Source organism: Phalacrocorax aristotelis, chromosome Z, assembly GCF_949628215.1.
Source record: "Phalacrocorax aristotelis chromosome Z, bGulAri2.1, whole genome shotgun sequence".
In the NCBI taxonomy this organism is placed as follows: domain Eukaryota; kingdom Metazoa; phylum Chordata; class Aves; order Suliformes; family Phalacrocoracidae; genus Phalacrocorax; species Phalacrocorax aristotelis.
Window position 1 is genome coordinate 4905591 of NC_134311.1, and position 144179 is coordinate 5049769.

The window sequence follows — 144179 nt, forward strand, 5'->3', positions numbered from 1 at the left end:
GGCTGATGGGGATGGAAATTAGCAGAGTGCTTTCAAACAGGAGGTGTCCCTGTCATCACCAGGGGTCACATTTCAGGGACCCCACTCTCATTAGAAAGATATGTTCAGATTCCTTAATTGGAACAGAGCGAACCGAATAAGATTAAAAACGTCTCAGCGCAAGCAAGTCACAAAATCCTTCATTCCAAGAGGGAGCCACTTTAAAAACTGCTTAAAAATTAATCCAGAGAGAGAAAGAGACGGTCTCCAAATGCCTGTGGCTTAATTGTCAGATCTGAATACAGTGTCCTGCTTCTGGCACCGAGACTGGCACTTGGGAGGGGAAGGGGCTGGACTTGGCATATGCTGCCCACAGCCTTTTTTTCAGGTACTGAGTATTTTCCTCTGATTATTTTCTTTGCCGTTGGACAACAAAGGTCTTGACAACATGACCTGGCTGCTGTCTCTGTGACAGCATGTGGTAATTAGCTGAGTGCACTGGCGTTTTGAAAAACCTAAACACAACTCTCAGCTTTTTAAACTTGCCTGCAATTAGCACAGCCGTTATTTGTTAATTTGTTGTGTTGATACTGTAAACCTCTCCAAAGAGCCCCACAAAAGTCTGCTGCACAATATATCCTGTTTTCTGCAAACGTTTTGAAAATATTAGGTCACGGTACTGAATGCATGAGAAGAATTCATAGCTCTCTCTAAAGCCTCTCTGAAATATATTCCAGGTAGTAATAAGATGTGTTAAAATACTTGCACTTTCCAAAAGCCAGGTTAGCCACTTCATGTCTTTATGAAAAATATTCTATCTCAGCTAAGATTATTTCTGTGTCTGGCAGCTGATTTTAAATAGTTCACTTTTTCAGATGACATTAAGAGCCAATTGAAATAAGTTTATTTTTCCATAAAAGTAATGTGTGTCAAGACTAGATTTCCTAAGCCAAGCCCTCCAAGCAATCATCATAATAATTTTGTAAACCGTAGATAATGTCATTTTGGAATGAAAAGATTTTTTCAGAGTATGAAATGTTACATTAAGATAAACATTAGAACTGTGTGTTGCCAGTTTGAATATAATAATTTTAAAAAATCTTCCAAGGTTTTAAAATAAGCGTAAAAAAGAGAGAGAGACAGAGAGATGCTGAGGGGGTGAGAGCATACAAGGAATAAATAACACTTTAAAAAGATCAATTACTTCAAGCATTCTGAAATGTGATGTTTTGCCCTTATTTTTTCAAGGTTTGTGTTTGTGTGCATGCATGCTTTTGCTGATGCACTTAGGAGAAATGGGGTCTGGAAGAAGTGAAGCAGGAATGAATTAATAGGAATGGGCCTTGCTTTATGAGGTCTTTTAAAACTGCATTACCAAATAAACAAATTGCATTATTCAATGCAACAGTTTCTTACCAGTGTCGCATGGCTAAACTGTTTTTGGATGGGGGAAAAAGCATAAAAAGAAAGAAATTTTAAAGTACAATGGCAGATAAATTACTAAGTTACATTAACCAGCACTTATTTTGTGCACAATTTCATCCTGGGTAACCTAATGTTCAGCCCTTAAAAAGTGGTAAAAAAAAATCACTTGCCAGGGAGCCAAAACATCTCCCAGCAGTAAAAGATATTTTTTGTCACTTAATTTAGTACTACTGTCAGTCGCTTGGGACATTTCTTCTTTCCTCGTTTAGCATAATGAACTCCCAGTTTCAAACAACTAGAGTAAATCTGCTCACCCTGAGCCCAAGGTCTTGTACTGTCTCTAGACCAACAGAAGTTCAGGTGATGAGAGAAGGTGTTGCTCCATCCTACATCATCAAACTGTCACTTGGTGTGTAAGGACTCCACTCCCACCCTCTGGTCTTCAGCAGCGTGAATGTGATGGGAAAACAGTACCGGAAATTTTCACATATGTTTTTTTTCTTCTTCAGGAGAGCTTCCTCTTGCAGGATGAAGATTAAAGCCTAGGAACGCTGCAAGAACTCAACCTGTGCTGAGGATCAAAATCCCCTTCTCTTTCTCAGGTTGCATTTGCCTTTGGAGAGGTCATTTTTATCAGCTGGATCAGGACCTTTTTTCTTCAGGAAGCAGCTGAAGATGCCTCTGCTAAGCTGTGGAACATCACAGCTGCTGGGGCACTGGACTGATGGAGAGATGGTCCTTCAGAGATGTAGGCTAAGTAAAATCTCTAAATTACAAATCTTACATTATCTGAAATGTTTGGGATAAAGTTTTAGAGGAGAGGAAAAGGAAAGACTTAAACCTTCTGATTGGTGGCCCAGACAGTCACATCTGAAATTCTGGGCAATTCTTGTCCATATTCTCTGGCAGGAATTAGATGGGCTATTTCCCAAAAAGTTTTGTTTTTTTTATTTTAATTAAGTAATACCTTTATTTTTGACAGCCATCTTTTCCCAATAAAAGTGCAGATAACTAAGGGACTGATTCAGTGTCCTGAACTGAAGACAACAACAAAGCTGCAGAACAGCTCCTACTGAACTTGGTGGGGTTTTGACCAAAGAATACCATTGGCATTCATAAAATTCTCAAGAAAGGGCATACAAGGGCATTCAGCAACCTCTGCATTCTTGTCCCTAGGTCATCTTCCATTCCCTTTGCAGAAAAAGAGTAAAAGTAGTTCAGCAAAGTATGTGAAAACAATATAGACTTTATCTACACTACCCATCGTAACATATTAGCAACTGTCTATGGTATTAGCCATTTCCTATCATGTTACATTAATATCATAGAATTTTAACATTTGATTGCCCTAATAAGATATGACCTTGCAATCATTTCAAGCAATTTTCATATCAGATTAGTGAAAACAAAGGGTAACACACTCAGATACCATCATGTACACTACTAATAGACTGTGACAAATTTTTTCATGTTTTGCTTCTGTATCAATGTTTGCCTTTCCCATTTCAACATTTTCCTCTAACTTTTCATTACTGGACTTGGAGAATTAGTGTATTATCACCCACTTTTTAAATGAAGTAAGTAAACCAGGAAGTATCATTTTAGCAGTCAATTATTTTATTAATCTTTTATCAAATTAACACTTGTGATGAGAAACAATGATGGCTACTGGCGAGGATTATATGAGAAAACAAAATCAGAAATGATCTAGTGGAATTATTGAAACTTATTTAGGATGTAGATCAAGAAAATATCTCAGAGGAGATGTTTTTCTAATGATAGAGTAATTGTCTTAAAGAGGTGGTGAAAGCCCCTTTACATTATACCATCAATGTTAGAATGAAATAAAGCACTACCAGGTGCTGCTGTCTAGGGAATAATCCCATGCTAGGCAGTGAGAAGACCTGGTTGTTTCTATCTTCACTCTCTCAGATACTATGATTCAAGACTGGCTTGGAAGATGAAAGACTAAGGGTATTTAATGGTTTGCTGAGTTCTTGTCTGATTGCTACAAGGGTCTTTTGCTTTCAGAAATTAAATAATTTAAGAGAAAAAAACCCTATTATATAGCTTCTGGGTTTTTTTTTCCTCCAGTCGTATTAATTTTAGAAGAGTCAAAAAATGCTCTTTCAGAGTCTGCACTGCAGAAAAGAATCACCAATAATGCACGTGGTGGAAAGGCAGTGGTGGAAATGCAGCATGTTTACACTGGTGAAAGCAGTTCAGGTGAAGATTTATTCTATATTAACTTTTTTTCTGAATACCATGTTGCAGTTTGCCCTTCCTTGTATTTTTAATAAGCTTTATAATACCTTTTAAAAAGCTTATTAAAAAATTCAGAGTGTCAGGAAAATCTGGAGAGGATTGGTGGGAAAAGAGATCATATGTACTTAATTGTTTGGAGAACTCCATAGTTGCATTTCATAATCGTCTCAGGACCCTTTCTCACAAACAAGGTACATTTTCTGGAACTACAAAGGATGTGATGCACCAGGGAGGGTATTCTGGCAGTATTTGGAATAGGAAAAAGGAAAGGAGGGAGAGATTAGAGAAATCCATGCTTGTTACACTGTGATACACACTAATACGTAAAAGGTCATATTTCAGGTTTTGCCTTGGGCTTGTGCCATCTCTGTGTCTCTTGCTTGTGGAAAGGGCAGACCGAAAGCAAAAGTTCCTGAATTTATTACTGCAATGAGCAATTCATTTAGACTGAAAGGGTACTACTTGCAGCAAGCCTTGAAACCTACCATACTTGGGTTTTTTTAATGAACAAATACACCATTTCTCCTCTACCACCTGTTCATCGTTGGACTTCCTTACGATCCCATCAGCAATATTTCTGGCATCTTCTGGTCTGTGTCCTCATCTGTCTGTCCTCTCTAGCTATGTTTTCTTCCTTGGCCCTATTCAGGGACAATTTAGTTATTTTTCTAGCACCCTGGACTGCTAGCTGCATTTTTTCATACGTGCCATAAACGTGCCATATAATTTCTTCTGGCCCTTTTCCATGGGAGATCCTGGGATCCTTTGTGTTTGTTGCTATGCCTGTTTAGCTGAAAGGCATTGGCTTCAGAAGGTGCTTGCCCACCCACAGTGTGTCCGAGCCATAAGCTGTAGAAACGGCAAGGCTTCCTCCTTGCTGGATGTTGTTCGTAACATCTAGATGTTTGCCTCAGGCCACAGCATTTACAGGAAAATTCTGAAACAAGCTGGAAATGGGGTAAAATAGATTACCTGAGAATAAAATGCTGCTGGCAAAGCAGCCGCTCCTGCCTGCATGCCGTGCTGTTCATGAAGGTAGCTGGCTTCCAGCACGCTAGGCTCCCTGTGCCGCAAACTGTGCAAAACAAGGCTTTACCAGCCCGCTGCAGGAGCTGACCCTCACTCCCCCAGCTTTGTTACACAAAAGCTTTCTGTGCACACCATCAAGACGGCAGGCACAGGGTGGAATTCTAACGATTGCTTTGGTTTCGTGTCATGCTGGAGATTATAAAATGCCAGAGATTATAAAATGTTGGAATAAGTGTCCCTGTCGGTGTGGCTATAGCACGTTGCAGCCATGCCTGTTCTGTTTGACATTAGGAGTTAACATCACCATACTTCATTCTTGACACCCATTAAATGGACATAATAGCACCGTACTCCCCTCAGAGGTGTGTTGCGAGGCTTAACTAATTATTGTGCACTCACAAAGTGCTCTGAGATTGCAAAATGAAATATACCATTAAAGTGAAAAGTATTATCCTCATGCAGTAGTTAGAGAGCACAGTCTCAGAGAGGCTATAAATCTGTTACCGGTACGATCCAAGATGGGTATGTTAGCTGAAGGAAGGACATGAATATTTAAACATTTATTTAAATATTAAACCACAGGTCTTCAAAACCCATACTCACAACTCCACTGATGTCCTAAGTGAATTCTAGGCATGTATTAATGTGCATCCATGGCTGTGCAGCAAAGGAAAATTCACTTTTCCTAGCACGCTGGAAACCTGGATGGCAACTGGGGAGAATCTAGTTCTCAGTTTTTCACCCCTGTCCCTCTCCAGAAGAACAGCAAATTCCCTTCTACCAAATAAAATTATTTGTAGATGTTCTGAAAACAATCTCAGCCTCTTACAATTGCATTGCATTGTTCGTGGCCACCTGGTGTGGACTGCTTCCTTGCCCCCCTGAGGACCTGCTGAAGTCAGGGCACTCCTATTTCTGCCACGCAACACCATGGATCAGACTATAAATGATTTGTAGTGCTGGTCCATATGTCAGATTTCCGTAGATGTTTTGATTCATATGACCTTACCTTGGCGGGACAGACATTGTTCAATCACTTTGGCCTTTGGTGCTCCAAAAATTAGCAAAAAAGAGATTACACTGGGGATCCTGGCAGAACCCTTCCTGGATTTCCCAGCGGCCATGAAAGAAATAGGCAGGATTCCCCACTTTTTCAATAATCTTAGTACTGGCTTTGCGCCTCACCTGTTTGACTTCAGTGCCAGTAATGGAGGCTGCTGAGCCCTGGAAGTATGAAGAAGAAAAACAAAACAATGAAGGGGTTAAGCAAAATGAAAGCAGATTTATAATTTCTGATATTGGCTTCTTGTACTGCTACGGTCATGTAACTTGTGAATTGTCAGCAAGATGGTAGCTGATAACACAAAAAGGCTTAGAAGTGTGAGTTTTAAATTTAAAATATTTTTTTAAACTACAATTCACAGCTTCTCCACAATGACAAATGCTCTTTCCACATGAACCCTGAGAGCACTGCAGTGGCCACAGAAGATACAGTTTCTTTTGTAACTATTTAAAATCCTGGCTTGTGTATTATGGAACAATAAATAAAAGTGAGCTTTAATGTGCTGCCAAATCAAAATATCAGTTGGTATAAAATGAGTTTGAAATGAAGGAGTCAATGGAGCTATATGGAGTTATTGGACAGGATCTGGACCATTATCCAATTACTAGTTGAAGGCAGTTCAAAGTGCCACAACTAGTTAAGTTTGCTTGGTAATTTACACATAAAGACATTTTTTTTGCCTTCAGGGCCAACTCTGAGACCGGTGGACTTCTCCCCTGATGCTGCATATGTCCTCCAGTCCCTCTTTTTGGTCTTGCCTCTTCTTCTTCCTATAGACTGGAGCCACAATCTCCTCTTCTGGTGGGCAATTACCAACAGAGTTATGGATGTCCCCATGTAAAATATTCTCCTAGGGCATCCTCAGCCCAGCAGAGATGCATATGAGTCATTTTGGCTCAATGCATCTCTGAGGCATCCTTGTTCATGGGCAAAAGCGGTACAATGTCAGGTGTGGTGTTTTGCATCTTCTCAGTGATCCCAAACTTGCTGTTTCCTTTCCTTGCTTATAAGCGTGGCCAGATTCTCATCAGGTTTGTTCAGAACACAATGATTTTCCAAACTACTGGGACAAAGGGACTTAATGGACTGTTTGAACCCACAGAGGAGACATCTGCTGCCAACATGTAGTTTACCAGTTTGTCAAAGTCTGGTTCTGGATGTTGATTACTTCTGCAGTCCTGTCCGGTTATCATATTGATGACAAACATACATCTCTTCAATACACTCCTTAACTGAAGAGCTTTTTATCCAGTCTAGTCATATAAATCATCTTTCAAATGAACTATTAAACACAAATTTGGAAATGTACTTATTTCCAGTCATAAATCTACTATTAAGAAAAAAAATTTTTAAAAGTTATTTTTAAAATGTTTTTTATCCAGACTGACCCATTTAAATATCATTACTCACACTCACAGAACCACACAGCTGGGTGGAACGAAGCAATTCATAAAATAATGTTTGTTGTGTTCTATTTCTCTACCCCTTGATTCCTGAGTCTTTCTGGCACACAGGATGTTACCATGAGGCCCAGAAGTCTACTTTTTAATGAAAGCTGAGGTTCTCATGCAATGTCCTGACACAGGCAGTTGATATTTTAAGCAAAACACCATATACTGTGAAAAGTATGACGAAAATGCATGAACTGGTACACTGAAAAAAAAAAAATCAGCAGGGAATCATGGCTTCCTAGAATTTTCTTGTATAAGTTATGTGTTACCACTGTCACTTTTTGGATTCTGATTTTAAAACTGTTAAGCCAGTTCATGGGTAAAGTACAACTGAAAGTAACACTAAAATAACACCTTTTAGATATTGGCTGTGGGACTAATATTTTATCTGGAAAGTAAGAAGCATTTTATTACTATTGTGCCTGGAAATATTCCTAAGGAGCAGATATACATCAAAGGAGCAAGCACATGTCAAAGGAAGAAGCCTCCATTAGATGATAGGATTAATAATTTTTTATCAATTAGAATTCCTTAAGGAAAGGAGCCAGCAGTATTCATTATTGCTATTATCAGTAGTTGAAATCACACCATCTATACAGAGATATGGGTAATACTTTTGAGGAGGAATTGTCATCTGCTTAAATAACAATTTTGAGTGGAAGGAAAGGGAGAAAAGCAATGATGTCTCTTGGTATCAACTCTAACTTCTGCAGCATCAAGGGATTTAGACCCCTGATTCTTAAACAGTTTTTTACAGTGAAACTTTATTTTACAGTGCTTTTGTTTTGTGTATTACGTTTATATTATGTTTATATAATATAATATTATATCATATCATATCATATATTTATAAATATATATTATAACATATAAAAAATAATTACTTTTATGTTATATTACTCTGTTATTCCATCAGTGCGATTAGTTGTAAGCTGGATTTATTTTAACTAAGAGAAATCAGTACTTGCTATGTTTTGATGCAGATGGGTAGTTCAGCTTAACTTTATGTTCTGCCAGGCTCTGAGAAACGGTGCTTGGAGCTGTACCCTGTGCTTCTGCAGCATAGAAAGTGTTGTGATTTCAAGCGTTTCTTCTGACTCACGTTGTCACAGAACAGTCACTGAATATTTGCTGGCATCTCACCCAAGGACAGTGTGGGAATAATGAGTACATCTTTGGTACATCTTGTTTATTAAGATTACACAAAGTGAAATGGATGTTTTGAATTTCCAGGCTGCTGCTCCATGAAGGTATGGTTTCTCCAGCACCAGGTCTCAGATATAAACTTAATATTTACCTAGGTTTCAGAGATGTGGATGGGACAACTTCCTTGCACTGTTTGAAGAATGGATCTTACGGAGCTTTTTTATCCTACTAAATATGTAGAGATCTCAAAGATGTATGTTATCTTTTTTTTTTTTTTTTTTTCTACTCCACTCCCCTTTCCAGTGAAGTGTGAAAATTCATTAGTTCCTCATGTCTCTGTTTTACTGGGGTAATCATGTGTCGCCCGCTGAATTCTGTCTGAATGGAGTATCTATTGAATAAACTCAACAGATGAACTGTAGTTCTTACTGCTGATGTCATTATTCTGTAATTAATTCAGAATTCCTCAGAAAATTATCAGTAAGTCAAGTCCTTTACTTGTGATGCTCATGTAGAAGGGCCCTTTAATTTTAGTTCCCCAGCTAACATCCTTAGGCATAACAGCTTCCTGTCTCTTCCATATTTATGTTGAGAGACTTTGGGGTTTTTTTGGCATACACTGAAACTCATGTGGCACATCTTTTCATGTAGAAAATTTTTCTGCAGTGGAAAGGGGAAAATTAAAAAGCCATGATCTGAACTCTGAAGTAAGCTAGGCAGTAGGTATTAGAGCACTGGAAGAGAATTGGAAAGAAAGAATGAATGAAAAAATATTAAGAGGTAATATTAGTAAATGGAAGGTGAACTGAAGTAGCAACATGGTTTGCCTAAAAGTAGTCTTTTGCCAACTAACTGGATATCTTTAGAAGTTTCAGTTAAACTTATACTTAGGAGAAAGCTAATCTAAAGATAGATCAATAGATATAGATAGATAAAATCTCTCTGTCTTCAATAAAACATCTGATATAGTGCTATAAGGGAAATTCTCAGTTAAACTGACAAAATGGGAATTAATTCAAAAAGTGTGACATGAACATGGAGCTGAAGGAAAAGATGGCCAATGTTTGTGCTGAAAGGAGAAACATCAGACAAGGAGGGCAATGAGAATAAACTTCCTTACGGCACTAGTATTCAGTCCAGTCTTCATCCATAGTGACTTAATAATTAGTTACTTTGGCAACCTGGCAGAAAAAGTAGCACTGTACTAATGGATATTTGTGAATGCTCAAATTTAGGAGTAACACTGGAAGCTCAGAGTGCAACAAGGGAATTGATGAACCTTGATAACTGGAATAGTACAAACTAGATACAATTTAAGGTAGAGAGTCCAGAGCCTTTAATTTAGGGACTAATAATAAGATTTTTAAGGATTTTTTTTTCCTAAAAAATCTGAAGATGTTGGTCATTAGATGACTTGCAGCTGTCAGTGTTGATATAGCCATTGAATAACCACTAAGGAGGTATTCCCACCAAGGAGAGCCCATACGCAACACTTTGTAAGGCTCTGGTTGCTCCTATGTGGGAATGATCAAAACAAACCAGAAGAGAGCCCAGAGGCTGAGGAGGAAGATTCCTTCAGGCTGTCCTGAAAGAAGGGAAGAAAACAGCTTCGCTTATTTAATCTGGCAAAGCAGTAGTCAAAAGGGCATATTTTTGCCTCTGATTATGTGACAGAGGAAAACATCAGGGAAGGAAGAAAGATATTTACAGTAAAAGGTGGGTCTAGCACAGAAACAAATGGCTAAAAATTGCTATGTATAAACTGGAAATCCGCAGAAAGTTGTGAAGCATCTGGGGAATGAACTAGAACCATGAGAGTTATCAGGAAAGAGGCATTTATTGAAATAATCACAGGAGGAGATAACATCTGATGGTAGAGCAAGGGACTTGCACGAAAACAGACTTACTAACTCTCTCTGTCAGTCATCTAGTCCACACTCATTTTCCCCTACTTATGTCCTTGTCTTCTCTTTCTCCAACTTTTACAGCTTTTGTGATTTGGAGACTTTCAGTTTCCAATGGCCCAGAAAGAGAATGCAGCTTTCATGCAGACTGAATGACGCTAGGAAATGCCAGCATGTCCACCTTGGCTGTTGTCTCTCATTTTCCTTTCAGAAAAATTATCTTCAAAAACAGTGGTGGCAATGAAGAAAGAAATCAGGGGATTGTTGAGTCTGTGTTGAGCAATATTCATAAATGATACGATTTCATGGATTATTTCTCCTTTATGGCCATTTTTAGAACTTAAAATTTCTTTACAGCTCTGTTTAGAGGTGGATAGTTTGAATGGCCAAAGTTTGGGTTAATCTTATTTTTTTTTTACCTTTGAAAGAGTCCACTACACCTATAACTACACCATCCAGAAGAAACCTTCTCTGTTTGGGTACAAACTGCTCTGGCAAGTAGTGCCAAATCCTACTCTGCAGCAGACAGAAAAAGATCAGGGGTGATTGAAAATCATCATTGCAATTTTGTACCTCGGCCTTTCTCTCTCAAAAACTAGACGTGTCTCTACATAAAAGAATATCAGCCTTTTGCTGATTTTTTTTAATTAAGAAAACCATGACTAACAGCCCAGCTGGCCGATGCTGATACAGTGCTCTCTCAGTCTCAGCACCCTTTCGTTCTTCAGTGTATTCTTTGGACTGTCTTTCCCATTTTACCCCACCAGAGTATCTGATTTGCCTTTTGCTTGGAAGGTTATTTCTTTTCCTGGATCTGTTTCTGCACTGCCTTGCTTGATTTTTCAGGGGTAAAAACCCATTGATGTCAACTAAGCTGTGTTGGGGCAAAAGACTGGAAAGTATGTCAAGGCATTTTAGTCCCTGATAGATACTTCTTTAAGGGCAGATACAAGGGCTCAGATAAAGTCAGAGCTCATGTAAATAAGCCACAGGGAAGAATGGTGCTGTACAAAGGGGACAAAATACTTTGATGTCCATGAGATGTCCCATCTGGGTGAGCTGAATTGACACTGCTTTCATTTCCATGGCCTTCCTGTGAAATCCCAGATTTAAAAAACTTTTAAAAAAGAAGCAGTTCCAAAGAAGAAATATCCGTGAAATTTTAAAAACAAAATTTTTTTAGGTCTGCCAGAAAATCAAAACTTGAACATTTCCTTCACTGTTTTTCATGTTGACCAGCTGTGTTTTCATTTCTTGGTTTAGAATATTCCTGTACCCATCGGAAAGATCACCTGGGGGATTTTAGTCTTCAGTAAAGCCTACCTGGACTGTTTACACCAAAATGTTCTATTGGAAAATGTTGATTTTCAGAGATGAAGGTCTGCAAATGCACCTGTTTTGATTAAAATTTTTTTACCCTCATGCAACCGTTCCCTCAGAAAACAGCCTTAGTCTTCTGGGGCAACCCTGGTGCATAGTTAAGAAATACTGGACTTTATCAGTGTCTACAGCTCTCTGTTATCATTGTGGATCCCTGAGTCTTATCACAGTAGAATTTTTGTGAGAGACATGACTTTTTTATGGAGGACTTTAAAGTTCTGCCTTATAGTCAAGGAATCCTCTATCACATGTCTCTGGTTTGTGGAACTACTTCAGGAAAACCATTGTAAGGCGTTTTAGGGGACCAGCTAGAGGTAGGCTGTGCTGTAGTCCTCAGACATGAGGTCAATGTGCAGGTAGTGCTGCCCTAGAGCTGTGGATCTAATAAGCCCTTGCTGCTATTTGGTTGAGAGAAAATAACCTCCAAGGTCAGGGAAAATACTGGTTTGCAAACATTGCCATGGGGAATTTGTGAAAAGAAACTTTGGAATTTCCTTTTCTGTCAAGGCAGAGCTTTAAAATTTTTTTGTTGTTTGTTTTTTTTGTGAGATACCCTCTGTACAATCAGCTCTTTCCAATTTTCAAGAGCTTATTCAGCTTCATAGTGGAGGCTCACCAACAACAGCAGCACAACTTGGTGCAAAATGATTTGCTAATTTGCTAATTTGCTACCATTCTCTGCACATGCACTATGGCACAAAGAATTGACCCCCTCAAATAGCAGCATTTTTTTTTATTTGTCAAAGCAGAAAATGTAACGTGCAGCTATTTTAGCACAGGTCCCATTCAGAAAATCAGGTGATAGGAAGACAGAGAGTTAATGAAGGTGCTACATTAATACAGAGCAAAGCAGAAAGCATGCACGGATGTTTCCTTTCTGAGGGACTAAGGGAGCCTGTGGCACTGCAATAAGCAGGAGAGGCTTTCCATCAGTTCACAGGTATGCAGTGAAGAAATTAATTTCCTTTACAGTTTATTAGGGCTCAGGTTGTGTGAGGCTGGAAGTGTGGAAGATTTCCTGTGAGTTATTTGTAGGTAAATTCAGACTTCTACTGGGTGCCTCCCAGATGGCACACTGGCTTTGTGTTATTGACTGTACCAGCCTAATAGATGTATCAGGACTTTTGTGTACACATTAGTCATGCATAAATTGACAGTAGCTGCAAATGTTTCTTATCATGAGGCTCTGTGAAGTGGATTATCATAGGCTAGCTTTGTCATTTTTGCCAGACTACTATGAATTCTAATAATAATACAATATTTACTTATAATTTAGAATATTTAACTTCATTGGCTGTTTTCAGTCCTTTAATATTAGCTCGTTCTGCTTAAACTAGTGTAATTTAGGATTCTGTGTGCTTGTGCATACTACATATTGTTTATTGGCAGTTACATCTAAATCTAGCCTTTCATTGACTTTATGCAAACATCATTCCATTAAACCAATCTGAGGCCAGAATTGGGCCCTTTCTTTCTTTGCTAAGCAAGTTTTTTGAGCGAGAATTCATTTAAGCCTGTGAGACAGAGCACTTGTGACAAGGAATTTCTGAACCTACAGCCTGTCTGCAAATGCCCTGGAAATGGTTATGCAGGAGTAAATGCAGGTCTGATTCATCTTCATGCTAATACACTAATTAGAAGTATTTTCAGGCCAAGGAGTTTTAGCTCAGGCCTTGGAGCTGAGATTACTTCAATAGAGAAGGTGGGTGTAAAGTTCTCATGCTGGAAGGTGGGTTACTTCAGTCACATCATCACTTTCAATTCTTCTTGATTTCTATTGCAGCATTTTGATTCTGTGGAGCATGGGGCCCTTTTGAAACCCTTGCAGTGTATTGTGTGCCTGCTCCTGATGTGGCTCTCATTGCCACTTGCTTCTGCAATACTGCTTTCTAAGTATAAAACAGATGTTTCCCAGAAAGAGTTCTGCATGAACTGGGGAAGCATCTGGCATTTTGCCTTGTCTGTAAGTATCTGCATGCAGGGTTGTGGCTATGCATGTTTAGCTCTGCGTCTCATATATTTCAATATGCTTCTTCCATTTCTAAATGATTTAGTCTTAATTCAACCTTAAGGCTCTATGTGTCATGCTGATGAGGGACAGCACTGTGACACAGCATTTACTAACTTCTTCCTGGTGAATGTGGGGTCCTTAACTCACAGGCAATAAAGCCTGAAGCAGTTCTGATGCCCTGAAGCATCACGAATGAACTGTGAAGATAAATGTATTCCACACTGTCATTTTCCATATTAGTATGTAACCTTTCTGCCAGACATCATTAGCAGTACTAAGTCAGTGCTGTCTAGAGGCTTCCTTTAAAATAAATACAATAATCATACTGAGCCCCCAGCTAATGTCACATCCACCCCCAGGTTTAAGAACTTAGCCTACTTTTACAGGTGTTCTTTCCTGATTTGAAAGCACTCAGGGGTCTTCAGAAATTAGAAAGCAAAAACACTATTTTGTGAGAACGAATAATCCACAAGTGCCACAAATGTAATTAATATGCATAATCATGAGACTGATCATATGAAGATAGTTACGCAAATAAGGAAAGCCCAAATAATCATGAAGGACATGGCCAGCTCCACGTCCGAGTTGTTAATCAGGTAGTTGGGCTTTGAAGTCTTGACATTAAATGCATGTTGCTTAGGCTTTGGCCAGGACACAGATCTCTACCTCTGACCTTCCATAAGTTAAATGTCTTGTGTAAGTGAGGTGTCCTCACTGGTGTGGGAGACATGTCTCCGCACTGTGGTCTATCTCATCTCCAGTGTTAAGGTTTAACTCCAGCCAGCAACTGAGCACCAAACAGCTGCTCTCTCACCCTCCTTACTCAACCTGGTGCCCACCCGCTCCCCGGGGGTCACCGTCCTAACATGGATGCCCGCCTAGCATAGCGCAATGCAGCCCAGAACTCCTGAGCTCAAGCTGTCCAGTGGGCTCAGCCTCCCCAGTAACTGGGACTACAGGCATGCGGAGGAAAACTAACTCTACCCCAGCCAAAACCAAGACATCTATTTAGGTGTCTAAAAGGCATTTAGAAATAGTTGTCCTCCTTTGTTGTGAGGGCAGGCTTGAACGTCCAGCACAAATTAGATATCTGATTTTAAGATGGTAGAGTCTAGGAAGTGGCTAGGACTGGTTCATCTAGAGTCACACAGCCACAAAGGCTGGAGGGGACCTCTGGACATTACCTGCTCCAACCCCCATGCAAGGCAGGGCCAGCTTAGGTCTGCCCTGGGATGGTTTTAAAATAGCTCTGCATCTTGACCTCTGTCTCCCATTGTGAGGTTTCAGGATGTTTGAGGAGAGAGATCACAGGTGCTGACCTTCCTTCACATCTCTAACAGCTAAACATTGAATTATTTACCTTCAGTTAACAGGTAAGATTCCTTCATCTCTGTAAATGCAACAGTTAGTATCAAATTGTGATAAAATAACAAGATTTGACAATGGCTTCCCCTAGTGATGCTAGGTTGCTCCAGGTCAGCAGCCATCACTTCATTCTGCAGAAGGTGAAATCTCTTGGTGGGTTTTGCTAGTGTGAGCTGGAACAAAGCTCCTTCTTGACCTGGCATAATTCTGAGCCCATGTACAACACATGCCAGTCCTGAGCTGAGCTTATCTGTTCAAAGACAAGAGGGAGCTGGAGCAGCTGCCCAGCTCCCAGTGTGGTGATGGCATAGGATTGGAGGTTGCACTGCCAAAGGGCATCTGGGTGCCTCTCTGCCTGCCAAAAGCTGCATCAGTACCTGTTGTGAGATGCCTTCCTGGGTCTGGGCTGGCTGTGTTGATCCGCTTGAGGTGCGAGCATGGTGAGCTCCCATCTGCTTGCAGAAAGACAGCTCAGGCACTCACTGTGTGCCCTTTCCCCAGCCTCCTTGGTCATTGTTTGTGACTCTACCGACCTCTTTTCAGGTTTTCTTATCCCTTTGATCAAGCAGGGATGGGGCAGAGTATTGCAGCATCAGTCTCACCAGTGCAAGCACAGAGCAAGGCCAGCCTGGCATTTAACTTTTATTGTATGTCAAGGGTCATGTTAGTTCCTCTGTTGCTATATTTACCCCCAAATTCATGTAGTGTGTGCTACCTCTGAAAACCTTAAAGTTTGTTTCCCTATCTTCAGAGGTTTTTTATAGGAATTTTAGTTGATTGCCTTTGATTTTATTGAAACACATTCTCTTAATTGTGACCTTGTAACATCATTATTCAAGCCATAGCTATTCTATAATTCATTGCCCTGGCTGCGTACTGCTCCATGAGTCTGAGTAGCACCAGAAGTCTACAGAGTCTGGTGTTAATAAAAATACTGAGTAGTTTTGGAACAAGAACAAGTCCATGGGGGATTTCATTAGGAAGGTCCGTCTTTGACGTTTCCTCACCGATTGATCTCAAAATACGGAAGATGAGTCAGATTTTCATCTAAACAGGGTGAGTTCCCTCAGTTTCAGTTAGTGCCTGTTTAAAAAGCCCCCAAACATCATGCAACATAATGTCTTGGATAAATTAATGTATGTTATACTATATCAAAACTATTTTATTGACCAGATATATGATCATGCAAAAGATAGGTCAAGAGTTTTATAGCTTCCACATTTCATGAAAGCATTCTTACGATTGTATTGATAATCTTTAATTCTAGACTCTAATTCTCCAGCTGCTTCCCAGATTAGCTGTTTTCTTTGATGCAACTTTTGTGTTACTTTACTTAAAGTTACTCTAACTGATCTATTACTTCCTAATTTTATTTGAGCTTTGCACCCTGTGTATTAACCTCCTTTGGAAATCCTCTGCCAGTTTATTAGCATTAGTTAAAAACAGCGATATACAATTCAGAGACATCCTTGCATAGTTCAGCTAGAATTCTAGGACTTTAGTTATCCAGGCCTATTTACTGGAAATACTTAGCTTTAGCCATTGTTGCCTTTCAAGTTTCTTTTTTTCTCCCTTTTTCATTACAAATTACAGACTTTCTATTCTATGCTTGCTTTTGCCTGTGTTCTAGGTATAGAAAGAATATTCCACTGACACATTTCTTCCTTTTTTATACTTTCATTTACAGTTATGCCATCTCTAATAATCTATAAGAGTGGAATTCAACCTCTGATCAATACAGAGCAAAGCTCTGCACTCAGCATCACTAGGCAGAAATAGTTTTTTAAGTAAAGACTGCTGGAGCTGTCAGACATTGTTTTTTCCTGTCTTTTCATCCTATGGCTTTGTAATTTTCAAATAGCATGAGATTTTAGAAAAATTTAGAAGGCTCTATGGATATAATTTAAATGCCCTGATTTCTATTTAACTTCACTTGCTAATCCTCAAGAGGGATTATTGCATGAAATAAGCATCCAGTTTGGAGATCCTGAACTCTTGCTTTGAAATCATCAGAACAAGTTCACATCAGGGAAGGGAGAAGGAGGAGTATGTCCATACCATAGAAATCGGTTTTGCAAGTGGTAGCCTCTTGAAGAAGTAAAACAAAGAGCAGGGCTCAGGCTCTGACCACAGGCAGTGCATACCCCGATGTAAGAGCAGTTATAAAGGCAAGAAATTGAAACTGAGCTAAGTAAAAAGACCTAGCTCACTCCCTCTTAACTGTATTGGTCATTCAGGATTAATGGGATTAAATAAACTAAAATGCATTAGTCATTAAGACTGGCAGATAAGAGGGAGAGTTCTGATAAAATGGTAGTATTTTTACAGTTTTTTTTAAGCCTAAATGAACATATTAAAGGAGATCACTTTGTCATAATAACCATGTAAATACATTCTGTGAGAAGTGGAAAGTGTATCTTTCATGTCACAATTGCTAGGGAAACATTATGCTGCTCTGCATATTTGCTGGTTCTCCGTAAGGCGTTTCCAGATATTTTGCTATTTGTTTAGATGATGTGTAAATCAGACACATGCTCATAAGTTCACTTACACTTTTAAAAAGCATCTGGTTGCATAATTATCCTGTTAACTACTGTTATTGCCTATTTGGCAATAGCATGTACAGTTTGTACAAGTCATCATCACTCTGTAAATTCTGCACAAATTGTATGGAAAGTATGTACCAGAGATAGTAGGATATACTAGATAAGTATAGAGCAGGAAGGAACAGCCTGACCCTGAGGCGATAAAACTTTGAGGAACCTTAAGGAGGAAGTGCCTAAACTGCAAAGCACAAGTCCACACACATGCAAAGCTCACATTAATCCAATAAATTTCAAGTTTTACTTAAAAAAAAGGTCTGCCAGAAATGAAAAGCAATCATGGGTTATTAACAATAAGCATTTTAAGAGAGGGTGTCAGCTCTACTGTGCTATAGCTAGTCCAAAAGCCTTGTAACACGGCTTTGCATTGAGAGAGAAATCAGTGTCGGAAAATAAGCCAGTGCAGCTTGTTGTACTTGCAGCACTCTGATCCTAGCATGAGGAAACTCTCAGACAGCACGCGTGCAAGTCCTCCTCAGGAATCACAGAGCCACCTGTTTGATTTTTAGGACTTTTTTTCCTTCAATATTTGAGATATTTTAGACAACTGAAGGCAAAACCCCCAAATCCTCCACTCCTCACTGTAATTTCCCTAAAGAAGTGTTACCGGAAAACCAATGTATCAAAATGTTTCCTTGATACATTGATTCAATGTGCCAAAACACAGGCCTCTCAAAGTCTGACAAAAATACATTATAAAATCATTTGCTGGGATCACTAAAACATTAAAAATTGCAAGTCATGTTCTAAAATAACTTTTTTTTGCCTTATATAGAGATCAAGAATACTTAAAAAGACATTAAAATGTCAAAAAATCATCAGGCCATACTTTGAACTTCGTGTTGTATCGAACACATACCTTCACCTGTTTCTGTTGCCATTCTTTGGTAATAAAATTTTCTAGTTCTTATGGACATTCCTCAGCCAAACCTCTCATTGCAGTGCACTTGTCAGTGATGTACCTTCCAGATTCTCTACAGAGACAGATATTTACATATCTTAAAACTGAGGTGTTAAAAAGAAGAAAAGGGTAGTGCAATCAAGTGTTTCTTAATCTAATTTCCAAAGAAAAAAAAATCATTTTGGCAGGGTCTGAAGAGTATTCCACTGGGTTCCCTCTGCCCAGCTTCCTGATAACGTTAGGCAGTCGGCAGGAGGCTCATTTGATGAAGATAAGTGATCTGTCCTGGATTAGTTTTTCTCTTTTAAGTTTCATAGTCTTAGAAGACATCCATCTCATGACAACAACTTCTTTAATATGGGAGGAAAAAAAAAAAAAAAGGATAGTGGCATAAATATAAAAACTCCAACTGAAAAGACAACCTGCTCTCAACCCAGATGAAATTAAAGATGTTTTGAAGTGGAGATGGACTAGCTGCAGAACAAATAAAGTCCCTTTGTCATGATTTGAATCAATTAATATATTCAGATAAAAGCTAGTGAGCTGTGTTTAGCCAAAGTTTCTCCCACAGAAGTGCATGTTTAAACAAGTGTAATTTAAAACAGGGTAGAGTACTGAAGATGTAAGATTTTATATGTTATTCTGTTGTATGTGCTAAAGTGCAATGACCCATACAGAAAATGAGGTAACTATTGACTAGTACTACTAGTTAAATGATTTCTCTGAAAAAGGGCTGAGCAACAGCACGTGCAAGCACTGCGAGCAGCATGCTCTCCCTAATGTGGAATTTTATGGTCTCCAACAGCCAGGAGACCAGACCAATGATCTGCCCCACAAGCATCCAGGGAAGTGTCTCCCACAAACTTAATTTATGTAAATAAACACAGCTCATTTGGGAAGGGTGGGCAAAGAGGAGGTAAGAAAAAGAAAAATAAGGCACATTTTCTTTCTGCTGCACTGCTTCTTCCACCACACCGAAAACTCCCGGCAGGCAGAAAGCATTCAAGTTCAAAACAGTAACCAGTATATATCATTAGGGAGATCTTTAACAAGTCTGTTGTGCTTTTATAAAGGAAGATAGTCTTCTGAAGGAAAAGAAATACTTACTTATCAGGGCAGCTAAGACTGCCCAAGGCTGCAGTTGGAAGGATTTAGGGTCACCCCTCAGCCATCAGATCTCTACTCTGATGAATTACAGAGAAGCTTAAGTCCCTTTGGCCAAGGACAACTTTATTTGTTCCTCCATATTTTTTTTTTTTGCAAAGCAGTGGTGATTTTGGAGGATTCCACGGGTGGAAGCTCATTTAAGGATGATAAGCATGGACCCCGAGTAGCAGTCATGCCATCATTGGCATTAGTTGCTTTGTTACCACAGCAGCAGGGGGATGCTCCAGAGAAATGGGGAACCCACCAGACTTCACCATTCACAGCCATGCCAGCTGGTTTGGCCAACGCTGGGCGGAGAGGAGGAGGCTGTACAGTAACTCAGCCACCAACAGTTTGACTTGAACTCCTTAAACTTTGCCTGGAGGACCTAAATAGGGAAAAGAGAACCATTGTTAGCAAGGTTTTCTAAGGCAGGCACACTTTGAAAAATATGGGTGTACCATGTATCTACTCCACATTAAATGATCTTTTTTTAAATTTTCCCTTTTTGCTGGGAGACTAAAGTTTAGCATTGTTTTTATGTGACTGCGTGCAAAAAGGAGGGAGACAAGTAAAAACACATCTGTTTTTTGCTTTACATTGCAACATAATTCTTGTCTAAGTTACAAATAAGTTATACCATAGAAAATTATGCTTTGGAAAGGAGTGGTTTGAGGTTGTTTTGATGAGGCAGGCAACATCAGTACGAAGATAATTATAGTAATTCTTCCATTTGATCTGTCTAGAAGACTCCCTGTTTTTATCAGACTTCATTCTGTATTTTCTCCCATGGTAGTAAATGTTAATCTTTCTATTCATCTATGTCAGACTGTTGGAAGTTTTCTATTTTCTTACTGTTGTGACTGACAGGCTTATTTTTAGGCCATTCTGAAGATGCTTAGAGTGAGTGACACAGTGATATCGCAAAGGGGGGTGCCTCAAGTGTGAACATTTCAGTACAAAGTTCTGAGAGGTGTTTGCATCCCAGAAAACCAAGTGCCAAGCGAAAAATGAGCTCCTTGGGATCTCTGGGCAACTTCTCATGCTCAGCGGACTCTGAGCTGTTTTCAGCCTTGCTCCGATCTTTGTCCTTCGTCCTGGTAGCACAGTCCCCTTTGATTCACTCGGCAGCTTACGCCATGTCAAAGGCCACTGATCTTTCCACTCTGATGACAAAAAGACTGGAAACAGATTGTGCTTGGAGAATTGGTCCCAGGGATAACAAGAGTGGTAAACTAGAAGACTAAAGTCCCAGTATTGTCTACAGTGTATTGTTAACCCATTTTCTTTTAAAGAATAATAAAGACACTCACTTCCATGTACTCCAAAGTCCCCAGAATACAATCTAGCTTTTAACAGACCTTGATTTCTTTTTTTACTTCAAATTAAAATGAAATCCATAACCTTTGCGGTCTGCTCCCTACATTACAGAGCTTCTTGCAGGGCATGATTCACTGACAAGCTAAAATCCATAGAGGCTGGTGTTCTGGGAAAATTACTTTAAGAATGCCAAAAAACACCCCACACCCCCAAAAAAAAAACCCCAAGTGATGAGGAATGCACCAAATGTAAATGCATTTTCAAGTATCACACAGAAGCGGGAAAAAAGATTACTTGAGAGGGTGTTAAAAGTACTAACCAATACTTCCAGGGGGTGATTAGGTCACCTGCTTTCCTCTTATGCAACTATGCAGCTTCAGCAACACCTACAGTTTCCCAACAGGAATGGCAAGTATCAGATTTTTGATTGCAAATCTGATTGTAAATTAAGTGGCAGTTTAATTTTTGCTGAAAAATTAGAACACCCAGTGAGTGTAAAAACTTTCCAGATCCTCAATATTAGGTTAAAGATTTGCTTAACTTCATATATTACCTTAAATGGAAGTAGTTAAGTGTCACAGAATCATTAGCTATCAGAAGAAAGCTCCGGTTTAACAGCAGTGTCTCTGAAACTATATTCCTGTGCTAGTTCTTTTTTTGTTTTGGTTTGGTTTTTTTGTTAGTTTGCTTTTTTGTTCCCCCACCCCCAAATGTGTAACTGGTTGGTTTCTTTTCTGGATTCTAGAATAAGGAGCCATGGGCATTTTGTTAAAATGCTTCCTAGCAATAATTGCAATCTATTGGCTTCTGTACATCAGAAATTCACACTCTGTACCTGAAGATATGCTATGACAGCATCAGTCCAAAGCACCAGTGAAGTTCATATGAAATTTTTCCTTTGACCTTTTTGCTGCTTCACAGCTGGCACAAAGGCATAAAACTCTGCCTTTCTTCCAGTCACTGGGTGACAAATGTAAGTGAGGCTCCAAACCCCTAACTGGAAAGATGTTATGTGGCAGAAATATTACATGGTGGCAATGGTAGTCTGGATGAAGAAAGAGATCTTAATACGCTATTCATCTGCTTATCTCTCCTAATTTTAGATAGTGTGTGCTTACCACTGCAAAGCTCCAAGTCTGCAAGTGTACTTATCCTTAGAATATTGCCATCATGTGGGGAGGTGCTGTTGTCCCTCCTGCACAGCCTAACAAACGAAACATTTTGTTTTCAGATGTTGTCTACATGAAAAAAATTGAGCAGCATCTCTTTTGCAGAACAATTGAAAAGTCATTACAAGGGAACTATCTATCTGGGATTAAACTTTGCTTTGGGGTAATTGTTTCATTCAAAAATCAAAATAACTGTTCCAGAATATCACCGAATCACAGTATCATTAAGGTTGGAAAAGACCTCTACAATCGTCAAGTCCAACCATCAACCCAACAATATTATCTGCAAAGAAGTTAATTCCTAAGCAATCAAAATATTCTGCACTAGATATACCACACAGATTCGACTATGTAGGCAGAATTTAGGGATTTGCTCATAGTCACATGAAATATCTCCTCTACAAGGAATAGATTAATTTTTAAAAAATAATTAATCTCAATTTAAATTTTGAATTAGCCAAAAGAATGACAGATAATTTTACAAAGAGTCAAGACTCTAGCCATATTTTATGACAAAGTTTTCAAATATGGTTTCATATTGTTCTACATATATTTTCTCCATTCACAAAAGGAGGTGTATATCTACTGGTCAGCAACTATGCTTAGGAGAACGTTTCTGGGTTGGCAATATGTTGATCTGTGAATGCAGTTTTCAGCTATGCATGCAACTTACATTAACATATAATGTTTTGAAAGCTTCCTACTCTTCTGAGCATTTTGTCAATTTCGTTGAGTAGCTCCCCCAGCATACACCTTGTTTGGAGAAAGAATGACAAAGTTAAGTCACTTGACCTTTCCCAGCTTTGGTCATGTTCTGGATTGTTGGATCATTGCTGCACCACTTCTACAATTTACGTAATTTGCTCATTTGCAGGTAAAAAATTCAGTGGGTATTTCTATAGTCAAGAAGCAAAAATACACACTGTTCTGCATCAGTATGCTGAAATTATTGTTTTTCAATTGACCTCATCTGACAACAGTTTTTACTTATTACTTATGAAGGTCATGTGTTAATTACATATTTCAGGCTGACTTCAATAAAATCAATACCTGTTTACTGAATTTATCATTGTTAAAATTTCATTTCTAATTTTTATCTCTGGTTTGTCAACACATTGTTCTCAATCCTGAAGAAATGTTAAGAAATAAAAGGGGAGCACCCTCTCCACAAACAACTCAGTGAAAACATATTAGAAATAACTTGTTAATGGTATTTGCATTAGTGTGGGTGGTGAATTAGTGAAATATTTTACTTCAAGTAAAATAAAATGCCATCCATGTCCTAGAGTAAAAATTCTTTAAGTGTAAACCAAAACCCCCTAAATTAACAAGACAATATTGACGTTATCACCACTACAACCTTAGAACTATCTAGTCTTTCTAGGTATATAGCTTTCATGAGTCTTAAAAATGTAAAATCAGCCAAGTTCTCCACCGAGTCACACAAAACAATATTTCAATATGGTTTCCCAACAAACTGATCAAATAATGAAATGTAAACCAGAAGTGTTTCTTTTGGAGACAAAATTTAAATTATATTAATTTTCTTCTCAGGATTCTACATTCATTTCTTCTTCAGACAATATTTAATACCCAGGGCCAGTGCACATGCAGACAAAACATGAACAATTGTTGTTACAACTGTTGGGTTAACAACTCTAGCCAATTCATCAAAACAATGAGCAGAGAAAAGCTATTCATTAATGGGCAGTATTACCATACATCAAAAGTTGTGAGAGTTTTCAATGAGCTGTGAAAACAGAAGGGAAATGCTAAAGAAGTGTCCTCACATTTCTGACAAAAGCATTTGTAAACAACGCTTCTTTATTTTTTGCATCAATAAAACTAAACAACAGGTTTTCTTGCCACTTCTAGTCTTTCCACAGTTGAGAATAGCTGCTTATGGTAAGTAAATGGAAATTATTTTCATGCTGAACAAAATAAAAGTTACATGAAATAAGGTTTTAAAAGAGTGTAAGTTTTCTTTGGAAAAGTCATATGAAGATCAGATTACATTCAGCAAGAAAAAAAGTTTTCTTTACTGGGTAGATTAGTAACTACAGGCTCTAGAAGAAGCCTGAAAAGAGAGTGTATAAGAACTGGAATGATTCATGACAAATGTGAACCAAAGTCACACCCAATATAAAGGAAAATGTTTTTATTAGGCTGGTAGATTTTTCTACTTTCCTTTAAAATGACAAGGAACTGCTCTTCAGACCTAGCCCATCTTCTATTATACTTCCACAGGACTCCTTTAGTGAGATCTTAGCTTAAGCCAAAAAGAAGGAAGAAATTTTAGTCCAGCTGTGACTTCTAACAAGGTCATAGATACTCCATCACTTAGCTACCAAGTTACAGAGATTATTTTGTGAGTATGTTCCACCGGGCATTGTGAGGCAATATAAAATATCAAATAAAGGAAGGAAGATTGCAGACATGGCTTGGTTTTTCCAAACCTGTTATCTCAAGAATGAAGCCTATTAGGTACTAAGGTTGCAGATCTGGAGTCTGAAGCTTTCTGTGCTGGAGTAAATCTGTAGTAATACTTTTATTTTCAATGAAATTATAGCAGTTCAAAGCTAAAATGTGGGAGGACAGAATTAGATCTGCTGTATGAAAGTGACATATCGCATTGACATTTGCATATGTATGATTATAAACGTCAGCCTTGGATATGAGGCACACATTTGCATATGTTTGTACTGTTTTCCCTGTGCAAAGTACACAAATATAACATTATAAAATACATATGATTGATCTGTAAAATATAAACATTTGTAAAATATCTATAGATTTATAGATGTGTGTGTGTATAAATTTATGTGTAGATGATATTTAAATATATAGCTGTAAGCGCATTTCTGTTTGCTTATATATGATGCATCTATTACGTACAGTTGGTAAGCAGTGGTTAAATGACAGACATTTCTGTTCATGGCAGATACATAGAAATTATATACAGCCATTAATGTACATATGTGCATGATGGTATAACTGTCTTCCCTTGCCTTCTGAGGCAGTTTGCTAACTGCCCCGCAGGTCTTAATAGCTGAGGTACAGCTTCATAGTCCATGTTAAATAGTCTCTATACCTTATATGCTGTATTGGATGGAGGACTCCTGTCAGATTTCAAACAGCTATCTCTATGTTTTGTCATCAGCTTGTAGGCTTTGATTGATAAATTTAAGCATATAAAATAAACAGCAAATGAGATCAAATATGTCATTCCAATGCACTCACAGTCACTCAGCTGTGAATTTCTAATGGCTTTGCATGTTGGTAAACTGTCATTTAGTTGCAGTAGTTTACAAGTGACTCATCCAAAGATGCCTACACCCTGAAGGCTGACAGTTTCTACATCAGTGGTCTCTAAAACATATATCTCAGTCTATAAAATAATTCTTTAGAGAGTCACCGAGGGTCAAGCTTGGTTTTCACAAGTAATGGTAAAAAATCTGCCCAGGGCCCACGCTATACAACTGAGATACTGACAAAAATGCAAAGACTATTCCTATTACTAAGATAATAATCTAAAATGAAGATTCAGCTCACTGCAGGACTACAAAGGATATAATTTTGCAGTCTCATTCAGATGCTTTCTGTTAAACAGTGTGACCTTAACAAGCATTTGTGCTAATGCTACTTTACACTTTATGGAGGGCAGAGGTCCTTAAATTGGGACTAAATGACATTTCGACACATTTTAAAGTCCCTTTACAGTCTTAAACATATCTGGAGTGGTGCAAGAAAGCCTTAATATAAATGAACAGTTGTCTTAGTACATTTCCAGAAGAGCTTGACTGGTTCATGGATGTATTGATTTATAAAAAGAAAGCCAGTCTGCAAGTGTGTTGCATTAAATATACAAAGGTAGGTACAGACAAAGTATAAACTTTGATTCCTCCTATTCTGCTTTTCTAAAATAATGTTTTTTCTTGCACAAAGTGCATTTTCTAGTTTTACAAATATTGATCCATTTCAGAGCACAGAAAACTTGCACAAAATGTGTGAGAGAGTAGGAGCACTCTCCCGAGAGCTGTATTTTCTGCTATAGATTATTTCAGTATTTTCTCAGCAATTGTATATGTTAATGTTTAGCTGAACACATCAGACATCCATGGGCTGTTGACTTGTTAATCACCCTCTGAAAGCTAAATTACCCTGGAGGAGGAGAAGTAGTGCTGAGAGTATTTTGCTTAGAGCATCAGGAACTACTGAGGGAAATCACAGAGGTGATTCAGCAAAGAAAAGAAAAAAAGAATTGCCGATGTTGCTTTGCAAAAACGAGGGCCTCTGACCCATTAAGAATTTTTGGGTGAGTATTTCTTTACCCAGTGCACCCCCAGGTAGGCCACTGGAAAATTCTGGTTTTCATAGTTTTCAGCATATTCTTAACATGAACAGGCAAAAAAAGCTGAAGAAATTATTACTTCAGTAGTAGTATAGTATTAATGGGCCCCTTCAGCTGCAGCAGACTAACAGTCCTTGGCCATAACACCACTCCTCATCAGGTTTCTGCAGCTGTGGCATCCAGGGATGCAAGCTGGTGCAGGTTGATCGAGGAAGGGTTGCACTCCCACTGGTACACAGCATTTCTCAGAGGATGCTTTACACCTCTGCACTGAGATCTGCACCAGCCTCCAGAAGAAAAGGAATTTTTTTTCACCCTGTGGAAAGTCCCGACTTCGTACCAGCCCCCTTCAGCCATACACAGGTGTAAACAGAAGTGTGATTCAGGATGTGAGCTTTCCCAGTAGTGGTGTTCCCTGAATTCCTTTCAGTTCCTTGTGAAAACCTGCGCAGATGTTCATGTATGTCTCGTAGGGGTTTATACAACTTTCAGAGAATTATGCAGCTTAATGAATTACCTACAACTCCTTATACAGCCCGTCTCCAAATGGAACTGAAGGATTCAGTTTAACCAACAAAAAGGCATTGGCTTAGCACTCAGGGGACTAAGACAAGATCATCTCAGGGTGTGAGGGACCTTGAGTCAGCCGCCGTGGACAGCCGCATGCTCCACTGCGTGCTGACTGATGGGGCTGTGTAGAGGCCCCCCTTTCACTAATTTTTGCTTTGTTTTAGTAGGAATGAGGGATGAGTGTAGGCTTCTGGTCAGATCAGCACCCATGTTTGACCTGGACCCCCAGCCTGGTGTAGGGAGCACCTCCTTGTAGCGAGAGGATGGCAGGTTTTCTATTTTTCACTTGCCCTCTCTTTGGATATGGCTAAGGTCCATTCCCTGATGCAGATATGAAGCACGAACATTTCTCTGAAGTAGTTCTTGAGCATGATATCCTTCTACACAATGAAAATGTTTTGGCTTCCAGCTTCAGCTGCAAGGCCAACGTGGTGTCAGAGACCGTCACAGGGCTCTGGAGGGAGGGAGCAGGTCCCACCTGCTGCTTGCCTTATGCCTGGGTAGTTCGCAGAGATGCAGAGGGTAGCTGGACTCTGAAGTCTGACTGAGGGTTTTTTTTAAGAAGATTGAAAATAAGATATATGACAGTGGAGATGACTCCCAAATCTCCCTGTAGTTAACAACGATCCTGAAACAATTGATCCAAACCAAAAGACCTGTACCTGGTCTTCCTGGGCAAAATTGAGGAATTAATTTTGACATCCTTCACATTGCAGGGATGAACACATTTTTATAAATAAATAAATGAAAAGGCAGCACTAACTAATCTGCTGGCAAACATGCACATATAGTCCTGCAAGAATATTTCTCAGTCTTTTTTTCTATATTAAAAAAAAAGAAAGGGGTGAGAATCAGGCAAATGTAAGGGAAGCCTCAAGACAGTCATCGTTTTGCTCTCAGTGTCTCTCTGAAATGAACAGAAGCTGACATTTCTTGTTTTCTGCTCCTTTACTTAAAACCCACATATGTCAACTTTCCTTCCTACTGCTCCACTGCATAAGGTGTCACTTTCCAAAACAGCAGCAGCCACATGCTCCTTCCAGCTGGTACAGACAAATCTCTTTTTCCTTTATACTTAAAGAAGCTAAAAATATTTTCTTCCATTTTCTTACAAAGTAAATTTACTTAAGGCTAAGATCAATGCAAACAGAAATTAATTTCAAAATCAAAGAAATTTTATATCAGATTATTTTCCAAAGTGAGTTTTCAGTAGGCCTTCTGCCTCATCATGGGAAGAATGAGCTTTCATTCTCTTCTTGCAGATCATTAAAACAAACAGTCAAAAGCAGAAAATTTTAGTATATATATGCACATACCGAGTGAGGTATCATCTTAAATATAGAGTAGGAAAAAATAGGAGTACGTCTTGAAGACAGCTCGGTTGGGTCCTACATCTGATGGAGTTTGATGTGTAAAGAAATATATTTTGGGTGCATAAACCACTTTGTTTCTAATCAGATCTGTAAAACTGTTCTAAAGAATATGGTCTTTTGAAACCCTAGAATGTAATTCTATTCTCTTGCCCAGCTTTCTTCTATTTGTTGTGAGATCCATTGTGCACCAGGCTCATTGCTTTGCCTAAATACTAGTGCACAGGCTCAGAGGTGATCCATTCTTCCAAACGAAATGCCAAGTCCCAAGGCAGTGTGTGGAATAGGATTAACTTCAATTAAGTGTCAGCCTTTAGTTAGACTACTGAGAGCAACAAGAGGAAATACTGATGACCTGGGATCTGGTCTCTCACAATTTTAAGGATGGGAAACAGTAGAAGCAATAACAGAAACTGGTGGTTTAACCGCTTTTTTGGAAGCTGTCCTGCCAGCTCCTCATCCTAAGGGAGGGCCCTAGCAGGGGGTTGGAAAAGCAAGATCCTAGGGGATGATAAGGAAGGGGACAAGAGGATAGGTGACTGTCAGTTGAGATGGCTCTGGCCCCAGGACACTGAGTTGGACTGTGTAGGACATAGATCAGGAAAACAAGGAACAGGATCCCAGGGCATTTCTCTTCTGAAGAAGTGTCCCCCCCAACAGGTCCAGCTGTCTCTTCTCCACTCATTTGTTCATTTCTAGAAATTTAATGGACTGTTTTGGAAGAAGAGGTATTTCACCCAGCGTACCTGGTGATCAGGTAACTCTCTTTGTATGCAGGCTGAGATCCCCTCAAAACCAGACCTGCACTCTCTGGGTGAAGGGTCCAACAGCTACTCTAGTGCTGCACTAGGTAGTTGGATTAAACAGTTCTCTGTTTACTCCTATATTATAACTAACATCAAAGGTATGTGGCTGTTCTCCAAGAACAAGCTCTTCTAAGCATGTTGCTGTAACTTAAGTTTGGCCAGTCTTGGAAAAGTAGGCAGGCTGCATTGCTGACAGGGGACGAGGCAGATCCTAGGCACCTCTAGATACAGTGTAGTCATAATTAAGAGGAGTATTAACAGATCTCCAAGTTAGATGCTACTCTCCGTCTCTACCAATAGAAAAGATACAGTGCCTTCTGTGTTTTGGGAATATCATTTGACTTCATGTTAACTCACTGTAACTGCCTCATCTTGCCAGCTTTCATCAGCTTTGAATCACTTTTCACAAGCTTCAGAAGGAGACATAACTGACCCTTTTAGACAACATCTTTCTGGAAGTTATTCTTTGTGACTTAAAATATATTTTTTTAATTATTATTACTGCATCTTGTAGACAGCAGAGGTAAAACTATGGCTTCACTTCCAATATAATTTTTTTTTCTTTAGGTTTTAGCATAGAGTTTGTATAGAAGGAATGGCCACAAGTGTAGATTTGAAGAAAAATATTAAGATGAGGAGGGGTCAGGTGGCGAGAAAGGTTTGACCCTCCTTCTCAGACATTCTCCTTCTCGTCTATACCCTTGTTCAAATACGCAGTATACAACAGCTTTGGGTTTGAAGGGCTCTATGAGGTGCTTAGCAGCACACGTTCATTTGTGTGCTCCTCCAACACAACTGTGCTCCTTCATTTTTTGGTTTTCTCCCCAGTGATCATTGCTGGTTTGCTGTATTTTGGATGCATGCATGGATAAACAGAAAGACCTAGTCTGTATTTCAAGCATCCCATGGTAAAAGTTTGACATTCACTGTCAGGCACAATCTGTTTTAACTTGTGCCTCAAATAATTCCAGGTGTCAACACCAAAACCAGCGAAGCAGATGTAGACTTTTTTTTATCATAAATCCTGTGTACCTGTATGTAGTGTTTCCAAAAGAAAAACGGAGAGAGAGAAATTCTAGATTATAATCAAAACAAAGTATAAATATCAGTCAGAGGCAACTGGAAATGCAGAAATCATATGCTGAGTCACCCCTGTACTCTGAAGTTGGAAACACATCATAAAGCTCAGAGTTGAGGAACAGCCCGACTGAGTTAATTAAAATGAGAAAGAAGAGACTGCAATCAAACACATCTTACTCATAGTTTAAAGGGTGATAGGATATATTTACTTGGAATGACATTTACTGCTGTTTCCATAATGAGGAGGAGGGAGGAGCAGCACTGGACTTTCAGCAATTGCAAAAGCCCACACAATATAAAGGCCCTATTTCAGTTAACATGTATGTCAGTCTCTAATGAGTAGTGGTGTAACAGCTGGTTTTGATGTAATTTCTTTTGAGACTACTAGATTACAAGCCATTTGTTGCACTCCTCTCCCCAGACTGCTCCCTGGATACAGGCAGGGAGTCAAGAGGTCAGAGGTCTAAAGCCAGGAGCTAAAGGATTTGTCATCATTTAACAGGTCACTTGTTGCTATGTACTACTCAGCCTGGACAGCGCAGCCTAGCAGGACAGTGTGATATGTTTTATTTTTCATGTCTTCACAACTGGGTCCGACCCCACTGCAGGAACAACTTTCTTACCTGGGTTCATCGATTTGTGCCTGGGTATATGTGGGAGGAAGGCACACACAATCACACGCAGAAGCGAAATATCCTCAATTAGAGCTGTGATTATGGTTGCACAGACCTGCACTCAGTATTCAAACATCAACCCACAAAACACAGAGAGTGATGGATATGACATAAGCATGTTGGGTAGTTCACTAGCTGCTGTGGGTCATTATAGCTGTACCTCAAATTCCACTCTCAGTTATATGCGCGTAACTGCGAGAGCAGAATTGTTCTTAATTCATGCACAATTTCTGTCCTTTTCTACTGTTCCTTGCTAGATGGGGAGAGGTTGCATTATGGTCTTTTCCTATGAGTATGAAAAAAATTTGGCTTAAATTGTCTGCAATTTTCAGCCAATGAGATATTGTCTGTAAGAAACGTGAACATGGGAAGACTGACTTGCAAAGGTCCTGAGAAAACACAGCTGACTTCAAAAATATGGGAACTGGATAACTTGACCCCAGAGGAAAAATGGAAAAACATTTCCTAACATGGCAGGCAGGAATTTGAAGCTCCAGCAGTGTGGTTAGTTGTGAAGCAGATTCTTGCAAAGAAACTTTGAGGAGTTCTACATGCACCTAATAAAGAAGCAGAAATGTTAATATTATTTTGGTTCTTTGTACAAATCATACCTTTTAGGTATCAGAAGAGCTATCTGAGGTCGCCTCTAGTCCTAATAATTGTGATTCTTTATGTGTACAAGCCAAAAGAGCTTCACCTTTCACCTTTATAATATGTCCAAAGAACATATTCAGGCAAAACAGGAAACTGGCATTCAGATATCTTCCAAAGACAGATAGCAAATCAACCGGAGTTTGCTGTTCCCTTTGTTCCTCGTAGTGTCGGTATTGTGGACCTTGCAAGGAGGTGAAGCGTAAGGTCAGGCGCTTTCTGCAAGCTCATTTTCGTGCAAGGACTTTAATAAAGCAAGAAATTATTGAAACTCTCAGGAAGGGCAATTTGAGATATCACTCTGCCTTGACACAGTTATGTAATGACTTTTTTGAAGCCAAAATCTGTCTATCAGGACCCTTAATCTTTCTGATTTAGGTAAGATAGGTCTGGCCAATTTCAGGTGGGCAATTCAGAGCTCTTGTCTGGACCTCCTTCCCAAGGTCCTGCCCTATGTGCCAGAAATTCTAGGGATGACGAAGAGGTGCTGCTTGATGAGAGGTTGCTGCAGTTTCCTACGTCTCCAGAAGAGAGGGTAGAGCTAATGCAGGTAAAACTGGATGAGCTGAGTGATGCTCAGTCACTGAATCCCAAAGCAGCATGCACCTCATGTTTCTGCTTAATTTTAAGGATGAAAAGTGTAGATGAGTCCTTTACACTCCTTGGGGAAAGACATCCATGGTACTTCATGTTTGTACAGCCTAGTCCTGACAGGGCCTCCCAGGTAAGATTGGGCCACAAGCAAAGATGTGTTGGGGGTCTCTGGGATCTCAGTCTTCAAAGCCCTGAACTCAGCTGCATGAGTTGAAGGACAGACTCTGGCAGCTACTTGTAACCCAGTCCCCCCTGGTCCCGGCCCCGGCCCCGTGGCTGGCACAGCTGACGCCGTGTCAGGAGGCAAGCAGCCATTCCCTGTGACCGAGCAGGTCACGTATTCGTTCCCTTCCCCTCATTACCAGGCCCTGAAGGTCCTGTGCACCCAGCAGACAAACCAAAGAGATTTCTTCTTCCCCTCCCTCAGGTTCCTGGGCGCCAGGCCGGTTACTGCCCGCCTCACTGGCCTTGAAGGTCCCGGGCACTCGCCCAGCCCGGCGGTGGTGATGGCCCCGGCACAGGAGAGGGAAGCCTAACGGCACACACCGCTGTCCATAAAATCATCTTTATTAAAAACTCTGTATTAAGCTCCTTATAAGCTGTGCTATATTGATTCTTCCTGTAGAAGTCCTGTGCCATTCCAATAATAAATTCTGTGCTATACTAATGATAATATTCTGTTAAGAAAATAAAGCTTTAATTATAAGTACAGTTTAGTGCTGACATGATTCTGCCAAGGATCCCTAAAGGAACCCATCTGCCCCTCAGTGTCGGGTGGAACTTGAGACCTCAGGCATCTTCTCTGTGGGTCGTCCAGGGAGAGGACAAGTCTAGTGAGAATTCACAAAGAGTGATGAGGGCGTCTCCAAATACCCTGCCATTTTGCCATGCTTGAGAATATTTGAAGTCAGTAAAAACAGGAAAAGAAAAAAATAAATCAGCACGGACTACCCAGGATATGGAATGCTTTGAATTTAAGAATTTAGAGTTTGTACCAACTTTTCATTTGAACTGAAGGGAACAACGACCACTTCTACCCTGATACCCTGCTATTTGGGGTACATTCAGAAGTACTCCTGGAGTTTAGAAACACCTTGTCCTATTACATACCATACATGCTGCACAACTTAGCATGCAGGGGCATTGTGGAGAGCTGCATTAAACACTTTTATGTGGAGTGTTCGTTAACAGCAGCATCACAGGTCGTGCTGATGGGCTGAGAATAATCATGTGAAGCAGCTTTTCCCTCCCCCTTACACACTCTCCCTGCTGAATCTAGGTCAAGGAAGAATAAGATCCCATCGACGTGCCAGTCACTGTCCTTCCCCAGTGATGACGCCATAAATTTTCAAACCACAACAACCTCCAGAAAAAAAGGATAATGGTAAAGCGCATCTTGTTTTGTTGTAGCAGTGATTTAAAATGCTTTCCATATGAAGATATGTCTTTATTTCCATTAGAAAGCCAGCTTTTGAGAGGTTTGCAGAGCTCAGCTATGAAGTATTTGCTTTGAAATGAAACTTGGTTTGAGACAACCTATCTTTTTATATATTACATATTCATGTATATAATACCATACATTTTATAAACATGCTACTGTGGTGTTTTATTTGTGGGATACTGAATTTTGACTTTGTTGATCAAAAGGCTAGTGGTCACTACTTTAGGAAATTTGAGGGGTTTGTATGTCAACATTATTTTCCTTAAATATGAAATAGTCTATAGAAAAATGTTCAATAATATGTATTTTGTGCCTCTCATTTTGAAAATAGACCCATTCCCAATACTAATACCTCTAAAGACCTCTCTTTTGTCTTTCCCCCTAAAAAATGCCATCATTCATTTAAATATAAAGTCAGACCCTGCAATCAGAATTTTCTATTGTAGGTAACGTTACACTATGTATGACCTAATCTACTATGGGAGTTAGAAGCACAATCGCTACTATATGGGAAACCTTTTCTACTTCTTTTATGTATAAAATTAAGTTAGTCTTAAAAATGTTCTTTGAAGGTGTCTTTCTTTAAAGGCAGCAGGGTCAGAAAAGAGACATATATTCAGTTATCTACATTTTCTTACATGTATTTTTCATGCAAAACACTACTTTCTGAGAAAGTAAAGTGCAGGTGAAGAGATGCCCTTTTGCTGGGTGAACGGAGCTTGTTGACTGTGCCTTTGTCTGCTCTACATCTTGAAAAAACCACATCTTTTATATAATGCCATGGAAATTGGATGCACTGCTCTACTGCTTCCTCCTTTGGTTTTGAAGGTATTTGCCACAGATGTGTTCTAATTCATCCTAGAAGGCTCCTGAACTGCAGTTTCCTAAACTGTAGCTCTCACTGTTGAAAAGAGACAAGAAAATCTTCCCTTGAAGTTTAGGAGAATTGAGGCAAAAAAATTCTGAAAGCCTGAGTCTCCTTTGAGCAGCTCTTTGTTAAACTGAATGAATTATTTAATTCAAATAATATAAGACATGCCATGTGATAAATAGGTAAATAACATGTTATAATGGCATGATATTTAACATATCATGTTAAAATGAATGAACAGGTTTTGGGAAGGAGAAAGGGAGGGGAAGAGGGAAGTCATTTTACACTTGTTTGGCTGTCAGGACAATGAGTTCTGCACACTGAGACAAATACCCAAAAGCAACATTCTACAAAATGAACATAATTGCTCCAAAATAATTAAATTCACAAGCCAATTGTCTATGAGTTAGCTCTTTCAGTTCAGATTTGAAGTATACCTCAGAGAGAATGTTCTTTTATATATACTGGGTCATATTATCCATCAAGTTCAGATCAATGATTTCAAAGGGAATGAAATAAACAGCAAGGTATAAGTTAAGAAAAGTCCCCACAACCTGCCCGAAAAAGTTCCTGTGGAGACAAGACAGGGAAACCCTTTAACACATGTAGTTAGTATCTGATCAGTGCTACAATCTCACATTTGGGAAACCGCACTTAATACTGCATCACAGTTTCCAAACATGTATAATTTTGATATTTTGAAACATGTTATTTATTATGCTTGCTTAAAAAAAAGATGAGTTTTTTTGTAAATTGAAAGAAGAATCTACTACTTCTGTTGGAAACTAATCAGGAAGGGATTGGTTATAGAAGGGAAGCTTGATTAAAAAGGAAAGATTAAATGGGATACTTTGTATACTTGCAGACCGATTTGAGTTCTATTACTTAAGGTAAAATGTAATCATCATGTTTTGAAATGATGTCTTCAAGCATACTTGCAAACTTGAGGAATTTCAAGGTTAAAGCTATAAAGTTATACATTCTGCAGCACCTAGGCACATCTGGGTGAGCCCTTACTGATTCAGAGACATGGTCTATTTGTGCGTTGTACAAAATTGACCTGCTTGTGTGGCTTTAAACATGTTGATTTTGTTTTTTGTTCGTTTGCTCACCTATGATTTGGTGTTCGGGTTTTAAAGAAGTGCTGGTTGGTGTTTGAGCTGGTGGCACCAACCTTCGTGTGCTTTCCCTTCCCCGGGACAATTAGCAACAGCAGCTGGGCTGAGACACCTAAAGCAGCCTCACTGAAGGAAGCCGGTCCTCCCATTACCTCTGTCACTTCAAGTCGATACAGGCCGCGTATCTGCCTACCGGCAGCTTTAATCAATGTCCAACATGTTCGGAGAAAATAGCCTCCAGGATGGAGCAAGAAACTCGCCGGCTGCTGGCACCCTTTGTCTCTCCCATATGGGCAGGACATGATTCCCCGGGATTAGCCAACAATTACGTGCGCTGAGCTGATCAATTCAGTCAATTTACTCTGCAAAGTAAATTGATCCTCTAGAACAAAGGGATCTGCCAGCGGGGAGGTACCTGAGAAAGCAGCATGCCTGTGTAAACAGTGCTGTCCTTGTCCCAGTGTGGAGTGGCCCAGCGCCATGTGGTGCCACTATGAACTTATTAACTGATGGATTAACTCATCTCAGCATTTGGGATGCTGTTTCCAGCTGTGAAGATGATTGATGGGCTAACTACTGCCTCAGTCTTGGAAGTTATTTCCTCCATTTAACAGAGTCAAGAAGACAGAAAATTGCCCCTTTTGTAAATGCTAATCTCACCACTCCTTCGAACACCCAACATAGCAATTTATTCCAGGCAAAGTCTTAAAATTGGTATAGTATGCATCAAATGCATACTAATTAGCAATTTCTTTTGAAGGCTCCATCACTTATTAAGGGTCTCCTTTTCCATATGTTCATCATGCCCCACTTCACCCTTTAATCACAAAACAGCACTTTCAACTAATTGTGAGAAGGTACATTGTACCCGGTATCTGTATTAAATACTACACCTTCCGAGGCCTAATTTAAGGTCAGATAGAAAGCAGGCAGATAGGCTAAAGTCTTAGGGACATTATCCTTGTTTCAGGCATATTCGTTTTTATTCCCACTGGCGATGCATCTTAAGGAAGCGCCCATGAAAAGGGCATTGCTTTAGAAACAGGAACCCTCATGTCCACACAGCATTGTACTGGTGATGAGGTTGTGGTTTTCCTACTTCTGCTGAACAGGGTGTCACTACCAGCAATTTATTTCTTGGCAGCTTCTAGTAGGAAGATGTTAATAAATCTTAAAATAGGCGATCTGTGGTGGATGAGAGGATTTGGTCTGTCCAGTTCGGTCTGTGTTGACTCAGACCATGATCATTTTCTTTTTACCCTGTATGGTTTTTTACTGACTGTATAATGGGCCTTCAGTTCTTAAAAGCCTAGCACTGTATTACTTGTGGCTGCCATCACTCACACCAGATCTGCAGCAAGAAGATATAAAAGAAGCTGGGGAAAAAAAATACCCAAATTAATTCAGAGACATACAAAAAATTTACATCTTTTTCTTGTTAAAAACATTAACGTGCTAATATTTTTTGCTTTCCCTACGCCAGGCAGCTGCAACCATAACTTCAATAAGTAACTTGTCTTTATGCCTATCGTGCAATAAATACAACTGGAGATTGATAAATAAACCACCACGTTCTAAAGCAGGTTTCACTGCTAGGGTATTTATTTTCACATGATCCTTGTAGGCAACTTTGAGTTGGTTCAGTTCATTATCTTCTGCAACACATACAGCATCTAAAACCCCATTCAAAGTGAATATACTTTTATGAAATGAGGGAAATTATGTCATGCACATTAGAAGAAATAAAAGCTCCAGATGCTGAAATTTATTTTTTAATAGTGTCTCTATCATTGCTTAAAATAAGAATATGCTTTTTTTTGTTTTGAATTAAAAGATGATGATCATTCCAGAGCATATGTAAGGATGATAATTTGTTTAAGGCAAAAAGAAACTTGGGTTCTCTTAGTATCTCCTGTGCAACGAAAGCAGAGCTTTTCTGAAGCCAGGAGGAAAAAATCACTTAAAGCTTTAATATTTTTCCTTAGTTTTGTTGAAAATTCATTTCAATCAAGGTTTTCCCACCAGTTGTAAATGAAAGTAATAAAACATCCTTATCCTTTAAAAGGAATATTAAAGGAAGCACTACCTCATTTCATTTCATATAGCAGCATTTTAAATGATCACATCAAACATTACAACTGAGGTTAAAACAGATGTTAGCACATACAAGTGCTGGCTCCCAGTAAGTTTCACGTTTGGGTTTGCTACCAACAGAAATCCTCTGCACAGGCATACTAGCCAAATATGTGGTTAATCTAAGAGCCTTAACTCATTTGTACTTTAGAAATTCTGCCGTCTAAGACCAAGGACTTGGGCAGGAGATCCTGGGTGTTACTTTTAACTTGGTGTAGCCTTTACCTTGAGGTGCACCAGCAACACCATCAGAGAAGGCTTGCACTGAACTCCAGTGGCCGCAGTGAGATTGTCACTGGCAGCCAATTTATTCTAACCTGGGCACCTGTCCACTACACAAATGAATCAATATGTCTTTAATTTACACAGCCCTTACTAAATGCCAGTGTTATGTCAATGTTATCTATGTATCTATGGGTAAGATGCAATGTTTGTACCAGATGTGTGTGACCTGTGGACAAGGTGAGACCATGGCCAGACACAGAGCAGTCCCACCCCAATAGCAGTCTCCATCCAGCCTTTGGTCTCAGTGTCTGAAGCAACAGCGATACCTGCCCTGTGACTAATACTGTAGCTACACACATGGACCTGGTCACACAGATATCTTCTGGTCAATGGAGGTTTTCACTGGAGGCCTACTTTAGAAGAAAGCTGGAAAATGATTTTTTTATGTTGTTGAAACACCCTTGCTGGCATTTTCAGAATAAAGTGTTTTGATTTCAATCACTTTCTTTTAACTGTGCTACAACACAGTCTTGGAAATTGTCAAAGGTAATGAAATGATTTCCCATTCCTCTGAACTGAGGTGTTTATTTATTTTTTAACCAAACCCAATAATCTACTAAGCCTACTTTGCATTGAACTTCCATTTTCAGCACTCAAGTCTTTATGAGGGTGAAGTGATACCTTTTCAATTTTCAAAGTTCTAAAATCTCAGACTGTGTTAAAGAAATGTATGTATGTGCACACATATGTACACATGTACATATATATGTGTATATATATGCGTATATGCTTATAAGTTGGTGTATATATCTATGTGTATATATAACGTTATGACTTAACACCTTGTATTTGGGAAGGGAATGTACAGCACAGCATTTTTTTGAGCACTGAAGTCTGACAATGTCACCTTTTGTTTGAAGTTCAGTCATGTTTCAAAGGATTAAAGTATTTTTCACTTGTTAAAAAAAATACATGTATCTCTTGGCTGGCACTTCATATGGTATGGCACGTCTGTGCCTGCTGTGTTTTGGGATGGGCTAATATTTTCAACCTCAAAAATCATGTTTTAAATTGGGAACTGACAGACCCCTATAATCCTGCAAGTGGCAATGTTATTGAGAATAAATGTAATTAATTTGTCTCTGTCAGGGAGAGATTTGGCCAATCACTTAGAGTTCATCTTATATGTGAGCACTTCTTTCATTAGTTATTAGCTTCATTTTCTTTAGGTACTTTTTTTTTAAGGTGAAGCATCATGCTGATCAAACTACACCTCTTATTCCTTTTAATTAGGAATGCAGCATCCTTCAGTTCTCAACTTAGGCATCTCAAAAGCATTCCTAAAATATCAAATTCTCTGTCAACTGAGTTGAACATGATAATAATTACATTTTTCTTTCTAACATGAGGTCAAAGCTCCAGAAGAGGTGACATACATCTTGGATATTCAGATCAAGCATGGAGGTCAACTGAACTCAGAGATGTTTTGTTGCTGATTTTATAGCGTAAAAGCTGCTTTTAAAAGAAGTGTTCAGTTCCATGGCAGTACTTAACTGCTGCCCTAAGTTCATGTATATTGAGTGCTTTGTTAAGGTATGTGTGAGTTTTTTCCCCTCATGCACCGCCATTTGTTCTAACACAGAAAAGCATCATGGAGCCAAGGCTCAGATCTGCAAGAGGCATCAGGAAAACTAGAGAATTGTAAACACAGCCTTCTTAAGCCCTGCTTTGAAAATTTACAGGCATGAATTAATATTTGTTTTTTACTCCTCCCTAAAATTTAACTGTCCTGCATTTGTCTAAAAGAAGCTCAAACCTTGGGATATCAGCAGTCACTGAGTGATTTCCCCCTTTCTTTCTCCTCTCCCCCCTCCATAAACACATATTTTTTTCCAATTGTAGTGCAAAAATCCCAGACCCAGAGTAGTAGCTCTCATGCATGGGAAGGATCTCAGAGCAGACATAAGCTCCCAAATACCACGTGGGTCTGTCCCAGAAGGATATGCAGTGTCCTGAGAGAACATCTTCTGCTCCTGACCAAATATTGTCTATGCGCTGATCATTTTGCCTCCTGAGCTGCTGGAGCTGTGATCACTGAATTGCTGCCTCTGAGAAGTACTGCAAACAAAGGTAAAGCTGGATCCTTTTTCTTATGAAAGAATCCCTCATCCCTTTCCAATACAGCAACTGCCAGAGGTGGCAAAAGAACCATATGAGCCCTCCCTACAAAGATTTTATGAGTATGGGAGACAGCCCTTGGGCAGCCATTGGAAGCTAGAGATGTTTTAAATCACCAAAGCAGCAAGCAGAAGAAAAAGTAATCATGACAGAAGAACCGCTGTGTTTCTTATGGTAAAATTCCCAGTTGATGGAATGTTAAACTTTTCACTTTGCAAGAGCATTTCGAGGGCAATGGTCCAAAGAAATAAAGCATTTTTAATTGGGGTAGAAGAAGGGAGAAGGGAGTGCTTCTCACCATGTTAATTGAAAAAGCAAACTCACTGATTTTTACACTGGGTTGGTCAAGAGCTTTCTTTTATGCTTTATTTAAGCATGGGACATCTGTGGCTCCAGTGCATTGCACACAGATGGCATCCTTTTTGTTAAAGTGCTTGACAACAGCATTGCTTACTTGTCAGTCTGGATAACCCCAGATAACATGAAGAAACTTCTTATGTTATGCTTAATGACAGTTTCATTCATTACACCCCTTCATCCTTTCCCTTTAACCGACTTCTGTTAGAGTCCTAAAACTCCTTTCATTTATGGGAATGCCCTGGGCGTGGAAAAACTGCCTCAGGCAAACAGCGCATCACCTTTCCTTCCCTGGTGTGCAGCTCACTGTGAAAGTTCCTGTGACACACCAGGGGCTCCTGCCTGAAAAATGGGAGAATGAAGCAAGTGGACAGAAGGAATGACAGAAGCCTGTGTACATATTAAGTGCTACTCATTAAAGTGGGTCCCTGGTGAATATGCCCACTATACAGGGGTGAAAGGGCAGAGAATTAATGACAGTCGCTTCAGCAATGACAGAGAAGCAACAAGTCACCTTCCCACACTGGCCTTGATCTTGCCTGTAAGGGTCATTGCATCACACACAGTGCCATGCACGAAGCAGCCTTGCCTCAGCTCCTGCAGTGGCTGTGTGTGGGTGCAATTAGGCTAAACACTGGACATCATTACCCATAAAGCATGGAGGTAAGAGTCAAGTCCCTCTGTTTCATTACTTGCAAGACTAGAGAGACCAAACTGGGTGGGAAAGGAGGCTGGGCTCTGGAAATGCTGTCTTGAGTCCTACCAGGGGCTGTAGGAGCTTGTGCATCTTCCAGCTGAACACCAGTTAAATGATGGGGTGATACACACAGCCTAGACCATCTCATATGACGGGTTGCAGGAGCAGGCTGCAAGTTGCTTTTACCGCCACTGTTCAAATGGACAGTTTTACACTGGGAGATTAACCACCCCTGGACATTTTGGCCATGTTTTTTCCACAATGTCTGCTCATCAGCTAGCTCAATAAGCAGATCTGTAATGAGGCATTGCCAGGTCTGTAATGGCCTCAGACAAACGGGAATAGAAAAATGCCTCAAACAAAGGGCACACACCCTTTCTGTATCAGGGTGCGCAGTTGTCTTTGAAATCGCCACGATATACTGGTGGTTGATGTCCAAGAAATGGGAGAATGCCTTTTTAATGCCAGTTTCTTTCTTGCATTTTTCCCTTTAGCTTGATCCAGCTGCTGCCATCACCGAAGTTTAGTACAGTGCCTTGGTTTGTCAGCTCATCTTCCTGGGTGGCAGCAGGCACAACAGCAACCTGAACGTGCAACCTCCTGCCTCCTGCTACCCTCATTTTGACAGCCAGGTAGCAGAGGGTAGTTACCTGCACGTGGGAAATGAAAGGGTATTGCCACATTACCCATCCCTTGAGCTGGCAATACATGGAAACATGACCCGACTTAAGTTCCTGTGCAAGCTTTGAGTTCACATCATCAGAGCGGTGTTTCAGGACTGATGTACATACAATTTAGATTAGAAGAGCATTCGGGATGGTCTGCTATGCAACTTCTGGACAAGTTTGGCATGGAAAGAGATTGGCAATTTAATTGTTTTTGCACTTTTTTTCATTATGACCCCAGCCTAAAATGCTTTACAGACCACTTCACCTCACAGATTAGCTGGAGATTCCCAGCCTCCTGTGACGCATGCCTTCTCTTCTTACTGTACCAATAAATGTCCATCCTCTGATTAGGTATTTCACTGCCAACCAATGCCAACAGATGTAGTCATATTAGAAATAACTGGGTACATAGAGGTAAAAGATTAGTGGAAGCAAATCTTAATGAAATATATCAACACAATTTTGAATATAAATTGCATTTTGCATATAGGAACTGAAAAAAACTTTAAAAATTAATCCTGAAATGAAGAAGTCTTTGATGGAAAAGTGCTTTGGTGGAAGAGAGTGTAATTATTCTGGATAGTCAAGACTTGGCAGTCCTGCCCAAAACTACCAGGGCAATGTGGTCTTCACCACCATTGTGTCCAAGTGTCTGACCAGCTCTTTAGGCTTAAAGACAGGACAAAGTCAGTTTTCAAAAGCCACAGTGGAAATGTGGACAAGATTCCTTTCCCCTCTAAGCTCTAAGTTTATGAGAAGAAGATACTACTTTAATTTCTACCTGAAACTTCAGAAATAAGGTTGTTCTTGCTCTGCACCCAGAACGTGTCTCTGATGAAGAGGAGATTGCTGCCTCCCCAGCACAGGGCTGTGTGGGGAGAGCGGGAGGGCGGGAGGACTGTTTTGTAGCTGGTCCTTGTGGACTTCCAAGGGTGAATCCAGGCTGTGGAGAGTATTAATTCTAAAGAAAAGTAATAGAAAAGTAAATAAAAAAATGACCATACACTTGCCTCTGAATCCTACCTTTATGCTTGGGGAACTTGATTCCATTACAAATATTAGCAAAGATCAAGGGCATTTTATATTAAGGGCAAGTCTAATTGGAAAGAAGTTAATTCTACAAAAGTTGAAGTCAGTTAAATAAATTAAAACTGATGTGAGGTCTGCAGTGGAGGTGTCAGATCCTTTAGGATTCTTCCCACATGTGAGTGAAACCTCTGTCTTCAAGGGATCTCTTGTATCTTCCAAACCCTAACCGACTCTTCCCTCTTGTCCTCCTAAGCCCTCCCAGCCCTTCCCATGCACATTTTGCCTTTGATGTTCTTGCAGATCTTTCTCTCTCCTTTCCAGTATGCTTTTTTTGAGGCACAAAATGCTTTCTGCCACCTAATTAGACCACCAAGAAAAGCAGCAGGGTGTCTTCTCCATTGGTTGTTGTCATGGTTCTAACTGGGATGGAGTTAAGTTTCTTCACTGCAGCTGGCACAGTGCTGTGCTTTGGACTTGGTATGAAAACAACGTCGGTAACTCACCGATGTTTTGGTTGCTGCTGGGCAGCGCTTGTACTAGTCAGGGACTCTTCCAGCTCCCCGTGCTCTGCCGGGTGCACAAGGAGCCGGGAGGGGAGGGGGCACAGCCAAGAGAGGGGATTCAAACTGGCCAAAGGGATGTTCCGTATCATGTAACATCGTGCCCAGTGTGTTACTGGGAGGGGCTGGCCGGGGGAGGGGGGCAGCGATCACGGCTGGGGGACGGGCAGCGTCGGTCGGCAGGTGGTGAGCGGCTGTGTCGCTTGTGTTTTGGTTTTTTTCCCTTTTTACCTTTTCCTTTTTATTATATTATCATTATTGTTATTACTATAATAATAATCTTTATTATAATTATTATTTTATTTTACTTATTAAATTGTTCTTATCTCAACCCACATGCTTTATTTTTTGCTTTTGCTCTACCGATCCTCTCCCCAGTCCCACAGGGATGGGGGGAGTGAGCAAGTGGCTGCATGGTGTTTAGTTGCCGACTGAGGCTGAACCACAACAGTTGTTTTAGCAGCCCCACCTCTGAAGTCCACTTTGTTTTCACTGCCTCTTCCAGCAGGGAAACACACTGAGATGGATGGCAAACACTGGCTTTTTAATAAGCAATGAGTGTGCATTGCAAACCAAACCTTACCTCAGAGTGACAGAGTGGCATCCAAGGAGATTTCCTTAAGAAAAGCCTCAAAGCCTCATCAAAGGAAAAAATGATAAGGAAGCTTGACTCATATGTTAGAATTACGATTTTTATTCCTGCTCCTCTTCATAAATTGTTGAACTGAGGCATCTCAAGTTGGCAAAGCAACAAAAAAGACAATTTGGCCATGCAAGTGAAGAAGATAATGGACAAGAGAGAGACGAAAGATGAGATTAGCTTCAGATCTTTCTCTTATTTGTGTCTCTAAAGCGACAAAGCTCACAGGGTGTGAGCAGGCACTCCTATCTGTGTGTGTGCGTGTGTCTTCCTTCCTCACTTTCTCTGGGCCAATTTCAGTGAAACTGCAACAGTTGCATGCTCTGAAGCCATTATATTCCTGCAAGTTTTATAAGAAAACAAGGTATTGGCATCTGCTTGTGACCCTGCTCCTTATTGGCCTCTGCTGAATCCTGCTGGCCGCTCTGCCTGTGTACAGCTGTTTTTACATTCATGATAAAGAGCTGGGCAGATGAGCGAGGTCCTGCCAGCATCTCTACTGAAGCACAGTCTGCACACAGTGTGGACACCAGCTCTGCCTCTCAGTGCTGACAGAAAATAGCTGCATGCACTGTAATTAAATTCAATAACATACAGGCAATTCTATGTTGTTGCCCTCAATAAAAAAAAGCTCTGTAATACTAAAATCATATGTTATTTTGGGTGTACAGAGATTTTAGCATTACATTAACACTTCCTGTAATTGTACTACCAGGAATATGAAACTGCAAGGTATGACAAGATTATATCAGCTGTATAAAAATTGAAGGGAATTATATGTAATCAGTTGGAAAAGTAGCTGGTTACAGAAAGATACAAAATCTAAAGGTACAACATAAGTAAAATCAAGGACCCACATCACATTTCAACACCTATTGCTTGGGTAAGTGCAGACTTCTTGGTTTATCAAAAAAGATTAATGTGAAATAAAGACACTTTCAACAAGAAAACGTGCAATAATATACAAAACCAAAAAAAGCAAATTATAAATTTAACTTGATCATCACATTTGAAAGTAAGAGTAAAATGTTCCTAATCATCTCTGTAATGAGAGATCACTAAGAGTAGCAGAGAACTGCAGTTTTATTCAGAGGCCATAGTTACAATGATTTTATCAGACCTGGAGAAACCTGGTGGCTTGTGAACATGTGAGAGTCCTTCATTTATAAGTTTACCCCTAAGCTTCTAGACTGCAGGAAAAAGCAAGAAGACACCATTGGAAAATGGAAATAATTTCTAAAAATACGGCATGTTAAGCCAAAATGTTGATATTGGCATTACATGAATTTCTGGCACAGTTAATGGTACAGAAGTTCACGGACAAAATACATTTTTTTTTAACTGATGAAGAAGTCCTTAGTCTTGGTCTTTTGAAATGTTTATGATATGGACTAAAGAAGGTGGGACACAGATCTGAAATTTCTCTTCATATATGTAACATACATTTTGATCCCACAAAACATTTCCGAGACATAAATACGCACTTATACTTGTGCTTAAATCAGCCTGCGCACAATAATCAGATTTCTTAAGAATGTGCTTAACTTTAATCATCAAAATAAAAATCAATGGCACTTTTTATATCCTTGAGATTTGTATTCATTCAGGTATCTTATAATAAAACTGAACTGAAGAGATACATTAAACGCACACATCCATGACCCATTAAATCCTACTGCCAGCACAGCTTGTCCACAGCATGGCCATTCTCCATCATCGGGATGCTCAGGGCCAGACCCTCCCCCGGCCCCCTCCACTTGTTATAGGTGGATATTACTGACCTTGCTACATAACTCTGCAGGGGGTTAGAGAAAGACCAAATGAGAGAAATAAAGCAGGAAGAGGAGGAGGAACCCCAGGCAGAAGGTAGAAATAGTTTTGCTTTGGACGAGCAAACATTATGGGAACAAAAATTTTGTTGTGATGACTCTACCTACCACTGCATTAACCTTGATGGAACAAGCACTGAATTTTAGAAAAATAAACACAACGGAAAGTACTCAGGTCTTGCTGGGAACAGAATATTTTAATTGCCTGCTGGCATTTGTTAAAGCTCTAGCAGCTCCACTTAATTCCTTGGGCACACCCCAGGGTTTGAGGTATTGTAGGCAGCTCTAAAACATGCAATGCTGCAGCTGTGAGTGTATGCACTGGGAGAGAAATATTAAGAGTGAATGGGTCCCCAGGGAAGGCCATCCTCCTAGATAGCAGGGGAGACCTCGAAACAGAGTGAGTTTGCTCTTTAGAGATGTCTCTTAGAGGAAAACGAAGAATTACAGGCAGCTTTTCCATTTTAACATTGTCTGTTCTGCAGTTTTTCATTTAAAGTAACACACCTCCAAGGAGGATGAGGAGGGAATGGGCTACCAATTCAAAGGGAGAATTAGCACTCAGTCAAATAGTTAAAATTTTGGTCCCACCAAAGTAAGTAGGCTAGACCCCAAGTTGTCATGACCACCTAGACATGAGCCAGCCCTATAGAAAACATTTCCAAAGAAAATTCCAAAAGAAAGTTATCAGTCAGAGACATTACTGTGGAATTATGCCAGGTCATGTGAAGTAACTTACTCATATGTAAAATACCACGGGATACTTTAAAAGTCTGTGAGGGTGGAGGATCTTAACTTTTCAAATCAATGCACTTTCAGACCCATGGCAGCCCCTACGACCTATTCACAACTGACGCAGCTGGAAGTTATGCTAACTCTTGGCACACTGATTTTTTTGGTGTTAAGGGGCTCTCTCAGACATTACTCTGCCTGATGCAACCAAGTTTATAGAATTATAGAATCATTAAGGTTGGAAAAGACCTCTAAGATCATCAGGTCCAGCTCTCAACCCAACACCCCTTAAACCATGCCCTGAAGTGCCATGTCTACACATTTTTTGAAGCCCTCCAGGGATGGTGACTCCACCACATCTCTGGGCAGCCTGTTCCAGTGCCTCACCACTTTTGCAGGAAAGAAATTTTCTGATTATCCAATCTAAACCTCCCCTGATGCAGGTAGAGACCAACCCCCCCCCCCCCACTACAGCCCCTCTCAGGCAGCTGCAGAGAGCGAGAAGGGCTCCCCTCAGCCTCCTCTTCTCCAGGCTAAACCCCCCCAGCCCCCTCAGCCGCCCCCCAGCACACTTGTGCTCCAGACCCTGCCCCAGCCCCGCTGCCCTTCTCTGGACACGCTCCAGCCCCTCAACGGCCTTCTTGTCCCGAGGGGCCCAAACCTGAGCCCAGCATTCGAGGTGGGGCCTCCCCAGGGCCGAGCACAGGGGCCCCATCCCTGCCCGGCTCCTGCTGGCCACACCAGTGCTGACACAAGCCCAGGTGCTGTTGGCCTCCTTGGCCACCCGGGCACTGCTGGCTCATGCCCAGCCGGCTGTCAGCCAGCACCCCCAGGGCCTTCTCCGCCGGGCACTTCCCAGCCCCTCTGCCCCAGGCCTGGAGTGTTGCCTGGATAAATAATTTTACTGTTAAAAACATTTTTTGATACAATTTAGGAGTATGATTCAAACTTGGGAGCAAATTTTTAATAATTAATTATTAATTAATCTGCCAGAGGTTATCTCAGGAGACCCAAGCCAAAAAGCAGAGTGCAATGATAGCTTTAATAGGAAGTCTATCCCAATGATATAGGGCATGAAAGGAGAAGGAGCATAAGGAATTAAAAAAGCAGCAAAGTCAGGGTTGAGATTCACAGGGTTTAAGTGGGATCAAGACTTTGACATGATAATGTGAAAGACAACTAAGGTAAGAGATTAGTTATGGTCTTCAGAGCAAGGCATTCCTGTTTACTGTGTCCTGGCAATACATCTTCAAATAACATTTCTCATCAGGATTGCTTTCTTATTGAAGGAGGTGCTAAAAAGGAGACATCTGGATTTGTACACTTCTGTGCTCACACAAACGTGTCCCAGGCATGTTCCATGCAATCTGGACCACTCCACACAGAATGAACCTTTATGTAGGTATGAAAGAAATGTTGACCTGGACCTGTGCTGGATATCATAGCTGACATAGCTTATGGGGGGGAAAGAAATACATGAGCTATAAATGATCAAAACTAAGATAAACTATTATGATGGCATCTTCTGGAATTAAAGACCAAAGTGTTATGGGCACTGTAGCATTGTACATACACTGTAAGACTGTACCATGATAAAATCCTTTCGGGAAATTTAAATAATGGAACAAATTACTCTTAAGTTAGATGACACGCTTTATAACCCACTTCTTATTTTAGAAACATTTAATAATATTAAATTACCTAAATGGCTAGGGATGGCTATGCTTAGTGATTTACTAATTGCTGGCAGAGTCAGTCCAAAAATGGAAACCCCAAATGAGCCCACCCCAGTTCTGGCCCACTCATTAATAGATTGCAACTACTCTGAAAAAGTTCACTTTCAAATATATGAGGGCTGATTGCATTTGACATTGCTTCCAGTTTGAATAACTGAGGTGAGCTCCAGGCCTCTCTCAAATTAAAGTAAAAAATTTATTGTAAATTTAGTGAGATGAAGAAGCCACACCCTTGAGCCTTCTCTGTTGCTGCTTCTTCCCTTTTGTCCAGAAGAAACTCTAGCAGACCATTGCAAAACGTGAATCAGTTGCAGTGGGAGGCTGCTTTTTTGAATTTGCACAGGATGGGATTAACAACACATCTAGTCCAGTGAACTGCCTGCTATTCATCCTTTTTAGGCAGTTCGTATGCTTAAATTCAAGTATATATCTACTTTTTCTTAATTTTTCTGACATGTGCCTCAAGTCTTCAAATTACTTGTAACAAAAGTATAGTAGCATAGGCAGTTACACTACTTCATTAGTAAGGCATAAAGCATATAGTTAATTAGCCATTTAATTAATATACAATTCTTTATGGTATAATGCTAATTTTAAAACATTCTCTATAAATTATTGTCATGGTTTAACTCCAGCTGGTAACTCAGCCCCACACAGCCAGTCACTCATGCTCCCCCAGTGGGATGGGGGAAGAGTAAAAGGGAGAAAACTTGTGTGTTGAGATAAAGACAGTTTGACAGGTAAAGCAAAAGCTGCCCACAAGCAAAGCAAAACAAGGAGTCCGTTCACTCCTCCCCATGGTCAGGTGGGTGTTCAGCCATCTCCAGGAAAGCAGGGCTCCATCGTGCCTAACGGTGACTGGGAAGGACAAATGCCATCACTTCAAACTCCAAACTTCATCCTCCTCCCCGAGCCCTATACACTGAGCATGACACCATATGGTGTGGGGCATCCCTGGGGTCACTTGGGGTCACTGTCCTGGCCGTGTCCCCTCCCAACCCCTTGTGCACCCCCAGCCCCTCTCTGGTGGGGTGGGGTGAGGGGCAGGAAAGGCCTTGGCTCTGTGCAAGCCCTGCTCAGCAGGAGCGAAAACAGCCCTGTGCTATCAGCACTGTTTCCAGCACAAATCCAAACCACATCCCCATACCAGCTACTGTGAAGAAAACTAACTCTATCCCAGCCAAAACCAGCACAATTATGTGTAATATATTTATTCTATGCCTGACTTCTTTAAGAATATCAAAAAAGAGTATATAATTAGGAAGAGCTTACAGGAACATTCTCACACTTTATACATTGTTTAAAACAACTCCCCTGGGAAGTTCCCTGGAAATTTTTTTTTTTTTAAACTGGTTTAGGATAGTTTCTGTGAAAAGCCTTTGAAAATATAAGCAGTGCTCAGATGGCAGAGCTGGGCCTGCAGAAAGGGAAGAGGGAACCTCTAGTTTGTCTGGGAGGGCTGATAAACTTGTTGCAGTGATTCAAAATCAGGATGCTAAAGTTGTTACTGTCTTCAGCTGTTTGACCCATCTTTCAGACAGATGGATAGCCAATTCAAAATGAACAGATCTGCTAACAAATCAGTTCCAGAGCTGCTGATTTTCAGCCTGACACACTAACATGAACTACTTCAGATTTTGTTTTTTCTTAATAAACCATGCTGAAACCAGTGTCAGTTTAGGAGCTGATTCATGAACGGACTGGATGGTTTTGCCTCAGGGTTAAAGATGTCATGGGAGAGATAGGACGGATACCTGAGGGATGTAACTAATCCACTGCCCAATTTTCATTGGTTTCATCGATTCCTACATCCACTTCTGTAAGCAGTCTGTCTGCCTGTGAATCTCAGTCCGAATTTTATTATGCCTTTTATATCACAGTTTCCACAGTACTGTCCTGCAAGAGATACCTGAAAGGTGTCATTCAGCGAAGCACTTGGAAGCATACTTAAAGTTAATGGCCTTTAACATGCATTTTAATAATTTGCCATATTTCCACCTACTTAACCAAGGTTTATCTAATTCATTTAACACCACAGCATTTAACAGCTTTAACAGATGTAAAGACAGGCCCGTAGCTGATGCAGAACTCAAAAGGATTTTTAAAAACCTTTTGCTATGCCGTACTTTAAAACACACCTTGGCATAGAAAACCAGCAAAATAAGAGAGAATCGAGTGCTAATTGCATAGATGCCTTTGGTTCCTCTTCTCCCGCTCGCACACTGACATTGGGTCAAAGCAATTGCCCCACGGGTAGCTACAAGCAGCATAAAAAGAAACAGTGGGAAATATCTCATCTACTTTGGGGTTCTCTGTCCATAGGGCAATAATAAGTAACTCTTTCTCTTAAGGCTTTCTTGCCTGAGTGCTTCCCCCAATTTCTCCCCTTCTTCCTCTGGCTTCACGTTCCTGTCGTCTGCTGTTGCAGAACTAGAGTTGCCCTGATTTGCTTTTTGTGCCTCAAGGAATGTGAAGATCATCTTCTGTTCAACCTGGGAAGATGCAATAGATGTGAAATATAAAGCAGTCACAAAACCCTTCAGATGTTTTTATGAAAACTAACAGATAGATTTAATTGTTTCACAAAGCCAGGATAACATGACTGGATTAAGCACTGTCCTGGTCCACCATTATTTTTAGGTGGTAATGTAAAAGGAGTAGGAGCAAACCTTGTATTGAGATCCTTCACTGCTGTTGGGTTGTGCCTGTTCATAGAATCATAGAATCATTAAGGTTGGAAAAGACCCTTAAGATCATTGAGTCCAACTGCTAACCTATAACTGCCAAGTCCAGCACTGAACCATATCCTCAAGCACCACATCTGCCCTTCTTTTAAATACCCCCAGAAATGGAGACTCCACCACCTCCCTGGGCAGCCTGTTCCAATGTCTGACAACCCTTTCGGTGAAGAAGTTTTTAATAATGTCCATTACAATCTTCTCCTGGTGCAGCTTAAGGCCATTTCCTCTTGTCCTATCACTTGTTACTTGGGAGAAGAGACCAACCCCCCCCTCACTACAGCCCCTCTCAGGCAGTTGCAGAGAGCAATAAGGTCTCCCCTCAGCCTCCCCTTCTCCAGGCTAAACCCCCCCAGCCCCCTCAGCCGCCCCCCAGCACACTTGTGCTCCAGACCCTGCCCCAGCCCCGCTGCCCTTCTCTGGACACGCTCCAGCCCCTCAAGGGCCTTCTTGTCCCGAGGGGCCCAAACCTGAGCCCAGCATTCAAGGTGGGGCCTCCCCAGTGCCGAGCACAGGGGCCCCATCCCTGCCCGGCCCCTGCTGGCCACACCAGTGCTGACACAAGCCCGGGGGCTGTTGGCCTCCTTGGCCACCTGGGCACTGCTGGCTCATGCCCAGCCGGCTGTCAGCCAGCACCCCCAGGGCCTTCTCCGCCGGGCACTTCCCAGCCCCTCTGCCCCAGGCCTGGGGCGTTGCCTGGGGCTGGTGTGACCCAAGGGCAGGACCCGGCACTTGGCCTTGTTAAACCTCATAGAACTGGCCTTGACCCATCGATCCAGCCTGTCCAGGTCCCTCTCTGCAGAGCCTTACTGCCCTCCAGCTTATTGACACTCCTGCCCATCTCGGTGTCATCTGCAAACTGACTGAGGGTGCACTCAATGCCCTCATACAGATCATCAATGAAGATATTGGACAGGACCGGCCCCAACACTGAGCCCTGGGGAACACGTTCATCAGCAACAATTTCTAGCACCATGTTATGATACTGTAGGTGCCAAAGGCGACAAGCAGTTTTCCCCACCAGCCTGCAACATCATTTAACATTAAAGAAATTAACTTTGGAATGGATGATAAGATTGGTACCCAGGAAAGGGGGGGAAAAAGCCCACTTTAAAATACAGAGCAGATTTTAATTATTAGGAGGGAGCCAATTTTCGACATCTCAACTAAGATTAATGAGAAATCCAATGACTGACATTTGCAGATAGACCTTTGTGTAGAGTCATTGGCATTACAGTGAAAACTGGTACTGTATGTCAGAGGAATCTGGAAGACACTGAAGTGCATAGACCCTGAACCAAATCATTTTTAATTGATTTCCTTAGCCTTCTGACTTCTAGTATTTGCTTCCTATTGTATCTGTGTTTGTCAAACCTACCATTTATAAGGCACATAACACCATCAAGTGAAAGGATCCTATTGATGTAAAAGAGTAAGGTTGCAGCAGGCACATATCTCCATCACTTGATTAGACCAAGTGTTCAGATCCTTAGAAATTTGCCACTACCAGTGCAGCTCACACCCCTCTTTCCCTGTCTCTTGTCTTACAACCAGTACTTGGCAGGTGAGTATTGAAGAGATGAAATGTATCTGTTAAAAGTATTGACAGCCATTATAGAGGTCAGACTCCCTTTTCTTTTTTCTGATTTTCAGCTGTTCCTTGATAAAACTGGTAATGTTTTCTCTATTTGCACCGAGTTAAAGTATCAGGTATATTTAATGAAGGAGCCTGAGTAAACTGCAAAACAGCAATTAAATTCCTGGAAGAGACAATGAAAATATGTTTGCTTTGTCACTACTTAATGAGAAGAAAGGCCTCGCTCTTTCAAATTTTGTCATAAAGTGTTTTGATAACTTGTTACTAGTTAACTGTGAATCTTTTGATCTTCTCATTTTGATAGACAATGACCCTGTCATCATATCAAGCACTTCCTATTGCAGTAACTGGAGAAGCACGGCTCTCTAGAGATATCCTTAGGGCAAAGCATGCATGCATACACAAGGAAGATGGAGAAAAAGGAAGAGATCTATAGCATCTAGCCTATTTAGGGCTTTTCTATACTAGAAATACAATTGTGTTATGGGACCCCCTTACAACACAGTTTCATTGTAGAGTGCAGCTGGTAACCTTAACCTTTAAGCCTTGCTGTGGAACATAGTTATGGACCCATCAACACTACAAAATAGGACCATATTGTATTTGGGTCGGGATAACTGTGTTGTAACTTCATCCCTTGTCACAGCTGTGATTTTACCACAGACAAGGCCTTCTAAAGCCCAGTATTGTGTTATATGTCTTGTTCACTACTAATAATTGCTGCTGCTACTGCTGTTGCAGGGGAACTCCCTGCTGCGTCCCTTTCTTTTGTAAAGCAGACCCTTTAGCAGCAATAGTAGTAATTTTAGGAAACCCTAATACAGGCTATTAACATTGTTTTACTGGGTAGAGTAACAGACAATTTTTTTTGCATAGCAGATTTCTAACTTTGCACAGGAAGGTAAAGACCAAATCTGCAAAGGAGAGTGGTTGCTGTCAGAAACTGTCTAACTCTGGACTTTTTCTGGTGCCAGTAAATGTCAAAGCTGTTAAAGAGCCTCCTTTCTGCTTTTGCTACTGACATGAACTTGATAGTGGCATGTGAAGGTGTGTATCATTCAGGCTGCTACCTTAACATCATTGATAAGCCCAGCAAGAGACATGAAGCCTTTTCGTGTTGTCCGCAAAATTTACTAGTGTGATATTTGGAGGGCAGAGGGGAAAGGGGTTTGTGTTTGTATTTTGGAGGGGAGCAGGTGGAGACCTCATCTAAATTCCCACCTTCATTTCCAAAGCTTGGGAAGGACATGGGAAAATGCCCTAAGAGCTGCAGGGGGTCCAGCTTTCCACTACACTTCTACAAACAGAAGGTTCAGTGAAGGCAATGGAGAGGATGGCATGACTTAGCGTGAGCCCTCCTCGATGGATGGGGTAAGTAACGCTGCTCTAATGACCCAGTGCAGGGCTGCTATGAGGGGCTAATCCATCTTAGTCCCACTGGATACTCTCCAAGTGATAAGGCAGCCTAAGAGGAGCACAGGGGTCTCTGCAGCAACACACTGCAAGGTCATGATTGCAACAGGTCCCTTGTGCCTCCAGCTACCGTACAGCATCTACCTTATAGCCTATAGGGTGCTCAGAGGATGGTTTATAGCTCTGTTGTGCAGCAGCCCCTTAGAGATTTTCAGGCAGGGGTGATAATTTGCCTGTTGATAATCTCCCCATTTGAAGTACCTTCTCAAGGGGAAAGCTGCTAGCTACCCCTTCCCTTTGTGCACCATGCCCAAACACTCAAGGAAGGATGCACTGACTGTGCTCAGGGCAAAGCAGCCGGGATTAGTGAAGAACATTTGCTTTGAAGTCTTTGCAGGGGAAAACTGGAAGGAGGACACATCTCCTTTAGAGCACAGCACAAGTTTCTGGAGCAGCTCTTTCCTCAAGAGAGGCATCGGCAGGTGCCCAAAGAAGGCCAAAGAAATGCAGCTGCCCTGATGGGAGAACTGTAAAGCCTTCAGAATGGTGTAGATGGTGCCTAAGCACCACGGTGACTGGCATGCTAAACACAGAGAAGGATGCAGGCACCTCAGGTGGGGGAGCATGCAGGCAGCAGCCCCTCTCAGCAGGGCTCCAACAGAGACTGCCTGGGGACACCACATGGCCAGAAAACAGACATTCTGGGGATAAAGAAAGGGAAGACAGATCAAGTATCACAATAAACTTTGTTACTGTGATAGTTTTATTTGCAGTTATTTATAGTTTATAGTTTTATTCCCTATGTCACCTTCCACCGTTGTACCTCTGTGCCTCTTCAGGGCTGAAAAACAACCTGCAGTGCTCAATACCTCCTTAGTCTTTTCTTTTTACGGAAGAGCACAAGCAGCCACTTGGAAGTGCACACCAAAACACATGAAGGTTGCCTGACTGTCATGGAAGAAAATGTGTTTGGGGAGCAGGAGGGTGGGGGAAACACTGCACAGAGTCAGCCCCACATTCAGGTGGAAGCAGACCCACCATTTCATTGCTCTGCTTTCCCAAGGGTGGCAGAGGCAGGGCTGGGTGGGAAGCTGTACTGATTTTAGAGTCACTGCTCGTAGCTGCTTTTCCTGCTTTCATCTGCAGGAAGGTGATACAGAGCCTAGGGCTGGAACCACATCCTGCCCATCTCCCCCCTCCTCCAAGTGTATGCACTAAGTCTGTGCTCCTCCTTACACTGTGGCTTTATTGTAGTAAAGCCAGTCACAGCAATGGTAGAGCCTGAGGGGATACACAGCTCTGCCTGTAGCTACAGTCATGCAGTTTTCAGGGAATTATTGCTGTCAGACCTGGTGCATGCTCCTGCTACCGACCGGCTTCTCACAGCTCCTTCTGCTAGAGATCCAGGTGAGGAGGGAAGGGCTCGTTACAGAATATAGTTGCATTTGCTAATTCATCCTGGTTCTTATTAATAAAAGATTGCTTTCCCTTTCTTCACCTTTTACACCCTCTCGCTGAAGTTTAAAGGTTCTCCCCGCAAAATAGTGAAATTCAATCTCCAATGTTGAAACTTCATTTTGTAAAAAAAGAAAAAGTATGTCCTGGTATAATTTATCAATTTCTTTTGTCCAGGAAAATAAATTTGTCTTTTGCCAAAGGCAGAAAGTAAAGTGAATAGTTCCAAAATATTCAACATGTAGCCAGCTTGGCTTCTCAGCTAGAATTTCTGTTCTTGTGCTATTTTTCTTCCAAAAAGCAATACACAGTTTTCTTTTCTACAGGCTCTCTCCTGACAGAATTTTTCTCTTCTCAAACACTGCTAAAGAGCAACCTGCAAAGAAGTGTCATGGGAACTGGATTTGGCTCTGTGAACTTCAGCTCTCTTTAGCCAGCATAATGTGTAAATTTTGTTTTTACTGAATACAAAGCAGCTTCACTGCTGGAGAAAAATTATTTTCACTCACACTGAGGAAAAAAAAAGCAGACACATACATTTAATTTTGGTTTTTTTTTGTTCACGCAGCACAAAAATTTAAATTTGTCATTCTGCAATAAGTGTTGTCAGGCCACTGTAATTAATACCTGATGGAGGCAGCCAATGCCCTCCATGAACAGGCATTGAATTTGCCTGAACAGGAGCTACAAACTTCCACTATGCATCTCAAACAGCACCAATTTTGAAAGAAAGCAACCAAAACTGGATTTTTTTTTTTCTGCACAGAAAGTGCACTGGGTAGTTTCTGTTTGGTGTTGGTTGTTTTGTTGTGTGTGTCTTCCCCCCCCCGCCCCCCCTTTTTTTCTTCCTCTGGGTAGTTATTCTTGACACAAGCCTGATGTTTAACATCCTCTTTCTGTCCCAATACCAGGGCTTCCTTCTGCTTTGAATCTTTTGGCTACTCAAAAACTTGAGATGCTGAAGCAGGTGATTGTGTGTCTGGATGGAGAACGCAGAACAAAATAGCCGCCTCCTAAAGGTGCCCCTAGGGAGCATAGAGGAGAAGAGAGGAGACATAGCAGCAACGCAAGGGCAAACAGGCCATCATCTGCCTCTCCCTCTGAAGGCCAAGAAAATGCCTCTGTTTGTGCATGTTCTCTCAATCCTGCTCTAACCAGGGTCCTGTTTGAAGCAGGAGTCTCAGGGTTTGGTAATGTCACTAATTAAAGAAATCCCCTGAGATTCTCCTAAAAGCCAGGTTTTAGCAAGCTGTTCCTGTGAGCAGGGGCTGCTGAAATGGGTTTCTAGTCTCAAATCTCCCTTAGGTCTCCAATAAGCAGCTTTTGGGTCTGTTTTCCCTCAGCTCTTGTCCACACTTAGATAGCAGTCAACAACACATGACATGTCTTTTATCTCAGCACTATCCAAGGAGTATTCATGGAGAAAATCCAATACAGCAAAAAGAAAAGCACTGCTCTAAGTGTCTGAAGATGAACACTGGGAAAGCTCAAACATACATGACATGCCCTAAATCACCAGCTGTGGGTGGCGTTAGCATTTTCCCTATTCTGATCTTTCACTTCCCTGATAAAGGTATCCTCCCGTCAGAAAATCTTTGAGTTAGGGCATGCTGCAGATGCCCTACAACATGGGTGCTCCTGAAGGCCTATTGATCAAGGCCTTGTATGTCCTGACAGCCTGTAATTTCACCAAAGGCACCACATGGGAGAGGCTCTGCAAAGACAAAATTCAGCCTCCAGAAATTTCAGAGCGGGAAGTTATGAATGCTGAAAACTGCTTCTTATGCACCGTTGTTGAGATCAGCTTAACGCCACAGCATGAGCTGCTATGGGGAAGTCAAAACACACTGCGCCCATGAACAGGTTAAAATAAACAAATACAGCAATAAACAATATAAATACATTTATTTTTTTTTCTGGTAAGCAATAAAAACCCAATATCTAATAATACCTACTTTTGGAAACGATGTCTCCAGGAAGTGTTCTGGTCTCTTCGTAAAAGAAAAGTGCTTCAGAGATTAATCTTGCCCAGACTTTTCTTTTACAGAAAAATAGAGCGACATTGTTAGAGAGTTGTGAGTCTTTGTAAATTCATTATTCAGTCTCATCCCTATAATTAAATACCTGGATTGGAATTCTCTACCACTGAGTTATGTTTTATTACTTCTGGATAAAAATGCCGTGATTATTTCTGCCTGTGGATGACCATGGTAACTACCCAGAAACCACTGCTTGTCCAACATATGGATAAACTGTCACCTTTATTAAAAAGAATAACCAAAAATATGTCTCACTTTGCCTTTGTCTCATGTGGATTTATGCACTGTACTGTTTCCTCATGCAACAGCATTTTAATTTCCTTCATAAGCCCTGCACTTCCTTTTCATAGATCAGTTATGATTCTCCATCCTTGCATTGCCTCAAAAATACGATGGTCATTCAGGATGATGCAGTTGATAATAACTAGAAAAAAGCTTATTCTGTTAAGCCATGTTCTCAGCCTCTCTCCGTGTTGTATGTGTTAAAATGGGCTATGTCCTTTGTGGCAAAGAAAAGGGGAAAGTGAATATTTCTGTTTCCTTTGGACACAAAACTTATCAGTGTTTTGCCTGTGTACTAACGATGTCGTAGTGCTCACAATACCTTGACTTTATACGGACTGCAAATCCCAAAGATCTCACAGTCCCTTCGGTGCATTATGAGCCCTTGCTGCCTCTCTCTGAGGAGGCTGGATGATGTTGCACCATTTCGGATGAGGACACGGAGGAAGGTGTTACTAAGAGCCACACAGCATGGTGGCAGAGAGTAGGGACAAGGCTCAGGGATCTCAGACTACATGCGGGTCACATCTGCTTTCAAATGAAGACAAGGGAGGAGCTTGTGCTTCAGCTTTATGGCTCAGGGTTTTTTTACCAGTTTTATCTCTTTTTAGGTGAGGAAAATGTCACAGGTTCAAATTCACGATGGAAGCAATGCCACCATTTCTGCACCTATCTATTAGCTGCAGTGAAAAACTGGTACACACCACCGGTATGAAACTGTATCCACCAAAGAGATGTCTTTGCTGGAAATCTGGCTCTGAGTGTTTCAGCTGAAGAAATAGCAGGTAAGGACATTACTTTGTCAGACATTACAGATTAAATACTGTTGCTTCAGCAGTGGAAATGTCTTTAGACTACTGAAAACTACTTTAATGCCCAGAGGCACTCCTGAAGAAAAAAAGAGTTATTTTTCAGTCCTGTTCCTACTTTCTCCAGCAATATGCTCCTCTTGCAGTACTATATATTAAGGTGAAGGATCCTTTCCTGATACTCAGTGGAGCTCATTCCCCGAAAACCATAAAAATAGATTGCTCATATGATTCCATTAACTACGGTATTTCCAAGACCTATTTTAATTCACCTCTGGCCCTCTGTAGCACTTCTTACTGAGGCCCAGAGGCAGGCTTGGTTGGGTTTTTTGTAAGAATGGGGGACACCTAAGGATGACAAGACAGGACCTGGATGCATTGGCAGCATTTCCCTGCAGAGATTAGTTGTGTTCATTAGCCAAGACAACAAAATAATGAATGGGAAAGAAATTCTGCAGATGAAACCGGGCTTATCGCCACTGTTTGTAAAATCTGTGTCACTGATGCTGCCAGGAGGAGAGGGGGAAGCTGGAGAGCAGAGATAGCTGTAATAGCACAAGCCCTCCCCACCAAATGTGCCGTGAGCAGCTTGCAAGAATCTAACAAAGGGTTGAAAACTGCTATTGTCTCCTCGTCCTGTGGCGTGCCTCCCCTCTCATCCCGGAGGAGAGTGACCTCCTGGTCTGGAAGTGGCAGAAGAAATACAGGCAACAACTGTACGTACAAGGATAGCCCTGCAACCCCTGTCAGGCTGTGATATACAGCTCAGCAGGAATTTATTTCAAACTGGTGGAGATTGGGGGCCCCATAAAACTGCACAGCCTCAACCCAGTGAAATAAGGTTAGTAAAATACATAAACTCTGATACTATGCAGTGAAGTATGCCTCCAGTCAGCTGCAATTCACTGGTGCCATCGTGATGGATACTCCAGCAGCTTGGTTTGTTTGCTGATGGATCTGACCAGTGCATGCCTTCAGCTTCTTTTCTCTCCCTCCTTTTTGCCTGCCCACTGCTGTGCTGCCTGTTAGGATACAGGAATGAGATTTTCTGGCTGTGGACTCAATGCTAAGTAGTGACGCTTCAGCAAAACCTGCTGCATGTCTCCTGAGTGATAGAGCATCTCACCCAAGCTCCTGTGCAGGACAAAATTCTGCACTTGCAAAATAATAATAAAACAGGAGACAAATAGAAAAAAAGGGACAATTGGAAAAAAAAAAGAAAACAAAAAAGAGAAAAAAATTTCTGTGCTGATGCTGCCTGGTCCATCTCATAGGAGGAAACACACCAGGCAGAAACACCTTTTTTTTTCACATTTCATACTACTGTCAGTGTGACGTTGAACGAGTGCCATTAATCAAGAGCTCTGTAATTCATTAGGCACGGTGGTGTACTTGAAATGTTATTTCAGTATCACTGTTCAAAGCCCCTGTAACAGGTTCAAAAAAGTAAGCTAAAAAGAATTAGATACTGCATTTTTAAGCCAGGACCAAGTTTAATTGGAAATAACAATTTCTCAGCATTAACCCAATTCTAAATATGAAAACAGAGAAATCTACATTGCCTTGGCAGATCACGCCAGATATTTCTCCATCAACATCTTAAGTGACACTGGTCCAGGCTACATTCCTCACAGGTGAGCACAGACACTACGGCCATGCAGGATATTCCCCTTCCTGCTTCTATCCCTATTGCTGTGTGTCCAAAACTGTCTCATACAGCAGAAGCAGTTGACTATTTATCCTTTAATTAATACAGACCCTATCTAATACAACTATAGATAACCTCAATATTTATACCAGCACCCAAATATGGTTAAATTGCATTGAACTGTAAACCCGCGTGGTATCTGATGGCAGTGATTTCCACAGGTACACATATTACAGAACACGACTTTTCTTGCTATCATTACATTTTCCACTAACATCCTTGTCACTTGTCCTGAGTATAACTCACCTTCTGCATGCAGCCTGTTTTATGTGCATCTATCATGCAATCACTTACTGGATTCCCTTTTAAAAAGAAGATTCTTACCTTTTTAGTAGCTCTTCAGACAGGACACATTTTACATATTTAATTATTTCCATTACCTTCACTGGTTTTCTTTTCACTCTTCCCTTGCATTATGGTGACACTATATCTGAACAAACTCCCTGAGTGAGGGAATGATATGTTTTTAACAGTTGGCATGGTATTCTCAGTTTGGAGACTCTTTTGCTGTCCTACTTGCAGTAATTTCTTGGCTTTTTTTGCCCATGTGAATGCCTGCATCTTGAACAGATCCTGGGTATGTTATAAGTACTTTGAGCCATCCATGAGTTGTTTCCAGAGCATCTTCATTTACACCTCCTGATGCTGAATTCCACCCAGCTTTGACTTGCGCAGACATGAAATTTCTCAGGTGCTTCTGGAGACTCTTGCAATCTTTCTTGTCTTGACTAACCTGAATTCTTTTTGGTTACTTGTTAGGTTTCTCTTGATTATTAGGAAATAGTTTAAACCAATTATTGTACAGGACTTAAGGTATTTAACTGTTATACTTTGCCAAAAAAAAAAAAAAATATCTGTGCATTTCTTCTTCTTTCTGCCTTTCAATCCATTGTCTATTTATAGATAATCTATCTCATCTATTTCAGGACTTCGTTTTTTTACATCAAAATATCTTTTTTTTCTTAACAACCAATAGTGATGGATTTTGTCAAAAGATTATTTTACATTGACTATTGCCGGTTCATCCATTCTATTGATAAAACTTTAGTGTAATTGTGGTAGGTTGTAGAACTGAGATTTTTTTTTCTTATAGAAGCTATATAATACTTTTATGATCCCTATGCCTTTGATCTTGCATTGGATGGCATGCAGCTAGTCTGCTGTCTTTCCAACAGAAATCTATACAGGCAGAAAAGTTTCACTACCTTGAAAAGTATAAAAAGTGGGGAACCTGTGAAAAATAGCTTTGTAACTCTATACTTGCCTGGTAATGAATACGGCAACTTATAAATAAATAGGTAGTTTATAAATAACGGTATATAATAATAGATGTGTGTACATCAAGTGATTCTATACTGAAATAAGCAACATGTCTGAATTCCTCTTACCTTGCATTGAGCTTAGCTACAGCCACCAGCTATAAATGCACTTCAGATTTTTAAATTATGTTAAAAAAATCATCCAGAAAACATTCTGAGATGGAAGCCTTGCAAGCAGAAAGATGATTCAGAAGCACATGCCAAGCCTTGTCAATACCCTGATGACATTGCATGTGGTGCTGCTTCAAGAGCTCAACGGATGGATTACACACGAGTTGGAGACCTGTAGTGATGTGACCTCCTTTCTGAGGGTGTGACGCTGGATATTATAGCATTACAAGTTTAAGGGCCTTTGCCTCCCTCCAATGCTCAGCATGATGATGATGATGTGTCATAGTTTAACCCCAGCCAGCAACCAAGCCCCACGCAGCCGCTTGCTCACTTCCCTCAGTGGGATGGGGGAGAGAATCAGAAAAGTAAAAGTGAGAAAGCTCGTGGGTTGAGATAAAGACAGTTTAATAGGGAAAGCGAAAACTGCAAGCACGAGCAAAGCAAAACAAGGAATGTATTCACTACTTCCCGTGGACATGCAGGTGCTCAGCCATCCCCAGGAAAACAGGGATCCATCACGCATAACAGTTACTTGGGAAGACAAACACCATCACTCCCAACGTCCCCCCCTTCCTCCTTCCCCCCCAGCTCCATATACTGAGCATGACATCATATGGTATGGAATATCCCTTTGGTCAATTGAGGTCACTGTCCCAGCTGTGCCCCCTCCCCCACTTCTTGTGCACCCGGCAGAGCACGGGGAGCTGAAAAAGTCCTTGACCAGTGTAAGCCCTGCTCAGCAACAACAAAAACATCTCTGCATTATCAACACTGTTTCCAGCACAAATTCAAAACACAGCCCCATACCAGCTACTGGGAAGAAGATTAACTCTGTCCCATCCGAAACCAGGACATGTTGCAATGCCAGGAGTGACCTCTCTCTCCCATTAGCACTAAGAAATGGCACACAGCATGCACCAGTTTTGTTTCCAGCAAGACTTCATGACTGTTTTGCCCCCTTCCCCCTACGTTCATTCTGCCAACACCAGCACAAATGCCTCTTTCAAACAGAAGCAAGTTTGCAATATTTTGAAATTATCTATATATACATGTATATTTAAAGGGATCACTCACCACCATGTATCAGATGACCCAAAACTGTGAAGGTCCACCCTTCACATGAACGTCCTTTTACTGTCTCACACTCACAAAACTAGGATCTTGTCCTCTGGCACAAGTGAAGCACTTAACAAACAGGAACTGGTCAGCAGTTTCAGCTTTGTCTTCATTAACTAATGCTTAGTGCAAAAATATGCACAGCTAATATGCCTTCCTTTCTTTGGGAAGAAGTGGTTCAGTTGATCACCTAAGGAGCCTCTTTCAAAGGCCACGAATTAATCAACCTATTTTAGTACCATGAATACCTGTTCTGAGTTTTTTGCTTTATCTTCATTATAACATTACCCAGGTCCTTTCCTGAGGTGTTGTGAACCCTAATCTTCTAAAGCATATGCAAGTCCCCTTGCCATTATTTCATTTCCTTCAATTTAGCTGCCAGCCACAGAATATTTTCTTAATAAAACTGTTCAACTGATATTGTTGGCTAGTTTACTCAATAAGTATTTGAATGCACATTGTAAATATGATTCTGGCAAGAACTATGACATAATTTTATGTTACTCACTAATTTATTACTAAATAAATATACATATTTTATAACCTTTATAGACATTGTGTGTCTGTGCCTGTCTGTTGCTTGCTCAGGGAAATGTTGTAATGGTGAAGGCGCTGGAAGCTTAGGAGAATGATTCCCAAGAATCGTCTCTCCTTACCTCATCCCTCAAACTACTTCTGACTTGTAGAATAAGTCAAGGAAATTAGGCAAATGCTTGGTGACTCCAAAAATGAAACTCCAGTGTGTGCTACCAATAGTTCTGCAGGAAGCTAATGCCATAACTGGCATAAAATGCAATTTCTGGTAAAATTAAAATTAGTTATATTATATATTTGGTAAAAATATGTCTTTTTTTCTAAAAGAGGTTACAAAATAGTTTTTTTGCTTAGGCTTTTCATTTGCTGCTGAAAATGAGGTTTGGCTTTAAAGAACTTTCATTTTGATAGGAGTGATGCTGGATATTATTCCATGTCATTTACCCAGCAATTCTTTTTATTCAATTATTTAGCAACATTAAGTGAAACAGCATTCAGTTTCCCAGGTTTTCTACAGTACCATTTGCTGAATCAGAAATTATTTATAGTCACCACATAAAATTAAAATTATGTGTACCAGGAATAATTAATTTTATTTACTGCAGACAGTAAATATTCTTGCACATAATTATTATATTATAACTATAAAACCAGATGAGTTTAAAAAGCAAATATACAAAGGGTGTATTTAATAAATCAGGCACCCAGGGCTCACAAACTTGCTCTCTGAAGCGGACACAGTGCAGAAGTTATTTTCAATCCAAAGAAAGCCTATCTCTCCCTCCATCCGTCTACCCAAGGTATTTCAAGGCATGATCATTTTGGCATCTACAATGCAATTAGTGACAAGAGCTACAGAATGAGCTCCCATTTCCATTACAGCCTGCTGCTAATGGCAGGAATGAGTTTATTTAGCAACAATAAGCATAATGTTGTAAGTGTCCACTCCATGAAGTTCTTGCTTGTACCAATGCCGGCACACCAGCGTCACAGTTTTAGAGCCACAGTTGGGCCATTCATTAAAACTTCTTTGCATGCAGATGCAGTGCTCAATCCTGCCTTATAGTTTTGGGCAATCACCAACCTCAAGTGGCAGCCATGTGGCTAAATGTATTGCTTCATGAAGAGGTTTCATCAGACATCTGAAACATATTCGACATTAGGCCTATTGAGAAATCGTCTTTGTTAGCAGGGTGGGTTTAACTGTGGCTTTCTCACAGGTTTATGTGTTTAATTAGCTGGCAGAATGGAGGGAAGAGTGGGAGGTGAAAGTGGAGGAGGGCTTGCAAAAGAAAATCATGTGGAAGCATGGTACAACTCTGAAGGTGTCAAACACTATTAATAAAAATTAAAAAAAAAACCAGAAGAAACAACAAAAATAACTACCTTTTCCCTGCATGACAGAGACCTCATTGACTTTTCACCTGACTTTTTATGCAGCACAACTTTTTTGAGAAATTAGCAAACAATGAACACAGCAGACAATTTACATCAGTATGTTCAGCTTCAAGGAAGTGTCTTTATTTTAGCTACAGCTATAGGTCCATCAGGGGAAGAAACTACAACTTTTAAAATGTCAGCTGTTTCTCCTCCTGCAGCTCCCTGTTTTTGGGTTCAAATGCTATGAGTCAGACTGGATAATAACACCATTGAAACTTTGTGAAATATTCATAGCACAGTATGTCTACTTCTGAGCAAAATGCATCTGCATAATCAAAACAATTGTGCTAAATGATGACTTCATCATCATTTTATATACACATTTAAATACAGGATTGTGTAAAAACAGAAAATGAAGTGAACTTTTTTTATTGCTCCTCATTTTTATTTCGAAATGCATTAGTTATAGTTCACATGGCAGTGATTTGGATTTTCCTGAGGGTAGAGAGCACTGATAGAAGCCATTTGGCCTCATTTTCATACAAAGAATAGCCATATTAGACTGCTGTATTACTCCTTGCTGGCCCTATTACTCCTTGCCCAGTTGGAATAAAAGTTCAACAACAGCAGGAAGCAACAGCCCAGACAGTCAGAAAAATGTGGTAGAGGAATTGAATTAGTTCTCATTTGTCTTTGAAGTAGAGCTGTGAAAATAATTATTTTCCAGCCCAAAGCAACACCTTTTCTTTAACCAACTTTAGAACCTGGGTTTGGTTGACCCAAAGTGACATTTAAGGGTTTTCTAAACTATGAGAAGAGACATAGTGGCACCAGGCTGTTTAAAATCTCCTTTCCAAACTTTTAAAATATTTTTGTCAGTTTTCAAAAATAATACTTTATCATGAGGGATTAAAATAATTAAGATTTCAGAAGGATTTGGGGAAGGAAGAAATCAACTAAAAAAAATATTCAAATTTATCCCTTTCCAACCTCAAACATTCTGTGATTTGGTGAATTTACAATTGTCTCCATACTTCCAACCCGTGTTTTTTTTTCACAACAGCTCACCTGCTCTCAGAAAAACCAACATGTAAAACCCTTTCAGGAAATTCATCCTCAATTTTGGGAGGGCAGCACCCTCATGCTAGGAATTTCTGCTGAAGTACTCTGGCAGGCAAGGCTTTGCTGGGAAGGCATGGTGCCAGATCTTCTCCTGTGCAGTAAGACTATTTGGGTCAAAAGAGCTTGTGGCAGAAGATATGCCAAAGGATTTCTTGATTTTTAGATGGACAACTGATTCTGTGCGCTGATGCAGGCTGATTAATAAACCTCCATCGATTTTTTTGTTTTCTTTACAGAAAATGCATTATTTAGATGAAACTCACCACATTGATCTTGGATGCATGCTACAGGTACCACTTTGCAGCAGGCACATAGAGTCGAGTGATCACCAGTGCTGTAGTAGAAATAAAAGATATTGTTGGTAGCTCACCTGCTGCCCATGCTGCAATGAATACAACAGTCCAATATAGTCCAATATAAAACCATACTGGGCATTATTTTTGTTGTGTTTGTACTCATCTCGCCATCTTGCACCCTGAGGACCCCAGGAGCTGGTGCATGTCCAGCTCCAACCCCTACACATCCTGTACTTTAATTTCTGGCAGCCATTGGTTGAATGGGTCCTTTTTATCCAGCAATTACCATGAGCCAAAGAGGTCACACACCCTTGCACCGGGGTGTGAGGGTGCAGTCCCTGATGCAGATCACCTACAGCAAGATTTTGGCAGCTATACTCATACCGCAAAATATTCCCATCTCCACAGCTGTCTACTGTGGAAGATATGCCTGCTGTATCAAGCACAAGCTATGAGATTTTGGCCTTTTTTGGTCGCACTGTGTACGCAGTTCTGTTGTTTTAATTCCTTAATTGACCTGCTTACTCATCACTTATGGAAAAAAATTGTTGTAATCTGCTCCACATCTTTTCTGTGTATCATAATTTCTCTGGTGAATCATTACAATATATTCAGGAAAAGATCTGAATGTCTACGTTACTGAATGATCAAATATAAGATCTTTAAAAGAAAAAAAATAGTTTAAAGGCTTTGAAAAGGAAAAGTATTTTTAAGAAAAAAAATATTCCTCTATTGTCCAATGCATTTTATTTGACCAGAAATTATTTTGGAAATGTGGAAATACTGCAACACTTTTGGATTCTGACCATATTGGATATATTGCAAGAACAGTTTTTCTTTCTGATTATTCCTCATCCTCTCCTCTCATTTCTTAAACATGGGACAAAATTAAGGAAGAGAAAGCAAACCATAGATGACTGATATTAGCCACATAATAAGGCACTGTTGAAAGGTTTTCTGCAAATGGAAAAAATGAGAGATTGAACAGATGGAACTTCACTTAAAAAGTCAAGAAGAACAGGACAAATAAAATATAATAAATATTTTTAGAACTGAGAGTTTGAAATTGCTGTATTTTAGATTTGTTTTAAACCAATTCCTTTTTTGCAGTTAATCCACCCTAAAAATGGCATTATATTTTTTTGTCAGCTGAGTTTCTCCAAGCTTTCGAATCTCATTTTGAGTTCACAGTGATGCAGCATTGCATTACTTCTGCTAATCAAATACATCAATATACTTCAACAGTTTTTAAAAGGAAACTTATTATCCAGGTTGTACCTAACCGTGTTCAAGCCTGAAAGCCTGTGTTTTAAAAGCTGGTATTTAGGAGGCTTCCTGTGATGCTTATCCTGTTGCTGGGAGCCTGAGTTAGTCCCCTGCATCCTCAGGGTGCTCGCAGAACACCTGGGACAGGATGCAAAGGCAGAAGGGCTCCTCAGTCCCTAGATTCTCCCCTAAAAGTCATAAATTGTGGCATTTTACGGCTGCTGTCATTTTCATCCTGTTTTTCTCCTTTCTTTGGTGTTGCATATGTGAGACAGAGAAACCGCACATTACACAGCTTTCATTATTTGTTTTCCCACTGCTTTTCTTTCTTATTCTTATTCTGAAGTGTAACCTCAGACAATATGAACTGTCTCATCAAGGATTTCTTCATATTGGCCTGACTGGGAAGGGAGATTTTCTGTAAGCAGTCAGAAAGGGTCCCGTACGAATTAGCACATTGAGACAACAGTTTGCAGTGGTAATGCATTGCTGTGGTGAAGCTGCCACCAGCTGGAGACGCTTTTAACACTGGTGCTAAGAAACGTGAAAAGGCAAGATTAGCAGGAGTGATAGAAAAGGATAGGTATGGAAGAAAATAAATAGTGGAAAAAACCCACGCTAATCAGCTAAGAAATTAAGCACCTTTACAACCATTTTTTCACAGCCTTGGAGAAATAAAGGCCTGAATTTGGCAAAAAATGAATACATGCAACAAAAAAAATCAAATCAGCTGATTACCTAAGTAAATGTCATCAAGGCTCCACCGCATTTTGAAATATCTGAATTAAGTTAATACACACTTGCATGACATACCCCATATTCGCCCATAGAACAGTGCCAGATAAGGCTTCAGGTTTGCAGAGAAAGCAGCGCTCTGTCATTTGCAGTTATCGTTTAAGCAGTGTGTCTGAGAGTAGCCACTGTAAATAGCAAATCATGACAGATAGAGCAATGGTTCTGAATAGCAGCCGTGCTGTAGTACTGCCTTGAAATATTATATGCCTGGTATCTCTGCTCTTTTGCTGAGAATCAGACATAAGGCCTCAGTAAAACTTTATTTCAAAAACTTTGGATAAAGGATAAGAAGCAGTCTTTATGTAGCACTGCTATGAACATTTATTACACAGCAAGGTGTGGAAAAAAAACCTAAAACACTGCAGGAGTCGGTCTATTTTTCTTCCCCCAAAACAGAAATTATAATGTCCATCATTTCTGTCATTAGCAATTATAAGCTGGCCACCTACAAGCTGAATGGGATGTGAAACTGGTGGTTATTTCTGTCAAAAAATAGGATTTTTGGAAGTGATCTTCCCTGTTATCCCAGAAATAACTGGGTATTAATTAATCTAGGGAGGAACCAAGCTAACTCTGGTAAGCTTTTTTGTCTCCTAGGCTCCCTTCACTACCTTACAGCCAGCTAACTCTTTTATCACAACAGAATAAGGACAGTTTTATAGCCACATATACACCCTATTTTCCCCTTTTCACTCATGATTGACTGATACACTTTTTCTCTTGAAACTTATCTATGATTTTAAACCTAATAATTTTAAATTACCGAGACATTACGACAGTTTTAATTTTCAGGTGATATTTTAGTAATAGACAACAGACCCCTTTTGTTACAGAGGAGGAGATGGGAACAGTCCTCAAAACATGAACAGCACCCTGAGAAGTATCTTCTCTAAATGTACTTAGAGACAGACAAGCAAGGCAAGGGAAAAAATAGATGAAAAGATGTTTTCTTCTACCACTTAAACATGATATAGGAAGAAGTACAATAAAAAAGAAAACCCAAACCAAAAATAATGCAGCAACATTACAAGTGAGTATGCATCTGGCTTATTGGGAACAAGACAGGTGCAGTAAGTTCCCGGGTCCTACATGGGCGGTGGGACTCCTTACAGAACAGCCATTTTAAACTTGTGTGCCTCTCCAATTTACCACATTGGACCTCAGTAACGTTTGCTTCAAGAAGGAAGCCTTGCTCCACCTTCTAAACTGCTGTCACCATCAATCAGTGCTTGGAAATAGCAATAACAGTGAACCAGCCCTACTTCCACTGCTGGTGTTACATAGAAAAGGCTGATGTCGCTCTTACTGAAAAAGCAAATTTTTACTTCCAGGTAGACAGGATTGAGTTTGCCGAGAAACAGGGTTTGTGCAGCAAGGGCTGAGAGTAGCTGCTGGAATATTTGTGGTTTTTCTTTTGATAGAAGTTGTGTTTTTCTATGTTATCTGTGAGTTTTTTAAAAAAATACGCATCTGAAGCTTTGAGCATGCTTTTCTTTAATGTCTTTTACTTGTGCAAAAAAATTACACCAGAACTGGTGATCAGTTAAGCCACTCACCCCTCCAGGCAAAGCATTCTCAGCTTTTAGAGTTGACTCTAAAAGCACGTCATTACCACACAAGTTAACTGCACTTCCTGGAGGTTTTGTGCTATTCCTGCTCTTCTGTCCAGTTTCATCCTGCTCTAATAAGTCTGGCAAAGGGATAGTTCTTAACTCTTGCTGTTTCTCTTTTATGATATCAGCTTTGGCTTCACAGAGCTGAGGTGACACTAAAGGTCTACAAGAGGGCTGAAGTCCCTAACTGCTGTGGATTTCAACAGGTCTAAAAGATGCTAACACCAGGGAAATCCATACGCTGCAAATCCAGTTCTTCATCAGTTTAGTGTCATTACAAACCAAAACACATGCCACCCTCCAAGTACTACCTCTGTAAACTTGTATCTTAAAATCACTGTTGTGCCTCTGAGTTGTGTGCATTTAGTATATTAGCTCTGCATGGCGGAGTATCACACCTGTAATTTTACAGGCATCCAGTAACAGATTAGAGTTAATTTAAAAACTGTTCCTTGACTAATTTTTCATGGGTTAATATCTTGACATTGGAGACATTGAAGATTTTGCTGTAACTTCTAGGTACAATGATGATGGTATAAGTATGGAAACAGATGTAGACAACCATATATATAAGCAAGTTAACACATATACGTATAGTACTTAGAAGCAATATAGAACATGTTTAGAGATTTTTTTCATTCTCTTGCATTCAAATACTTGGTCAGCAATAGCTTTATGGAATTTGTATAAAGTGAAGATATTGTCATTTAATGATATTAAATGACTCCTCCCAAGATATCAAACAAGTCTACACTTTTCTTACATTATCAAACATTAGTACCAATCCTAAGTAATTGTAATGTATGAAAATTGAGTTTCTTTACTCAAACAACCATCTATTCAGCAAACAAGAGTAGCTGATAAATGCTTTACCATCACCCATATTCATGGAAAAGAGACTCAAAGAGGTTTAGAGTGGGGAAAAAAGATAAAGGAATGTGAACAACATTAATGTGATGCTAGAAATGAAAATTGAACAGGCACCTTTGAATGTGTGTTTATGGAATTGTAATCAACTTCATATCATTTCTTTAATATAGAAAATTAAATGCACAAATTATGCTAATAGGATGGTATAGTTCAGAATTTAAACACAGGAGCTGGAAGTTGACGTTACTTTTCCCAATGCAACAGAATATGGTTTCTTCAGGCTGCACTGACTAAACAAAAGGGTTGTTTTACATGAAAATGCTTATAGTCATTATATAGGCTTTATTCTTTTACTGCATCCAAGGTAAAGTTGGTGTTGGTAACTTAACATTTAATACCTTTTATTCTACACTTTACACAAGTTTAGCGTTCAGTTATCTAGGAAGTTAAAGAACGCTCTCTTCTGAACCTGGATGGCATAAGCTGAATTTTTTTATACTTTGGGTTTTACTAATTGAATTCTAGTTGTTGTGTAGGAACGCAGGCATTGGCAATACCATGTTCGGGAGAAGACTATGGTGCCTGGAAAAACATCTGATGAACCTGGTAATCGACCCAAGGTTATAGGGGAGTGAGGCATGAATCCATAATATTTGTTAGATTGAACACTAAAGCTGATTTCAGAGCAAAACACCTCCTGGCTCCTGGGGTAGCAACTGCCGGCATGCTCTGGGAGGGTGTCTCCTCTGTGGTGGGGCTGGCATCCAAAACACTGACGGGAGGTGGGCAGAGTGCTGGAGGTGAGTTTTAGGAAGGTGAGATGAGCACCCTTCTCCCTTAAGAGTGGAAAGGGAAAGAAAAGGGAAGGAGAGCAGGTCATCCAGCAGCATTTGGGTAACCAACACCATGAGATGTGTAGTCCTCTCCAAGGGCACTTTATGAGGTCCCTGTTCTGAACAACTCTCTGAAGAGACCTGTGCTTCTTATGGAGCATATAGAGAGCTTAACAAACATAAACCCATAAAAATGCATGGTAAGAATTCCCCTAAAAGTTCATCCCTTCACCAGATCTCCTCTGATGAAAGCTGTTCAGTTAAACTTTGATGAGTAAACAATACCTATGTATTTGTGTACATATGTAGGTCTACATATATGTCCTTCTGTAGAAACACTCAGAAACAGGAATGATTATGTAAAGCAGACCTACTAGCTAGAAAATGCATAATAAAGTAGTGGAAGCCAGCTTTAAAAATGCATATGATTTCTGTGAATGCCATTAAAACAATTTAGTGAATACATTTAAGATCTATAAACATACTTCCTATTTTGACAGCCTGCATTTTATGGTAACTTCAAATACGTATCTAAACAACTCAAATACCTGAACTCATGAGCATTTTCGCTTATTTCATGTTGGCTGAAGCAGCATTGTGACCTAATTGACAAATTCTGCTATTAAATAAAAATTGATGCTGTAGAAACGTAATAGGGCATCACAGTTCATGGGTTTGTATAATTAAACAGACTCCAGCTCGCTCTAGTCCCAGGTGAACTGAGAGCACTAAAAACTTAAACAATATTGAAATATTAAAGTTAATGCTTGACATCAAAATGCTGCTTCCATTGTGTTACTGCTACCTTAAATGTATTGCAAGTCTAAGGTTAAAAACCCCACAAATTATTCCACCTGGAAACTTGCAAGTTGACCCTCTTCCTTAGAGATATACCATTTTAAATATATTGTTTTTGAAGGACACTGTTGAAATGCAATGTAAGATGAATCATAAACAGATAACTACAAGTATCTACTATGCTAAAAATTATAATCATTGCCAACAACTGGTAGAAGATAGATGGAAATACAATAGTTTGATGTAGTTTACCATTGAGTAATTTGCAATCATATTTCTGTGCCTACATATTCTTTTTAAAACACAATTTGAAGAATTACTACAGCTTTATACCTAGGGAGCAGAGAATATAAGTCAAGAGAAATCTTGTAACATCCTAAACCACCAGATTATATTTTTACACAGCTCTTTAAGGTAGACAGACTTTGCAAAGCTGTTGCTGATGGTTAAATTACCAGATTCTCTTGCAATCAAAAGAATGATATTAGATGTTCTTCCTGGCAGCACAGATCTTCCCAGAAATGGGTAATAATTAGTATAAAACTAGCATGTAACATTTGCACTTGAAAAGTCAAATCAAATGAAAATACAATTAGCCACAGATTTCAGCCAGTTAATTATTCATCCTGAACAGCATATAAAAATTTAAAGCTCTGTAACTGGCAAGCTGTATTTATAAAACCTGTTCAGGATATTGTACTCTTAAGCTTAGCTGCAATTTTCACAATGTGCCTTGAAATTCTCTGGTTTAATTCCCATCTCTGTCTTATATACAGATTTTGCCATTATCAAAATTGCTGTTAACAAATTGCATTAAAAAAATCTCCCAACAAACAACAAAACAGATAGCTGTAAAACTTGGTTCTTTGGTTTCAATTTAAATAGCAACTAACCTTCATAATTTTTAGACAGAAGAATGTACAGTTAGCTTAATAAGGGAGGATTGTAGTAAGTATTTATTAATATTTTAGATTAATGCAAGTTACAGTATGAAATCACAGGATAAGCCGGATGGACTTGATACAGAGAAGGCAAACAAATGGAAAATATTAAATAGCAGTAAGGCAGCTATTAGGATAAGGATAGTGTAAATCAATCAAAAATGAATATGGACATAAACAATATAATATAATTAATTCATTGATTTATATAATTTTCAAAAGCATAATTCCTCCATTATTCTGTGCTTTTTAGATATTTTTTTCCCAGGATTTTCTTCAGATGCTTTCACAGTACTAGTGAAATATATCAAGTTTTCAGCAAAAAAGCTGGTTTATTTCCCATATTCATAGTATGAGCACATTATTTTTCATCCTTTGATTTTATTTTAGGACTATCAAAATGACTTTCAGCTCTGAACAATGGGTTCAGAAATTCTATAACAATTTCAGCTATTCCAGAAATATACATTTGGTTACAAAAAGAGGCTTTTAGTACAGAATAGTGCAACTCCCTCTTGTAAGGCCATTAATAATAAACAGAAGAAACGTTTCTTCGATAATGATGAATAATAACATTAATATTTAGATCATTATGATCTGGATGACGGTTTGTTGATGAGCCAAAATTAATTCAAAAGCAAAATTTTTACACAGCTTATTGAATTTAGGAATCACCTATTACATAAAACTGTGTTGCTGTTTAAAAACATTGCTTTCATCATTATTCTGTTTTTATTCCTTTAAGCAATGTCCCTGATTCACAGAATTTCTGCCCATGACAAAGAGCACCTCTAGACCCTGGAAACTAAATCACAAGAAAAATTTTTAAAGCGAACAGATTCTTCAGAGACTGGCCTAAGATTCTCTGTTCTCAGAAGAAAGATACTTGTAGGATTAAACATGTGCTTATTCATGTTTCATCATTTCCTAACACGGTCTGAAATGTACTATGCTTTAAATACAAATGTATGTCTGACAATTAATTAACACACAGTCCTATTAAAGAGGTCTCCTCAAAAGCAGGCAGATTCAAGTTACACTGAGATGACTGCCATGAAGGGAATTTTTGTAGTGGGTTTCATAAATGGGTGACATGACAGGCAAGTAACAAAAGTTGCCTAAAATAAAATATCATTTTAAAAGAGAGTTTGTTTTTTTTTTTTTTGCTGTCCATAATCAGTCTTTACCAAATGGTTTCATTTGTTCTATTCACACAGTTTGTTCAAAACCACCCTTGCAATAATTAAGGGCATCCTGAAGTCAGTGGCAGTTGTGATAATTGCTCAGAACAGTAAAAAAAAAGAAAAATCCCAAGAGTCTTAACTTTAACATTGTTTGTGGGATTTCTTGTGACAGTCTGAAAGATGAATCGCTAGCGCTACAAGGATACCTACTGGCTATCTGTGATTGACAAAGCTGGTATAATTGTATGACTTTCTTGTATAATGGTTTAAACAAAAGTAAATAGTTGTGGGTTTTTTTTGTTGTATGTGGTTTTTGTTGTTTTTTTTTTTTAAAGAAAAGCCACACAGCAAAAAGGACAGGAAAGCTTAGCTCTATTCTGAGCCCATTGACGAAAGCACTGTTCTCTGATCCGTGCTGCTATTGTTGGTTTTAGTTTAGCTCCCTCTCAATCAATATCTAACGGGGCATGATTTAATAAGGTTTTACAATCTCCAAAAATGGGGGGAGGGCAGTTGTGGTATTGTCATTCATCAAAGGGGGCCTTTCAGGTTTCTTTGCTTTCACCTGCTGGGACCCATTTGGTCTCTTTCAAAGAGAATGCAATGACAAAATGAATGAGAAATGCTAGAATAAAAGTCCCTTATTCTACCCAATAGTATAATCAAAGAGTACTTGCAATCCCTATTGTACTTCACAGAGGTAGTTGTAAGACAATTAAATCTTGCTTTTCGGGCAAATGATTTTGGTAGTTAACCTGAAACAGCCAACAATATTGTAAAGAATGAATGCATCTGAAGCAATGATGTAATGAGATACTGCTTAGCTAGAAAAGCCTTGTGGTTTGGGGTTTTTTGGCTTTGTTTCGTTTTTTTAGTAGCCTGGAACTACAGTATATGTGAGCTATAATTACAGAAAAATACTGCAAAAAAGCCGAAGAGATTTTAAATTTAATTCTGAAAGGTGTGAAAGGGGTGAATAATCCACATATATGCTCTTTTAAATGCAATTTGTATCTTAAATGAACAATAAGAGAGTGTTATACTTTTATCAGTCTAAATCCTGAATGGTGGCTTAATAAATAGCAAACATTTACATAGTTAACATCATCTTGATGTGACAACCAATTTAGCTTTAATTTCATTTACATCAGCTAAATTCAATTCCAGCCTTTTTCCTCCCTACTGAATTGCCTGCATGTCAAAAGAGAGCTTGTACTGTTTTGAAGAGACATGAATTCATTCTGTACCCTGCATGATTTGTCCATCTTCTGCTGCTTGGACATTATTCTGTGAAAAGCACTTATGTCCTGCATCATGTCAGTTTATGTATTTTTCTCTTAAAAATGGCATTTTTGCTATTAGACTCACTCTTGCATCATTTACATATTTCAGCAGAATTGTAAACATTTTGTACTATAATTAGGTACTCCACAAAACAGAAATGGTCAAATAAGAATTGTTATGCCTAAGACACCACAGGCAGGAGATATCAGAATCAGTAGATATATTTGCACTGCTATTTTATATATTATATAATAGATGAAGGGAAATAAAGATTATTTGCCATTTATATTATGAAATATTGCTCATGTAAGCCTGTGTGCTTTTACTGTTTAAAACAGCAATTGTAATAATAGCTGAGATTAGACTGCCAGTTTTCACTTTTTAGTCCAGATTTTAAGGAATAGAAAAGGACCAAACTGAGCCCTGACTTGGTTTTGCACTCTCCTGTTGGCAAATATCTCCATTCTCCCCCTTCTGGGTGTGTAAGGCTGTCTTTGGCAAAAGGACTATGACACTCAGCCACATGAGATGATTCTTTGCATCAGATAAGGGACAGTGCTTTTTCCGAAGGCAATCCAGTTTAGGAAAACGGTCAGATTTACAAGTAGCTTAAAAAATACTAAATTTTCTACTAACTTGTTCTAGCCTTTTTTTTTTTTTAGAAGGTGATATCTAAAGGAACTTACAGAAATGGAGAGAGACCACCCTGAACATGAATGCTGGTGGAAAGACTCTAATCCTTGCCAGCTTTCCACTTTACACGTAGCCATTTTGTGATAAATCCCATGAATGTTGTTTTGAACATTGAACCATAAATACTTCCAAAGTTGCCTTAAAACTACAGCTCTGTTGTCAGGGGAAGACAACATAACTGATTTTAAAGCTGTTATATGAAGTAGCTGTTCTTTATAAATCCTATCCTGCAAAGCAGAGCTGGGACAAGAGACAACAAAAATATCTTGAGCTGTCCCTCAACCTAAAGGGGTGAGTGTAATTTTGGGCAGAGAACATCAAACTTTCTGATTGGTTTAGACTAGATGTTATGCTAAGATTACTCAGCGATGAGTAGGAAAAAGTGTTGCATGTGGGATACAGAGGAAAAGGGCACAAAAGAAGTGAGATGCTGTTTAGTAATGGTTTGGAGAAGAAGGCAGAGGGAAACCATGATGTGGGTTCCCGGGGAGGAAGACCTCTGCCCATACACACACAACACCGCTGCTAGCTACTGTTTCTGCACGTGGGTGTTACGAACCAAACTGCCCCGCCGAAGTGCAAGCATGTGTTTAAGCCAAGCTGTCTTCCCTCACTGCACATTAATTCGGCACTGTTGCGGTGGCCTGATGAGCTTGTCCATATCTTCTCCCTTTCCCTTTCGTAAGTGTCCTGAGTGAAATCCTGTCCTGTTGCACTGAAAGTCCAATTTACCGTCAGTGCTAGCAGAAGCGTGATTTCACAGAATCCCAGAATCCCAGAATCCCAGGCTGGAAGGGACCTCAGGGACCATCTAGTCCAACCTTTCTAGGAAGAGCCCAGCCTAGACAAGATGGCCCAGCACCCTGTCCAGACGGCTCTTGAAGGTATCCAACGCGGCCGAGTCAACACCTTCCCTGGGGAGATTATTCCAATGGTGACTGTCCTCACTGTGAAAAATTTCCCTCTGGTGTCCAGCTGGAATCTCCCCAGGAGCAACTTTGGTCTCCTGAATCAAACATCCACTCTCTGGCTCGGTGTGTCCATGGACAACCAGTGGTAACAGCACCAGTAATGGAGGTTTAACACAAAACCAGTGTCTATTGCTGGCAGTCATGGTTTTCTGCATAGGAGAAGCTCCTTCTACTTTTTTGTACAACAAAGATTACTAGAGCGTTAACATTTAATGACCATGGTGGCTACATTTATTACTGTACTCATGTCTTTCCCATTCTAATATAAGGAGTATAAGAGATACCATGTGAAAGTCAATGGCCATTGCTTGGCATTATAACTGGTGTCAAACTCCAGGGCTCCGATTTTTAATTCTCCTCTCTACGAAGACCCTCTGATGATAATTCTAAGAATAACCAGCCATATGTGGCCGCAGTGCTGAACCAGACTCACAAAAGCCTCTCCTTCCTCACTCAGCACTGGCCACGGTGACGGATGGACAGGGAGAGTTGCCAGCTGTGCTCTCCATGGCTTTCACCAGCAGCAATAGGAGAAATAACTCCTCTAGCCTGTTCCTTTCTGCCCCATTTTTGTGTTTGTTGGGCATTTACTTTGCCTTGTGAAGAGGGGAAGCTTTCCTTCATGGGTTTCTCAGCCCTGGCTTAAGCAATGCAGTGGAGGAAGGAGTCCACCTCTACAGCTCCACTCTGACCCACTTCATAAATAAAGGCTACACCAGTAAAGATGAGTTGTTTGTACCTTTACAATGCTGCTGAACTCAGCTGGCTAACCAGCAGTGACAACATTGCTGAAGGCTTCTCCTTCAACCTGATTGCCTGGCGTGAGAAACCCATCACAGGAAAAGCAACAAGAGTCGTCCCGTTCTTGTTTCTTTCAAAAACAAAAGCTTAGGAAAGTCACATAGTGACAGCCAGCTGTATTCTCTTATTTTTTCTCCTGATGGCCAGGCTGAGCTTTGCTGGAGACCAATAGCCTTGGGCAGCTTGCAAGGTGGATGTGACTTGAAGAAAAAACATGCAGAAAGCTGCTAAAAGGAGACTCTTCAGGTAGCTGCGTGTTGCTTTTTAGGGCAGCATTAGCACCTCTGTTGAGTTCTGTTGCTGTGATGGTGTGAGATGAAGGAAGTGCAAGTGCCCCTGTGCATTGAAAAGAGTTCAAAAGCATTAATCATCTCCCTTAATTTTCTTTTCTTCTTTATTTTCTGTTAAGGATATGAGATACTGTATTTAAAACATCTGTGAAGCTACCATGAAATTAGTTTTTTCTTTAGCAGGACACATCCACCTCTGTTTTAACAGCTGGGGTTCAACAAAGCTGCCTTTTCTTGTGTTTGGCCCATGTTGGCTGGTTGGTAGCTGGCTGAATGCTCTTTCTTTACTGGACTTTTATGTTATTTTTCTTTTAATGGACTTTAAGCTGTTTTAAACAAACTGAAACAGAATCTATAATACTGTTCCTATATTTCAAAATCATAAAAATGTAGACGTTTTTTCTTTCCTAATAAAAAACCCCAACATTTTGTTCTGGATTTATTTCTTTTTTTTTCTTGGGGAGTGGTAGAGGGAGGTACCGATTTTTCTATGGAGCTACACCATCAGGAAGAGAAGTTTAGGGATTAATACAACTGTATGCATTGATACACAGTGCAGTAATATTTGATATATGCACTTAGTAGCTACAGAGTTAATTTTCAACAGTAATTCAGCAGGATAAGCTAACCAAGATCAAATCGCAAAGCCACACAGAAAACCCAAAGGAAAAGAAAAACACCAGTCCTTGTTTATGTCAGTGTGTCTGCTGTGCAAACGTAGGAGGGAAAGTTTGTAGCCAGAAGACAAATTTTTCAAAATAAAGTCTGTTTTGTAAAAAGTACAACACCAATCAAAACATCAGCTAACGCAGTCAGAAACCTTTACAGAACTTGTGCTATTTGTACACAGGTGCAACAGAAAGATTCTTTTATTTCATTTTCATAGCCCTACCTTTAATCATCAGCTTAACTAGAGCCTCTGCTCTTTGTACTTTTCCCTGGCTATTCCCACAGCGGTGGGGTTAAATGAGAGGGACAGATAGGCTTGCTTCCCTGACTAGGGAGCACTAATGTCATCAAAATCATAACATCAAAGTTATTAGGAGTCACGCCAACTGTGGCTTTTAAGATGATTTTAAAACTATTTCTATTCAAGCATTCAAAGAAAAGTTGGCCATTTTTAAATTGCATTTCTTGGTCATTTTTATGTAAGCACACAGACCTGAAATGGCTGCTGGCTGTGCTAGAAATGCTTTCTGAGACCACCTGGCCAAGCAGGGGGCTGCTGAGCACCAGGCAGTGCTCCCCGAGCGCGTGTGTCCCCTGCACTGTGCACCACTACAGCCCCTGGCCGCTGCCACGGTGCATCAGGCTCCGCCACAAATTCTGGGACTCGGGTGTGTGCTGACACCAAGGGGGATTAAGACAAATTCTCTCGAAGCTGTCTTGGATGAGCAGCCTGTGCTGCCTGGGTCCTTCGCAGGGAGCAGCTGCTTTGCTGACAATAATGTACCTGCCTTACAGGTGCTGTCTGGCTGCCTCTGTGGGAGTGGGTTCCTGCCTTTTTGTGCAGAAAATTACTTGAGAGTCAGAGGAACAGGTCTGCTGTAACTCTTGCTACCTGCTTCTTTATAGCTGTGCTATTGCAGGTGGTTTCCGCGGCAGACTAACATTAGTGAGGTGGTTAAACCTCACTAAACTGCTGCTTAGGAATGGTATTCACTGGTGGGACTGAAAAGCTACAGATGATATTTATATCTATGGAAAGGCAAGAGCACCTGATGAGTTGTCATCACTTTTTTTTTTAAGACTTATTTTGGGTTAGTCTGTTTTGGGAGGAGATGCTTCCTCTGGCAAAATTTAACCTTGAATTCTTTCCTGCACAAAATTCTATGCAAAGATTTGCATGTGCAATAAAGTTTTCCTCAGTGGGGCCATATTCCTAATAGAGTTCAAAGGAACTGCACTCACTCTCACTTGCTGTGCCTTAGAGTTTTCCACCATACTTCACACACTTGTGATAGAAACCAGGTCACCATAGACCTTCTGGCCCTTCAGAGAACCCAATAGGGTTGAACCCCACTCAGATCTGCAAGGCTTTTTATAAGATTTATCCCATTACTTGTAGTAATAGGGAATTCTAAATCTTAAGATACTTAAAAAAAAAAAAAAAAGGATGACTAAGGAGGATTGTTAGTTCAACAAAAAGTGTAAATACAGAGTGGCTTACACTGGAAAAAGTGTTTAGAAGACACTTTCATGGTCTGGGTTGTACAGCAGCAAGACTCATCTCAAGGTTTTTGGGGATGTGTTGTTTTGGTATGACTTAGATATAAATTCCAAATGCTGGCTCTGTTACAAGGTGTGACAATTTTATTTAAAACATCTTTAAAAGGAAAGACTCTCTCGAAATCCCGAGAGCTTTACCAAGCATCCATATTATAATACAAATCATGCAAAAAAAAATAATTGTCCAGTTTCAGAATTTGCTGTGCTAGGCAAAACAGAAGTTTTACACAGGCCATGGAAATCTCAGTTCTGTCTCTAGCCAGGTTAGAGGTGATTCTGTGATTTGAATTCTTTTTTTTGTTGGAACCCTGTGTGATTTAGCAATTTCAAACGTTTCAACTTTGATTGAGAAAGAAAATAAAATCTTAACTTGAGACCAAGCCAAAAACTTCTGTGTTTCACTTAGCTTTAGAAAAATAGAATTAAGTTTGAAAACCTTTGCAGCTGATATGGACTCGTATAATAGCAAATAAAAAGCTAGGAAATCTATTATATCTGTATAAACTTAACTATATCGATAGCTTATGAAATAAATTATGCTGCTAGTGTGTAACACCTTTTCTGAGAATATGTATTTTTTCTACAAGAGATTTAAATGTTTCTTAAAATACTCTCCAGACTATAACAGATTTGTCATTCATGCACCACTGAACACAGAGGCTTAATTTTACTTTTTTTCTTCTTCTGTTATTTTAAATCAAGGCCGTTATCCAAAAGATCAAAAAAGCTCTTAAATGGTCATTTTGTGATGGAGTAAATGGTGGGGCGTGCCGGAATATAATAATGTTTTGTACAGTGAGGTTGCAGATAACAGTAAAAAGCTTGATGTGCATGTTGCAAAAGTGTTAAGACTGGGCCGAATTATGGGCCGAATTTACCCGTAGTGTGACCTCGCTGAAGCCAACAAGTCTGCAGCAGGAAAAAATGTGAGGGTTGTAAATTATCCTGGGGGAAAAAATAAACAAACAACAAAAAACCAAAACCATAACAACAACAACAACAACAACAACAACAAAAACAAAACAAAACAAAAACCACAAACAAACAACAACAACAAAAAAACCACCACCCCGAAAACCCCCAAACCGGTGCTTTTTGGTTTTTTGCCGGGCCCACCCCCGCGGGGCTGCGCGGGGCTCTCCTGCCATCTAGCGGCTCCCACCGCTCATCCCGCATCGCCCCGCACCGCCCCGCACCGCAGATACCGGCGGTGCTTGTAGCCGCAGGGCTGGAACAGGATGGCTCTGTTTGTGAATAATTTAAAAAAAAAAAAAATGGAAAAAAAAGAAAAGGAAAAGAAAAAACTTCAGGTTTCTCCTAGGGTATAGGTAACTCGGTAGGAATCTCTCACCATTTGCGAGAGACACACCGGGGTTTACAGGAGGAAGGGGGGATGCGCACCCCGCAGCACGCCTTGCCTTCGTGTGTGCTGCTGATGCCCGATTTCTGTGTTCACCAACAACCGGCAAATTTGGCATCATTTTGCACTGCACCCACTTCTACCTAAAATACGCTGTACTTAATCCTAGAATATGTATATAATAGTGCATATCCCAGGTATTTGTTCGTAAACCAGAATAATTAGAGTCAAATACCTGCTCCTCCTGGAATCAGAAGACTCAAAGCCAGCTGGCACCAATGCTTTTCTAATGTGTTTTTGGTTTGCTTTATTCTTCTCTCCACGTGTTGGCACCGGAATTTATGGGCTGGACCAAATTGCAAATCTCCATGTCAGCTGTGTATTTCAGCCTTTAATCAGTAACAAAGAAACATCCTCCCTTAGTACATAATAGAGAGGAATTGGTTGGTTTCACAGGATAATGTGGAATAATTAACTTTACAGCCCATTTAAGGATCTAAGGTATTGTTTCTGGATGCCCAGAAGTATTTATTTTTCCCTTTCTCATAGCTCCACCACTTTCTCCTTTAGCTTTGTCTTGCTGGCAGCTCCCACCCTGGGACCTGTGGATTTTGCCATAGGTCTCTGAGCTGGTGAATGCCTTTCCCTGCCCCTTGCCACATATCTGCGCCATTTCATAGAATCATAGAATCATTAGAGTTGGAAAATGTAGCCTTTATTGTCTAATATGTGCACATTTTTCTATTTTACACCATTGTGAAAGGCTGTTGCAGGTGGCGATGAGGACTTTACATGCACAAATAATTACTATTATCGAGCAAATGTATAGATCAACAATCACATTCCTCAAACACCGTAATAAAGTGATAAAGAAATCCAGATAGTACTAATTCACTGTTAAACAAGCAACATAATAAAGGTTGTATATGAGTCCTGCTGTCAAACTTCAAAACCAGTCCAAACTTCTGTCTTCAAGACTGTCAAGCAGTATCTCAGTCTGCACACTGAGGCAAATACGGACTTTTTTTTCTACCAGACACATTCAGAAGAACAAGGAGATGGCAGAACATTGCAGGACCAAGCTGAAGAGCAGAGGGAAGTATTTTATTGTACCATCTGCACCGGTGTAATTCCCCAACAAATAACTGACTAAAGTATCCCCAGATGAATTCTTTAGCCTGGAAACCTCTGCACTGCCTTCCTTCATAAACTAATGCAATGTCAATTCTTTTGCAAATTCTCTACGTGGGATGCTCTTTTTTTTGCTGCTTTTTGGATTTCTACAGAGTCACAGAACAATCTGGATGTTAAGTCTGGAGCACTAATGTAAAACCTAGATATGTTTTTTTTTTTAGTAAGTCAGAAAGGACAAAAACACAGGTGCATTTATATCAAAATTATGTGCTGTATTTTGAATATAATTTCAGACAGAACAGAATCCTACCATTGCTTTGCACATTTCCTCACATGAAAAAAATTCATAATTTTTCTGTACAATCCATGTGTCCATATAACTCCTTTTCTAAAACTGGAAAACTATGTCTGATGTACTTGTGCTCTTATTCTACTATGATTTGAGTAGACTTTGGTTCCTAAATGAAATGGAAAAAAATATTTATTAATGGTCTGTTCTGCTCCTCTTTAAAAAAAATCCTGTTCTGAAGCCTGGTTTTCTACACTTTAGGTCCTTGGCCTTCAGTATTTTTCTTAAGACTGTAGCTACCCCAAGATTATTTTTCTAAGACTAAAACCTAAAGGGTTGCTCCTATGAACACTGTCATCTTAGGTTTATACAGTAAAGTCTCTGTTGTGCAGCTTAGTGTCTTCTGCCGTTCCTAACACCTTGTCTGATCTTCACATCTCCTGGTGCCCCAGAGCACCTTTTGTTTCATTCCCTGCTTCTTCTTTCTCTGTTCCTTGTTGAAAGAAAAGAAAGCCCTTTTCATCCCCGTTTGAGCAACGGCTTTCCCACTGCAGGTCCCTCACTTTGTGCCTGGGCTGCCGTCCACCCCGCGGCACACAACGCCAGCCAAGCTCTTCATTCACTTAGCGGTTCAGAGCAGCATTGTGCAAATCAAAACAAGTTAAATGACAGATGGCTTGTGGCAATTTAATGAAATGTCTAGTCACTGAGCAGCCTCACTCTTGTAAACTACAGTAATGAACTAGCTATTGTACCAGGTACAGTAACGAGGCCGGCGCAGGCAGAGCTGCTGAACCTGTGTTTCGCAGGCTCTGCGCCAGAGACCCAAAGCAGAGAAGTTCCTCGCTCAGCTCCGGCACCACGGGCAAGCCCCCGAGCCGGCAGCCACCCCGCACAATCCAGTCTCACACAGCAGTCGCTGTTTTTCAATGTTGTCATCACTCTAAATTTATGGCCTTTTTTATTGCCTCGTGTTTCCCCTCCCCACACCCTCCATGGTTAAGAGTGAAACAAGCACTGTTGAGAGCCCTGACTAGTAGATGTGCTACACAGGAGCTCCAGAAAGGGGAGTCATCATAGTAAAATGGGGGTGGTATTCTCACTTCCCTCTAACATTTTGCAGGGAAAAAAGGTCCTAACGAGGTTCAGTTGCTCATTTCCATCTGTGCTGTGTACGGCATCTGCACGCCTCTCTGCATCTTCTGTACTTGTTGCGGATTTGAATATTGCTGATGCAAGTTTACTAAATTTACACGACCCTGAGTCAATCCTCAGATACCATGGTGATAACCAATTACAGCCATCAATCAAACTCCCACTACAGGTGATGGAAGTAGCCCCAGTGACTTCAGTGGGGGAAAAGATCCTTGCTCTTACTTTTGCTGGGGAGCTCCGAGATACAGTTCAGCACCAAGGTTTCAAAAAGAGAAAAAAAAAGCAGGCAGCAAAGCTGAATACTTCCTGAGGCATCTCCGAAACTGGGGCTGTAAGTGACACAGGGAACACTGCCTTTTAAAATACGGCTTTTGTGGTTTTTTGCCTGACCTGATACTGAATGCTGGCCCTGGTCTGTCTCCAGCACTGAGCAACAGAAACAGAGTTTTTATAGGAATTATATTGAAGTGTGGTTTTGTGTGCATGCTCTTGAATGAATATGCTGATCATGTTTGATTTCTCATGGTAACCAGCATAATTTCCTCCATTCCAGTCAAATGGTGTTATACTAGAAGCCCAGTTCTTGGTCCATTAATACTAGTAGGAATTTTGCCATTGACTTCAATGGGAGCAGAAAATGCTACATTTTCAGTATTACAGCCTCTTACTCCAAAAAGCCTCTTTCACACCCACACTAATTCCCTAGGATGAAAAAGATGCAATAACAAAAATAAGAGGAAATGCAATCTTACAAATTAATTATTTACCTAACTGAAAGTGAACTTAGAGAATGGGAACTAATACCAAAACAGGCTTTGAAAACATAGAAAGAGGACAAAAATCACATAAATTTTGGGATATCTGTCTAAAGTTACTTTGATCATAGATTATTTTCACATACTTTTCAGGTTAGCATGCTGCTTGCACAGATTAGTCTGTGCCTGTCACATGGCTGTATATGCTATTGCCTTCCAGCTCGCCGGCAGAATGTGCAGCAATGAAGAGCTCATGGCCGTATTGGTCGAGCCAGTTTGATAATTATTAATTTTTAATTTTTCTTCACCTCTTTTCTGTCAGCAGCATTTTTTCAGAGTGGCTTTGTAAGGGGACAAATCCCACAAGCCCTAACCCTCCATGCTTGCTTCTGACCAAAGCGGGTGCAACGGAGAAGCCGTGCTGTGCACCCCAAGCACAAGGCACTGCAGTTGTGCAGTGAAGGCCTGAGCTGAGCCTGGGTTGAGCTGGGGGAGCTGCTCTTGGGACAAGGGCTGGAGATTGCGAAGCTGGAGAAGAAGGAGAGTGTGTGTTTCATGGTGCTGTTACTGTAGTCGCTGGAGTGTCTACTGCTGTGCCCAAAGGCCCACCAGCATTGATTTCATTACCAGCAGCAAAACTGATTCCCGATGCAGGCAAAACAGTATGTGCACAGTTGTTTTTCCCTCTGTAGTAGCCTGCTGTGTCCACGCTGCCGGTGCACAGATGCCCCTCCAACATGTTACATGTAGTGCTCAGCAGAACTTAGCCAAAAACTTCCAAAAGTGATGGAAAACCTCCCGTTCACCAGCAAGATCAAACAGGAAGTGAGCAGACCAGTACCCATCCCATTAAATTATTATCAGCTTTTTATACAATTGCCCTTGCATACCTTTGCATTTAGCTCCTAGGTGCAGTAATCAAGAGCCAACATCGGTATTTTTCAACCCTTTCCACACCGGAGTACTTCAGTACTTCACCAGGAAACAACCTCTCTGGCATCACGGCACACTGGATGTTCATAAATGATGAGTTTTTAATGATTCCTACTTCACTGTGAGAAGGGATGCTTTATAAAACTCAGAGACCAACAGACATGACTATTGCTGTATTCATGGAATTATTCCAGGACACCTGGGGAAATGACCCTAAGAGAGAAGTCCAGACAAGGTACTTTAGCTTCAGGTTTCCTTTTCTTTTTCAAAGAAACACTCTTTCAGCCATAGTGTTTTGTAGTGATTAATTACACCACCTACCCACCGGCTATATTAATCATAGGTGAGCCTCTTATGGATATTCCAAAAGATTTATTCTCTCTCCTGTTCTATTTCAAAATGCCAGCAGAAATTCAGATAGGGTGAACAAAGCTGTGTCCTTGAATATGTTACAGGCCCTAGTGCTTCCTTACAATTGATAGTCTTATTTCTGAAAGTATATTGGTTAATTTGCTTCACCACTACTGAGAGCAGAGAGAGAGACTAAGCATCTAAGGAGACATATGAGCAAAGAGAGTTAAAAAATATTAGTTCTCTTGCTATGTGATTGGCAAGAGGACACCAGACCATGGGCTGTTGCTCTATCAGGTCACTGAACCCGGTGGTGGCATCTCTTGTCACAACAGAAGACCCTTCCCAGAAAAAGACACCTGTGGGTCACATTTTCTGGAAATTCAGCCCAAACTGCTGCTGATTGGGGAAGATTATTAATTATTCAAATAAATCCCTAAAGGAAATCCCCAAAGTCCAAGGTTTTAGGAAAGTCAAACAAAATTAATTAAACTATTGGCAGAACATCTCCATTTACGACACCAGTAAATATCCTAACGCTGAGAAGCAAATCAAAGTGTTGAACAGCTCTAGGAAGCAAAGATTCAGAGGTGGTTAAAAGGAAGAGTTTGTTGACATGGAGAATACAATAAATATTGACCAGAAATTAATTTCCATTTGTCCTCAATTTAAAGAAAAAAAAATAGGAAAGAGAGGTTACTGAACTAGGTAACTGCAAAAAAGGAACAGAGAAAGATTTTCTTACATTGCATAAATCAAAGTCCCTGCTGCAAGCCAGTGTCACTGCTGTAGGTTTTAACAAAATGGGGTAATATTAGCTTCTGCTGACAGTTCTGTTGAGGAAGGACTGGTGCGCACAATGCTTTTTGATAAGTCTATTTCATTAAGCTAAATTTTTTTTATCTGTACTCTGGAAACATGTCTGTCAAACAGCAGCCTATGATCATCTCCTCCTGTAGACTTCCCCAGCACTCTGCTTTTCCAGTGTGAGCGGCAGGAGGAGTTCACCCGCAGGGACTCAAGACATATCACACATACCACCTCTGATGTGTGCTGGCCCTTGATTCTTCACAGGTCTCATACACCTGCAGCAACCCTCCTGAAGCAAATGGCAGAGCAGCAGCTGATAATTAACAAGATCCAACCATACAGCTGTGCAGCTGCCACTGGGAGGTGGCCTGACAACCATCTTCCACTTGTCTGATCAAAACCAGACCATGCCTTCTCCCTGCGTCAGTCGCCTGAGTTCTGTCACCCTCCCACCGATGGCCATTATGGAATTCCACTTCAGTGCAGCACTAAAACTGTCCTTGGCATTTCTTGACTTAGACCATGAGCAACACTGTCTTTAAAAACTTGATGCCACTCTAAACTCTAAACAATACTTACTTCTGTTTTGGTAGAAAAGCAATCAGAGGGTCAGCATACTATTTTATTTCTACTGTTACAATTACTCTCATTCTCGTAAACTGGGCTTGTTCCTTAAAGCACGCAACAGTGTCTGATTAGAAAAAGACAACAAAAAAAGCAAACAAGTGACATTGCTTTAGTATCATCACCCCAGAAAAGAGAAAAAGATGATTCTCACTGATTATCATTTAAAATGAGATAACAGAGAAGCCTCACTCACTGCTAATTCAGACTTTCCAGTAGGGTTCAGCTTGTCACAGCGTGTAGCTTTCTTCTCTTTGATAAGGTCAGTTTGCCAAAAAGAACAAAGTGCACATGAGTAATACATTGCTCAACCACTTGTATACATACATCTATTTTTCTTACCAGGTCTCACTATTCAGAAAGGTACAGACATGGCACCATGATAAAAAGGGTCATTTAAAAGACTTCACAGAGTCTCTGTACTGTGAAGGATTGAATTTTCACTTGAATGCCTACATTTTCACGTCTTTTTTTCTTTACAGAAATATTCTTTTTGAATGGCAGGCTGCAATTGGGTGTTTTCTTACGTAGTTGATGAGGAACATATAAAATATTAGAGCATATTTGTCCCAGGGGAGGACTACAGCTAACTCAGAGGTGCGTCACTGTGGTGATCGAGGTTATACATCCAGCCCCGGCCAGCAGCCCCCTCCAGCTCTGCTCAGATGGTGCTGTTACCGAATAGCCAAATTAAGACAATTTCTGAAATCATTAGTTCCCAGATATATTCACAGGACTGACTCTCGTAATCATCGTGCATTTCGCACACTGGCAGAATGCTGACTCTGAGCGGGTTTTTTCCCCTCTTCTCAGCAAATTCAAGTGTTAAAGGGCAACATTTAAAAGATATCTGCATGCAGATTGCAGGAATAATTGTGGGCTTGCATTTGTGCACACTTAGCAACATGCTACGGCAAGTAGCTCCTTGGTCCTGTTGGAATATTTACTTGATATCTTAAAGCACAGGATGATGCACAGACACAAAGGCAGTCTAAAAAAAAAGGTATGGATAAATTTAGGAAAAGTTGGATTTTTTTCAGGCATTGCGACTCCTCCAAAACACAATAAGTGTTGGTGACGTTTACAAAGGTGAGTTTAGTTTCAGCTAAAGGGGAGGGAAGGTTCTGGTTTGGTAGGGGCATTGGTCAGCATATCTGATGACCCTGGCTGTGTTTTTACAGCAATTTGTACAATTTTTACTGGTTTCCTACTGAAACCCTGAAGTACGTTTGTGCTCAACAAAACAGATGAAAGATTTACCCAGTCCCCTGCAACAGCGTGGGGGACAGCCCCCAGAGACCTCTCACCCCTCCGTTAGTGGTGGTGCCTTCGCTTTCCGCTTCCTCGCAGAGACCCTGTGCTGAGCGCTGTGTGGATGCACAGGAAGGAAGAACCTCGGCACATCATTGGCAGAAAACTCGCGTGCCAGCGGAAAAGCTGGGCTGAGGTCCACTGTTATGAGCCTCCGTGACCTGAAGAAAGGCCATTTAAAGGAATAAGCCTTTTTCTATCAATTCTGCAGTAGCTTTTGAACAATGTTCAGTATCACTTTGAACTAATGTTGCACCACAATATTTACTTTTATCAGGGTATTTTAGATACTTACACTGGGAAATTCTAGACCACATTTACCTGTTGTGATAGTGCAAGCCCAGATTGTCATAGGATTCATTTTATGTGTAAAATTCTTTTTTTCAGATCCATGCCTGCTTGGTTCCCAGTAAAAGAAATTTCTTCACTAATCTTTTATCCTTATTTTTTCCCATACTGTATTTTAAAACACAGAATTAAAAAGAACGTGACAAGCAGGGTCAAGAAGAGAAGGAAATTCTAACAAAGAGTAAAATACAAGCACTGTAGTTCTGACAAAAAGGGAAATTAATATACCACTGTTTTTCTTAAATGTGAACCAATATATGTTATTACTTTTTATTTTATTTGTTCAGGAATTCTTACACTTTTTTCTGTAATAACGTTTCTCTTCATGAAATCCTTTCTAAGGTGCTTCTGTTTGCTATATGTTAAGTTTTGGAATAACTGCAAAAGGATGTCATAAACGGAAAATAACTCGAAACTATCTTCTGCTTTAATATATGCCTTTCCTCCCTCCCAGGAAGAAGTCACCTTTAAATAAAATTGCATAAATGTAATCTCTTACAAAATGTCTCACACACAGGAGGCACTACAGCTAAGCAGCAAAATATGTGATGTTATGAGCTTAAATACGTGCTGTTGATTTATCACACGTTAAAAAAGAGGCTCTCCTGGATCCTTCTATCTCAATCTCTGATTCTCTGAGGCTTGAAAAAATTCAAGGATATTCCTGGTCAGTATGTTTTCTAGTGGGTTACTCTTCTCTGTATTTGTTGTAGCGTATTTGTTGGAGTACAATAATTTTGAGCAATCAGAGCCTGCTCCAGGATGGCTGGGAGGCAGAGTGGATGCAACTGGGTTGAAGAGCATGGCACCAAGCGCGTTGTGCCAGACTGAAGTTCACCTAAACCACAGAGCACGTCTGGCAGCAGACTCCTGAGGGGCAAGACCATCAGTAGTGTGACCCTTTCCTCCTCACAGCCAAGCTGACCCTTGTCACCTCCTGGCATCTGGCAGCCACTGACTCCAATCCTCTTTTCTAAGTATGGTCTTCTTGTTTTCATACCTTTTCTAGGACAGAGTGCTCAGAGTTGCATTAGATGCTCAGGATCAGGGACTACCTGTGATTTTACACAGTGACATTAAAAAGATTTTTTTGCGTTTTTTACTCATGTCCTAATGATTACTAGCATCCTAGCAGTGAACACCAACGTCAGTGATAATGTAAATCAAAAAAAGCACCTGACCCTGGTTGTAACATGACGTGTTCACATGCACTTCCTTCCTTCCTTCCTTCCTTGCTAATGACCTGCTCTTCTCATGTATGTGTAAGATAGCACAAGTCACTGAAACCATAGACCGAGGAAGTTATACTATGGTAAACACTGATTTTTCTACATGTTTGACGTAATCAGCTTTTGAGGAACATTAGATTATTCTGTTACTGTATTTACTTCAGCTGGTTTTCCAAAATTTCATTTTTCTTCTAACATGTTGCTATATTGTACTTATTTGTGAATTCCTTTTGCATTAATTCTTGTTCCTTTATAATTCTGTAGTTATTTGGACTTCCTTTTCCTTCACAAGACTAGTACTTTAAAGGATTTCTTTATAAACTCAAATGAACTATTTATTCTCCTTTGATCCCTGCACCCCCTTTTTGTAGCCAAGTCTGCACTGACATCTGCTACTTTTGAAATCACTTTCAAGCCATTTCTTATTTCAGTTATGGCTTCTACATATTCTACTTGCCCAGCACATTCTTGTCCTGGACCTGATTAAAGTGGCTACCCCTTCATTTTCATGATGTTAAACATTAAGACACAGGAAAGGCGCTCTGGAGTCAGTGCAGAGCCAAACCCATAAAAATATACCTACAGGTGCTAGGAAAATAATAACCGAAGAAACCAGAAAATATCATCTTGTGATGGCTTAAATTTCTGCTGCTCCTGTGTCTTGAATATTCTTTGAAGTTCTGATTCTTCCATCTCAACAAAGATGTAATAGAACTAGCAAAGTCATAGAGAAAGCGCCAAAAGTATGATCAGATATGAAACAGAATGCATATGAAAAGAGATTAAATAGACTAGCCTTCTTGTCTTGGGGAAGAGGACTATAAAAGTATGAAAAATACAGGGAAAATGAACATGAGGCTGGAAAATGTGATTACTTGCAACATAAAAAATAGATCAAGATAACTAAACTGTAAGATTCATGGGGCAAAGTGAAGCCAATGTTCTGGGGACTACTTGTTAAAAAAGTGTTAAAAAGAAAAAAAAAAGGGATTGAACACATTGATGGAAGGCAAGTTCAATGATGGCTATGAAATGTAACCATCTAGATAAAACCTTTAAATCACAACCCTCCTAAATCACTCTTTGTGGGGTTGGTATAGCAGGAAGAAGTTTGTGCCCGCATATGTGACCCTCTCTCTTATGCTTTTAATAGTAACTTTAAGCATTGCTGGTTGCATGTGCCATCATCTGTGCTGATTAACCTTTGCAATGAGTTTGACACACTCCAGCTAGTGCTTTCTCCAAGCAACCACATGCAACTCTGCACTATTCTCTACGCCATTCTGTGCTCCGTGCTACTGCCACTCTCCTCTCCTTGTTCTTTGTATATCCTCCACCTCTGCTTCCTTGTGGCGATGCCAGGCTGATGCAGAGACAAGTTAATTAGCCCAACATGTTTACTAGCTTGAGCTCTGTGCTGTGTACTACCTTTAAGGTAATTTTTTTTGGTAAAGAATCAGTCATAGAAAAGTCTGTCTCTGTGCAGTTTATGGATTCTGTTTGATTTCAGGGACTCTCTCAGTATGTGCATTTCAGACTGGAAACACTACTTTGAAAGTGGGGCTTGCCTGCCTTTTCTGTTATTACCATGACTTTTTAATTCCAGACTGATTTAGTGAGAGAATTTCAGTAAAACCATATTGATCCTCTGCTCCCAGCGAAGTTGTTTTTGGACAGAGCTACCTCCCAGTCCACAAGAATTAGCTTCAAGACTGAAGAGCAGAAATAATGAAATTAGTTATCTAGTGAAGGCAGGCTTAGTAATTCCTGCTGTTCGTGTGTTTCCTACAAAAGACCCATAACAACCTGGAAAAAGAGGCAGTGACAAAAAGAAACCAGAGGTTCCCCAATGTGAAAGACAGCACGGCTCCCTAGAAGATGGTGATAGCTGTGCCAAAAAGCAGTGTTTCAAAGAATGCTGCTGAAAAGTTATACATGCCTTGTTTTCATGACAGGTTTACATTTCTTGTGCCAACATAACTGTATTAAAAATGTCCACAAAACAAAAAGGCTACTTACTTATTACTATGAATCTCAGAAGACAGGTGAATAGAAGAAAATAAAATTAACCACAACAGTCAAACCGATCATTATAAAGGGTCTAATAGTCTAAAAGCAGCCACAATGTAAGGTCTTGCCATATCTCTGAGAAGTTAAGAACACTATGCCTGTCCAAGAAATGTCTACCCTGACTGGGTTATAAACAATTTTGAAGCCCAGCCACACAGAAGAGACCTTTCCATTGTTTGGGAAGACAAGTGTTGCCAGGTTAATGATCGTGAAAATTTTGCTATTAGCAAAATGAAGAATCCTATATCTAATTTAAACTGCATATTGCCACAAAAACGAGACCCTCTGCAGCTGGCTGACATTTCAAATTTTGTAGCTTTTAGCAACACCAATTCCAGCGACAAAATGAAAACACTTCAGAAAAAAAATGCATAAAAAATTTTGAATGGAAGAAATGGAAAAATTTGGACAACTGAAAAATTGTGCTACCACTGAATACATTCTTGCAACTCTTTTTTCTTTTTTTGCCATCTCTATACACAAATAAAGTGTCTGTCTAAGTATCCTGCTCAGTAGTTTATCTCTTAGGGGCAGTAGACTCTTAATTGTTTTGCAGAGTGTTATATAGATCCCCATGAGTTTTATGTTCTACATTGATTCTATATTTTAACATATGGCAAGGCACCTCAGTTTGGGGACAAGTCTGGGTTGGGTCTCTTATAATAAATACGAGCACATGTACAATACTGTATCAATGCACATAATAAATATCATTAATAAATATTTTACCATACCACAGACCTGAAAAGACTCCTTGCAGCACTCTTGAGTTCTGCTTCACAGAAATTAGGTCTTCCTGATTTCTTTCAAGCAGTGATGATGTGATGAGACAGCTGTATTTCAGAGCTACTGTACATTCAGGTCAGCAGGTGAGAGTCAGGTGTTGGCCCAGATGATTTTTTGGGTCTGACTCAATGCTTGTGTGTGTCTTGATGCTGTGGATTTCTACACTGTATTTCTACGTTTGCTTTATTTGTCCTTCATGTTGACAAAGGGATGTGCCATTACCATCTTTTTTTATTGCATGGTGGTGATATAATTCAGTAGCACTTCACTGTGTAAAATGCCAGTATGAAGGCATTATTGTCACCTGGTTATTAAACATGCAGTATGAAAAGACAAGGAGAAAACCTGTCAGCCTGCACTCTCCCATGATGTGCAAGAGGACTTCAATATGCCTTTTACATGGTATTAATGGAACGTCCCTCAAATCCCCCAGGCTTCCTTGAAAAAATGCTGCCCATTATTTTTATTCAGGTCATATACTTATATGCAACACTTATTTGCTCATAAAGTAGGGAGAAGTTGAAGAACACAAACATCAGGAGCATCAGGAATCAGGCAAAACTCAAATCTCTAAAACCATTGCTTGTGGTAGAGTTTAATTGCTATCTTTGTTAGACTTTATACCATTTTTATTGATCTCAGCATTTACAACACATTTTTGTGCCTGGCAGACAGAACCATATGGATTTATCACCAGAACTAAATTCTGTGCAATACAACCAAGAGGAAAGATAAACTAATTTTGCAGTCACACAACTTGTTTGAAGACATCTCATGGGCATAATACACAGATGCTAAATTTCCTGTCAATACGTAACAGTTATTTAGAGACACTCTGAAGGTATTTAGTCTGATTTTGATTGCATTACTTCTTACCAACAATAGCCTTCTTGAAGCCAGCTACACTGCACAGGCATAAAGCTGCAAAAGGTTTAGGACTCAGACTTCAGTTATCCTTAAAGAGCACAGGAATTTGTGCTCTTCCGAGCAGGAGCCATACTCTGTCCAAAGTCTGCACTGTACCACAGAGATTATTTGTAGCCTAAGAAATACTGCAGTCATCCATAATAGCCATTTCCCTCACACAGTCATGTCATTACTGTCTGTATGAAGACCAGAGGAAAATGGGTATTGCTTGATTTGAGCAAGTGACATGACGTGGACTTTTAGAAGACAGTCACCCCATTAAGTATTTGCTGTGTTAGTTATGCATATTATGCTGCAGCACAATTTCTGTGACATTTTTTGACATTTGCACTTAGTAAGTCAAGCTCTGGGTAGTTGCAGACCTGGAAAATTGTTGGTTTAGGTGGAAGTCTACATACACAAATCCCACTAGTTTTGGAGAGTGCTATAGATGCTTCTTCTTGTTCCTCGCAGAACTGGTACAGCAAGCTAGATGGTTGACTGTCCTAATGTTTGCAGAAGAAATGCAATTTTCAGTGGGACAACGTTGTGTTCAAATCTCTGGATTACATGATATGTGGAAATAAGTCTTGATTTGAACATTACTAGCTTTCCTCAGTAGGTTTCAAACTTATGTTGCCATACATGTTTCACATGAGGGTGAGGCTGAGATATACAGATTGGCATAAAGTTTAGTTTTTCTGTAACAGCTATTAAACATCGAAAAGGTGGGAGAATGGTTTGGTGGCTTTTTTTTTTAAGTTCCAGTGGGGTCTTTACTTTTCTTTTCTTATACTCTTGTGAGTTCAGCCCTGCTAAAATCCATTTGTCTTGCATATGAACCAAACTCATCTCTTACTATGGGATGCTCATGTTTTGAGCCTTACTTGTTCTAAGGTAAAATGAGCTTAGTTCTGAAACATGTTTTAACAGGGAATCTGAAGAAATAATGTAATTTGAAGCACAGAACAAAAGTAAAACTTGCAATTCCCCCTGGAATATTGTCAAAGACAGTGGACTTGGTATGGTCAGAGGGAGAAAGGTTTGTTTGTTTGAAATGAGTTTAAAAGGAGCTAAGTAAAAGAGGTGGAGTGATTGAGAAGAAAAGAAAGAAAAGAAAAAAGGAAGTTCTTGCAACATCCAAGCTGTCAGGTAAATCATCTTATTTATCAGATATTTATGATAAAAAAGCGTAACAAAATTCTCCTCTGTTACCTGCTTCCATATTTCTGTGTTATAATTTATACCAGCAAAAAGATACCAGCAACCTAACTGGAGACCTCTACACTCCCTTGGTGATGGGGTCATAAGTGAAAAATAAAAGGAGACTGTTCAGCATTTGAATAAATGCTTTTATTCAAAAATATTGTATTAATAATAATAACTTTAATATTAGCATTAACATTATCATTATTTAATGATTTAACTATAATTAATATTAATAAACAGCAACAACAAACAAGGAAATGGGAAGAGAGTTTGGTTTCCTTGGAGGTAAACGGTATGAAGTCTACCTGAAGACTAACTGAAATTTAATTTACATCTCTGATTTATTTGACTATTCACTGCTGGGTGGTAAAAGCTAGATACTGAATGACTTACAGCATTTCTCCCTACACTCACGTAAGTTAGCAGACCAGCTCACTGTCACCCTGGGCTAACAGGGAGAGTAATTCCACCATTCCCACTGGAACAACGTTAGGGGGAATGAATCTCATTCTGTTCCTTTTTTTTTTGTAGTTTATCAGATGATTTATTTATAGAGTAGACTGTATAACAAGTAAACAAATATGTTATTTTTACCATCTGCAGCCTGCAAATGGATTCTGAACATGAAAAAGAGACAGAGAAAATGTCATTCTTGGATGTGCGAAAAATCCAACAACAGGCCTGGAAAATAAAAGGAACTGTATTATTGGGTGTTTAGCAAGAGCTGATTTACATACTGGAGTATATCTTTCATGTATTACACAGAAATGCAAAGGAGAAAGGAAAAAAAAATAGGGAAAAGAAATAAAAGCCTGAAATTGCTCTCTGTCACCACGCATGTTGATGAATCCCTGGCACACGTTAATTAATGCCCTATTGTGTTTGGCAGCTAACCAAGGACTGGAACTGAAGACAGAGGGATCCGTTAGAGTAGAAGTGGCTTACAACACATATTGAAAAGGAAAAGATTTGTATTTATACAAGCTGTGAATATTTGTTCAGAAGAAGCCTTTTTGCTGTTAGTGCAATTAACAAAGATGAACTACCACCTATCACAATACTTTATCATTAGTATAGTAAAACCTTAAAGCTTATAATGTAAATAAGGACCATTTCTAGAATTAGTGTGCCAATTGGTCAAAAAGAATATTCTAAACAAATCCAGTAAGCTTTCTCAGATTCCAGACTAGGGGAGAGGAAATGATAATCACCATCAGAGTAAATGAAATTCTCTAAAACACTCAGTGTGTATTTGTCTGCATTTACAAATAAATGCACTTGATTGCATTTTTGTTCTTTTAGTTTGAGCTTCCTGTAAGCACATTTCTAGCCATTCTCAGAAACATCCAGGAAGTAAGTTAGCAAGAATATTGACAAAAAACCCTCACTTTTTTCAGATAACCGATTAGAATTCAATTTACAATAGAAAACCTATTTGAAGTGAGACGTTCATTCAGTCTAGAACAGAAACTGCTGGTGCAACCCTTCTGTTCAGGCAAAATAGTACAACTTCTCAATATCAGAACTGCAAAACCCCCAGCTCATAAATGAGATACAATCTAAGGATAATTTACAGAAATTATTGGTAGGATAATTTCAAACAGCAACTAAATATGTGAAAATTATGATCCAGTTTTTGGCAGCTTGAAAGGAAGAAAAAAACTGAACAGAGATTTTAAAAGTCTATGAAAAACATACCTATTACAAACTATTCATCCATGTTGTTAATACAATATATATAATAACAGTTATACAGAGCAAAGAGCAAGGCACTATATACTCTGTATGTCATACAAACAAATGTGTGCAGAATAAGAAATGTGTGATCATCACAGTAATCACACAATAATTATAAACACCGTAGTTTTCTCTAAGAGGTGGCGTATGGCCATGGTACCCAGGAACTCAGCAGAGCATGAAGTACTCAGGTGTTTGGCCCTGTCCAGGTGCCAGAATTTCTTCTTTGCTTGCTTTTCTGGGGAGGAGAAAGTGAATTTTTGGATCCTTTTTTTTTCTAGAGTAGCTTAATATCCCTGCACGTACAGTCACCAAGGATAAAGCCAGGGCTCCCCCTAGACCCCATCTCCTGCCCAGGGCATGAGACCAGTCTGCAGCCCCCATCATCTGGAGAAAGTCAATCATAACTACATCAAGAGATGCTTAGGCAGCCAGAGAACAGCTGTGGTGGACCAAGACTGTAGCAATAACTTGGGCACTCTTGGCAAAGGTGTTTCCCTCTTCTCGTTGCCAGTCTTTGAGAAAGTTTTTTATCTAGGTTAGAGCTCTCAGGTTAATTAAGTGTACCTTAACATTCAGCTATCGAGCCTAGTAGTGCTTTATTTCCACACTAACTTCATAGATTTTATGGAACCAGTAATATTTCTAGATAAGAGAGAAAATAGGCACTGCATTTTTTCTTCTATGAAAATAAAAGCCATGCTTTCAGGTGTAATGAGACATCCAGAAAGAAAAACCACAAAATCTTTCTGAAATCAAACTTAGCAGATGGTATTACTCCCCAGTGAGAAGGAGCTGAATCATATCCTGTCATCATTTATCCCAGAAGAAAAAGAGCAAGTCAAGCAAATTTCAGTCAAGGAACCCCCTCCACAACTGATGAGACAAAAAGCTCCATCTCCACATAGTCTTATCGCTCGTTTACATTTTTACAAACTTAAATTCAGAAAAAATGGAGGTCTAAAAGAACACTAGACATCTCACTTCAAAATGGTTTCCACTTCCTTCCTTCTCAGAATATAAGAAAAGTTAATCTTTACAACAAATAATTGACTACACATGACATTTGAAGAGTAATTTTACAATGTTGATTAGTAATGGACACACTTCGAGTTACTTCTTTTCTTTTCATGTTAGGTCTTTTTCCATATGTATTCCTGATGTCTCTCTATTAATAGAATACACTTTGCCTCTCCCTCTAACTATCAGGAACTTAATGGTTCTTTGCATAACACACTTCTCATTGACCTATTCAGCCTTGAGTCATTTGTTTAGTATATTTGTGCCTCTTTTTCCATCTGTGAAATGGGAACAGTATTACTTGCCTAACTCTAAGCAAACAATATTTAAAAAAAAAAGTTTTTTAAATTATTTGCAGAAGACAGTTCCTCCATATACCCACCCCTTACATCCCGAACACAGGAAAGAAAGGGTAGTCCTGAGTGGCAGGAAGGTGTAGCAGGCCACTTGTTTACAGCCAATTAAATGTTGGAGGGAGTTCATACATGGTTTTCCAGATACTCAAGACGTCAGCTGTGCTTCAAAATCCAGAGCATCTGTCATCAGACTATTGAAATTATCCATCTAGATCATGGATTCTTATCCCTTCCAACTACTGGTGAGGCACTGGAAGTTTGCTAATTAGGTTGACTTCAATTTTCTTAACAATTTGTCTGTTGACCAGATATTATTTTATGTTACTCATGCTAATATGACCATTGTTTGTCTAAAAGTACTGTTAGTGTATGCTGCACATTTCAAAATCTGTTTATTTACCACATGATCCTATCATAATCTGTGTAATTTGTTTCACAAACTTCTTTGTAAAAGGTTATCTACATTTTTATGTGCTATTGGCTCCAAACAGTTAGGGTTTTTTTTAAATTGGCTTGACCTACTTATTAACAGCCTTTCTCATTTTTATGCTAATGATCTGAATGTTGAGATACGTATTTTTATAAAAGTTGTACTACCACAAGTCCTATGGTTTTCTATTGCTCCCAAAATAAAACTAAATTCAGTGCTTTTCTGTAATGGAAGTTATTCCTTATTTGGTTGACAGTGCAAAATTTCACAGAGATGACCAGCATTATCTGGTCTACACAGGCAACCATTTCTCTGGCAGTGCAAGAGCCAGAAAAGAGCAAAATACATTGCAAGATGAAAGGGAAAAGGCAATCAGGGTGAGAATGACTGAATTTTCTCCCTATTCATGTACATGAAGAAACCATTTTCAACACTTCAGGCATAGGCTTTGCCCTGTAAGCTGGATTTACATTGACTTCCACAACAAAAAATCCACCTGGAAGCAAGGAGGCAAATAAAACATGAGACACCTTGGAGGTGGGGATGGAGGTGGACAAAAGGCAAGAGGCCAAGAAGGAGATGGGCACAGATAAGACACAATTAATTCTGTCTGGCAACAGAACATGGCAATACAGTTTCCCTCATGTTAGGGATATAAGCAAAATTTTAAACCTGGAAATGGAGGTGATGATCTCAGCTTTCAGTGACTTAGACACTTAGAACTCTTAGGAACTCTTAGTTCTTTACATTATACCTTCTTGCCCACCATGAACTGGCATTAAGCACGGCATCAGGTTCACTTGGACAGTGCTTCTCTTCGGGACGTGCGATAAAAGCTTTCATTCTTACTTTCTAAAGAGAAGCCTCAGATCATAAGCATTCCTTTAAAACCACCCAAAGCAGAAAAAAAAAAAAACAAACACAAAAAAACCCCAAACAAAAACCAAACAAATAAATGCAAAGACAAGCAGTTTTCTCATCCACCAGCTTTGCCTACACCTCTGGGAGGAGATTCCCCCCAGTACTCAGTACTGGTCCTGCTGTGAGCCACCAGCTTCCTCCCAGACTCCAGACAGCAATTTTAAACTGTCCTTTCCTGACCAACCTCATTTCTACCATCCTCCCACAGCTTCTCAATAACAATTATGTGTATTATCTCCTCTTCCCCTGAGTGTGCTGATAGTCCAGATGACTTCCTCAAAAAAAAAGCAAAAAGAACTTGGAAAGGAATAAGTTTTCAGGCAGAAGTAGAGACAATGGGGAGATGCCTTTACAGGGTCTTTTCATGTCAATATATTTCTCATACAACCTGTACCACTCCTCCTGGCAAATTTCAGATAGGACAGGTAGCCTTCAGTGTGGACATATTTGTATTATTTTCTGCATCTGACTAAAGGATATAGATCTAAAAGAGTCTCCAACTGCAAAAGGCAACCCATTCTCCTTCTGACAACAGATAAGACTGTTATTAACTTGTTTTGCCCACATATTGTCATGAGAAGGCTGCTAGACAGCCTTAGCTCTTAGCTCTGATAGTCCCAGTTTATGCCTATTTGTTCTTCTTGTTTCTTACTTTAGCTTCAGTACCTCTTCTTTGGTCATTAATAAGTAGCATCTGCATATTTGTAAAATGAAAACCAATTAATGTACAAACTTCTTCTAAAATCACACACAATTTCTTTTAGAAAATACATAATAGGTGGGTACAGATGATCTCAAGGATCCTGGACTCCTCAATCTGTAGACCAAGCTGCCTTGCGGCAAGCCAGCTTCCTGGTCATGAATGAGGTCCAAGCCAACTTGCTTGAACTCCAAGGCCTATCATACTTTAGTAGAAATTCTCCACAGTTGCCCAATTTCAAGATATATTTTATGGATATGGATGACTGTGGTGACTCTAGGTAAGGTCTTAGTATTGCCTTTCACTGCTATATTTACACTCCCTTCTGGTAATATCTTCATGGATCTTAGGATCACATCTGCCACCTTCATGCTTTGCATCAGACTGGCAGACCACAGCCATTCCCCTTCCATCTGGGACTGGCAGGTCTTCACCTGCTCTTTCCAGCTGATCAGCCCCACTCTATAGCAGAAATTCTATCCATCACTCCCTAATCAAGACACCACTTATCTATACTTTAAAAAATTCCTCCCATTTTATCTCAGGGCTCAGTAGTTCTCCCTATGTGACATTCTGATCCACCTTTGTACTAGTAATGCCTCCTGCCTCTGTGCTGCCAATGGATGTCAGCATTCTTCTGCAAAGACCTTTCATGGGAATACTAAGTCAGTCCAGCTCCAAGCCAAGGCTAGAAAACATCCTCCCAGACTGGTACTTTAAAAATGGCTGTTTTCACACATTCTTTGAGAAATTTTATACCCTGTTTTCCTTAAACTGATTTCCAGTCTGACATCGCCAGTCACTATAGTGAGGGTTAGGTAGACCCTGTGTTTCTACTGTAGACTTATGCCTAGAAAATCAGCTACTGAAGGAGGCTGTCATTGTCCAGGAACTGTCTAACTCCGCAATCAGCATCAAAACGAGAGCCCTGGGTGTCAAGGCATGGATGAAGCACACTGTAACTGTTGGCAGACTGTTTTAATGAGCACAGAAATCTATGTTCTGCTTTGTATGTATCTTCTCCCACATGATGCTCGGCATTGGTGCTGGAAAGAATTATTTCTGCTACTGCATGGCCCTTTTACTGCTGTATGAGAAGCAGCAACGGTGTGATGCAGCTGGCACTAGGAAATAATGTTATTGGGTATCCTGAATCAAAGCTCCAGGATATGGATAGATCTGAGGAGAAGTTATTTACTTTGACTAAATTTTGGATACAGGCAAAAAAAAATATATGTGCACACACTTTAAGATGTACATCATGAGGCTAGTGTTTCTCGGAATCTCTAGACTTCCACCACATTCTACAGAGCTGAGATGCACACTTGCAGTGCACCCAGTGTGTCTGGACAGCTTTTTTGCATGTCCATTATCGATTCAACCTCCATGGAAGGGCTGGGCTCTGCACATGCACCACAGAGCTGATGCACCTATGTGAAATGCACCTATCTAAGTTTTCTGGTGTGCATTAGCTGGTGCCTCAGTTGAGCTGTTGGTTGTCCAGAAGCACTGAGGAAATATGCAAAATCCTGTAATTCTGTCAGGACTGAAATGCCATAAGAAATTGAGGGACCCAGCCAAGAATCCATGGGAAATTCTTCAAGGGACATTGGGTGAGCTTTCAGGCACTGTAGTCAGGAGCAGCGGTGCAAGGAGACAAACACTCCAGGGATGACACCTTTCCTGTAGCACCAGATAAAGGGAAAGGCTCAGGACCTAATTCCACCTTCCTGTCCAGTCTGATTCAGTTGCCTCAGAGATGTTACAACTAGTTGCTCCAGTAAACTAACCAAAAATAAACTAACCAGAAATAATTTTTCCACAAAGCTAGAGAGAAGTAGGAAATATTTTGCCTTAAAGAGTATGTCACCCTGCCTCCTGGGGCTATGTTAGGATGACATCACCTTCTGATAAGTATTATATATAAAGTGAAAATCAGGTGCCATATCACAAGAAAGAAGTAGTTCTTATTTGCTATTATGACATCAAGAAAATTGGGTTGCTTTTTTTGTAGATGGGATTATGTTAGACCTCTGGTTAGGACATGCTATTAATAGTACTACCTATTTATAGAAGGATGAAGCTCAAAATGAATGGGTGAAAGGAGAAGAAACTTGTTCAGGTTTTAAAATCTTTGCAGCTTAGTATTTTTCTTTTTAATTATTCAGTGAATGAAAGGGTACTAATTCACCAGGGAAATGGATATTCCTAAGACACCTTCTAACCAACTTCTTTCTTAATGCTTTAGGATAGATTCTGTCATTCTTGCTAAGTAGGAACAGACTCTGAGATCACAGAGAAAGGAATCAGTTGCCAGAAATTGCTTGTGTTTAAACTTATTCTGAATGGGTATCAATGCCGTGGTGTTTAAATCATTGGCAGCTGATTTTACTATCATCCCTCCTATCCATGCTGGGGAAGAAGCTGAAATAGTCACGGTGACAGGCGGAGAGTTTTACAGGGGTAGATCCAAATTAAAGAGTTTGCATCATTTTTAGTACGATGAGAGTGCTGTTACTGTAATTGCTAAGGCAGTAAAAAACAACTGCAACATAAATTTTTGAAAGATGTTAAGACAAAGGGCGATGAGAAGTCAAGCAAAGCAAAGAAATTCAACTAATAATCATAGATGAATGGAAGAAATAAAGAAAATGGAACAGTGCATATCCTAGGCCATAGTCTGTGGAGCAGAGAAGGGTTTTTGAGAGATGACACTTAGTCATTTTTTGTCAAGTACTGTCAGGTAACATCCTATGTAAGCTCAGTGAGGAGGCTCGCCTCCTATTTCATGAGGAATAAAATCCCTGGGGTATAGGTGCTGTAGGGGTGCTGTGCTGCACTGAACCTCCTGCAGAGCTTAACTACAAAATTAACCTCTCTTAGTCCAGCTTGGAAACAAGAGTGTGAAGTTCCAGGCTGGACAATATGGGAAGGCAGAGTATGAGTAGCTGGGTGTCTCTAGCCATCACCATCACATTTTAATTACCTTTTAAAAAATAGGTTTTCCAGACCCAGGTGCAGGACATGGAAACAAGACACCACTGTCTGATACCTGCAGAGCTGCTGTTGCCCAGGACCTCGAAGACTGAGCTCTGGCATGCTGGCAAAGGAGTGTGAGAGGTGGGACCAGATCGCAGTGTTGCATCTCAGTTGGTGGTACAGCAGGTCTGGATGTGCTGCCGGGTAGCAGATCTACTGGAAATGGGGTCCCTGCAAGGCTGGAGCTGACCTTGACTGAGAGCCTCCCTGGCCTCAGGGACATCAGTGGCCAGGGATGACAAATCATGAGCAGGGGGAGAAAACGTGCAGAGAATTGAGCGGGCCATGGGGAATGTGTGCACCAGATATTGACACCAATGGCGGAGAAGCTGATGTGAAGGTTCAGTGCCTGGTTGTGGGGAAGCACCCATGACTGATGGATTGTTGTGCTCCCCCTAGACTGATGCTGAGGTCTCTTCTCTAAATAAAACTTTGTTTTAAGCAGAGAAGTGCTGTTTAGCAAGAGCACTGAAGGGAAAATGAACCCCTTGATATCTAAGGAAAGCCCCATCACTGCCAACACCACCATGCAGGAGGGCTTTGTGGGTAAAATTCAAGGAAGGATGAGTCAAAACAAATGAGGTTACATAAAGTCAAGTTAAGAAGTTAAAGTTAAAAGAAAATATATCCACATGTTCAGATATTGCTTTAAAACAGATCGTTTTATTTCATGAAAATTTTCCAGTCTTTTCTTGAACCTCTTAGGATTTAGTTTGCAACCTGACCTTAACCTCGCTAGGGAAAAATTTCACCATAATAGGCTAGCAGGAAAATTAAGAGAAAGCTTCATGTTTACAACACTCTCTTCATCCTGTGGCAGCGTCATGCTTAGGGCTTGATTTGGTCACCAAGATGAATCCTTTGTTATTTTTCCTCAAAAAACCCACAAATTTCACTGAGGCAAAACTTCCAAAAACTTTGCCCCGGCTGTTCCAGATACCATAACTGAGCCTGTTTCCATGCTCTGTTAAACACAGTTCCAAGTAAGTCTTTGCTGCTGGGCAGGGTTATATTTTATTTATAGGTCACTGTCATAATTTCTATATGTTTTCCTTTGTAGCACCCAGGGAACCTCAGTTTATTAATGCCTTTGTCACTTATTAAACTCCTGATGCTTCTGCAATTAAGTCTATAAGAATTTAATACAGAAGCTTGCCTGAGTCTAAGCTGATGCACAGGTTTACACTTTGAATAGGCTCACCATTCAAAATGCATGTTGCTGGGGGTATTAGTGCTGGGGACACTACTTCCAGCTCCTCTTCTAACTCTTCCTGATGCACATAACATTTACATCCCCATAATTTGCCAATACTTACTCACCATGGAGGACTTTCAGTGAAGTATAGGCTCTGAAATCAAATGTGCATTACAGTGTTAGACAGAGTAAGGCCTGTATTCCTCTAAAATCTGGATTAAAATTCTGTCAGTGCTCTTTCTCACTTAGTAGCTACAATACCATACTTGTATAAGCACCTGCTCAAGATGCTGATTATGTTTTGACCTCTTTTCTTGCTGGTAAAGTAGGCTGTGATTTTTTCAGACCTGGAATACTTTGTGGAATGTATCAGTTTAATAAAAAATGACTGGCAGGTTTTCCAAGTCCCAAGTAAACCTGAGACTTTGACCAAATCTCTCTTTTTCTTTCTGTTTTGCTATTAATCTGGTCACTGGTTCCCCCGAATGAATTGACTCAAACGCTTGGTGTCACACACAGGTCCCAGCCATCATGTATTTTGTTATTATAGTGAGAGTCTTTTCTCATGAGTGGAAGATGATATGGAAAATATTTCTTTCTTATGCCCTCTGTGTGCTTGTACTTTGCTGGAAAAGTCCTGTCCCTTTAAGTAGGGGCGTTTAATGGGCATATTCTTCTCTTTCTTACCCTCCGCTGGCAAGCCAGTGATTCCTCTTCTCTTCCATTTTACCTTCTGACAGGAACACACAATTGAATGTACATAAAAAAATGATTTTTCCTCCCTATCCATGATCAGTGACTTTCCATGAATTCCAGTGCACTTGGATGAACTCACCAGTAAAGCTGGTATTTGCAGGAACTGCAGCAACCATTTTTCATAAAAGGGGGATTTTGCTTTCGTGCAAACATGGACTGCTTATGAATGTACAGCTTGCAATTTGTGCAGAGGAAGGTCTGCAGAATGCTGCGAGGACAGAGGCCACGAGGCTTCACACAGCTGTAGCAGGAGAGAGTGCAGGAGAACTTAAGTGGATTAAGATTTGTTTTGTGTAGTAACTCTGAAGGATTCTGATTCTGTTCAATGGTAGGTTTCATACAAAATTAATGCATTAGGGGTGGAGAAGGTGTCAAAGACGCCTGAAGAACAATGGAAAGTGTGGGATCAATAGCCAATTTAAAACGGTAATCAAATAGTTCTTTCTTGGTGTCCTCAAGGCACCCTCACTCATCAGCAGCTAAACATGTATATTCTTGAGGGGGAAAGACATTTCTTACGTCACCTTAGAGTTTTTTCAGCTTTCATTTAGCAACTTTCATCATCCTTTATTTTAACATAAATAAACACATTTAATCATCCCAAGGCAAATTGACCACTTCCCCAGAGACAGAAACTTTGTTGAGGTTTGTGGATGCAATATAAATGCTAGCAACATATCAGTCTATCTAATGCAATAAGAACACTTATAATGTCCAGGACGTAGCTCTGCTTGCATCAAAATCCTGTCAGCTAAATAAATAAAGTGGAACAGTGGGAGGGAGAGTTGGAGAAATTAACTGCTGTGGGCTATAGTTAACGAGTGGTTTGACAAGGAGAAAATCATGGTCATGAAAGGGTACAAATAGAATGGAAACAGAATTCACACAAGAAAAGGGCTTGTTTACATACAGTAGAGGCTTACTCCATCCAAAAGTTTATTGACTTTTGGTGGGATGTACCCCCACCAACTACTGAAAATTTTCCAAACAGGATCAGTGAGATCAATCAAAACATTTAAACTTTGAAGTGTGGCTCGGCTGCTGGGTAAAAGTATGCAAAAGATGTCTAAGCCAACCACAGGGGCATTTCGCTCGTGCCTGTGGCTGTGCTCCTAAACAAGGCAGTCTCTTGCACAGGAACCAAGTTTGCTTAGCACAGTACTGTGGCTGTGTCTAAGGGAGAGACACCGATACTTTTGCTTATTCAGACCCTGCTGTCCACCCAGGGGGCCATCATGGCATTTAATTATCTGCTCTAAGCATCAGAAAATCATACAACAGGACAAGAGAGCTGTTCCGGTGACTGGAGGAGGACTACATGGCTCAAGGAACCTGTTTATTTTATTATTTTCTGCCTACTGTAACAGTCTTCTCTGGAAGCAAAAGGTCAAAAATTACTACTCTAAATGTACCGAAATCAGACACTTTGGAAGGAGTTCTTTTGTTCTAATCTCTCAGTCACATTCAGGTTAAATCTCCCCTACATTTTATTTTAAAGCATCAGAGGAGTAGTCTTGTAATTTCCAATCACAGAGTATTCGCAGTCTGCTCTTGCACTTACATCTAGGGCACATAAAACACAATTGCTGGAGGCCATTGTGACCAGCAAAGGCCATGATGTCAAGAGAATGCAAATGATACACAGTTTCATGGTGTCTCCCAGTGCACATAGTTAGAAAGCAAAAATAATTCTCTGTTTTCATGAGTGCTGGTTAAGGATCAGGGCTTTTTGCCTCTTTCCAGTTCTTTTAAATAAAACCAAAATGTCCACAGATCAGGTGTCAAAGCTGGCTTATAATTCAGGTGACATGTTATATTGACTACCTTCTCCCAGCTAATTGCCATGAATCTCTTTAATCTTTTTTTTTTTTTTTTTCTTCTGGACAAGAAAAAAATCTCCCTTCATCTCTTTCGTAGTCACCACTAGTCTCCTGAAATACACTCATATGGATGTATCAGGGAGATAAGATCCAACTAGTTAATCAAATTGAAGGTAGAGGAAGCACCAAATGCAGCAGAAGCTGCTAGATTTGTTTTATCTAGACATAAGTTTCAGTTATGATCTCACATTATTGAATACAAATAAAAAATAGTATGGTACCCAGTGTACATAGGATATTCCCGAAGAAGTTAACTGTGCCTTGAATTTACTGACCTGAAAGTATTTTCCTGTTTTCCTCTGTCATTTTCTCTGCCTTTTATCCCTCTCATTGTTCCACCTACCACCATATCCCAAGGACATAAGCCTGATATATTGCTGTCAGCAATCAATATGCAAAGCTGATTTCTGGTTAATGAACTGTGATTGGTCTTGTAAGTTATGGGGTGGCTTTTTTCTGTACCTTGGTCAGATGAACCTACATTGTTAGAAGGAAAGTCTGAAGAAGAATGGAAGTATTAATTTTACTGGAGATGAAATGAGAAAAGAATTAGATGTGCAGAAATGAATTTCAAGAAACCTTGCTTCTTTAGGACCAAAACATCACAACCTGAAATATTATTCTTGAAAAATAGGCCACTGGAAGACAAACTGACTGAGTTCATGCAAAGCAAAATTTTCATTTCAGTTTGTTCACCTCATCTGACTCTGCATGAGCAGAAGGTTTAGTCAGATAGGTATCTGGATTGTTTAATTTCCTCTGTGGCAGGACTTTAGAGAAGAGGCTGTGATCCCCTGTGAACTTGATCTATCAAGTAAACCGATTTCTTTCAAGATACAGAGTCCTAATCCACTTGTTCTATCTCACAGAATGCATACAGGTGTTAACACAAAGATGATTTTGAGCAGATGCTTTGTAACTGATGATAGGGTTTCTTAAAATATTACATGAGAAAGAGCGAAACACGTAGCTACCACCAGAATGGAGTTTAGTGGTTCAAAGATGAAAGAAGAAGATTTTGAGGAGTATAAGGGAGCATGCTTTGGTGTTTCAGAGGCAAAAGGAAGACTTCAGTTTTTCTTCCCTGGTTCATATATACAACTATATATTTGGAAAACAAGAAAATACATAGATAATATATGGCGCATATATATGTATAGCATGTATCTAACTCCACAGTTCACTGTTTGCTCTTCATTGGCACGGAAAATCAGGTTCACTGTGAAAAGAAAGACAAACTCTAATATCCAGCTTCTACAAAAAAACCTTGCTTTTGTTTTCAGTGATATCATTACTGATGTTTCATATTGGATTATAAAAGGAATATTTCAAAAGAAGTAAGTCATGTTTGATATTTTTGGTTATTTATTTTGCTGTAGTTTCTCTACCATAACATTATTGTATCACATTAAATTCACAGGCCATATGGTCAGAGAAAGAGCATATCAAAGGAAGGAGGAGAAAAAATATTGACTTGAAGAAACCAAGGTTCAGCTTCTTGCAGGGCCTGATTTACTAGTTTACATAATGGTTTTAAAAGTCAACCTATTAAGCTGTAAATGATAACATTCTGTACTTCCTTTATCTTCAGGACAAATTAATGATAGAGATAGGCACATTAGAAGAAGCCATAGGGGTTTAGGAGCTGTGACATACAGCTAAAATTTAGTTTGAATGGTGATTAGAATCGCTCTGTCTACTATACCAAGATCATATTTGCACAATTTGACCCATCATCGATGACAGTGCAGAAACAGAAGTATACTGATATCTGTGACACTTTGAATAGTCCCAAAATACAAATTTACAGTTAAACCTGGGATGAAATGTACACTGCCGGATAGACAAACATTTGCTTGGTCGTATACGCTGACTTTCCTTTCCTGTGGTCTGAATGAAAGTTAGAAGTACAAACCTAACCGTGAGAGGTGACAACGCAAGAGGTATTATACATGACATTTGCCCGAGCAAAGCTCAGCCGCATGGGAAAGATGGGATTTCCAGCACTGCAGTCCCCCATACGCTGCGTTTTATCCCCTTGGAGCGTCATGTTCACTTTACTGTTACTGGTAATGGTGCCAATGTGGTTCAAAGGCTATCATAAACATGACAAAGGATCCAAGAAGGTTCAGCTGGCTGGGTCTTTCACGTGGCTGAACTTTCTGATGTCCTCTTTATCTGTCTTTAGGAAAGAGATATCAGGTGGGCCATTAAAAATCACAGGCACGTGTCAGTTTTCACCACTGAAGCAGGGAAATGAATGAATTTACTTTTTTAATTTGGGTGTGAGGAAACTACAGTATAAGATATCAGTAAGACCAGTTTCAGAGGAGTAAGAACTTCTGCTGACAACTTGTTCAGAGGAGAGAGATGCATTATCCTCCACGGAGCCAAGACTAGATTTGCTTCATAGGCCCCTGAAACTTCTGTATGAAAAGAAATGTTGTGTGAGCAATTATTAACATATAATTAAATGTCAGGCTACACCCATCTTGCTCATCATTTTCCCTTCATTTCAAGCTTTAATTTGGGTGGCTTAGAAAACAAGGAGCAGAGCTGTTTTCTACACAAAACACAGAGATATCACAAGGCTCTTTTAATCTAGTACTGGCAATGCTAGTCAGAAAGTAAAACCCAAAATATCTTTTTCATGAAGTTTTATTTACAAAGCTGGGCACATGTTCCACCCAGAAGAGAAAAGAAAAATGAGAAAGGGAGAGAGTATGAAAGAAATCAGGACATTTTAATCAACCAGAAAATAGCATCTTGAAGTAGCTGCTGATTTGCAGCAGAAAGAGCTATCCTGCTAGTGAAATGAGCATGCCGAAAACTGTGATGATTTCTTGCACCGGGTTCTCATCTGAGCTATACCCGAGTAAATCACCAACATAGCTGGGACAAGAAGGTGACCCCAGCATTAAATTAATATTTTGGGAAGGGTTCAGCAGGGTTTGTACTGGTTATCCGGACTGAGAATGAGCATCCAAGACCATAGACAGGTCCTGGAGTGTAATTCAGGCAGACGGTTGCTTGTCCAGGACAAACAGATGTTTGCGAAGTTCCCCCACTGATCACCGAAGAGTTATACTCACCGCTTGAAATACAGAAAACGTTTGTGCAATGTTGCCATAACATTTGTCTCCTGTGCTCCTAGGAAAAAAAAGGGTTTAAAGACCAAATACCAAAGGGATCTTTATTCAGAAAAATAATCTGTTTCTGTGTCCCCATAAACGCTGAAGGCATCCCCCGCTCCATGAGCTGATGGAGGAAAGGTAGCAGGGAAAGGGAAAAGACAGAAATACCGTCTTTCAGGTGCTGCATGGGGCCGTAGTGCCTGCCACAGCCGCTATGATCTCTTCCCGCCTGAACTGCCAGGTGTGTGAAAGGAGACCCATTCAGCAGGATATTTATGATCCACACTCTCATTTTTATAATTAATTATAATATAAATTATAAAATATAAATTATAATTATAATATAAAAATCTAATTTTTATAATTAGATATCAAAGCAGAGTTTCATAAGCACGAAAAGTAATGAAGTATCATTTCCAAAGGAACTTTCTCATATAGTTTTTTTGGACATTAACGGGATCCTTCACCTTTATCTAAAAGTTAGAATCTTTATGGGATCTTAATATCTTTGATGCAATAGCCTAGCTAGCAAGCCTGGTTTAAATTAGCCAAGAAGTTCAAAAAGTTACTGGAGGGGAATAAAATGAAGAACTGAACAGGACATGACTGAAGAAGAATATATATGTTCTTTTTGATCAGATTTAAATAAACCTTTGTTCTTGACACAAACAGATTAAAATCATTAAGGTTTGAAAGCCATTAACTACTGTTCCATCACCACTGGTACGTGGATCATGGTCTCCATAAGGAGCTGAAGAGGGGATGAAATACTTGGATGCAGCTCCTTCAGATCAGTGCAGGTGCATTGGTGCAGTGCTGGTCACTGTCTCCTCATTCAAGCTGTGAGCAGAGGACTTCAGCACTGCTGCTTGGGAGCTCAGTCTTAGTTTCCCTCTTCTCCTTGTTTCTTTCTCCCTCCTGTCAATCTCCCTGTCTCATTTATGAGCAGGATTTGCTGCAACACAAAACTTATTGCCCCTGTAGCTCTAATGCAGCAAGCCTGAGCAACAGCCACTGGGAAGAAAACCACCTCAGTTTTCAAGGCAGGATGTGGAGAAGCTTAATTACGTACATATTTACAACTGAGATGAATGACTTCTTTCAACTGTGCAAACTAGCAAAAGAGTAATACTAATATACATGACCACTTTTAGATGTTTTTTTCCATCCACACATCCCAAGGCACTTTGGACTTCATAATTATTCCTATTTGTAGTAAGGATACAGAAAAAATCTAATTAATTCTTAAAGACAATCTACCTAGAAGGAAGGAAGACTAGACAGAGACCTTAGCACCCATCCCTTTGCCCATAAACCTGTCTGCTAGATTACACTAAAGATCCAACAATTTTTGTCCCTTTGCTATAAGGTTATTGCGTTGTATGGGGGCAGTGATTGAAGTTTGAATATCACTTTTGTAAAGAAAAGGTTCATCAGGAATATAAACTTTTATTTTGCTATGTACACTTAAAAAAAATTTAATAAGCAGTACCCCTATATTTTAGTATGATTTTATTAAAAAAAAACCACCACACCACCAAGGATTAAAAAGTCACATGTCAATTCTAAATGTCATCCACTTCAAAAGAAGCACTATGATGGTAGTTATAATGATACGCAGAACACCATGAATAGATGAGCATTCATTTAAAATGTATCTGGCTGTGGTTTGCTCTGCTTTAACTGAGAGTGGAACCTGGCCCCATTCATTAGAGCACTTTGGAGGAAAAGCTAAAATAAGATTTTTTATTTCTGAGCCAGACTGTAGGAGAGCATGGGCTTGGTTCCTGCTACAGCACCTGAGATGCTCAGCACCCAAGTGGCAAATCAGCAAAGCACTAACGCTCAAGAGCCTGCGTTATCCTGCTGACATCAGTAGGGCCTCTCACACCGCTAAGCGAAGCACGTGTTTCAGTGTTGCTGTATTAAGATCAAAGCATCTGGAACAACCATTTGGCGGAAGCTGTAAAATGACAGCAGAACTTGTGCTTTGCTTGGGATTGTTTGCGGGTTTTTATTGGTAAGTAGAATTTTTAATAGTTTGTATGTGAACTAGTGACCCGCTGATCAAAAAGGTACCGCAGACCACCGGTGAAAGATCACTTATCTTTTTGCACAAATTCACATCTATACTGTGGCACGCATATTTTGCAGTTCAAGTTTCCATGTGTATAGAGGTTGATAGGTGCTTTGGATTATAAGCTAAAGCAGGAAAAAGAATCTTATTATGAACACATACAGACAGATATACATTTTCCCCTAAAAATTAGATATCTATATTTTTCTATTTATTTCACAGAATATTTGCTTATTAAATATAATTTATATGTCTGTGGCTTTGTGTGCAGGGTATAAATACATATTGTACATAAAAGATTAATTATAGAAATATCAATGTTTCTAGATTACACTGCATTGTAGATGAGCTGTCATTAGCAAAGAAAAAAGAATACAGAGCTTTTCAACAAAAGAAGAGAATGAGGCTGCCTGAATGTTGCAGTAGTTTGGGCGTTTTTGTGTGGACGCATGTGTGTGCGTGTCTGTGTCTCTGTGTGTATGTGTCTTTTTTTAAATTATTTTTTTAGCATCCATCCCTGCCAATCTTTGCACGGCCAGTAGGGAAAATCATATCCATGGCAACCAACTGCACCATTCCTACCCACATCAATGACGCCTCCAATCTAAACTGTCAAATATTCTATGCACATAATGTAAAATAGGTTTCTTTTTCTTATACCTCTGTGCATCTAGTTTCCGTGGCTACATGTTTATGCAAATGAGAATTGTCCTTTTTCTCTCAGGTTGATTGAACACTGAATTTGTTTTGCACCTTGGCAATGCAAAGCCATGCTTCTTGCCACCCTGCTATACCACGTAATTGCAAAAACTATATTATAATAACTCTCCTTAAATTAGTCTGATAATACCAACTACCCAGCTTGTGAGGAAGACATGGAGTCTCCTTTAAAAAAAGAACATTAATATGGGGCCGAGATAGGCGAATAATGTTTAATTGGCTCTCTAGAGTGTACTAATTTTCAGGACTGGAAAGCTAGCATTTGATTTGTTCTTTACAGTTAGTGAAATGAGAAAACATCCTTCATAAATCTTGAATGACAAATTATCCACCATTCTTTGCACAAAGATCTCGATTTCAAAGTATTGCCTTTTTCGTACTTGGCAGGAAAAGAATAGCCCATCAAACACTCCAGGGTTCTGCCTCACATTTTAATGGACATACAGTCAAATCCTTTTCCCTTGGTCTCCTTTGAATAGTGATTCCTACAATATTATCTACAATCACCCCACAAATCCCACAGGAACGCTGACCTGAGGTGCTGGGGTGCCGCAATCAAAACCTGCACGCAGTGGTGCTGAGCCCCTCTGTCACGTCCCCAGCTGTGACGGTGAGTTGGGAGCAGAAGACACCTGCCGCCTCAGCCACCAGAACACACAGCAGGCTCCAGAGAGGTGCAAGGTCTGGATGTCAGGACCTTGACAATGTTACCCAGTAAATAAAAAGCGCTGGACAAAAGATAAAGCATTAAAAAAGGATGTTCTTTTGAAGCAAAGGCCGTTTGGTGGCATTTTTTTTTTTTGATTTGCAAGAATAGTTTGGTGCCTAAGACTTTCCTGTGTGCTGTGGGCTGTGGGAAGCATGAAGCTGTTGCATAAGTCTGTGACTTGGCAGTGCAGGCATCAAAAGCAAAACTGACCTTTGCTGAGAAAAACAACCCCAAAATGTAACTAATAGTAAATAACCAAAACCCAAAATCTGGCACAAACGCTTTGATTTGAACATTAACGCGTAAGTGTGCTTACCTTCCACACACTTATAAGTAATCAAAGACAAAAAAGTTATTTGAAAAAAAGTGTGCTCACAAGGTAAGATGCATATCTTCCTGTGAACATCAATCCTCTGTCAACTAATACCACTGTATCACACTGGACCTGTAAAGTGCAACGCACACAGCGGACGTACAGTGCACACAGCGTGTGTTTTACACTTTACTAGTTCAGTAAAGTACGCACGGTGCTCTACATACAGCATATTACACCTGTGCTGGTGAGACTGAGCACCGGTGCTGTATCTTCCTCTGTGGAATTAAGAGGCTCATGAAAATACCATTCCGCTGACAGTCTTGTGTCTGGGATGGTTTTCTCCAAAGCTATTTTCCAGGAGGACAATTTTAGCACCAATTTCCAAAACACCAGCTTGCCTTCTCTGAAGGGAGCATGTGGAACCTCTGAAAGGTCACTGCAGACGTGAAAAATCAGGATTTCCCCCTGGCCCAGGGGAACTCCGAGATGTGAGGTATGAGATGGCCCCACCGGAGCTGCCCGGTTCTTTCTAGAGTTTCCAGCCAATCTGCTGCTGAATGGAGAGGTGGTGGGAACTCATACTCTGCTTGTGGCTGCTCTAGGAAAGCTCCTCAGCCAGACACTGAGAAAGACAGGAAGGTGACAGGAAGAGAAAAAACATTTGAATGGCAGAACCCCATCCTTGCCTACACCAGTAATTTGGGGATCATTCCCCACTACTCAACCAGAGTTTCACACAGAAAGTCGGAATGGGTATGTCCATGTAGCACCTTCCAAGGGTGCAGCCCTAAGGCTACCTGTTAGACCAAGCTCACTGCCTACACAGATAACAAGCTTCTTTCACATCTGCTTTTGTTTTTTTACCGTGATTACTGAGTCTTTAAGATTTTAGACAACCAAGTCCAAAACAAAGTTTTGAAAGAAAATTCAGACATCCTATGGTGGATATTCCAGACTAGGATCATCTTTAATGTGTAGATGCTTTGCAATAACGTTTAACTCTGTTAAACACAAACAAGGGGCTGAACCAATATTGTGCAGTTTCACAAGGGTAAGTTTTGCAGCTCTACTGTTTTCATAACTTTGTTCTTGGCAGGTAGAGGATTTATCAGCAATTTGTTATGAAAACACTTGAGTCTAGTCTGACACTTTCAAATAGATTTTAAAATATGAAGTACCAGGCAGGATCCTTGTCCCAGGAAGAATGAAGACTAAAGGCATGTAAGTATAAATACCCTACATGCAAATTCATGAAGTGGGTTGTAACCATTGAAGTGAAATGCTTTGCAAAGCAGATAGGTTTTCAGGGTCTTTTTAGAGAGTTAAGGAGAAGAGTATTAATCTGCCAGTTTTTCCAGGTGTATGAAGAAAACAGAATTATTTTACCTGTGGTTACTGGCATGAACAAGCATTTTTGTCTTTTTTGCCATTAATGGTGCTACATCACCCTTTTACAGAGTCATTCATTCTGACATGCAAGGCAGCGAGCAGTACAGATTCAAAGTGCAAATCAAAAGGATATACATAAGAATAAAACTGCAGCTGCTCTTGCTGTTATCCACCTGGCAACACACACAACCTTTCCTGAGCTATCGCTCTCATCACCAAAGCCACACTTTCATAGATTGCCGCACCTTACTACTCTGGTCTCTTTGATTACCACTTCTGTTCAAATGAGAGGTGTGTTTGGCTCAGAAAAACCAGCCTGCAGTGGGGTGAATGGAAAGGAAGATTTTTTTTGCTAATAAATATATCGTATCTGCATACGCATTTGAAAATGTAGGCCAGATTAACAGGATCATATAATCCTCTAGAAGAGTGGACGCAATCTTTAATCACTGGAACTTGGGAGAGGATACCAGACTAGTGTTCTTTGCTGAAATGGATTTCTAAAAATATGTCTAAGAATGAAAGGAAAAGAAGCTATGTGATATTTTTATTGCTGTGACAGTCAGGAGTGAGGAGGGTATATTAATAAGATATGATAACTGCTAATAATAGGATCCCTGGTCTCAGTCCTTTGCCACCAGCTGGAGTGTTCCTATGAAAACTGATGATGTCATACTGCTGTGAAAGTTATGAGATTAAATGTGTTCACATATTTAGTAAGGCAAATGTAATCATCTATACAGTGCAAAATCAGGAGGCAATTTTGTACGTGAGTATTCACCATAAGACCCAGATGCTAATATTAAACAGAAAATGCTCAGGAATATTTTTTCCACATTCAGCGCCAGTGCTCTCAGAAGATGACAGGAAGGTGTTTTCCATCCACAAAAACATCATTCACATTATTATTTGTGCATGAGAAAACAGTTTGCTTACTGCCTGGTTTGGGAGTCTGCAAATACTGAAGTGTGCAACATGCACTCAGAGCCCTGACAATGTCCTCATTCATGTCTCTTTTCAGGTGGTGTTGCAGCACTGAAGCTTCACCAATAGTTCCTCTGACATCAAAGGATGTTCTGGCACACAGCTAAAGATACCATCCGTCTGGCTTTAAACAAGAGAGAAACAAAATGTCACCACAGTGCAGAGGTTCACAGTAATCTATTTCCCTTCAAATGAAATAAAAGAGTAATTATATTTCTTTAATGACAATATATATTTTGTACCCAGGCAAGGGAAGCTGAGACATTTAAATAAATCTAAATCCATGGTCTAGAGCTACACCTGGCATAAATCAAGATGCCAGTAACTGCCAAGTTACTTGTTTTGAATGAACCTATGTATGCATTAGTATCCCAACCTATAGCCATGCCATGCTCTACTAGCATCATCATCATCATCATCATGATAGCTTTTGACTGATTTTTGTTCTAGTGTGGATCCCAGCCCATTCTTAATAAGTCTGTTTACTGAAAGCATGTTCACTTTCAAATGATGCAGCAGGCAATTTTCTGCAATGCCCTAAGGTCTTTATGGTCTCAGGGATCTGTCTGTGGTACATCCAGCACCTTTGAGCAACATGTCAAATGCATTTTCTTTTGTAGTTTGAAGGGAGTGCCTGCACTGGGTGGAATCAATATCAAAGAGGTAATGTCTTCCAACTCATGAACACATACACTCCTCACTAATATGATATTTTCCATGCTGAGGGTGAAAAGCCAAATTCCTTGGTTACCTCTTGCTGATCTTCACATTGTCTGTTCCAAATCTGAAATTGCAAGGTTGTTTAAAACGGCAATAAAATTATTCTTCTTAACATAAAGCACTGTTACATTGTCATAAATTCTAGATGCTACCACTCATTTTCTTTGTGTTAGTGGAAATTTATCAACACGCAAACCAATTCCGTTCAGATTTGATCTAAATAGTCACTTTGGCCTGGAAACATTTTTTTCTTTTAGGTTGTTACATGGTCTGGATTGCAGCAGTCAGCCTGAGACTGAGGGACTAGGGACACCAAACCAATAGGCAAAACCCCAGCATAATCAATATGTAAACAAACACAAAATGAGAACAGTCTATGGCATATTGTAATTTCATTCAATATGGCAAGTGCCTTCCAATCACCACTGGTATTTGACAGTTTCTACAGAGTTGTTATTAATGTCTTTATTATTTGCTTAATTGAAGTTAGACTCTATCATTAGCAGCTCCATCTTGTGTCATTCAGAACTTTCAAATGAATTTGTCTTTGGTGTGAATAATGAAATTCCCGCTCTTCGAGGCAGACTGAATAACAATCAAATTAACCTTTTGAAACAGTATAATGCTTTGAAGAATCAACACTCCCCATCATCAACTTTCTTATTATTCCCACTTCCTAGAAACTGCCGTTTTCCAGACCAACTCATTGACTTCCTAGTACGGCCAGTGGATAAACATGGTGCTTGTGGGAATCTGATGAAATAAAACTGGGGGATGAAAGAGGCTGCAAAATCCAGAAATCACAGAAAATGGCTTATGTTTCCCAACAAGCTACACTTATTACTGGTTTTGGCAACTTAATGAAGGATGGTAGAAATTCATACTGGTCTGTCTTGATTATTAGTGAATGACCATTATTCCATCAACCTCATACTTCAGCATTGTCAAAATCTTGGCTGACAACATCGTTTAAGCTCGTATCCAGTAGGAATATTCATCAGCTAGCCACACGCTTTTATCCCAGGATGTGCATGCCTAGGTGCAATATCCACAGAATTGCAACACAGGCAACAACGATTCTTCAGCAGTCCATTTCTCATTTAAACAAATCAAACAAACAGTTGAGAGTAGTTCTTAATGACCAATGTCAGCAGTTTCTCTCTCATGATTGCAGAGATGCTGGCTCTTTTCACTGCAACAGTCATCCATCTAAAGCATCACTGATATCTCTTATGTCATTTTGTGTTCCTGATCCTAAACACTTTCAATTTTTTATACACTAACGCAAAATCCTGAGCATGTTCACAAATCAAACCTCTATTTTCTTCTTTCTCATGTTTAGGAAACAGTAAATTCAGTTCACTCATACTCTCATCAAGCCTATTTTACTGTTTCTTTTTTCTTACAACTGCAATGTTCCTTCTCAAACTAAGAGTATAGCTAGCCCAAAAGATTATGACATATTGCTACAAAACTGTGCATTTTTCTAAGTGTTCTTACAACTGCTGTTTAATAATAGTTTAATCTCACCGGTTTCCAGCTCTTCATGGCTTTCAAATTAGCTATACCTCTTTTTCCTGTTCTTCCAAGTTAGGACATATTTATAAATGCAGATCATCTACTCAGCCGTTTTACAATTCATCACTGATTTCCCCGTTCTACCTCATTTATTAATAGATCTATTTATCTAGTGTTTGTACTGATATATTTGAAACCTCTTTGTAATTCCCACAGAGTGTTGCATTATTCTGACAACTGACTTTATAAATGGAATATGGGCTTTATGTGCATGCTTACTAATTCTGTATCAAACCTTTAACACAAAATCTGCCCAGCCTTATCGATGAAAATTGCCACTGCTCTGCCACAGGCTGCTGAGTTTTCAACACAAAATCGACATTTTTATTTGCCATCCAGGCAAATGAAACATCAAAGTTCAGCTCACACTGGTTTCCTCATCCTCAGGCCGCACCATTAACGTAAATTCACCTGATATTGAGTCAGAGACGGAAAGCCCCCTGATCGATGTATGCAAAGGTGGAAAACTGTTTGTAACACCTTAATTTTTGGAGACAGTGCAGGAGGAGGGGAGAATCCATTCTGACTTTCAGATCCTATGTTATCTTCTGGAGGTTAGAAAATGATTGTTCCATTTGCGTGAAAAACAAATAAACCAGGAGTTACTGAAATACAACGAATACATTTCTTCTTGAAGCACTTTTTCGGCACTGTTTTCAGACAATTGCTTTCTACATGCTAAGAGTTTATTTTGCATGGTTTTTTTTCTGTTTTGTTGACCTTATGTTCACTTTTTGTACCTTATTAGGACAGGTTCTAATTCCCTACTATTTTGTTAATCTGTTTCAGCACTGACTGAGCCAAACACCAAAACCCGTGACGGCCTTTTCGAAGAAATACGTTCAGTGTACCCGCATGTTCTGAAGATTTGCATTGTGTCACCTAATGACATAGGTTAAAATTCAGATTTTGCAGCGAGCTGAGGTATTTGAGGAGTCATTTCTGGTATCCCTTATACCATTATAATTCTAATGATATTAAATTTACCCCAGTATAAGAGAAAGGGCGAATCTTGTCCTAACCTACTAAAAACCCAATTTAGCAGATTCTTTTGGACATGCACAATACTGTTCTCCTGAATCAGGACCCTAGTATCATATTAAATTAAAACTCCATTTAAATCATAAAGAACAACTAGATACATTCTTAAAAATGTACAATGATAGCAGATTTTCTTAATGTTTGCATTGAAACCTTAAATTCTAATATCTTACCTGATATTTCATACCAGTCAGAAATAAAGTTTTAATTTGTTTTAAAGTCCTAGCTGCAAACCTAACAGCTTTGGCAATTGAAAATCTCATTAACCAGCTTCCCTTGCAGACCAAAAATGGATCTGTGGAGCAGTCTTACGTTGTTCCAGTTCTCAGGAGTTTTTTTTCTCTTGTATCTGTTTAAAATGAATATAAATTCTGGGGGAATGAGAAGCTCTGAAACAAGTCTATTGACCTGTTATTGAAACCTAGTTGAATATGAAATCTCAGATTATCAGACAGTTTTATGAAATGCCACAAATCAGAATTCAAAGACCAGAAATAGGACACTTAGAGGTAGAGGAAATACACTTTCTCCTACTGATTTAACAGCTCCCCACTTCAGCATGCAACGCAACTAGTCAGTTTTGAATATGATCTTGATAAGTAATTTAAGACTTTAACAATACAGAAGGGTTCGGTAAGATAAGACCTAGGAGTTCTGAAGAAGACACAGGTTGGTGGTTCCAAGTACTGCTTCACTCCTCTTTGAGGGTTACTTCAGCTGGTACAACAGGGGAGAACTGATCTGCTGTGAATGCTGCATGGCCAAGGGAATTGTGCCAGACTCATCCTTTTCATTCTCTGAATGTTGCTGGAAAATGGTGAAACTTGAACAAGATTGCACAATACAGCTGTGTCACCTCACCTTTGCATTTGCTTAAAAAAAAAAAGGCTGGCTCTGCATCACAGATTTTGCATATTTTTGACATCCAATTAATTTCTATTCAGAAACTGGTTTTGCCAGAAATGTATTGATGAACACTCAACAGAAACTCTTATTTCTCAGGGGAAGAAAACAGATGCGTAATAATTTAGAATGTTCACATACAGAAGCAACTCCACCCCAAAACCTCAGAAAAGATTAAAAAATATTTACTTGGCCCCAGCGTGGCTTGAAATAATTTAAAAAAAAATATGAAGAAGCAACTTCAAAACACAGTAATTTCCTTTTCACAAAACAAAGATTTCCTTCATGGGGTACCATCATGTGACAGAGGAACTTCCGGGGGAAAGGCCTAAGTGAAACCATATGATGCTTAATTTTTTTAACAGCACAAACATTTCAAAGTACCTCTGCCTTTCTACACACTCACAGAAACAGAGTTCTGGGATTATTTGGTTCAGAAAGCGAGCTCCAGTCCTGCTGGTATTAGGTAGTTTGTGTGTTTCAGGGTGGGGTTTGACTGTGGGTATAAGATTGGCAATGAATTTTTGACAGAAGGAAGGTAACAATTTAAAAGAAATATATAAATTAGAATGTGCATCTCTTTGTCTTTAGCTTTCAGGAATGGGAACAGACAGCTTGCATCACTTTCATGAGCAGCAGCATCTCCTGAGGTTTCCTTTGTGGCTCATCATATGAGATGAAAAAGGACCTATAATCCAGAAGGGTTTACGTAAGAAGCACATAGAATTTATAGCGTTTCTCTGCCAATGTTCTAACCAGGAAAACAAGGAGACAAAAAAAGTCCTATACTTTTCTAAAAGGCAATCTTCTCATGATCATAGTAAAGCTGACTTCACATGTATTGTGACTGAATGATGTGTTTTGCCTTTGTTTTCTTGTGAACGATATCCTTCAGACGTAAACTAACTGGCCATAGCAAATGAATTAACACATCTTTCTCCCCTCCTTTTTTACACAGTGGTGTGAATGTTTGCGTTCTAGGAATGACCTCGAAAAAGAGGGACTCATAGTACAGGATAGTAATGATAATAGCAGTAAAGCTGTTACATCGCAAAGAACAGAATTCAGACAATTTGAGCAGTTGCAGGAAACCGAATGAAGTGTTTCAGGGGAGCAGCTGTACTAAATAATTGCACTCCTGATACTCATTGAAGAAGAGCTTTGATCTGAAAAACTTTTAAAAAGTGAAAGCCTGAGAAAGCCTGAAGAAGGTTCCTGAGATTATTCATGCAAACTGTTTGAAGAATTTGCCAGAGCCATCATAAACTTCTTCATGTGTTTGTTTTTCACTCAATCACATTTTACTTGCATGAGTATCTGCAAAAAGTGAATTTCACACCCGTATGCACAAATATTTGAAGAAAATAAATGGCAGATCCATAGCTGTGTATTCATGCAAGAAAAGCCCATGTGCTAATTTAATCAGGCAACTTACACAATGGCATGAGACAAATCTGCCCAGTCATAAAGAACCTAAACATTAAAGGATGAGTATAAAGACAGATCCATTTTTGAGCAGTTCAAGGGGACATGGCAATAAACTTTGCTAAAACACTGGTGAGGATGTCACACCAAATCAAATAAAAAAATTAAAATTAGGATATTCCACAAGCAGCAAAATGAGCTAGTTTCATTGAATAAAATATTAATTGAGAATTATTCACTCAGCATTAATATTTGGTTTATAATTGGTACTGAATAATTCAGTTCTGCAACCATGGAGAAATCCCTGAAATGCTTTATTTATATTTTCAAATATATCTTAACTCTTAGTTTTATAACTGTTTCAGTATCTTGAGAGATCTAAAATATCTAAATTTTCCAGAAAGTTTATCACAAGACTGCATTAGGAAGATTCCTCTCCTGTAACTGGGAGGTTCCCTCCAGAGACTGGGATGAGTTTATTTCCCTTGGCCAGCCTGTCTCAGCAGATTCAGAGAGGAATGATATCTCCTCTTCTGATCCCCCTCTTCTTATGCTCTGCTTTTCCTTTTTTATATTGTATTATGCAAATTAGGGGGGTTGTTTGGATTTTATTTCAGCATTCAGGTCTTCTATGTATTTTTGTGTCCTTACACAAGTGATGCTGTATTTATCATTAGTTTCTCTACTCTTTAGTAGCAAGGGTTTGCATCGGAATAAATAATAAAAGATGTATTGAAAGAAGTTTTGGCATAGAGTAAAAAAGAAAGCATAGGATATGTTCAATAAAACACTCGTGGCCACGATGAGATTCCCAAGATGTGAGTGGAACTAAGCTTTTGTGTCATACAGACACTGCTCTTGTTTCGTCCCCATTCTTATCTCTGAGCAGAACTGCTAACGACAGTTCCTATGCCTTTCAGAGCTTCTCTGAATTTCTCTTGTCTTTACTGTCATTTCAAGACATCAGTTTACGGAATGAAGCCTGTGCAAACCGAGGCTAAGCAGTGCATACAGTACAGATATGTTCGGACCCATGATTCTGTACAAAAACTATTCAGTTTTGGATTTAAATGCCAAACATTGGTATTTTGCACTTTTCCTCATAAACTGGCAAAACCCACTGTGAAACCTGAATGGGAGACAGCCAATTAATATCCACAGGCAATGATTTTGATTTTCAGTGTTGGCCCCTTTTGGGCTGTCTCTTCAACAGTTAAGCACAGCAAATATCCAGAGACCATTGAAGGGATAGCTATACCTCTTTGCTGATTTCCTCACATACTCTCTGTGGGCTTTTGACATGAAAGAGTAGGGACCCGTTTTATGAAAATAACATAATATGTTTGGGCATAACGTGGTGAGGGAGGAATTAGCAAAGGAAAATACACAGTAGTAAAACCTTTCCTTCTGAGATGTCACTTTAATGGTTTTGTAGCTGAGACTATCACCTCTTTTGTCTATATACATGTAACCTTTAAAATTAACCAAGCTTATATCAGAGGAGAAATCACTGGATTCTTAAAGCAAACGACCGGGAGCCAAATATTGTATTTCTCTGTCTGTTACAAAATACTCCATTTTCTTGGAGACATCATTTCAATAGTCTGCTTCTAGTTTTCGTTGAAGGCAGGACAAGTAATACCTTCCTGATGCAAGTAATATGAGGTTCAATTTTTCAGTGTTCATGACATGTTCGGATAAAACAGTGATAAACCATACACAAAGGCTCTTTTTATCAGGTCAAGTTCTCACTGACTTCGATTGAAGTTTGCTGAGATAAAGATGAAAAATGAATAAAAAATATGACCTATTATAAATAACAATTCATTTAAACCTTTTATTTAGGTTTATTTAATGTAGATTCCTCACATCTATGTGGTGTGATCTCAGGAATGTGGGCTGGATTTTTTTTTCTTTTTTCTATTCTCCTCCTCCTTTTTTTCCATGCACAATGCCCAGATTAATGGAGCCCTGAGTTATCCAGGGGTTATTATAATGCACTGAAGTAATGTATAATCATTTAAGAGCAAAAAAAAAAGACCAGGAATATCTGAGGGATGATGCTTGAAGTCATCTGTCTAAATCATATACTTGGATTATTTAAATATAGGTTTATAATACTAAAAACCCTTTTGAACTGAAGGACATTAATTTCCTACCAAAGCTTACAGCTAATGCTACTGTGCCAAGATTTCTATATCAGATCAGGATTTCAGGTAAAAATACAGTTTCAGGGAAAGACAGTGTTCAGCTAAAAGATGTTTGCCCCACAAAGGAATGGGAATCATTCTGTAAAATGAATGCCACTAAATATATTAGGTCAAGAGTAAAACAGCTTTCCGTGCTCCTCAGTACAAGCCTGAGCTTGCCTAGGTTGAACAAGATGTGACACCATGTGTGTTAGAGATAAATGCCTATTCTGGGGGCTCTCTCCCATCATCAGACTCCCTTATTCATAAGCTAATGACCCTCAGAAGTGCATGAAAATCTCTTTTGTCTTTGTCACAGAACTGAAAACACCATATTTCAAGGACCTTATTCTGTGCAGGGCAACTATTTCTGATGACAGCACATACAAAGTGAATATGTCCCCTTCCTGAGGTGGAAACTTTTATGAACAATGCGGGTGAGATGTAGACATGTGGAGTAACACCACCGTAGCTGCTGGTGGTTTGCTAGAGGGAGAGCCCTTCAGCAGCAAGATATGGAACCCTCAGTACAAGAAGGACACTGAGCTGATAGAGCATGTTCAGAGGAGGGCAATGAACCTGGTGAAGGGTCTAGAGCACAAGTCCTGTGAGGAGGGGCTGATGGAACTGTGGGGGTTTAGCCTGGAGAAGAGGAGGCTGAGGGGAGACCTCCTCGCTCTCTGCAGCTGCCTGAAAGGAGGTTGTAGTGAGGTGGGGGTTGGTTTCTTCTCCTAAGTAAGTAGTGATAGGACAAGAGGAGCGGCCTCAAATTGTGCCAGGGGAGGTTTAGATTGGATATCAGAAAAAAATTTCTTCACTGAAAGGGTTGTCAAGCATTGGAACAGGCTGCCCAGGGTAGTGGTGGACTCTCCATCCCTGGAGGTATTAAAAAAACATGTAGGCGTGGCACTGGGGAACATGGTTTAGTGGTGGACTTGGCAGTGCTGGGTTAATGATTGGACTCAATGGTCTTAAAGGTCTTTTCCAACTGAAATGATTCTCTGATTCTATGTGTCAACCAAAATCTTTAATAGCAGATGTCGCTCTGCTTCAACAACATCTGCCTGAACAATAATGAGATGTTTCTATTTATTGATGGTATGGTAAATCATCGCTGTACTTACATAACACCAATTACTGCATGTTTTGAGACAATTTTTAAAATTTTCATGAAAGAAACCCTCACACAAAGAAGATATTTAAGTCAGACCTGAGAAAAGATAAGGGTACCAGAGGGCTACAGCTCAGAAGAAATTTCGCTGCTGATTTCACTATTGCTCTGTCAAGAGACTAATGGCAACAGCCATGTAGTAATTATTTCCTTTTTTATATAATGAGAAACTGTCTCAACAGTCACTTCACATATAAACACCTTCTGGGAATGTATTGCTTTCAAGATAAGGTCTATTCCTATGTATTCCACAAGAAAGGTCACATCACAGGTTCTCTTTTTTGTCTTTTAATCAATCATTTTTCTCCCTTTTGGTTTCTCCTCCTCTACATAGTTTCTTTTCTCCCAAATCAAATCAAATCAAATCAACTCTCATCCTTACCTTTCTTTTGGTTACCCCATCTCTCTGCTCCCCTTTATCTTTACATTTCTCATTCAGGCTACTGAATACCGAAGAAATAGGAAAGGGTAGGACCGAATCTTAGATTTTTCTCTTCAAAGCCTTTTGGCACAAAACCTGGACTCATTTGAAAAAAGCAAATAAAAGGCTCCACAGGAACTCTACCATTTTTTTTAAATAAGTGGCACAAATCAATTAGAGAAATGCCTAAATCAGACTTCAGAATGACAGAAATATTCAAAATGTTTTATGTTTCCAGGATTTTCTAACAGCATTTGCCAATCCTTTGAAATGTAGATGGATACTAAGGGAAACGTTTTGAAAAAGAGGTCCCCAACTTGAATGCAAAATTACACAAAATGCACAGAAGGTTTTAAAAAAGATGTTGTAGTCACGCAAACAGGACACATAAGTATGAACATGCAGGGGCAGGACCCCAACCCCAGCTTATGCAAAGTGGCAGTGTCTCACTGAAAAACAGTCCTGCTGCCAGGGAAGATGAGAGGAGTAATAAGCCTAAATTTTATTGTCAACGAGAGTGATAGCATCCATATAACTCTACAGGACTGCCAGGGCTGCTACCCCTTGTGCAGGTCAAACACTTCCCAGCACCATAAACCTATATAAATGTGATTAATAAACAAACTGAGTGCATTTTATTCTTACCCTTCTCATTCTTTCAGACTTGTTAGGAGAGACCTTGAATGTGAGCGCTGAATTTGCTCTGGGGTGCCCCCAGCCTCACCTCCAGCTGCCCGGAACAGGACTTACCCCCTCATTTAGGATCCCCCTTACGTATCTCAGGTCACCATATGTAGTCTCAAAGGCACCCTTTTGACCTCTAGTAACATGATCCCCAGAATTTGAGGGACCTCAGAGGAACCCCTCTGCTGGCTGCTATTGCTGGAAAGCAGGGGGAGAAGGAGGTGTATTATCCAGTGCCACCCCCGCACCCCCAGCCCCCTTGAAATGGCCCTGATTTGACAGACCCTAAACAGGCCCTAAACCCCAAGGACAAACATGTCATAATATAAACATAACTTCCATAATGTCAGGCAGCAATTTATTAAGTATTCAGAGATCATTTAGATAAATTTGATGTTGCTTTGCATTATCAGTTCTTTTTTTTTCTTCTTTTTTTTAATCACAGAAAATATTCATAAATGGTTATTCCCATCCTGTTCTCTCTTCTGATGCTTCAATTTCCATGAGGTACACAAAACAGTATAATATGAACTAAAAGTAGCACCAATAGGATATGAAAATATTAGCAGACCATACGCACATTTCCCTATTGCTTTTCCTTCCAATAATTTGAGATTAATAGGACAAAGGGCATTAAAGCAATACAATGGAGATCTCTCAGTTAAAATACCAGTCTATTACATTGTAATAATGGCTAACACTACTGTATCTGACTAGTATGGCATCTGTATAATATGACGCAATAGTATGGCATGGTACATTAAGAATACAAGCTAAATAAAAGTAGGTGTTTTTTTTACATTAAAGAAAATTATATAGTCCTTCTATTACTGACCAGGAAAGGAAAATACTAAGGATTAAAACACAATAAGATATCTTTACATTTAAGCACATTGTGATGGAGAAGCATTAACTGAAGTAATTTTTTGTGGTTCAGTTTTATTATTTCTAAAGATATGTTGTAGCTGCCGAGACTATTATTATCATTTATATGACTGGGGTTTATGCAATGTTTCATTGTAAACAGAGCACGCTTTTCACAGCGATGAACCAGAGTTCATTACAAGAGGGTTTCTCTCCATTACGAAAATCTATATTGACTTAGCTGCAGAGCTGTTACCAAAGTGAAGCCAAACACAGCCTAAGCAGGACTTCCAGCGACAAATATGACACATAAGTCATTATTTTATGACATTGGAAGAAAAGCATCCTAGTGCCTAGTTTCCAGCAATGTGGCTCATGTTATGTCAACAGTTTTCACAGCTGGGTAAAGAAAACTGTGAGAAACTTAAGAACTCACAAAACCTAAATTTACCATCTATTATTGGTTCTATGTTCTTCCAAATTTTTACTCAGTAGGCCTGTTTAGGAAATTAGTTAGGGTTTGCTTGTTTAATTTCAATAAACACCTTAACTGACTGTAAAATAATAATATAACACTGTAAAGCTATTCACTGTAGTAAGTGGGCTTGTGAAAGAACATCAGCATTTTAGAAAGTTCTGAGCTGCTACATTATACTGCTCTTTGAAGAGGAAAAGATAGTCTCCCTGTAAGTCTGATTCTCAGCTTGGTCTTTAGTTTCATAAATAGGATGTGCAAATCAAGCACTTGTAGGTATAATTATAAGGCAAACCTACCTTGGGCTGGGGAGGTGGAAATATTCCAGCAAATGTATCTAAATTTTTTTGATTCAAGACACTGTCTCGTTATTTCTGCTCAAGGGGAATGAAGCAGGACAGTGTATACGAGGCATAGCTGTATGCATGCAAAATGATTCAAAACGCATTATTCTGGATGTGATCATATGAGTTTAGCATGTCATGAGCAAAAATTAATCCAGATCTCCAAGATCATGAGTGGTGATACACAAGTCTTCAAACGAGGATCCAAAGGGTCAGTAACACAGGTAATTGCACTGAATCAGTATTTTTTCTGCATAGCTATTTCTATATGTAACACATATTTTTCTGTATGTGGTATGTCAATTGTAACAACAACGCCACAACAATCAGAAGCTGCGTCCATCAGTTTGGCTTTTCTTTGAGAAAAGGTAAGAAAAGATTAAGGAAGCCAAAATGCCCACTGATTTACCTTTGGGTTAAGGTACATTCCCGTATCAGGGAAAAAAAGGGCCATTGCAGTTCCTGATGCTATTACCAGCCTGCCCCACAATTCCTAGCCTCTGCTTTTAGCATCCGAAGACGAGGTTCACCTTTCTGATGGATTTCAAGAGATCACGGCAGCGCACAGGCTTTGTTTGGGTTCTCTCCTGGGTGCTAGGACTATTTTCCCCAGCACACACAATTATTTCCCATAGTATGGAATATTGTGTCTGTTCAGAAATCAAATTAGCTGTTATCTGTTTCAGCAAAAGTGCATCTATCCCACTCTCATTCCACCCCCTGCAATGTGGAATTAATCATTCAAAATAATAAAAGGGGAAGTCAAATGCCAAAAAATTATCTCGGCTGTGTCATGGCTGGGCTAGCTTGTGTCTGATCCTGTCCAACAGTTAGTGCACAGAGAAGAGCAATAGTAATAATCAGAGGGGCAGCAGTTCTTAGCACATAGATGGCATATTTAACATGAAGAGGAGAAGGAAAGGGTCAAGATGGAGTGAAATCAGAAGGGCAGAGTGGAAATTAATCAGTCACCTTTTTTTGCACCCCCTCCTAAAAAAAAGATGAATGAAAAAGGAAGAAAATAACAAAAAAAAAACCCCAACAACCCAAATTGAAAGGAAGTCCTTTTCATGCAGTGCACTGGAAACCGCAAAATTCACAATGTTTCAGAGTCGATTGTGAGTGCTTGGCACAAAAAACAATTCAGCAGGATTTTTTCAAAGGGCTGAATCAATTTATAGGCTTTTGACATTTGCTTTTATGCAGGCAAAGTGATCATGAGGAGGAAAATCGGAGCTGGTGTCTCAGGGCAGTAAGCTGATTGCCTGCAGGCATCAGCCATGTACTCATGTGCTTTACCCCTGCCCTGTAACACCCCTAAGTTGTGTAGATGCATTGTGGTAGGTCAGGTACATCAGTTCTTTAAGACCTCAGGTGTTACTGTCTACTGCCAGAGCAAGTCACCCTAATCAATGGATTAGTGGACCAAGAAACAATAAGCTTCATCTCTTTGGTGTTACTTAACCCGAGAAGTGGCTCTGTGATAGAAGCTCCTTCCAAAGAGGCTTCAGGCAAACCACAAGAGCCTCCAGTCCTGTCCTGGTACCCAACATCCCCTGTCCTCAGCCCCAAGCTTATCTGTCAGATATTTAAATACAAAAGATGGAGCCCACCTCTTTAAGGCAGCTCCCCATGGAATAACCACATAAAACCACCTTAAAAGATCACTTCATTGGCTGCAGGATGACTGGGGTAAAGTTAGTCAAACCTGAGGAGGGAGACTCTAGAGATACGTGTTTATCTTTCCAGCATTATCATATCTGTATTTGGAATACCTGCGCCCTCAGGGCATGCCTACTGTCACAGCCTATTGACAACACCCTTAATCACCAGGTTCTTTACTTCTGTGCCTCTCTCTCTCTCTCTGGTATTTTTAATATACCTTGCTTCTGCTTTCAACTCATCCACAAAGCTGTCAATTTTCTGAAATTCTTCTCTCACTCTCTCCTTCTCCATGCATGTCTACATTTCTGATGGTATCTAGATAACTCAAACAAAAGGCTGAGCATCCTGTTTTAAAACTGAGCATATTCAGTACTGCCAGCCCATTCCGGTACTTTGGAGCCATTTAAAAAGTTGGCCTTTTTGTGTGCTGTGCTGTAATGAGGTCTCATGGACAGTAAAAAAACCCACCACACATGCCTCTGAGGAGCCACTGGCAACCCTAGCTGAAGACTCATTTTAGGCTGGGGGCCTGAACTTTTTGTTCCTTTATTAAATTAAATTTATTTTATTTCACTGTATTTGTCCTGATTTTTTTTAAGCATTTCTGCTGTCACTCTCCCAGTCTTTGCCTTTTACATGCTGCCAAAAGTACATCCATGGTATTTAGAGGGAGCTGATTTATAGAGAAATTATAGCAGATTAGATGAATAATAAATGAATTCTAGCAGGCTGACACCTTTTCTTTGCTTTTGCTGAAAAGATGTTGCAGGTTTATCCCCAGCCTGCAGGAAACCTAAATATCTCTAAAAGGCAGAAGGACAACCAATGTGGTAAAGTCTATATGGTTCAATAAATCTGTTTTCCTCACTTGGTCTGGGCACAGTAGGACTCTCCTGGGTTTTTTTTAATTTCTTTTCTTTTGCTTCCTTTTCATCCAAGAGGTGAAAACTACTGGTTGGCATCCCCTTTAGAGAGCATTAGCCAAGCCTGCAGGTGTCAACTCACTCCCTGTCCCTGCCAATGTCCCCGCTGGTCTCTGTTTCTAGCCCTCTGTCAAACCAGCGCTGCTGTGAGCAGAGCCTCCTCAACCTGCAAGAAAATCCATTGTTTATCATTTACTGCCCAGGAAATCAGTTTGGGTGGTCCACATCATATTAAATCACCCTCTTTTCAACCTCAGCACCCCAAAGTTCAGGCGCATGTAATTCCCCATTTATTTCTCTGCTCTCTGGAGACCTCCATGCAGGAAAAAAGAAAATCACCTTAATTTTTTTAAATTTACATCTCATCCTGCCTCTGGGATTAGTCTATTTGCTTGGGACAAGGGGCTGGTGTTGGAGTTGCTGCAATATTTCAGAAGAGAGGTTATAATTTCATGTGGAGAATATAGGCTGAGCATAGATCAAACACTGGAGAATGAAAGATTGTCTTCCCAAGCAATTTAATTGAGTAATTTAAGGCTGGATTCTGAAGGTGCTGGTATCGGCTTCAAGTATTCACCACTGTTTGGGATTCAGTCCATAAAGAGAGAATAAATGGACCGTAGATAGGCAGAGTTATTTTTTAAACCTATCTCCCAAGAATCATCTGTCCTTTACAGAATTTAACAGACTAAATAATAATGTCAAGAGAAGGACACCTTTTTGTTTGCTAAACTTCCCAGATTACGGGCAAACACCAGAGAACATATTTTCCCCTCATATTTAACGATTTTTTAAAAAAATGTGTGAGAAACACTACAAAATTATTTTGAAGATAATGTCCCTACGTACACCTGTGAAAGCACCTCTTAATTGTTTAATACAAATGTGTTAAAGCTTGACACTGCATTATATTTTCATTAACTTGCCCTCAGATGGACTGCACATACATGGTTCCTCCTTTCCTCCCTAAGATTTTGAATTTTGCACTTGGGAGTTGATCTCCTTGCCCCAACAATCTCGATTTCCCTGAAAACTTATTCTTCTCTCCCCAGATGTCTATGCTGAAGACTCAGATGCTCTAGTTTTTCTTAGAGTGCTCATCCCTTGTACACAGAATTTTTACCTGAATACAGCTGCAACAAATAAACAGCAAATAATAATTAAATAAATATTTTCAATTCTTTCTTTAGCCTTCAGGATCAGCGCTGCAAGGAGAGCAATGGGGACTGTACAGAGGCCACAGGGAGGAGGCAATACTATTTATTAGCATAATTTTTTTGTTTTTGGTTTTTTTCTTGTCCATAAAGTCACGACAAGAATGCTTAAGTCACTCCCCTTGCTGACAAAGTAGAATGAGATAATGTGAAAAAGTTAATATTATGAAGTACACAGCATACCCTGAATTCTAAAGCAAAACTTTACAATAATGATAAAGCAAGAATATTTCTAGAAAATACTTTTATGGGGTTTTTTGTTTGTTTTCATTTCATTTGTGTTGTCATGAATAAAGAGATTGGGTAAAGCTGTCTTGTACTTCCCTTTACTGTATAAAATGTGGACTCCAACAACGTTATACAAAGAGGAGTCAGTGCTATTGGCATATTTCTGTTTGTTAACGAAGAAACCATACAAATAAATAGATAAACAAAAGCATGTGGTGGCAGTGTTAATTTTGTGATGTCAGTGCTCATGTACTGATGTAGTGCATGCCCGATCATGTTCTGAACATCTGCAATGATGCAAGGAAATAAACATTTACACATAATTTTTGATTGTAATGCAGTACAACTATACTACCAATCCAGGAAATAATAACAATAAGAAAAAACTCTGTTAACAACTGGAAGGCATAGCAAACAATGTCATAAACATGTGAAGCTACTTATTTTTGCCTTAGGAACCAGATTTTCCCAGGGTGCTTTAGGTGAATAAATGCAATACTGTATGTGCCACACCTGGACTTTTTATGGTATGAGCAGGTTTCTGCTGCAAATAGAAATCCTAGTGCTCAGGAAGGAGACAGTCCTAAGTCCTTGGACAGTCCACGCTGCCTGCTGTTGACCTTCTTTCACACATCAGCCAAGGATCATATTTAAAATTTATATGGTGAGCTGTCCGTATGGAAATGTCTGGACTTGCTGCACTCATATCACAACGTGGCCCAATCCTCCTTTCAGCTAAATTAATTCTGCAAGATCTCCTGGGTCTGCCATCAGGCCCTATACAGTAATAATGTCATTATTTATTCCTGAGAAATCATTGCTCATTACTGAGGACATTACCAGCTTGCACTGAATAAATTGTGGACCCTGGCAAAACGGGAAAATGATTCATGCAATCTTAAACTAAAATAATTATAACACTTAGCAATGATGCAGCTCTTCACATCCTCAAAGTGATGAATGAAGATGAATTAATTACTCCTTGCAGCACCCTGTGAGAGGACACCTGTTTCTATTTAGGTAAGAAAGCTGCTGAAGGGTCACCCGAGTGGAGGAAAACTGGAAGATCGTCCTACAGAGGTCCTCCTGTGGGGACATCCTGAGCTGGAAGGATGATATTTCTCCCTGTAGCGGGACAAGGACAGTGCCTGAGGATGTGTGAGGACCTACTCTTCTAACACAGTCCTACCTCCATACCAGTGCCCACTGGTACCTGGGACAGAATTATAAGACACGCTATGTTTTCTTAGTAATTCCTGAAGGGCCAGACCGCAGGAGGCAGCCTATGGTGACAATTGCTCTCAACTCAGCCCTCCTTCTCCTTCTCTTTCCCAGGAAAATGGACTCAAAAGGACAAGTGGGTTCCCCTTCCTTGACATAAAGACACAACGATGAATGTAATGAATCCCCAGCAGAGGCGTTTAGTGACAAAAACTAAACAAAAAGCAGCGCTCCTCATCATGATCACTGCGTGAGGAGAGCACAAGCACTGAAATGGCTTCTCCAAGATTTTTCCGGCAAACTGTAGCCAAGCCAAGAATGGAAAATTGCACTTGTTAAATTGAAATTTTTCTGCTGCATTGGCTCAGATTCACTCCAGAAGATCTCTGTTTGACTACCTGGTAAAACAGAAAACTGACTCTAATGGTGTTTTTAAATGCTCTTTGAAAATTACACTTGAAAGACACCTCCTCCAGTGTTTTTCCCACTCCTCAACCCCCAAACCAGAAAAAAAAACAAGAATTGTGAGATAAAAGTCCAAACCAAAACAGAATATGTGACCTGAGAATATCTGAAGAGACTTTTTAAAGTTTGAACTTTTCTCTTTTTCTACTGCAGAACACATGCTTACTCCACAAGTGTAAAAATTGGCTGTGCAGAACCCAGGGCTATAAGCCTTTTGTTCCTGTAATATAATGCCAACACATATTTGAAATTTTGGTTTTTCTGATATGCCCTGCTTTGCTCCTGATAATAATAATAACTCAAGTGGCTGATATTTAAAGAAACAGAAATTCTATGGGTCTCATCCCCCTTGCAGTTCTGGATATGCTAACGACTCATTCATTATGTAAAATGCTTCCTTTCATTATAGCTATTTTTCTATTGTTAATAATGTGTCAGCACTTTCATTTTAAATCCTGATTATCAGTGGTTTGCAGCAAAACATCTTCAAAAATACCGAGATTTTTGATGTTGACAGAAGAAAGAGAGAAGAATTTGTGGAAGATTAAATGGATACAAATACATTAAGGAAGGCAGTCTACCGTGGGTAAATGGCTGGGCTAAAACCTCTTTGCTGGGTGTCAGCGCAGTGTTGCTTTTTTGGAATGCATAGAGGTGAAATACACTCGAACTGCACGCATTGTAAGTCGGTAGTTTACACCAAGAGCTGCAGTGACATATCGAAAGTGACTGTCTGTGGGATTTTTTTTGCCACTAGGAAAACTGTAAAAAATTCAGAGCTTGATTTTCTTATTCCTTTCCTCAAGGTTAGTCAGCAATACCACCAATAATGTCAATGGTGTTACACCTCTGTAAAATTGGGGTGGGAGAGAGGTGAATCAGCACCCTAATTTATTTCTTCATGTCAAGCTATTATTTTTCTTTTTAGGGCTCAGTCTTATGGTTCCCCAGCACAGCAACTGAAAGCAGTGGTACTGTGCCTGGCCAAAGGTTACTTGCAATGAAAAATGAAAAAGAGTTTGTTTCTTTTCTTTTTTTTTTAAAAATGTATACAGAAAGCCCACAAGCCTATTTGCTCCCTTTTCTCCCCACTTTTTCCAATACCAAAAACACAGCCTTTGTTACATGTTGTGGTGAGCCTGGAGAAGCAGCAGTGCACCATCACAAGGGCCTCAGGAGCAAAGAAGGTGGAAGCAGGAACATTTATATTCAGATTCCCTTCTTGTTTTTATGCCTGTTCAGTTAAAACCCTAAAAACCAGCTGGGTTAAAATACACTCATTGATGGCCTACATCACTGGGCAGTTAAGGATGACTAAGTCCAAAGTTCACTCTCCAATCGTAGTTATTAAAGAAATGCTTTCAGTAATTATTTATTTCCCCTAGGAAAAAAGAAAAAAAAGAATACCAGCAAGACCGATGAGGCCAGGCACTCTTTTATTTCTGATCCCTCTTGCACAAAACAGACAAGTCTCGCTTGCACGTGATATGGTGGTTTCATTTTAAAGGTGAAAATAAAAGTGCTCTATTTTTGTGAGCGCTGGCGACGGGTATTTCGGAGATGCTCAGGAGTGCAACGAAGCAGGTTGCTCGGGCAAGCCCAGGTGCATGCAGGAGTGACAGGTTTGCCATGGTTATCTCCAAGCACCCAGCATGGAGTGTTGGCTTTCTGACTTTCATGGCGTCCTTGCTTGGAGAAGACATTAAAGCATTTCCCACCACATACGTCGTCCCATCTCTTTATGGACAATTACGCCTTTTTTCAGAAGAAGCCTTAGGCAGGACCTCCCTTCCCTTCTGCTGTGCCATCAAGGTTATCATGTGCTGTTTAGAAACAACTGACAACAGCCCCGTTCCTACATGTAAAATCCCCACACTGCCTCTAGAAATTTCACCTAAGCAGCAATGGTAGCCGTCACAGGTGAAAAACAGTGTCATGACGACATTAGCGAGTTATTGTATTTTCACTGTGAAAAGAGCCAGACACTGAGGGAGGGCTTAGCAGAGAATAAGGTCCTACATCCTATAACCACCTAGTAATAAAATATATACTAAAACAGATATCCTTTACACCATATCTTTGATAAGTCTCCTAGTTCTAGGGTAAGCATATTCTTTTAAAACTACCAGCCCTACAATCCCCAGAGTGTGTTAAAGATTGGTTGGTGTTTATTATAGCTGTAAACATTTAATGGCTGATGATTAAATGCACAGTGAACTTATTAAAATCTAAAAGATTTAATTAAATGCACTTGGCAGGAGATGTAAATTTAAAATTAGTTTTAATAATTCTGCATAAAATGAAACATTTCTTGATAGGTGCATCTAAACATGAGAGGCATTTTTTTCTTTGCTCCTACTTTTTACATCTTAAGTTTTAATCCACTTTCCTGTTTCGAAACACCAGGCGCTGATTTAAAGGGAAAAAGAAGAACAAAAATTGACAAACAGGTCAAACAATAAAATATGCTCCTGGCAGGCCCCCTGCTAGGAATCCTAAAAATATTCTTTTAATGCCATTTAAGAAATAGCAGAAATATTTGTTTGAAGAAAAAATATTACCCCAAATGAGGCAACTAGCAACTAACCAAACAAGGCGTTTCTGTTTTTTCATTCGTTCCCCCAGGTTTTGACTCGGACTAGATTCACAGGAATAGTGGATATCAGCTGTGAAAATGCATTCTTTATTCAGTATCTTCTCATTAGAGATTACTAGAAACACATCAGCAGCATCAAATTACTCCAGGTTGCCCGGAGTCAAGGTAATGTGCAATTTTACTATTGTAGCACTGTTAAAATCCAGCCATTGCAGGTTTAAAGGTTTTACCTATAGTTCGAAGCCACAGACAACTCAGTACTCCTCTTCGTCGTTTGTGAAATGCATGCATTGTTGTATTTGACACAGTTTAACGAATAGATGCTCTGATTATGCATACCATTTAATATAACTTTTATTGCAACTCTTTTTGCATATCACGCTTCCATTTTATTAATTTTCCTTTATGTTTGGCCATCTTTGGTACTCACATATGTTATATTTTGCCTGGGACACCGACTACCCCAAGGGCCAGCATGCCTATGAGCTTCTGGATCAGAACTCTTTGTAATGAGCAAGGTTTAGATGTGATTATTTTATCCCCTAATGGCTCATTTCAAGACGCTAACAAAAGCCAAGGACTAAGCTAAGAATAAGGAAAATTATGTTAATTTTCTCCAGTAATTTAAATACAGAAACTAGCTATGACTCTGTAATACCGTTTCCCAAGTGCTGAGTCCTCAGCTCTTTCCTAATCGCCTCTCCCTTGTTTTATAAAAAGTGTCCCTCCCTCCAGTCCTCCTCCTCAAATGACATTTTAGATAGCAGTAAAACCAAACCAGCATTATAAATAACTTTAGTGTGTAATTATTCCTTTTCCACATTGCACCCCTGTTTAAACAGAGGCGAGTGGAGAGATCTCCAGCATGCGAATGGGAGGGTGCACATTGCATACCAACGCCATGGTGTCTTATTTTCATGTTGCTCATGTTTATGCAAGTTAAAGACAAATACAGCTGCTGCTACCTTCCCCGGGAATCTCAGACACCGGTCGAGGCTGCAAACAGCGTCTGCAATCAAGCTCATAACGCATTTTTCATGGAAAGCGAGAAGCATTAATAGCCAGGGAGAGGGTGGGGGGAGATCTGTGCAATTTTCTTTGGAAAGATAGCCGACATTTTCAAAAAACAAATACTGTACATTCAGTTCAGCTTCTTTAGTGGCTTTCATGTTATAGGAATATTTGCCAGTGATGAAAACGCTGCAGAGCCAATCAAACCACACTGCTATACAGCCCACCACACTAGGAGCCCAGTGTTTAAAATAACCCTTATGCATTATTCATTAAGAGTTGATGTTTATGCAAATTACAGAAGCATATGCCCACCTGGCCATCATGGGTTAATAACAGCAACAACAAAACCAAAAACTATAATAATAATAATAAAAGACCATGCAGAATCTCTCCCCAAGCAAACTAGAAAGCTTTGAGCCATCTCCAGAATCTATACTATCAATGATAACTCTACCTCATTAAATGCATCAAAGAACTGCAATCCTTACCTGGTTAGCTTTGTAGGACCCTCAGATTTTCCGGATGAAATAACTGACTGTGCATGCAACCAATAAAACTGAACTGAAAAGCTGATTAAGGGCACTTACTTAATGCAAAGCCACTCACTGAATATTCATATGATGCCTGTGTTTATGCAAATTAAAGCAAAAGAAAGCCCAAGGGGATTGGTTGCCATAGCCCACAAACACTGTGTACAGCAGAAAAATAGAGAATAGTGACAAATAAATCTTGACAATCTTAGCTGGGAAGGAGAATGAGGAGTATAGTAAAATATTAAAAGTCTTACATGAATTACAGTTTTTAAGAGCTTTATCTAATCATATAATTTTTAGGTCTATCAGGTATTTTTCTACAATCCACTAATCTGTAATTGTCATCATGCTACAAGATAGTCTCACCAATGTTTGTCGGCTTTATTTATTCTGTAACTGTGCGACCAGAGCGCTTAAGCTTATCAAGAAGGTGAAAAAATAATTACAACAAAAATTATAGTGTAATACATTAGGAACAAAACCCATAGGCTTGTGTTACACTTTATTAAGCCTTTCATCTGAGGCTGTCTTCTCAAGCAAAAGGATAGAGGAAAGTAGAGTGTGCCAGTGGGAGCCTGCTAAAAATGAAATTTAGCTCCTTGCTATCTTAATTTTGTTGTGTAGCTGCTTCATTCCAGATGCAAGCTCTAATGTGATACAGCTAATATTGTTGCACTGGGCTTTCCCTCAGTCTAAAGTAATTTTGAAAATACCATGCTTTTTTACAATTAAAACCCAAAATACATATGAAATTTATATAAAATGCTGTTTCTCATATCAGGTTCAAATATATCAATTCAAGTTCTTAATATGGCAATCATCAAACCCGATAATGTTTTTTTACAATTACATATTTAAAGCTTAGAATGATATAGTATATCAGCATTGCTGTTTCCTTGATAAGCAAGAATATATATAAATAGAAATCCTACTCTTATGTGGTATATTTTATTTTAGCCTTTTCCATTTACTTCCATCAACAAATTACACTTACAAGAGAGGTTCGCATTTGTAGATAACCATTCATTAATGGTGCCATTGTTATTCAAGTTTTAAGAAGCATCAGAGGAAACCATCTCATAGAAGATATTGAATTATGGATCAATAGGTAAGTCTGGCTCTCAAGTTTTGTGTGATTTCCATGGATATCTATTGGCTGCTGTTACCAGATAACTCTTTGGCTGAAAAAAACACCAAAACTAAACCCAAGAGAAGCTGCTGCTCCATGGGCATGCGTGAACAGGGATCACTGTTTTGTTGGAAGCTGACAGGCTCCCCTTCCTGGCAAGATGAGCTGGGATCAAATGCACCTTGTCAGAAAGTGGAGTGATGGTCCCACTGCAGGAAATCGAGGTCTACTCTTGGCTTCATCACTGTGGAGACTCCACTGCCAGTGTTGCTTACAAAGACTGTCTCATTCCCATGTGTTTCCACTAGGCCTGGAGGGGACTGGGGAATTTGCCGTGCTAGCTTATGACTTCTGAGTTGATGCCATTGCTTGTTGCGAGATTCAGGACCATGCTGCAAGGCCACCAGCTGCAAGGTGCCAGTGGGTGTGTCAGGCTGGTACCTGAACAAGGGCAAAGAGACTCTTTGCCCATGAGACGCCAAAGCCCCATGTGGGTGGTAGATGGTACAATGCTGAGGGCCCCAACAGGCAGGGACAGGCTGCTCAGAGTGGGCAACCAGGGACCAGGGTGGTCTGCTTGGGTGGAAATGAATTCCTGCCTGGCTGAGGACCTCTAAAGGCAAGAAAGCTAACTACCATGGGGAGAGAAAAAATGACATGCCACACAGCTTGAAATAAAAGCTGTGTCCTGAAAGATGAACTTTTCAAAATCTAAAAAAAATCTGGAAGAGTAGAAATTTGTTTATATATATATATTTTAAAATTTGTCTTGGTCTATGTGAAGGATATCTGGAGAAAAGGGCAATTGGTTGCAAGGGCAGAAGGCAGGGATGGAGATCAGGAGGCCAAGAGAAGAGGCAGTCCTGCATTCAGTCTTCTACAGAGGAGGCTGATGCCTGGAATGGGGGTCTCAGGAGCAGCTGAGTAATAAATACCCAGCAGGACATTAATCAACTCGTTAATATAACTAGGTGCATTAAATAAACAATAATGGGGAAAACAAACACCCGCTGGTCTCCTCTGCATCGCCCACAGAAAAAAAAAATTATGCAACACAAAGACTTTTCTATTTTCTAGGCAGGCATACACTACTGAGATTGGGGGAATTTCAGGTTATTCCATGAAGCTTTTTGGAAAGTGCATGACGATATCATAGGACTCAAGTGCTTCTAAGTTCCTTCCATTTCTTCTTAAGAGAAGTAAGCCTAAAACAATTCCTGTCTTCAGAGAAGAACTGTTTTCCCAGGCTGGACACATTGCCAGCTGTGACATCGTAAATATTTGGCCACTGGCTGAGCTGGATGCGCATGTGAATGTTGATGCAACGATTTGGCAAACCAGAATGTCATTCATAAGATGCATAGGCGTGCAAACAAGCAGGCGTATTTAGGAGGCAGAAATGAGAGCAGAATATGAAGAATTTGTGAGGGGCCTTAATCAACTTTATTTACTTCACAAGAACCACAGTTAACATCACTCCTGGCTGCCAGCAGGAAGTTTCCCACTGGGTTCAGTGGGGTGGGACCAGCTGAGTGAAGAAGGTTGAGCTGCTGTTGGCTTTTCCAGCTATTTTTAATCTTATTCTCATGTACTTAGGTGCATTTATTTCTAACACTTGGCACAATGGGATTCAGAACATGCTAGGGAGCTAGCTGCTATTTTTTTCACTTCTTTCTTCTTTTTAATTTTCTTTTAAAAAGGGAGTTTAAATTTAAATGCAGTGGAAGCTGACAAAGTTCTACCTTTCCAACTCTAGCTTTAGCAAAGTTGTATGTGTGTGACCTGATTCTGTGAAGTGATATTTCTGCACTGTAGTCCTGTCAATCCCTCACCTTTCAAGCACACTAAACCAATAAAGTATATCATTTTATAGAATAAAGAAACAGAGAAAATCTGATCCATAAATTGACTTCTTTGTTCTGCCAATTGACTAAATGACACTTAAGTCATCTCTAAGTGCCTAGAAAAAAATAAAAGGCATTTCTATTGTGAAGTGGATGAACAATTAGGCAATTGTAAAGCATCGAATGGCAAAGTGGAAAATGCATAGTAATAATATTTTCCATTTTCCTCTCCCCCACTTATTTATTTTTTTCCACAGCAAATGCCATAAATGGAGCAGCAAGGGAACCTCACTTTCTCACCTCTGGATTAGTGACAATGCTGGAGATTTAGCTGCTTTCCAGAAGCCCACCTATGGAAATTACTATCCCACCACTCTTTTACCATCATTTAGATAAAGACAGGACAGCTGTACTGGCTTGCCCTTTCCTACAGAGACCACATGCATCTGTTTAACCTCAGGCATTCACATTATTTTCAAAGCTGAATGACAGAAAGACATGCAGAAGGAAACACTTCATACGCTCACCCGAATGATGTGTATCTCCCAGATCTCCAAAGCAATAAAAATAGCAAGTCACACCACAAAACCCTAGTGATGCGTGACTCAAACCTTTTCAGACTTACCACGCTTCCAAGGATTTCACCTCACATTTTGGAAGAGATGGTGTTGAAGATGTCTCCATAACAACAGGTTTTCTGCTCCTTGTCAAAGCAGCATGTCTGCATGGGATTCAGCTCCCTGCATCAGCTCATCTCTCACCATTTTCCCTTCCTTCCTTCAGTAATATTTCCTGCAAACTTCTTTTCACATTTTCCTATTTCTTTCTCTCTTTGTTATTCTCTTGCCTCTCAGCTGCTGCCCCAATAACCAAATAGTTACTCCTAGTTAGTAATTTCCCTGCCTTTCCCACCAAAACTAAAGCCATTTGAAATCCTCCCTCTCCTGGGACCATCACTAGCTATTCATGAGACAAGGTTGGTATATACCCATGCCAATATAACTGCCCGGACACATCGCATCAGGAAAGTTTGACCCTGTGTGATGGAAACATATTGGAAATCACAGGAAATTAAACCGAGGAACAAAGAGGAAACATAACTTTGTGCCACCTACTGTTGAAGAGTCAGTAGAGAGACTGAGAGGTGGCCGCTCATGTTTCAAGTCTGTTTTAAAGGAAGCCATTATACTGTGAACTGTCACAGAAATGCCTGGAAGATTCATCCATACCCAGAAAACAGGAAGTGAGCTTTTCTTGCTAGTGGAAAATACTGACTTCTAAGATCTATAAAAAAGCATTACCTCCAAAGACAAGTATAGATTAAAAAGCGTGGAGGGCTGTGAGGGTATGTGTGAGGGTGGAAACACCTTTTAGAGTGTTTGTGCCATTAGCTTGGCTGAGACAAAAATAAATTTGCAGGGCAAACCTGCTACAATGAGGATAAGGGGAAATTCATGCTGCAGCCAAATATTCTTTTTTTTTAATGAAAACTGGTACAAGACTGAGGAGAAAGGAGAGAGCAAACATGTATTTTTATGACCTAATGGGATTTTGAAATTAAGCACAGCAGGTAGAAAGATCCTGTGCAATTTCAAAAACACATTGCATGTCTGTACATGACAGCCTGATCCCTTTTTAAAACACTCTGCTGTCACCTAGGGTATGGGAAATCAAACTGTGGGACAGCAATGGACGTAAACGTCTTTCCACAGGGAAGGTGTGCAATAAGGACTTTTGGAGTTAGGGCTAGAACTGAATTCCAGATTAGAAAGAGAAAAGACTGGAGAATCTACTTTCAAAAATAATCTCTGGATTCCAGTTTCTTGATAAGCTACTGCTCCAGGAGGTCTGCTAACAGCTGCTTTGAAAAGTACCTGGTCTAAGAGGAATTTTTTTTGTGATCACTATACCTGCAGGTGGCCCTTTGAATGGACACACAATCTAA